Source organism: Rhinolophus hipposideros, assembly GCF_964194185.1.
Source record: "Rhinolophus hipposideros genome assembly, chromosome: 11".
NCBI lineage: Eukaryota > Metazoa > Chordata > Mammalia > Chiroptera > Rhinolophidae > Rhinolophus > Rhinolophus hipposideros.
Genome location: NC_138057.1, coordinates 80,220,037 through 80,334,791, shown reverse-complemented (window position 1 = coordinate 80,334,791; position 114,755 = coordinate 80,220,037). Strand labels below are relative to the sequence as shown.

Sequence of the window (114,755 nt, the reverse complement as noted above, 5' to 3'; positions counted from 1 at the left end):
ACAGGGAAGAGGGCATCTGCCCTGAAAGTCCCCTGACCACGCGTGCCTGCCCAGTAAGTGTCCTCGGGCCCCAGGAGGAGTCCCAGTCACAGACCAGGCGGCAAACGGCCCATGATGGCAGAGTACCCAGCATGTACTCTGGCCGCCTGCATCCAGGGCCCCCCAACCAGAGGAGACCGTGAATCAGGAAGGGGGCCAGCGGCCTGGCAAGAGGTCACCTCTCTTACGTCCCCCGCCTCCTCTGCTTGTCACTTCAGATACCAGGAACGTGGCCTCACTTAACTGGAAGTCTCAGTGAAACACCATTCGGATGTGAATCCTTAGCCAAAGACATCATAACGCATTGTTTAACATATTAATGCTGACCTTGTGGACCACGGACTGCGGGGCTGCCCACAGCATCTTCTCCTCTTCCCCCACCTGCCACCTTGCCCGAGAGCAGTCGTGTCCGCTCTGCAGCCTCCGTGAGGCAGGTGGTCCCCAACAAGGGCCTGGGCTGTGGAACCGAGCAGCCCAGGTCCCCATGCTGCTGTGTGACCTTGGGCAAGTTACTTAACCTCTCGGGATCCTTGTGAAATGAGAACAAAATAGCCTCCTAGTCATTGCCTCCTAGACTAAGCAAGTACCATGGGATGAAATGAGTTACCACATAGAAAGGCTGAAATAGGGCACACAGTGTACGCTCGGGGACCGATGTCACGTCATTCCCACACCTCCCTGCCAGGTCCCGTTTTTAATCCCTAAATAAGGAAAGTGGGGCTCAGTGTTGAATAACTTACCCAAAGCTGCAAGTGGTAAGCGGGGATGGGGGGCTCACGGAAGAGGATCAGCTCTGTCAGCCTAAGGTGTCACTGTCCTGTCCCTCCACGTCCACTCCTGGGTGCTGTGGGCTCTGCAGGCCCAGAGGCGCTAATAGCCCCCGACCCTGAAGGTGGGCCTTCTAAGGGGTGCTAACAAGTCTTAACGGCTGAGTGTGTCTAGAACTGTCCTGTCCAACACAGCAGAGGGGTCAGGACCCAAATCTGCTGGACCCAGAACTCCGCGTGGTGGCCCAGAAGGCACCCTCTTTCCCCACTGTCACTGTCGGGGTTGCGGAGGGCACTCGGCTTGCGGCTGGCGGGGCCCCTGCCTCCCGGGCAGCCCTGCCAGGGCAGAGTCTCGGCGCTGCAGGGACTCGGGGACAGCCGGGCTTCACTGGGATGCGCGGGCGGCGGCCCGGGCGCCCCGCCGGGGTTGGTCCCGCAGGCTCCTGCCGTGTAGAGGACGCGACGCGAGCAAAAGGCGGTCGTCTGCTCCCCGAGCCCGGCCGCCCGGCGGGGGCCGCGGGACCACGAGGCTTTTCTAATTGGAGCCCTGGCTCCGACTCGGGCCCCAGCGCGGCGGCCTGGAGGCCACCAGCCCCCAGACCAAAGGCCGCGCGGAGGTCGCGCCCCACGGTTTCCGGCTCAGCGCCTGTGCGGGGCGTTCACGGAGGTCTCATTAACCTGCCAGGGAACACATCGTCCACGGTGTTGTGATTAGAGCAGCATCTTGATCCATTTGCAGCCTCTTTTATCCTAAGTTGTCACCACCAGCTCCCCCTGCCCAGGCGCCAGCGAGTGGTCACCCTGGGGTGTATCTGCGCCTGTACCACGCCCGCCCGTGTCCATTCCCCTGGCAGTGAGAGCCCAGATGGTGCAGAGGCCCCTTTGGGGTGTCTCCCCCACGCCCTCCCCCCACCGCAAGCCTCCACGGGTGTTTCTCCTGCAGGACCCTGCCCCGTGGCTGCCGCTGATGAGACCAGGGTTACGCCTGATGGTGGCTCCGAGCTGACCCAACCAGCTTCTCTCTCCCAGGAACTTGGAAAGCCAACTGGGGGCACCTTCTGGTGGCTTGCAGGAGGGAGAGGGCATTGGGGGTCTGTCTGGCCCGTGCACAGCTCAGAAGTTAACCTGGAGAGAACAGAACTGGAGGCAGGGATGTGCTCACCTCATTCACTCAACAAGTATTTATGGGGTGCCTACTACGTGCCTGGCATTGGGGACAGTAGAGGAAAACAGGGCAAAATTGCTGCCCAAATGAGGCCCACATTTTACCAAGAGGACAGAAATGACAGAGAAAATGAGAGACCGTCTGATTTCCGATGGTTCCTGAGACCCATTTCTGCCCTTGGGTCCCATAAAACATCCCTATGCTTTCCCAGCTTGCTCCACCCTTTGGCCTCGGGCAGCAGACAAGGTTCGTGGGCACAGTGGTGTGGCTAGGACTAGTCTAGAGGTGTGCCCAGGGAGGGGCCGTAGGAGTGGGGGTGTGGGGGCTTAAATGAGGCCAGGCTCCTGGGCAACCCACTAGCGGAGGTGAAGGTGACTTGGGAACTGAGTCTTGAGGTACATTAGAGGTTTCAGAGACATTACAATGAAAGTGTCCTGTCAGCTGATCACAGAGCATGTTTCCATTAAAAAAACAGAAATACAATTGTATTATAAATATTTTTATTATTAAAATACATGTTGTCGCAGATGGCAAGAAACTATTCCCTTCCATGGCCGAGCAATATTCCATTGTATGTGTGTACCCCCTCTTTATCCATTCATCCACTGATGGACACCCAGGCTGCCTCCACATTTTGGCCATTGTAAACAATGCTGCAATGAACATATGGAAGCACAGGTCCCCTCCAAGCAGTGTTTAGGGTTTCTTCAGACAAATACCCAGAAGTGGGATTACTGGGTCCTTCACTGTCTCTTCTTATAGCCTTTGTTTAAAAATCTATTTTGTGTGGTATAAGTATTGCTACCCCAGATTTTTTTGTTTTATTTCCATTTTCATGAAATATCTTTTTCCATCCCTTTTCTTTGTGTCTTTCAATCTGCAGTGAGTCTCTTGTAGGCACTATTGTAAGCGTTGTGTTGTATTGTAGGCACTCTTGTAAGCGTTGTGTTTTCTTATCCAGTCAGCCACCCTCTCTTTTTTGATTGGAACATTTAATTCATTTACATTGAAATGAATTATTGGTAGATATGTAGCTATTGCCATTTTATTATAATTTTGATTTTTTTTTTTCCTGTCTTAAGTCCCTCTAACATTTCTTGTAATACTGGTTTGGTGGTGATGAATTCCTTTAGCTTTTTCTTGTCTGGGAAGCTCTTTATCTGTCCTTCAATTTTAAATGATAGCCTTGCTGGGTAGAATAATCTTGGTTGTAGGTCCTTGCTTTTCATCACGTTGAATATTTTGTGCCAATCCTTTCTGGCCTGCAAAGTTTTTGTTGAGCAATCAGCTGACAATCTTATGGGAGCTCCTTTATAAATTGGTAGTTGCCTTTCTCTTGCTGCTTTTAGGATTCTCTGTTTGTCTTTCACCTTTGCCGTTTTAATTACAATGTGTCTTGGTGTGGGCCGCTTTGGGTTCATCTTGTTTAGGACACACTGTGCTTCCTGGGCTTGTATGTGTATTTCCTTTGCTAGGAAAGTTTTATTTCTTCAAATAAGTTCTCAATTCCGTGCTTTCTCTCTTCTCTTTCTGGTACACCTCTGATGAGAATGTTGTTATGCTTGATGTTGTCCCAGAGGTCTCTTAAACTATCCTCACTTTTAAAATTGTTTTTGCTGCTCCAATTGGGTGTTTTTGCTACCCTGTCTTCCAAATCGCTGATTCGATCCTCTGGTCCATCTAGTCTGCTGGTGATTCCTTCTAGTGCATACTTCATTTCAGTTATTGTATTATTCACTTCTGATTGGTTCTTTTTTATGGTTTCTGTCCTTTTTTATGCTTCCTACCTCTTTGTGGAAGTTCTCACTGAGTTCCCTGAGCAGCCTTATACGCATGGTTTTGACCTCTGTGTCTGGTAGGCTGCTTGCTCCATTTCATTTAGTTCTTTTTCTGGATTTCTCTCCTGTTCTTTCATTTGAGACGCATTTCTTTGTTTCCTCATTCTGGCTGCCTCTCTGTGTTTGTTTCTATATGTTAGGTAGATCTGCTATGTCTCCCAGTCTTAGCCGGGCGGCCTTATATAATAGGTGTTCTGTGGGGCCCAGTGGCACAGTCTCCCCGGTCACCTGAGCCAGGTGTTCCAGGAGAGTCCCTTGTGTGGGTTTGTGTGTACCTTCCTGTTGTAGTTGAGCCTTGATTGCTATTGGCATGTCAGTGGGTGGGATTGACCTTCAGGCTGACTGGCTGACTGTCCACAGCTTATGGACTGCTGTGGGGGGGGCTTACCACATGGAGTGGGATTTCCCCCCAGAAGGTCTGTTGAGACTGCTCTTTGTGTGTGTGCCACCTGTGGGGCTAACTGGGTGATGCTCTGCTGCGATCTGAAGCCATCCTCCAAGTATGTTGGTTCTGGGGCCTCTTGGGAGGGGCTCTGGTGCAGGCCCAGGTCACCCACTGCCTGTGACTGGCCAACGCTACCTGGTAGGAGCTACTAAGTGATCTGCTGTTGTTTACGCTAACCCTAGAAACTCGTAGGAAAGGCCATGCTGCAAACCAAGGATGGCTGCCACCAGTACCAGGCCTGGGGTAACTCCACAAAAAGCCAGGACACCCAGAGGCCTGCTGCCACCTGCCGGCTCCCTTAAGGTTCAGCCCCTGATAAAGCCTCCTACAGTAAGCGAGTTGGTGAGGCAGGGTCTCAAGGAGTCACTAGAGGGGGAACAGTTGTGGTCACCAGGTTAATGTAGACTCTGGTTTGGCCCCAGTGCTGAGCCTGGAGCTACTCAGCAAAAGTCTCAGAGCACACCGAGGCCAGTCACTGCCGCCCTGGGACCCATGGACTCTGGTAGTTTTCCAAGAAAGAGTGCAGTGTGGAAGGGACTGGCTGCTCGAGGAGAAAGTGCCTCCAGCTGTGCGCAAGTTGGGTGTGGCGGGGTCCCAGCTGAGTCAGCAGAGCAGAGCTGTGGAGCTCCCCCGGCCAATCAGATTCAGATTTGGTCGTAAGCGTAAGCGTAGGGGGCGGGCTCAACACAGGAAAGATGGCGCCCGCCTGCTGGCTGCTCGGGAGGAGGACCCCTCACAGGGAAAATGCTGACTGTCCTCCAGTCCTTCCCTTGTATCCACAGACCTCCATCTGCCCCCGTATGCCTCTGAAGCCCCCCAAGTCACTGTCCTTGTGCTGGAGCTCAAGGTGAGTGCTTGCGAGCGAGAGAGTCTATGAGCTGGCCGCTTAAGAGGACGCCTGGGTTTCTCGCCGCTTTCCATCCCTCCCGGATGGTTGGAATCCCCACTGTTTTTCACAGCCAGATGTTGCAGGGGCTCATTTTCCCAGCACCAGTTCTCTGGGATAGGAGCCTGGGGTGGGGGGTGGGGTTCCTTGCTCCTCTGGGGGGAACCTCTGTGGCCAAGGTGTCCCTCCTGGTTTGTCAATCGCCCCAGGGAGGTTTGGGGCCCATTCCACGTCTTCACCCTTCCTACCAGTCTCAACGTGGCTTCTTCTTTATATTTTTGGTTATAAAGCTTCTGTTCAGCCAGATTTCAGATGGTTCTCCAGGTTGATTTTTCCATAATTTAGTTCTAATTTTAATGTGTTCATGGAAGGACGCAGGCACAGTGTTTATTCCGCCATCTTGGATCTCTCCACAATCATGGTACTATTTATTTCCCTCCTGGCAACACACATGCTCCACATTCAAGCAGTTGTCATCTCCAGCTTAACATATTCACCAGGATGTTGTCATGTGTATAACAGACTGGCATGTTTGTGGAATGACAAGCCCAAGGTCTGCACCACAATAGTCACGGGGATATAAAGTACAGCAGGGGAACATAGTTGATAATATTGTGAGAGCATAGTATGGTGTCAGATGGTTGCTGGACTTACAGTGGTCACTTCTTGTGGTATTTAATACTTGTGTTAGCTATATTTTAGTAAAAATCTTTTAAAATGCATTGTACAGCACAGTGATTATAATTAATAATACTATGTTATATACTTCAAAGTTGTTAAAGTCGATCTTAAATGTTCATCACAAAAAAGAAAGGGTGATTTTGTGACGTGACGCAGGTGTTGGCTAACAATGGTGGCAATCATTCTACCACATGTAACTGCATCAAATCAATACATAGTACACATTAAACTTACATGATGTGGCATACGCATATCCATTATATCTCAACAGAGCTGAAAAAAATCTAAAAAGAATAAGTATTTGACCTTGAGCCAGTTAAATAAAAAAGAAAAAAGAAAATCAAGCATTTGCCTCATCAATACACCACCAATTTCCAGAAGCTGTCCGTTTCTTCTAGCAGACATTCCATCTGACACCAAACTGCAATTGAGCTATGACTTAATTACATTTAGAGTAGCCCACTGCCCTCTGGGGTGACCACCTGGCTTTGCCGGGCCAGCCTGGTGCTCTAGACAGAGACGTGATGGAAACTAGCACGGCCACAGTCTGTCTTTGAGCGCGACATTAATCTTTATAATTCCACCTGAGTTACAGCTGCTCCTGACTTACTACCGGGGCAGCCGTTTCAGGGGCTTCTGCTTGGCCCTTTCTTCACAGGTCAGAGAACCATCCCAAATATGAACTCGGACTGGGGAAATGCCTACAGAGTGGGTTCTCAAGGCCACTGGCCCCATTTTTTGGTTAAAATCCAACAGTACTCTCCTTGTCTACCCAGCTCTCCTCATAAGGACCCCTGGTCTATTAACCAGGGCCACAGAGCCCTGTAGGAGAACCCCCATGGCTACTCCCACTTGCCTGTGGTGTAGCTGTATTTCTGTAGCAGTTCACTGCCACCACTGGGTCTCTGCTATTCTGGAATCCTAGCATCATCGACACGTGCAAGTCCAATTCCTTGCTGTCAGTCCTGGCCTGGGGACAGCCACCACAGAGCTCTCACTGACTTAGGACCCACCCTTTGCTGTAGCCAAAGAGCGTCCTCACTAGAGGGTTAGCGCCCTTATAAGAGACCCCAGGGACCTTGCTCTCCCTACTCGTGAACCAAGAGGTCATGTGAGCACACAGATGGCGGCCACCTACAAACCAAGAGAAGAGGCCTCAGAACGAAACCCACCCTGCTGGTGCCACGATTCATCTTGGACTTCCCAACCCCCAGAACTGTGAGAAAAATTCCTGTTGTTTAAGCCCCCTGTGGTATTTTGTTATGGTCGCCTGAACTAAGACAAGTGACTGCTGAAAACAAAATAACTCTATATGTTGGGTTTATCATGTATATAAAAGGAAAATATAGAACACTGATATAGCATGAAGAAGGTTGGGGGACATAAATGGAGTGTCAACTACCCTTTGGTTAGTATGTCTTTCCATCCCCTTTTTAACTCTTTCTGCATCCTTCTATTTTCTATTTATCACTTATAAGCAAGGTGGGGTGTTGTTTTAAACTAGTCTGGCAATCTTTGCTTGAATTGAATCATTTGTTCATTTGCATTCAATGAAATAGTTATATTTAAGTGTAAAGCTATTGTGTTACTATTTGCTTTTCATTTTCCCATCTCCTTCTATGTTCCTCTTTTCTTCTCGTTTGGATTCTTTTCTAAATGTTCAGTTCCTACCCCTCTTAGCTTGTAGGCTCTTGCTATTCTTCAGGTGGTTACTCTAGAGAAAACTTGACTTATCTCTGTCTCCTTTGGAGTGGCAGTTTTATGTGTTCTAAACAAGCCGAGGATTTACAGAACTCCTGACTTGGAGTCAGGCTTTATCTCACAAAGTGTCCCTCCGAACACTGTTTCCGTGTCATAGCTTTTTCCACTGCTTTTGTCTTTGCAGTTCTCTTCACGAATTCTGCTGCCTTTCAACTTCCTTCCACCTGAGAACACCCTTCAGAATGTCAGTTAGTGCTGGGCTGTTGGTGACACCTTATTTTTCATTCTTATTGGTCTGGAAATGTCTCTCCTCTCATTCTGAAAAGCTATTTTTGCTGAGTTCAGAATTCTAGCTTGGTATTCTTGTCTTTCAGCACTTACTTTGAAGGTGCTGTCCATCGCCTTCTCACGTTCAGAGTTACCACCAAAAAGTCAGCTGAATATCTCTGTTGCTCCTTTGAAGCTAACTGGGTTTTTTTCTTTGCTCAAAACTTTTTCTGTCTTTGATATTCAGCAGTTTTATTATGGCATATTTAGGGGTGCTTTTCATTTTATTTATCCAGTTTGGTGTTTGTCGAGCTTTTTTGGTTGTTCTCAGCATTCTCAGCAGGAGTATTGGTCTGAATTACACGTGCATCGTTATGAAATTCCTACAATCAGTAGTTGGTTTAAGTACTCACCAGGTATATTTAACCGATATATTCCCCTCACATTCCTCAAATGTTTTCTGGAATAAACAACCAAAGGCATACTGAATTGATTCCGAAGTAGCTGCTAATGGCATTTCTCACACACACAGCGCCTGCCGTCCCTGCTCATGCCGGGTCATTACTTACCGTCGCTGGTGCTGGTCAGGCCTAAAGAAGTTTCTAAGCTTTGCCACAGTCCATGTAGACCCGATAAAATATGCACACGATATACAAATAATTGTTATTTATTTATTTTGAATAAAAAAGTGGCCAAGATAACAATACTAGTGGCTCTGCATACAAAACACAAGATAGTCGAGGTTATTTCACATTTACAAAACTGCCATTATGTACAGCACTGGATATTCACAGCAACTTTGTTAAACTCTAAGGACTAGAATCATATGAGCAATTGAAGGGCATCCAAAATGGGAAAAAGCTAAAAACCAAAGTTCTTTCATTAACTGGATAGTTGGCCAACCAGCTAGCTGGTAAAGAAACAGAGGATCTGTTAACCTTCTTTTTACTAATAACTAAAATAAAATTGCCCCACAGGACTATACACTGACAAACACCCTCAAAATTTCCATTTCATGTTCTCTGTAATTTTCCCCACTTCAAACGTTCCCAGAAACCTCTGCCCTAATATTAGACAAAAGCTCAGGATACTGGTATGTTATCATCAGGAAAAGAAGGCTAGATAGTCTAAGGACATGGCATAGTCAGGTTCAACCCAAGATCAGTTCCAACTCAAGAAAGAAATCGACCCTCCCCTGGTCATTAGTTCTTAGCAGTTAGAACGCCATGGAAAAAGTGAACCATGCTTCATCTTCAAGGTGGCAGGAAGCTACTCATTCATTCCTACACGTTACGAGCACCTACTCTGTGCAAGGCACTTGACATTAGGTGCCATGGGAACTACCGAGAAGAAACACAGTCCCTGCCCTTGAGGAGCTTACAATCTAATACTGAACACTATGTACATATATACAGTGGAGAAAGGCAGCTGGCTTTTCTGAAGGGGATATTCCAAGCTAAATGTGTTATTATTCTTGGTTATTTCACTTAAACACTAAAAGTCTATAACACGCCACCTAAACCAATGGCAAAAATTTAAAAACCACCTCCTTTTTATAACCTTAAGTTTTTAGATGCCTGTTCTTTTCATTTCAAAAAAACGTCATATGTAAACATACATAAATTCAAAGCCAAGCACGAAGATTAGCACAGGCATTGGGTAAACAAAATATATATCACTATACACAACACAGACTTATTTTTCTATACAGTCCGATTTCTGTATAAACAAGTTTGATGTTCATTTTCCTTTCATACATTAAAGTACATATTGGAATCAAAGTCTCAAAAAAGACATAATTCATTTGTGCATTTAATTCTGCATTAGTACCAAAACAAAACAAAATACCCTACACCCTACCAGTCTGTTAGCCAAATGTAAAACTCATGAAGCATGAAATGCCTCAAAGCCATCACAGCTTCTTACATTGTCCAATATGACCACTTTATAGGATCTTTTTAAGAAAGTAACAAGATTTCATGATGGAGAGGTAGGCAAATTTTACCTTAGCAATCAACATAACATTTCGCGATCTGAAATGTAATTCTACCCGACCCATTTACAACATTGTCAGTCTGAGAGTTTCAGCCTTCCCTTTTTCAACTCCTCCCAAGCCTGCAATGAATGAAAACACCACATATAATATTGCTCTAAATAAACTCACTGACCAGGGCCTTGGTTCGTATACTAAGCCCCTAGAGTACAGTGATAACTCAAAGAAAAGGCAAGATAAGAAAAACCTAATTTGGTAAAGAGGTTGAAGGAGAAATATTCACATACCAAAAGGATTAACGTCTTTACAGGACGTCTTTATAAACAGTCGTTCCCTGTTAAATTTGTGGGTTCCCACACCAAGTTTTCAGATACGGCCCCGTCTTAAAACAAACTCCATCTATGCTCGCGAGAGGCTGCTGCCATCCTCCAGACTCCGCCCAGCTGGCCGGCCGGGGCCTGGTTTACCTCTGTGCCCTGGACACGAGTCACCGTCACCTCTGCGAAGCTGCCGTTTCCTCAGGACTGCAATGCAGTGACTTCAGGTCACTACAAGCAACTCTATATTCTGCCAGTTTGACTTGATTCCACTTGAGACAGTCAAATGTCACATGCTCTATCATCAGTCTGAGTAGCAGATACCGTGTTAGCAGACGTGAAGATCTTAACTCCAGAAGCCTCTTTCAGCTTCAAGAAAGAACAGTTCAAGTTTAACAGCTGGGACTTGAGACACAGTCTAAACTGCTTGAAGCTGCAGCTGCCACTCCCACCAGGAACTAAAGGGAAAGCAGTTCACGTCAGTTGGACCTGTCAGAGGCATGTTTCAGGTCTGACGACCTTGAGGGCAAAGGGTCGATTCCTGAGACACCGCAGGCTCCCTGCGGCTACACGCCACCAGCCCCTGAAGGGTGGTCGCAGAGCACAGAGATGTATTCTGAACGAATTACGAAGCCATGCAGCCTGCCAGCAGTCCCCAAGGGGCTAATAGGAAAGATGTTCATTTACGTGTCTCGCTGTTTGTGCTGCCCAATCTCTAGAAAGAAAAAAGGGTAGAATACACCTTTCCCTTCAAAATTTAGGTCTGCTGACTTTGAATATAACATAACCCATTCAGCATAGTCATGACCAGACTTTTTCCTTGTCAAGAATAATATCTATTGGGTGGGGGGTGGCAAGGAACTAAAATCTGGCATACTCTCGCCCAAAGTCCAGCCAAAAGTTACTGAACACTCTGACAGAGAAATTACAAAGAGCCGTGAAGGAAACAAGATACAGTTCACCAAGTCAACAAGGAACTATAAGAAAGAAAAACTACTTCTAGGAAGGGAGACCCAGTATGTGATTTAGCTTTTAGGAATTTTATCACTAATCAATTTTTCTTTCAGACATGAAACCTGTTAGTTCTGAATGTGTCCTAAAGATGGGAGAACTAAAGGACTGGAAATCAAGAGGACCTGTCTGGCAAGGAAAAGAGAGAGAGAGAGAGAGAGAGAAAGAGAGAGAGAGAGAGAGACAGAGACAGAGAGACAGGTAGAGGTAGGTAGGAAGGCACGGAGGGAGGGAGGGAGCAAACGGGAAGAAAGGACCTTGGGGAAATCAACCAGTGATGCGAATTCCTGGTTTCATTCCAAGAACTGCAGTAATTCACCAAACTCCACAGCAGGTGGACGGCTGCTGGGGGAGCAGGTACTCCATAAAACCAGTACCGATTCCTCTTAACAAGCCCCAATAAGCATCGATTTCTTCTGCACCTTATCTGCTACCATGATGATTACAACAAAATATATTTTAATATTTAATTATTTCCTTTAACATTCTTTTAACCTGTGAAACTCTAATACCGTGTTTCCCCGAAAATAAGACCTAGCCGGGTAATCAGCTCTAATGTGTTTTTTGGAGCAAAGAGTAATATAAGACCCGGTATTATTTTACTATAATATATGACCTGGTCTTATATAATATATGACCGGTTTTATACGGATTTTTGTTCCAAAAGACGCATTAGAATTGACTGTCCGGCTAGATCTTATTTTCGGGGAAACATGGTAGGTCTAACCTACACAGTAACATTCAACAGTAACATTCTCAAAAACTTCTTAGAGGGAGAAGCAGAATAATGTCACACTCAACTACGAGCTGTGCCAGTGGTTCTAATAACTTCTGACATTGAAAAATAATTGGTAGTTTTGACAGATATAATAGTAGGTAGAGATTGCTTGAAATCTGGGTGGTGGACACAGGAGGATTTCAGAATAAATATCAAGTATAATAAGCTATCAATTTCTGATCTAGAATAATAGGAACAAATTAACCCCAGGCAGAGAAAATGTGACACAGGTGTGGATATCAGACTCCCAAAATGCAACCGTGTTGTAGCTTAAAAGGTCTCATTGTATAGACTCTGCCCCTGGGCTTCAATGCAGTGCAGACACATCACTTCCATCGGCCCTTCCTGAAACAATTATTACAGTGACAGCTGAAATACACTTGAAATCCACTAGATCAGGCAAATGTCAGGAAGGCAGCGAGGATATCACGTTTAAACTCGGAGAGGCAATTAGTCTGAAGATGCCTGGTCTTACCCACTTTTGCAAGGTTTCACTGGTCACCACTGTCATCAGGAATGCTGAGCCCTAGTGAAAGCGTGCACTGCACTCACTGTCTGTGGTGCTGCCGTTAATACAGAACCTTCCATTCTCACGGGTCAGTGGGTGAACCTCCATGGGTGGGGACGGGGCAGAAAAAGGGGGAAGACCTCCCAAATGGGTGTGCAGGACTTTGGGCTGGTGGGCTTTCAGTCTTTAGAACGCCACCGGGGGCCAGCCCCCTGCAGAGAGAAGCCATGTTCTAGCAAAACAGTTGCCATGCTGGGGGGGCCGCTTAGCTCCGTCGGTGGGAGCGTGGTGCTGATGGCACTAAGGTTGAATGCACAACTGCTTTAAATAAAAACAGTGTAATTTTAAATGGCAGCAGCACAATATTCCCCAAAGAGAACAAATCAACTGTTGACTGCTGATTAGGAACAAAAAACTAAGCAAAACTAAGTTTTCCATGATTATTAAAACTGCAATAATTCCCTGACACGATCCCAAACTTACTGTCATATTTATTGTAAAGTGAAACAGTGACCAGCACAAACAACTGCAACTACACAACCTTCTGACTTGCATTATTCATGATTTCAGTGCCCACTGGTTCTCCTTCTTGAAAATCAATTTAACAGGCTGGATCCTAAAGTCTGGATGAACGCTACTGAAATTACCGCCAAAGTGAGAGAGAGAAGCGGAGGACTTCAGCAAACACGTAAAGATGAGAGACAAACAAAATTTTGAATAGGAAAAAAAGACATTTCAATGCGGACTGTTTGGAAGTGCCTGCTGGGGCTCTGTTCCCACTCACCACACAAACAGAAGAAAGGCAAACACAAGTGTGTGGTACTTTCTGTTAGTGTTCCCAAATAGCAAGTGTTTCCAAAGTGAGGGCAAAATGTCACTAAGGATACAAAATAAAAGCAGGAAACTGTGTTAGAATAAAGGCAAAATAGATAGCATGTAGCTGAGTTAGAATTTCACATTTTGTACTTCCCATCCAACTTCCTAGAAATACACACCATTTAAAATGTGTACATTGCAGCACCAATCCCTAGGGTACTTATTTAAAAATCCCCAAACACTGTAACTCCAGAATGTCTATTTTTCACTTTAGGGTTTAAGAGCAATGAACATCTAACATCTCCTGACAGCCCCCAGAAAATACCTGTATGATAAATATCAAGAACCTTTGCAGAGAGGAGTCCCAGGCTCTGCCCACTGAGCTGCACACACTTGGAGCACCAGAGCGCAAGTGTCTGCCCCTCTGAGTGGCCTTCTCTTTCTGGAAGCTTCTAGGTAGACTCTGCACTCCTATACCGGATATAAATGAAATGTCTGGAAATGTCAGCATTAAAAATACTGAAAGTTTAATACTAAAAGGAGAAAATATTCTTTTTCTTCTATGTACAATAACTCATCAAGGGTATCACAGTTAAATATGAAGCGGGGACGAGACACAGGCGACCAGAGTACTTGATATCCTTATAAATATTTAGGAGTTGGGGCAGGAAATCGGGTGACATGGGAAAGGATTAAAACTGTCACAATTATTAACTTACAATAGTCACCTGACCTTTTGACACATTAAAACCAGTTTTAGTCTTGGCTTTAACTTCTTAAAAGCAGTTTTAGGAAAATGTTTTCAATACGCAGGAGAAACAAGAATTGGGGGATATAAGATGTGCAGCTGCTTACTGAGACCAAAACAGCCCCACGCGTTCAGACACTTAATATCTGCTGCTGGTACGCTGACTGCATGCACCAGGTAACTTAAGCTCTTTGGAGCCAAAAGGCAATTCCAGACCAAGGTTAGGACTAAAGCCTAACGCAGCCCAGCAAGGCCCTTGTCTCAACTCTCTAGAAGAGGTCCTTCTGTTCCTAGAAACGACAGGGCTTCAGTGAAGACACTTGGAAAATGAGCATTCGTCATTGGGTGAGGAGTGGGCTACCATCCACCTCTAAACGACTTCAATCTCTGCATTCCGTCACTTAGTCCTGGAGACACAGTGCACTTCCGAAACGAGTTCCCAGGGCTCTGTTTACAATCGTGAAGAGGCTCTGCACGAGTGAGGGCCCTGCTTCCAGCACATCCCACCTCTTCGGACTGGAGCGGTTTTCTGCAGCGGAGCACACACCCTTTCACATCTTCCCAGCGCTGACGTTCAGAACACAGGAGAATCGCAGAAAGGGCAGGGGCTCTGCAGTAATCTCTTAATCCAGTCGGGATCTGCACAAGGAACACAAGTGTGTCAAGCGTTAGCTTCAGAAAAGGCAGCCGATGGGATGAGCTGAGGATGGACTGCAGTGGCAAGAGACAGGCACTGGGGTCCTGCGCAGCATCCTGGACAGAGCGCCTCACACGACGTTACAAGCGGCCGGACTAACTAAGCCTGGGGCTCCCAGAGCTCAGTGGGCCGTAGGGTCTCCATTCTTCAGTAACGAAACAGGAAGACAAGGGACTGAATGAGAAGTTCATAAAGCTCAATTTACTCAAATGAAAGGAGTTTTTCTGAGTGTAACCTTCATACATTATGAATGCTAAAATAGTCTCACAAAATCACAGTACTGGGGCTGGCCCGGTGGCTCAGGTGGTTGGAGCGCCATGCTCTTAACACCGAGGTCACTGGTTCCATTCCCACGTGGGCCAGTGAGCTGCACCCTCTACAGCTGATTATGAACAATGGCTCTCACTGGAGCTGGGCTGCCGTGAGCAGCCGGAGCTTGGCGTGAGCTGCCATGGGCTGCTGCATGTTGCCGTGGGCTACTGTGTGCTGCCATGCGCGGCAGGTGGCCAGCGTGAGTAGCCGGCAGCCAGTGAGAGCTGCCATGAGCTGCTGCTGTGAGCGGCCGACCGAGGACCGGCAACCGACTGCCTCAGCCGGGGGGAGCACAAGGCTCGTAATACCAGCCTGGGCCAGGGAACTGTGTCCTACACAACTAGACTGAGAGACAACGGCTTGAACCAGAGTGGGGGTCGAGGGCAGGAGGAAAAAGGGAAAAAAAAATCGAAGTACTAGTAATTTTTTAAAAATGTATTACACGGAGAAAGAAAAATGTGGCAACATTGGGGCAACACCTTCTCCCCCTTTAAAACCCTCCCTGTCTGTGAAATGCTCTTCTCACTACTCTCCAGACTCCACAGATTCTTATTCTTCCCAAGAGCTCTATGCGGCTCAACTCAAAGTCACCTGGCAGGTGTGTGCGTGCGTTTTTAATTTGTTTCATTCTTTTCCTCATTTTCTGCCTAAAAAGTATACTAATTTTCAGTTGCAGTGGCTGTTTATACATTCCCTCAAATTCGTTTCAAAGTAATCCTCTAAGAGTAGGGGCGTGGGTGGGTGACGAGGGATGAAACATAAAAGGCTGTGAGCTGGCAATGTTTGCAGTTGAATGATGGGTACCTAAGGGCTTGTTATACTCTTTTCTCTACTTTTGTTTATGATTGCATTTTCTGTAATAGAAAGTTAGGATGGAACACAAGCTGCCAACACACCAACTTCTTGGAATAAGAGGGCGTCAGCCAGTTAAGATGGAAAATCCTGAAGAAGGGTGTCGTTGTGTGTAGAACGGCTTTTCTGTTTTACTCCTTGAGACCAGAGTCCCCCAAACATGCATGTAATTGTACACGCTTGGTTCTAGGCAGCTCGTTTGGTCAGAGTGTGACGTTCACGACCACAGGCCCTAAATCTGACATTCATGTCTCTTCAAGTCACTAAAGCCCTTGCCCACATCTACGACCTGGTTTCCAACTAGTTCTCGCAGAAAATTGGGCTCTGTTCCCGGGGCATCAGAAAAGAATACAGACCAACCAGAAAAAATCCCCCATCATGGCTCCTGGAAGAATGCCTCCCATTACCGGCTTAGCACTGCCGTTTTTGTATACTTATAATTTGCCGCGTTTTCATTCAAATATAATCATACACGCCAAGTGCAGCAAGCGCTGCCATTTTTTTGAATGACTGATTTGTTTGCAGTGACAGAACAGCCAACGTACTCACACTAAAATGCAATATATACTGGAACATGACAGCTTCCAGTCACCGTTTTTAATTAGTGTGGCTTCGTGATGATGCGAAGAGCAGGACGGGCCTGCTCCGGAGGGCTGGCGGCCTGAGCCTGACGCAGTCACGTCTAGGGCGCTGGCCCAGGGCCGGCACACGCCATCTCTCCCGCCAAGCCGGGGGCAGCACTCACCTTCAGGGGCGGGGTGGCGGGCAATGCTGTCGTGCAGCAGACACCTCCTGTATATCAGACTCTGGCAGGACTGGTAGGTTAAGAAGCACCTGAAAGAAGCCAGATGGTACCATCAGCTCCACCCACACCTGGAAAGCAGCAGTGTGGATGGTATCTCACCACAGACGGTTATTCCCAAACCACACAGTGAGGAAGTAAAGGGCAAAAACTGTCCCCAAATTCATGGCAACAATGTATTCCTCTCTCAGCCAAGCTGCGCAGACTGGCACCACCCACAGAGTAAGGGAAGCCAAGAGACGTGGTTTCTAATCCAGTCGCTGCAGCGTCTTTGCTGCTGTTTGCTGCACTCGGAAAGCATCTAGTCTGTCCACACCTGACTGTACTTTGAATGTTTGGTATGTTAAAAAAAACTGACATACTCTAGTGAAAATGCCTCGTTAGTGATTTATAAGATCAGGTATAAGAACCTGACAGTACAGTGAGGAAAACCTGAAGATACTGATATAGAAGACACAATCAATGGTGCAAAAAAAGAAGGAACAACAACAAGCATCCACAGGTTCAATTCCATCCATGACCCTTCACTGAGCATCTGCCGGGCAAGTCAGGGACGGCGGAAATGCGATGAGACAGGAGAGGGCCCCTGGGCTCTGTGGGGAAGGTTGGCTCCAGACATAACAGCTGTAAGGTTGAGCACCCAAGGAGCAGAGAAACACAGGAGGAAGGGATATCGGAGGAAGAGATTCCAAGCAGGTTCGCTCTGAGTGAAGACTTGGGCATTCGGAAGGAAGATGACCCCCGAGGGAGAGCAAGCACCCCCTCTCACAGGGAACAGGATATGGGGTGTTCTGGCGCTAACTTCAATCAGTAAAACCAAAACTCATTTTGGTGAAAGAATCCATGTGAGACAATAATGCGTGGTGGTTACACATGTGAACTCTGGAGCCAGAATGCCAGGTCTGCCTCTGTCACCAGCCACCTGTGAACCTCCCCAGATGCCCGTTTCTACCTGTAAAAATGGAATAATCGCAGTGCCACCATCATGGCTGTGGTAAGGCTGCAGGAACTCGGGACCCGGCACCCTCAGAACAGAGCCTGCCCCACGGACGGCTCTCCACACACGCCGCCTGCTATTACTACTGCCAGCTCGTTTCCTACTCTTCCCTAAAAAAAGCCCGAACAGGCAAATTAGAAAAAGTACAGGAACACAGTAAAAAGTGGAACAAATCCAGATATCCATCCACAGGGGAGTATCATGGCACAGCCACACAGGGCACAAGTCCACAGCCGCTAAGGCGGGGATCTACGGACTGATGTGGACAAGTGTCCACAGTGTATTTCGGTAAGAGAAGCGGCCAGTTGTTCAGGGAGTATGTGCAGCACAGCCCTGTGTCTGTTAAAAATGAATTTTAAATATTAAGTGGGTGCCTATCCGTTCCATGCACTGCTTTAGAAACAGCTATGAACAAAACAACAAGACTCCCTGTGCCCATGGAGCTTTCTATTCCAGAGGAGAGAAGGGAAAAAAGTCAAAACTGTAACATGTTAAATGGTGTAAATTGCTAGGGAGGAAAAGAGCAGGGGAAAGGGATGCCGAACACTGGGAGAGGAGTGTCAGCAGGTAATGTGGCCACAAGGCCTGACGGACAAAGGGACACCTGAGCGAGCCCCGTGGCAACCTGCTGAAAGAGCATTCCCGGCAGAGAGAACGGCCCCTGCAGACGCCCCCAAGTGGCAGGGGCGCCTCTGTCCCTGAGCCCAATGGGACCAGTGCATCTGGGGAGACGTGAGAGGACAGAGAAACGCAGGAGCTGCGCACGGACAGAGACGGGAGGAGGGCCGGGCTGTGCATGTTCACCCCAGAAAGGACTTGAGCTTTTCCTCATCAGGAATGGGGAGCCATGGAAAGGGCTGAGCAGCGGGGGGACATGGCCTGACAAAGCCATACCCAGATCACAACCATGGCTGTACTGAGAGCAGACTGCAGGGAAGCAGGATGGAAGCAGGAAGCCCAGGTAACTCTAATAATCCGGGCAAGAGATGATGGTGTCTCGGACCCGCATGGGAGGGAGAAAGGCTAGATTCAAATCTGAAATGCCTACAAAACTTGCAAACAGATACGCTGAGCAGATGGTTAGATCTGTATTGTAAGTATGAATTGAGGGGAGAAATTCAGGCTAAAGCTGTATGTTTACGTCACCAGTGTACAGATCATACGTAACCGCTAAGGGAGTGCCGACAGAAGAAAAACAGGTCCAAAGATGGACGTCAAGGAGAAGCAGACAACGAAGAATGAGGCAGAAAGAAAAGCAGTAGGACTGTGCCCAGGAAGTCGGGGGGGATGGAAGTGTTTTGGGGAGGAGGGAGGAAGCTGAGGGGACGGGGGGGGAATGAGGGGAGAAGAGGGAAACTTATTATAAAGTTAAACAAAAAAAAGTACATAAGCACTTTTACATTTCACTAACTGTGACAGGTATTACTTTTGTAATAATTTTTAAAATTTAAGGCTACTTAAAGAAACTCCCATGTATCAAACAGTAAAAAACTGTCATTTAAAGGGCGTCTTGCTTTAGGCAGGCTGAGGAAAAAAGACCGCGCCGGGTTCAATAATGGCAGCTTTTGTCCGACCTAAGGGCACGGCCACGTCCATGTTGGATAAACACTTGATCTGTAGTGCTTGCTGTCAGACACAACTGAAAACTGAGCAAAAGCGGGTGGGACTTCCGGGGGCTTACCGGAGCCAAATGTGGCCATTGGAACACACCGCCTGTTTGCGATCCGTGAACGGCAAGATCTCTTTACACAAACTACAGTGCTCGGGGAAAGTCTGTTTGTTCATCTTCTTCGAGATGTGTCCGATGAGCACCTGGTAAGACAAAGCAGCGGCCATGTATGTTAGGGCAGCGTGAAGGGCTTCGTGCGGAAAAGCCTGCAGACTCAGAGGAGAAGGAAATGCCGCCACGCTGCACTTCCATCACACTGTCTGCCAAGTGACAAGGCCTTCGACGTGTGCCAGCTGTCTGAGTAAAACTCTCATTCAGGGACCCTGTGACAGAGGGTGACCTATAACCACTAAAGGCAAAACCGCTCTGAAAACCAAGATCTTGTTACTTGCCTTGTTTTAGTTGCTTCTGAAACAAGGACTTCAGAGTTCTGCTAGAAGACAAAGCATTTAGCTATTACTTACAATGTTTTGACTTTAGGAAGGAAAAGCCTCATCTCTATGGGCAAAATATTACGTGAAATACTAACTTTGCAGAATTGTACAAAAGTCTATTCTTCAAGAAGGGCGTACAAAGGAAAAAGCTAATCAGGATTAAAAACTAGTAATCTTCCCTCTGATGGCCCAGAGACCCATGACCGGCCTCGTCTAGTGACCTGCGCCGGAGACCCACGGACCCAAGCAGAGGCTCGGCAGGCCCATGGGGGTGGGGAGCGGGTGGGAAGAGGTCCACAGGGCGGGCTTTCAGCTTCACTTTGTTCTGCTTCGTTTATTAGGATTACACGACTTTAAAAATAAAAGGCTAGAACACACTGATCGACTTCATTATTTTGCTGAAGAGCCTTCACTGGCTACATCCCTGGGATGGCGCATGGACCGCTTGCCTTACCAGCAGGTAATGGCCTCTGAAGCCATCCATCCATTTATACGACGGCTCCTGCGGAAACCCTCTAAGCCTGCCTCTCACTGAGATCACTACCCTGAAGTTCAGATGGCTGTCCTCACAGCCCACGAGGGTAGCCTACCTGTTCTGTATCCAACTACAGATTGAAAGCCCAGTACCTATTGGCATTAAGACCTCTATTTATGGTCCCGTACAGCAGGGTCGACCACCCTGCCTTTTCTAGACAGGCCGAGCACTCCGATGGCGAAAGACTCTGCTCAGAACACCCCCTGCCGTGGCGACGCACGCAGATGTCACACCTGAAGGACCGCTTCTCTTGCTCCCAGGAGCCTGGGGCATGCAAGCTGCATTACTTTAACTCATGCCTCCTCAACCGGGGTGACATTCCTTCCAAGGGGGCAAACAGTGGTTCTTGGGGGACAAAAAATGCTTATCCTTTTAATGTATAAAGCACAAATATACATATCATACATAAACAGATACACAATACATCTATGGGCAAGAAGAATCAGAAAAAATGTCTTAAAATGCTGTGTGGGCTGGGGAGAGATGGTGAGAACCGCCGGTCTGACTTTACGTACCAGCTCTCCAGGGTGCGAGTCTCAGGAAGAATTTGTAATTACTAGTAAACCAAGGCACTAGGTTCAAAGAGGTTCATTTTATGCAGAGTGGGATTATTAAGATAAAACAATGAAATGCATCATTTTCAATCAAAACTCAGTTGCTATAGATGGGCAGAGGTCCAAGCTTCTCTTGTTTAAAAGAACCACATAACTCGGTCCAGTGTAGCTCCACCTCATGCAGCATCCAGGCAATTACTCTAAATCATTACCAACCAAACTCCATTACATAGTTTCTAAAACGGTTGTTACATTTCGCTGGCTTATAACATCCCTGCTAGGTCCTATGAGACACTGATAACCAGAACACACCTCCACACAAGCAGACCACAATGAAACAATGTTTAAAGGTTGCCTTTCAAAAATGAAAAGTCAGTTTCATGAAGGGTACATCTCAACTAGTCTTGAGGTCACTGCTAACATCGCATGGGCAGTAATTTCCGGGGTCCACATACATTCTCTCTGTCAGTCTCTCCAACAAGAAAGTGCCCCAAGTGGCTATGAATGGTCTAAATGAGGGATAACAATATTTGAACTTCAATCAATATTTTAAGTAAGGCTTTGGGCAGTGGAAGGAGCATCGATCTTCGATCTTCGAGGTGTAAAGGAGCATAGGCTTTTGTGGTTTTGAATATTTTAGTATACAGCATGTTCCTTGTAACACAAGTTCCTCAAGCAACTGTTAGCTCAAAGACAGGCTCCCTGATTAATAAGTCTGGGTAACATGACCTCCCCCAAATTCAGAAGGATTCTCTTATGTAGGAGTTCTCAGAACCCTTAGAAGGATCATGTGCACGGGGAACCTTTAAGATGAGTGTGGAGTATGCAGTATTTCCCGGGGCTTGGAAGCCTAATGTTCTGTCAGGGAACTTGAATTCTGTGGCATGCATTTTAGATAACACAGTATAATATTTGTCTAATCCGGAAATATAGATCATACCCAATTTTTGCAAAAGCAACACGAGTAATTCCTGTTTACTTTATATGCCCTTCTTGACTAAATCAGAAGACCTTCTCAAGTCCTTCCAAATGGAAACCCCCTCCCCCAACCCACCCTCCCCCCGCCCCCAAAGAAAACCTTTTGCAAACAGCAAGGGACTGGAGTGCGGGGGCCACACGTCCACGCCTGTGACTGCCCAGTCACATCCTACGCTCCTCGAGGCAGCCTCTTGAGCTCGTCATCAGCCTGGAAATTTCATCTTACAAACCTTGCGTATCATTCACGGCCACAGTGAAAGGACGAACTGAAATATCTGGTGGGATAGGAACGTGTCCTCTGCACGGGCCCGTGTTTCCTATTTATTCTCCAGCACTTTGTGCCAACCAACTACCGAAACAAATGTCAAAGCAAAAGCCGAGCTTTAGAAATTCAGTTTAGGTCATTTCTTTCTCACCCCGAAAGCAGGCTTTCCGGTCTCAGTATTTTTGTGAACACCTACCCGTGCCGTTCGGTCATCGTACTCTTCATCGGACATTAGGAAGTTGCAGAGGCCCCTGGTGGGGATGCTCGTGTTTTCTGTGATCCAGGTGTGCAGGTACACTTCTCCTAAGACTCGCTTCATGTGCTCCCTGGTCAAGTGCATTTCCACAGCTTCGATTTTCCCTTGGATTTCAAGGAGCTTCTCTTCCATTGGCTCCCGGCCTCCAGCGTCTCCAGACTGGGTCAGGGTGTCATCTGTGGGGTCCTCTGGGTCCCCTTCTCTGCTCCTCTCCTGAAGGCCTGGCTTATTCACCTGTCTGGAGGATGTGCCTTCGTCTTGCTGTTCATCCTCGGCAATGCCCATCCCCGGTGAGTCACTGAGTGAAATTTTTGAGTCCTCATGGGTAGGTTTCCACAAGGCTTCTGAAGGGGTTTTCTGCATTGACTGATATAAAATCCTCAGGAGGAAAAGTTTGAAGCGCCAAAAATAGGTGGCCCCACTGCTTCCGATCTTTTTTTCCAAAGCTTCTTGTAAAAATTGAGGGATATGTTTATCTTTTAAAATCTTCCAGCGAACTAGGTCTATTAAATCTACCTGCTTAAAGAGATTTTGAACTGAAGATTCCAGGAGCTGAGCAGCTGCCTCCTCAAAGGTTTTGAGAGTGACAAACTGGACCTGGTAGTTCTTGTTAACGGGATGGAGGCCGTTGACCATGCCCTCAGTGGTGATGACAGCCAGGTACGCGCCGCAGGGGCTCACGGCGATCCCATGCGTCCTCACGGAGCCAAACACATCTGCAAGTTTAATCAGCTGGTGTTCAAACTTTAATGCGACATCTGTGAAAATGGGAATCAGCTGCCTCACCTTCCCATCGCTGGAGCACGTATACACGGTTCCATTCTGCTTGTCTGCGGTCATGGAGACAATCGGCAGCGAGTGCAGGCCCGTGACGTGGGAATTGTGCACGTTCAAACCCGCTTTGGAGATCAGAAGCAGACACCAGAATACATAGGGCCCTCTGGCAGCCACCACTAAACTGCAGCTGCATTTCTGGTACGGGTGGTAAAGCGGGACGCATTTGATGCTGTGCACGGGCAACTGGTCCATTTCTTTCCACAAGACCACAGGCTGCCTTAAAGTGAAATAGCCTTTCACTGCTTTGAGGTTGACAGGGAGAATTTTCACAGGTCCAAACGCACTCCCCACAATGAGGCCGCTCATTTTCCGATTATTGTGCTCATATTCCCACCAAAACAAAACACTGGGGGAGTTGATTCCTGACTCAATTGTGTTGCATGAGGAGATGGACTCCTTGCCGACAAAGGGCAGCTGAAACTGCCACACGGCAATGTCACCGTTTTCAAAGAGCACTGCCAGGAGCACGCTGCCCACGTCGTGGCACTCGTTGTTGTGCTTGACCTGCTGGGTGGTACAGATGCCCGACCACTCCATTCGGACTGCGGTCTGCATGCTGTGTCTCCTCTGGAACTCGGCAAAATCCCCCAGATCCTCCCCCGGGGCCTCGTTTTTAGAGAGCCTGTAACTGGTCTCATAAAGACGTTCTCCATAAATCTCAGTCAGGTCAACCAGCTGGACCCACTGCAGTCTGTTGAGGTTGGCCTGGATGGTCAGGCGATTGTCCATGGTGAGCGCGGCCAAGAGGCACCTGCCGTTGGCATCACAGCCCAGAGGGGACCAGCTAGTGTATTTGAATCCTCTCATTGGGGGCAAAGCCTTCCCCTCAGGGTTAAACACCCTATCCAACATGAAAGTCTGACTGATGGTGGGGTCTTTAGAGGTGGCAAATTTCTCCTTACACTCAGCGACTTCTGCTTTTGAGCCAACCTGGAAATAAGAGGTATAAAAACTATCAGACAAATATTTCTCTCTAGAAATAGATTTATATTACTTAGAGTATATTCACTGGTTCACATTTACATAAACAGTAATTTTGCATTGGTTCTGTTAATTTTGGTATGACATGCATTTAAAAGATGAAGTACATGTCCAAAACTAAATGAGCATTTACTCAGAAATGGCGATTTTTTTTCCAAAGGATCAGAATAAATGTTCTCATTATTCATAACCTGGTTCTCACCTTCTTCTTAGAATTGACATAAGCATAAGGACAATAGAGGTGTACTTAATTCTTAAGAGTCAACAGAGCATTTAGCCGAATTAGTCACAAAACAATCAAGGTGTTAAAATTCACAAAACTATACGTCTTTGATACAATTAGGTATTTGGACTTTTATAATATCTTTGCAATGTACATACAAACTTTAAGTTTTCGATCTGAAATTTCATTTACAAATTATGCTGAAAGCCAACTCCAACTGCTTTGCCCACTGTTTCTATATTGTTTCTATATTGTTTCAATATAGAAACAGTGGGCAAAGCAGTTGGAGTTGGCTTTCAGCATAATTGGCTTTCAGAGTATCTGCCATTCCCCGAACACTCCCGCCCCTGTCTTCCCTGTCTCTCTTGCCTAGAAAGCTCTTTCCTTCTATCCAGTCCCACCCATCTTCCCAGGCCTCCTGAGATCCATAAAGCTTTCATTCATCGCTCCCTCCTCCAAGTCTGTTACATACATCAGCAGTGCTATTTACTTAGTGCCTACCCATACGATGGCAAGCTCTTTAAAAAGATTTTAAAGGAACATTAAAGATGGAGGAAGAGCTAAATGAAAGTGGGCCAGAGCCATAAGAAAATAGCCAGGGAGCCCAAAGCTGAGAAAAAAACAGAGGTCAACTAAAATACGGTTTCTATCATGTCTGAAGCAAGAAGAAAGGACTTGACCCACTGTGGTAGAGAAATGGATACCAGAGAAAGAAAGCAGAAACTTTTCATTCCTTTTTAGCGTAAATCTCCTTTTAAATAGAAGCTGATCTTCAAACTGGGAAGGGTAGAAAAACATGATTAAAAAGGAATTCAAGCCTAAGACATATACAGATATAATAAAAGTCACTTTAAATGAGTTTGAGTCCCAAGCCCAGAGGAATTACACTCCGGGACACGGAAAGAACTTGGAGGAAGATGTTGAACTCAGAACCACTAACTACATTCCTTGGTAAAGCTTGGGCAACTGGGAATGGGTTAGAAAGCCAGAGTACAATAAACAGTTGGAAAAATATCCCCCAAATGCTGACTAGATTAACAAAACTACAGACCATTAAGCCTGATAGGAAATAAAATTCTTTAATGTATTAACCAATGAATGGTTTGTGTAGACAGCTGTGACCATCAGAAACTAGCATAGGACAACTTGAAAATTTTGAATTTATTCTTTTTTCTGAAACTGCGCAACAGCAGAGTAAATAAGCACATGGAACGAAAGGCAGACATACAGCTGTCCAACAGATGAATCAGACGACTAACTCTTCTTAAAGTGTGTTACCCAGAATGCTGTGCCACTGCATGGCCCCTGAACGAGAGTTCTGGGGCTGTACATCATTCCCCCGAGAGTCACAGGAGCTTATTAAATGCCTCCATCAGGGAGCCATTGTACAGTCGTACGAACCAGATTATCCATGCTTCAAAAAAAACAATACAACCTTTTTTGGGGGGTTGTCATCCAAAAGAATATTCTGGAAATGGTGTCTTAGGCCTATATCTCGATTTTGGAAAGGCATTTAAGGTAGTTTCTCGGATACACTTACGGACATGCTGGAGACACACAGACTGGAATTCTACTTACAGGTGTGGCTGGCTAGCCTGTTGATAAAATAATGCTAATCAAAGCCCAGAGCTTTCCATGGCTAGATATAATTAAAAATATGACATAATGAAGCCCAGCAAAACGACTGAAAAATCTGTGCTCTGAGGCCAGACTGTTTAGGTTCACACCCTGGTTCTATCACACACTAGCTCTGTGACCCTGAACAAAATCTCTGCCCCTAATTTTTTCACTTGCAAAGAAAAAAAAATAGTACGTGTGTCATAGAATCAGGAAGGTTATATAAGTCAATATATGTCAAGCATACATTAATAAGTGCTCAATAAATATTAGCTATGATGATTACTAATACTCTCTGAAGATTAAGTAAATGTTAATGAGACCTAATAAAAGTATATAAAATGCAAGGTAAATATAAAATTGTTCACCAAATCCTGTAATATTGTAAATTAGAATAGGCAAATTTACTACAAATAAAAACTACTATAGAATTAAAAGTAAACTTACAGAATTTGTAACCCAAAGCAGCAGCACAGGATGAAATAAATGTATCTCTAGCAATTCTTGGTCCCACTGATTGTAGGAAGAATTCCTGAGAGGATGAAAAGCAGCATGGATCTGGACCCGTAGGGAAATTCCTCATGGTTTTGGGCAGTAATTTGTAATATATTTAGTTTGAATGAGACTACTACACCACCCTCCAGTTCTCCGTATCACAAAACTAGTTAACAATTTAAAACAAGTACTCAGATGCCCAAAGAACAGACCACTTAAGAGCCCAGCTCCCAGAGGCCAGTCCCTAGCCAAACGTTTAATTATATACTATCCTGTTTCCAGTAGGCCACAATTACTACTAATTGCTACATCCTTTATAAGCACCTAACAAACAAAAACTCATTTGAAGCTATTAGACAGTAAGCTTCCTGAGGGCAGGAATATGATTCCAAAGACAGGTAATAGTTATTAACTCGATGTCATTGATGGCATTAATATTCATGTTCCTAACAATTGACACAATAAAAATAGTTATACATATATTATAATTTGGAACTGCATACAACCAGGTGATTCACAGTCCAATCAGCAGTCCAATGAGGAGAAAAATTGCAATTTATTCTTTTAATAATGGTTTTATTTTTCAACAGTTGAATTGATATACCATATTAGTTTCAGGTGTACAACATAGTGATTAGACATTTATATAATTTACGAGGTGATCACCATGATAAATCTAGTACCCATCTGACACCATACATAGCTTTTAAAATACTATTGACTATATTCCTTATGCTATAACTTTACATCCCCACGACTCTTTTATAATTACCAACATGTACTTCTTAACCCCTTCTCCTTTTAAACCTACCCCCCACCCCCTTCCTAGCTGGCAACCATCAAAATGTTCTCTGTATCTGAGTTTGTTTCTGCTTTGTTTACCTTGTTCTTTAGATTCCACATATAAGTGAAATCATATGGCATTTGTCTTTCTCTCTGACTTACTCCACTCAGCACAATACCTTCTAGGTCCATCCAGGTTGTTGCAGAGGGCAAGATATCTTTTTTTCATATGGCTGAGTAATACTCCACTGTTATGTATGTACCACTTCTTCTTTATCCATTTATCCAGTGATGGACCCCAGGTTGCCTCCACACCTTGGTTATTGTAAATAATGCTGCAGTGAACATACGGAGGCACATGTGCCTTCAAAGTAGTGTTTGGGTTTCTTCAGACAAATACCCTGAAGTGGGATCACTGCGTCTTTCACTGTCTCTTAATACAAAATAGTCTTTGTTTTAAAGTCTATTTTGTTTGGTATAAGTGTTGCTACTCCAGATTTTGTTTGTTTGTTTTCATTTTCATGAAATATCTTTTTCCATCCCTTTACTATCAGTCTGTGTGTCTTTCGATCTGAAGTGAGTCCTTTGTAGGCAGCATATGCAATGGTCTTGTATTCTTATCCAGTCCAGCCACCCTATCTTTTGAGTGGAGATTTAATCCATTTACATTTAAAGTAATGTTGACCTGTGTGGCCCAGGATGGAGTCTCTGGAATCTACTACACTCTGGGGCACCAGGGGGCACGGGGCTCCCACCATTGGCATATATACGAGGTCTGACAATTAAGTTCTCAAACTCATCTTAGAAAAAGTACTACATCCCTCATTGCTGAATATCACTATAGTCACCTTCGAAATACTCCCCTTGGGCAGCTATGCACCGATCCCAGTGCCTAGTCCACCCTTCAAAGCAATTTTGGAACTCTTTTGGAATGGCCATAAGAGCTGTCGTTGTATTACCCTTGATGTCCTGAATGTCATCAAAATGTCTTCCTTTCAATATTTCCTTTATCTTCATGTAAAGAAAGAAGTCACTGGGGCCAGATCAGGTGAATAGGGAGGGTGTTCCAATACAGGTATTTGTTTCCTGGCTAAAAACTCCCTCACAGACAGTGCCCTGTGAGCTGGTGCATTGTCGTCATGCAAGAGCTCCTTCAGAACCATTTTTGTACACACCTTTCTCATGCCAAGATTTTCAGTTAAGATTTTCCTAACTGTTTCTCTATTGATGTTTACTTAGTCTGTATGCTTCTCACAGTCAGCCGAAGATTTTGAGGAACAGTTCGATGAATTTTTGCAATGTTTTTGTCAGTCTGCTCGTTACTGGCCACCCTGACCTCTCTTCATCAGTGACGGGTTCTCTCCCCTCAGAAAAATGTTTAATCCATTTGTACACTGCCGTTTTCCTCATGGCATTATCCCCATAAACTTGGACTAACATGTCCCTGATTTTACTTCCACTCTTGCCAAGTTTAACAAGAAATTTAATGTTTGTTCGTTGCTCTAATTGAAGCCCAGACATTCTCACGACGGTAAACAAAACATGCAATAATGAATGCCACTCAGCAAGACACCGCCACACGTTGACACGAACACAGCTGAGACAGATATACCAAGGTTATGAAACCTTACCGAGCTGTTTGTACTGTGCTGCCAATGTAAGCACACGGTGGCAAGTCTGCAAACTTAACTGTCAGATCTCATGGTTATTGTATTTTATTATTCATATTTTTTCTTTCTTCTTTTTCTTGATGAAGTCCCTCTAACATTCCTTTTAATACTGGTTTGGTGTTGTTGAACTCCTTTCGCTTTTTCTTTTCTGGGAAGTTCTTTGTCCTTAGATTCCAAATGATAGTTTTGCTGGATAATCTTGGTTGTAGGTCTCTGTTTTTCCTCACTTTAAATATTTTGTGCTAATCTCTTCCGGCCTGCAAAGATTCTGTTGAGAAATCCGCTGATAGTCTTCTGGAAGCTTCCTTGTAGGTAACTAACCGCTTTTCTCTTGCTGCTTTTAAGATTTTCTGTCTTTAACCTTTGTCATTTTAACTTGATGTATCTTGGTGTGGGCGTCTTTGAATTCATCTTGTTTGGGACTCTGCATTTCCTGGGCCTGTATGTATGTCTATTTCCTTCACCAGGTTAGGGAAGTTTTCTGTTATTATTTCTTTAAATAGGTTTTCAGTTCCTTGCTGTCTCTATTCTCCTTTTGGTACCCTAACGATGCAAATGTTGGTACACTTGAAGGTGTCCCAGAAACCCATTAAACTCTCCTCAGTTTTTTGGATTCTTTTTTCTTTTCGCTGTTCTGATTGGGTGTTTTATGCTACCTTAACTTCTAAATCAATTCTCTGCTTCATCTAATCTACTGTTGATTCCCTCTAATGTATTCTTTATTTCAGTCATTGTCTTCTTCTTTTCTAACTGGCTCTTTTTCATTTTTTTTTAATCTCCATTTTTATGTTTCCTATCTTTTTGTTAAAGTTCTCACTGAGCTCAACTACTCTTCCCTAAGTTCACTGAGCAGCCTTATAACCAGTGTTAGGAACTCTGTATCTGGTAGCTTCCTTATCTCCATTTTGTTCAGTTCTTTTTCTGGAGCTTTGTTCTGTTCTTTCATTTGGGACATGCTTCTTTCTCTCTCCATTTTGACTGCTGCCCTGTGTTTGTTTCTATGTATTAGATAGGGCTGACATATCTCTCGGTCTTGGTAGAGTGGCCTTATATACTAGGTGTCCTGTGGGGCTCAATGGCACAGTCTCCCTGGTCACCTGAGCCAGGTGTCCCTTGTGTGGGTTGTATGGGCCCTTCCGTTGTAGTTGAGCTTTGGTTGCTGTTTGCACGTCAGTAAGAGGGACTGACCCTTGGGCTGACTGGTTGTTAGGACTGGCTGTGACTACAGTGGAGGAGCTGTTGTGCAGGGGCTGACCCTATGAAGCAGGATTCGCTTTAGCAGGGCTCTGGTGCCTGCCCAGTCTGTCCTTTGGGTGTGTTGCCTGAGGAGGCAGCTAGGTGATGCTCTAGTTTGGTCTGAAGCCAACCACCAGGCGTGCTGGTCTCAGGTCCTCCTGTGAGGGGCCCTGCCACAGGCCAAGTTCAGCTGCAGCCTGTGCCCTGCCTGGGGCCGCCTGGCATGAGCCACAAAACAATCTGCAGATGGCAGCCCCCCTTGCTGGGCTTGGAGGTGCCTGGAAGAGGCTAAGTTGTGAACCAAGGCCAGCGGCTGCTAGTGCTGCACTTGGGGCTGTTCAGCAAGAGGTCCGGGGCTTGCCGAGGCCAGATGCTGCTTGTTTGATTTTGTGAACCTTTGACAGATTTCAGGAAAGTCTGTGTAGCATGGGCCAAGATGGGCCATTTGCATGGAAAATCCACTGGAAGAGACTTGGGTGGGCCTGTAAGTTGGATGGGGTGGGGTCTCAGGGAATCAACAGGGCAGGGCGAAGTGTTAGCCAGGTCGATGGAGTCTCAGATATGGCGGAAGCCTGTGTCTGCAAGCTGGGAATAGGGAGAGCTCAACAAAGAAATAATGGATCCTGCCAGCACTTCTGTCTAGGAGAAAGCCGCCCCTCCAGCCCTCACCCTAAGGCCAGACAATTCAGTTCCTCCCCGTATGTCCCTAATGCCTTTCGAGCTGCTACCCCGGAGCTAGAGCTCAGAATGCGTGAGTCCGTTAGTGAGTAAGTCAGTGTGTAGGCCCTTTAAGAGGAGCACCTGGCACTGTAGCCGCCTTCCATCTCACTTAGCCATAATCTCTGCTGGTTTTCACAGCGAGAAGTTGTAAGGACTTCTCTTCCTGGCACTGGAACCCTGGGTTGGGGAGCCTGGTGTGGGGCTGGGATCCCTCACTCCTCCAGTTGCAGATATCTCTGCAACCAAGATATCTCTCCTGATTTTTAACCGCCCCATGCAGGTGTAGGACCAGCTCGTTCAACATCTCCGCCTCTCCGACCAGTCTCGAGGTGGCTTTTTCTGTATGTCTTAGTTGTAGGACTTCTGCTCAACTAGACTTCAGGGGATTCTGAATGATAGCTGTTTTGCAGTTTAGTTGTAATTCTGATGTGGCCATTGAAAGGAGGCAAGCACAGCATTTACCTACTCTGCCACCTTGACTGGAAATCCTCGCAACTTACTCTTCAATTACTATTTAATTGCTTTTCAGATTTATATCATTTATCTTTATATCACATAACTTCAGTGCCCAGGATAGCTACTTGAAAACAGTGGATATGTGAACTATTATATAACTGCATATTTTCCTGAAAGAAAACTCATAATCTAAATAACAGAGTCATAGAGCAAAAACTTCAAAGAGGTTTAGCAGCTAGATTTCTAGCAGTGTTACACACTAAAACTGTGGTCCAGGTTGCAGAAATGTCCATCCTTTTTGTTAAGAGCAAAGGCATGCTGGACAGCACTGAGTAGATTCCAATCTCCACGGACTGTCAATGGATAGAGTCATCAAAGTACCGATACACTTTTTTACATTCCTACCATTATCCTAGGGGTCTCTTTTAGAATTGCAGGGACAACTCAGCATTCATTCACCAGCAGTCCCAGTCTACTAAGACTGCTAATTGATAAGTTTGTATGATGCACATACCAAAGAACAGACTAGAAGGGGAAGATGTCATTATTTCAGGCAAACTATCTACTATTAGAGAGATAAAGATATCCTAATACTTCTTAGACAGTTGTAGAACCAATGATGGAGTCACATTTTTATCAGAATACTATGGATATCTTCATATTCATAGCCATAGCATTAATCCAGGCTCCTATTCCTTTATACTTATATGACTTTGTTTTTATCTTGAGCATTTACAGTGTTCCAGGAACTGTGCTAAGTAATTGATGTGTTTATGTGTGTACACATATAAATATCTACATACGTATTCAATCTTCCAGAAAGTCTAAACCAGGTAGGTTTTATTATCCCCTTTTATAGATAGGCCTATCTTACTATCTTGTGCTAAAGCCCAGTCTCCTAACCTCTATTTTATACTGACCCCAATAGTCATTTTCTTGCCCGTCGTCCAACCAGATTCATATTCCTGAACCATACCGGGTCAATCCATGCTTATGAAACTTTAACATCACCTCAGGACTTTCTAGATTGAAGCCAGCTTCCACAGACTGATCTTTAGTTTGACTTCACCTTCCTTTCTCTGACTTTAGAACAGCCACTCGATTCATCATTACTTTTACACCCAAAATAGTAAGTTATGTTCATGACTTAAATATGTATGTGCATGACATAGACACCTCATTCTTGCCACCTGGATGACACTTTCCTTCCTTCCTCTTATAACCCAACACGACCTGTTTCAGGACTGCTGCAGATTCGCCACCACATGAGCTTCCCTGATGAAGTGCCTCCCTCTCTAGCCCTTCCTTTCTTTCAATTCTCTCTGCAATAGTATTAAATCTCTACTGTCCTGAGACACATACTTAACATTTCTCTAATCCATGTACATATGACCATCCTTAGAAATAGTAAGTTCCTTTTCAGCAGAGGATGCATCTTTTAAAATCTCCTTCTTCTGCTTCCCTCCTTCAGTGTTTCTCAATTTCATAGCATCAACTGCATCTGTCCCGAGTTCATTTATATTTGAACCCATTTGTTCGCATCTTCTCCAAGATCTTAGAGGGCTTAGTCATACAAGTTTGCCAACGATCTAATTGAACACCAAGTTGTATGTTTAAAATTTGATTCACATTTAAGATAGCTGTGCAGAGTAATCGTTTTTGTTTTTGAAACTTCACTTTCATGTAAATATATTCTCTGAAAATAGGTATGTAATTTTATAGGGCTTGTCACTACCTGATATAACACTGTTATTTATTCAGGTAGCTAAAGAGAATGCAAGCTCCGTGAGGGCAGGGACTTTGTTTTGTGCGCTGCTAAGCACGACCCAAGTCAAAGCCTAGCTGAAACACAGTGGTGTTTAAATATTTACTGGGTGAGTGAATATGCACTTTGATAGATCATATACATGCAGAGAGACCTTTGAATGAAATACCGAAAGTTTTATATACTGTACTGCTAAACCACTAAAATAAACGTTATGGCTTACCACTTTTCTAAAATTCACTTTAAAATGATATTGAAACAGCAAAACTTTAGGGGCCCTGCATTTCTGAAGGCAAACTTAGTTTAGCTGAAGCTGGAAGCACTACATCTACACGGAGACCTTGGACTGGAAGTTGAACGACTGCGTTTATTTCCCGAAGCTTTACTTTTTCCTCTACATCCTGAAGGTTTTTAGCTATTACCCTGGAGTACAGACTGCAAGGCCCAGTACTTGCCCATCTAAGGTGAGAACCATCCGTAACCAAGTGGCGGGGACGGTACGGCACGGGCCGGCACCCAGCCTTCTTCTCCCGAGCGGAGCGGGCCGCGGGCAGGCGGCGCGGCGAACAAAGCCCGGGGCCTCGGGCGTCGGCCCCAGACAATAGGCGCCGCGGCGACGGCGGGGCTGGGGTCGGCTGCACAGCGGGCGGCGTCTCGGGGCCGCACAGCCGCCGGGCCGGCAGCGGGCCACGCGCGGGCGCCACGGCGGCCTGGCTCCCGGGGGACCGGCCGCAACGCGTGTGCCGGGCGGGGCGCGGGGCCCGGGGCGGTGGGCACAATGGCGGCAGGGTCTGCGTCGCGGCCGCCGAGCCCCTGAGTGCCGCGGGCGAAGAGGGGCCTCCCCGGACGGGCGCGGGCCGGGGCTGTGCAGGCCCCGCGTGGGGGGCGGGAGGGCCCGGCGGCCCGGGGCGGCTTACTTTGAGAAGGCAGCTGTGCAGAGGGGCGGGCACCGACGTGCGGTGGATGACGAGGTCCTGGCCCGGGTTGTGCACGTCGCAGATGAGCTCCAGCACCGCGATGCTGCGGGCCGTGGACACGGACACGCGGTGGTCTTCGGACCAGGCCAGGGGCTCCAGGCCGCTCACCGCGTACTGCAGCTTCACGGCCGGCTCCCGCCGAGTCACCAGCAGGCGGAACGCGGCGCTGGGCCCGGGGGTCGCGGCGGCCGCCGGCCCCTTCCCGCCCGCCTCGCCCTCCTCCTCCTCGGGCGGCGCAGGCCCGTCGGCCGCGGGCCCCACCCGGGCCTTGTCGGCCGCGTTCATCTCCAGGCAGACGCGGAGGCCGGACCCCAGGCGCGCCAATCCCGCGCCGCCGTCCCGTGACCGCCTCCCGCGCCGCCGCCCCCGGCCCCCGGCGCCCTCCGCGGCCGTTTTCTGCCCCGCAGGCCCGGAGCGCCGCGGAGCCTGGAAGGACCCCGCCGTTGCTAGGCGACCCGGCCTCCAGGTGGCCAAGGCGCTGCCTGTCTAGAAGGCGCGGCCCAGGGTGCTGGGGGCGCGGCGCCTCGAGGACGTCCGTCTCCGGGGGGACCAGCTCTCGGCCCCGTTAAGTGACGTCCCCGGGCCACCAAAGTGCTGAGGACACTAACCCGGCGGCAACTGAAGGAAACGTTGGTTAGGCGGCCGACGGCCTGTCGTTCCCCAGGGGAGTCCCGAGAACTTCACAAGCATCAACTCTGGGGTCGAGTGTCACTCGGCATCCCCTGCCACACGCCAAGCCACGAGGGACGCCAAGCGGGGCGGCCACCCCGGCCCGGCCGGCGGCCCTCCCCACCCTGTGGCCCCGGCGCGTCGGCTCCGCTCACCCGTGGGGCGGGCCCCGGAAAGGCGGCGGGCGCAGGACCCTGCCGGGCAGCTACGTGGGGTCCTCGCGCGCGTCCCACGTGGGCCCGGGCGGAGGCGCGGTGCCGGGTCGCCAGGTCCCGACGCGCCCGGCTCCCGCGTGTGGCAGCGCCTGCTCGCCGGCATGGCGGTGCCCGGTGGCGTGCTGCTGCGCCGTGCCTCCGGGACGGGCCCCGGGCCCCGCGGGGCTCCGGCCAGGCAGGTGAGTCGCGCCCCGGCCTCACGTCGTCTGCACGCGCGCCGCGCCTTTGCTCTGTGGGGTGTGGAGTTATTTACGGAGTTCCGGTGGGCGAGTCAGGCGTCAGGCAGCTGGCGGGGGCGCGCCGGGGTGCTCGTGGGGGGAGGGGGGCCCGCCGGGGTGCTCGTGGGGGGGACGCCGGGGTGCTCGTGGGGGGAGGGGAGCCCGCCGGGGTGCTCGTGGAGGGAGGGGGGCCCGCCGGGGTGCTCGTGGGGGGGACGCCGGGATGCTCGTGGAGGGAGGGCGGGGTGCTCGTGGAGGGAGGGGGGCGCCGGGATGCTCGTGGGGGGGGGCGGGGCGCTCGTGGGGGGAGGGGGGCCCGCCGGGGTGCTCGTGGAGGGGGGGCGGGGTGTTCGTGGAGGGGGGGGGCCCGCCGGGGTGTTCGTGGAGGGAGGGGGGCCGGGGTGCTCTGGGAGGGGGGCGCCGGGATGCTCGCGGAGGGGGGGGCCCGCCGGCATGCTCGTGGAGGGGGGGGGGCCGGGGTGCTCGTGGGGGGGAGGGGGGCGCCGGGGTGCTCGTGGGGGGGGCGCCGGGGTGCTCGTGGAGGGAGGGGGCCCCGCCGAGATACTCGCGGAGGGGGGCGCCGGGGTGCTCGTGGAGGGAGCGGGGCGCCGGGATGCTCGTGGAGGGGGGGCGGGGTGCTCGTGGAGGGAGGGGTCCGCCGGGATGCTCGTGGAGGGAGGGGGGCGCCGGGATGCTCGTGGGGGGGGGCGGGGTGCTCGTGGAGGGGGGCGCCGGGATGCTCGTGGAGGGGGGCGCCGGGATGCTCTGGGAAGGGCCCGCCGGGATACTCGCGGAGGGGGGCGCCGGGATGCTCGCGGAGGGAGCGGAGCGCCGCGTGGGGGGCGAGGGCCTGCGGGGCTGCTGGCCGCAGAACTCGGAAGGGAGGGCTGGGAGGCTGTGTCCCGTGCAAGTCGGAAGCGCCAGCCCTGTCATTTACCAGCCACATCTCTTCTTTCAGCCGCCGTACCCTTGACTGGAAGGGTCGCTTGTTTCAGGAATGAGGGCTAGAGACTAGAAATTCATTTTAAGAGCTTTCAAAAATGGCATAAATTTCATCCATGTGCTGTGGAGGGGGAAAAGAAAATACAGCTCATCAATGTGATTCCCTCTCTAGGGAGGGGAAAGACGCCTTAAACTTAACCCAAGCCAGAGCTGAACACTGGTTTCTAGGATGATTGACTTATCCTAGAAAAGAGGAGGGCTACAGGGCAGAAAATCTGTTGTAAAATCACGTTACCTAAAAGACCACAAAGGATGCAATTTCTTGGCAAGAAAGTTTTGTGTGTGTTTTCTTGAAAAGGCAACAGATAATTCCATTGAAAAGTTAACTGACAAAGTTCAGTTCAGCCAGTGTGTTGAAGCTGAAATTCCTTGAGTTCATATAAGCTAATACCCAGTGTCTGGATTCTCCTTGGTGATTTTTTTTTTTTTTTCCAGTGACAAGCTTTCGGATTTAGAGGAGGTTTTTAGCTAGCCAATGGTGGAGCCCCATCTCTGCGGGAGGGGGGAGGGGAAGTACAGAAGAGCCACTGGCTTTTGGAGTAGGACAGACCTGGGATTAGATGCCAGCCTTGCAACACACTATCTCTGTCACTTAGAGGAAGTTAGGTAGTTCACCTCTCTGATTCTCACTTTTCGTAGCCATGAAATAAAAATAATTCCGGCTTCGTGTAAGTCTATTATGAGGATTAAATGAGATAATATACATAAAGACTATAGAGGCATAGAGGCACTTAATAAATGCCAATGATAAAAAATAGATACATTTATATTGGCTCCATTTTGTGTAATAGAACTGCTCCATCGGGAGGTCAGTGGGGTGCTTGTGCCATGTACTTGCCTAGTAACTAACACATAGGAAGCACTTAGTAAAAATGTTGAGTTGGATGAATAAACATAGGGCATCTGGTGTTACGATTACTTGTACTACTGTGTCAAAGGGGTATTCATTAATGAGGTGATGACCAGTGCCTGCGGTGGCCTTGTCTGCTTTTACATTTTCATTTATGTCTTGAATGAGAATTGTGGATATGCTAATCAAATTTGCCGGTAGCCTGGACTTGGGATGAGTAGCTAATATATTGGATTTGAAAAGACTTTGATAGCTTAAATTATGCTGTTTCTAACACAGTGCAGAATATTTTCTTTACAAAAATGTTTTCTGATTATTAAATTAATACAAATTTATTGTAGGAAATTTGGGAAGTAGATTAAAAAAAAAAGCAACACCCATCACTCTGGTTAACATTTTGATGTATATCTTCCTAGGAAACAAAACAAAATAGGGATCAAACTATTCATGATGTTTTCTAACCAAAGAGGATACAATTAATAAATGGTATGATAACATTGTTGCCAGGATCAAGGGCTGTGGAACCAGCTGAGCAAAGCCCGGGTCCCTCAGTGATCCTGAGACAGATTACCTCACAGCTCTTAATATCAGAGACGTTAGGACTAGACACTTAGGGCTAGATGGGCCCCAAAGGTCATCTGTCATAATCCCCTCATTTTACAGGGGCAAGAGCAGAGACCCTGAGAGCAGTGACTTGCTTAATGTGCAGCTAATTTTGAGGGTTTCCAGATATGTCCTTGTTCCTTTCTGCTCAAATGCCACTCGTGAAGCCTTCCTGTCTCCCTGTCTTCCTTCCCCTTGCAGTGGGCCGTGGTCATATCTTATTATTTTGTGCTCTCATAACCCTTTGTCCATACCCCTTGTATAGTACGGAGAGAGGTTTGGGTTTGTGGTTTTACCCTTTTTTCCCTCGCGCTAGTCTGTGACTCCCTAAAGGGCTTGACTAGTCTTCTAGCTTTGTATCTTCAGGACCAAGCTACTTGACAGCTGCTAAGTGGTCAGCTTTTTCAATTAACGTGTTGTGGATGCTGGGATGGGGAGGGGTGGGGAGGCTAACAAGGAGAAGAACAGTGTCCAGATTGTGGCAAGGGATAATTCCATTGTGTGTCGTTTGTTCATCTTACTAGTGTTTATTGAGCACTTACGTTGTGCTAGACGTGAGCCGATGCAGGGGATGACAGGGTGGAGAGAGGAGGTCAGGAAAGGCTCTTCTGAGGACCCGGAGGCTTAGACCTGGAAGGTGAGTAGGAGTTTGCCAGCCAGAAGGAGAGTTGGAGACGTGGGTGTGGGAATAGCATGTGCAAAGGCCCTGAGGAGGGAAAGAGCATGGTACATTGTAGGAATTAAGGAAGACAGGATGGCTGAGGGTACAGCTGGATTGGTGAGATGGGCGGAGGCCAGATTGGAGAAGGCTCTGTAGATCCCGTTACAGGTTTTCGATAAGAGCAATGGAAATCCTGTCTGCTATTGTGCTTTACTCTGAATACTTGCTTTTAGAGAGAAGTTGACATGGAAGTGAAGGGTGACCAGGGTGGTAGGGGGGTCTAAAGTCGGTGTCCTATTTGGAGTATTTAGTCCAAAGAGGAAGGAAAAAAGGAGCCATAGGATGTGTGAAGGAAAGTTACGTGCCGAGGAAGTGAATTGGTCGTATGATGCTGCAGAAAGCAGCCCTCAGGCTCACAAGTAGATGCTCAAGGTGGCACATCTTGCCTGAATGTCAGAAACAGCTTCGGACTCCCTAGGATTTGGTCTGCCTTGAGGGACGGATAATGGTTAGCGGAGGTGTGCAGGCAGAAACGGCAAGGCCATCTGTCGGGCAGCCTGTGGTAGGAAGTCTGTGCATGGTGGGAGTGGCCTTTTGGCCTTTTTATGCTCCGAGAGTTGGAGTCTGTGAATCAGGTAAAATCTGCACATTTCGTTCTGCCTGGCAAATGATTCACCAGACCTGAAATTTGACTTCACCTCTTTCTTTAATCTGAAAGTTCATGAACTTGGGACTTTGTAAAATGAAATTTGTAAAGTGAAGCAAGTCAGTCCTTATTACTTATATTATTTGAAGTTGTATTTATTGAATTAATTAGCTATAGGAGTCCTGTGGTTGCCAGGAACAAAGATCTATTATTGTTAGGTTAGTCTGAAACTGACAATCAAGGCTAAAACAAGCTGATGTGTAAATGAAAGTCATCTTTTCAAGCTAAGAGGAAAATAACATATTCCCAAAGAATCCAAAACTCCAGAATAACAAGCACTGGCTTCTCAGAGCATGTTTGGATATTCATGTGTAAATTGGAAGAGAAGGCCAAAGAAAATAGAGGAATTGGATGTTTCTTCTCCTGGGGGGAGTTTGGACATCGTACACTTAACTACATTCATGTTATGGAAATAAGAAGCAACAGGCAAGGAAATATGTAGAGTTGTAGCCTGTAATCGGCGATCAGATGGGGAATTGAAAGGCGAGGAGAATTGGAAATAATTGTGATAGAAGTGATGGATGGAGCAGAATTCTCATTTGGAATGGAAACAGCGAGTAGGAATTGTCTCCAAGCCACCCGAATCTGGGGGAGCAGCTTGAGGGGAGAGAATGACAGCAATCCAAGCGCTCTAGGGTGGAACAGTAATGAAGGTTTCCGCTGCCTGGGCATGAGCTGGGACATGGCATCAATGTGTCGTCCGTCACCCACGGGCTTTGTTGGTAGAGAGAAATGATCCCCACCCCCCATTCTTCTGGTGTAAATGGATTCCTAGGGCTATGGACCGACTTAGCAGGCACACTTCACAAGGTGGGTTTTCTCTTCTCGCAAAACACTCCGTTGTTAAATGTAGCCCCCAAAATGTGTCTCCCTTCTTGGTCCTCATCCTTATCTTGGTTGAGTTGACAGTTAAGATGGATGGTGAGGTCTGGTAGATGAGAGAGCTGGAATTTTGTGGATTCTTTTTTTCCTTTTGGAGAAAAAAAGGCTGAGTCAAAGAATGTGATTGTAGACCCTAAACTGTTGCTTGACATATGGGGCATAATGATCTCTGCAGGGCGCGATGCAATTCTCTGGGCAGTCAGGCTTCACTCTAAGGTCTGTCTTCATGGACTAATGCATCTCTGCTTGCTCTTTCCTTTGGGGAACGACGCAGCAAGCACAGGCCACCAAAAGAAAATGCCAGGCGTCCAGTGAGGTTCCCCCAGCAAAACGGAGGAATAACACATCCTCTCTCCCAGCCAAGAAAACCGCTGCTAAAGAAATACAGAGGACGTTTAAGAGGAAGAAGGCGCAGAAGGTGTTTTCTCCGAAGAAGTCTTCGGTTAGCGCGACTGGTAGAAACCCAGAGCAGAAACCAAGCATTAAGACTTCATCGTTGTTTAAGAACAACCCTGAAATTCCCGAGCTCCACAGGTATGCCCAGGTGCAGGCGCCCCTCTGGAATAAAAGGAGCTAAGTGTACTCTGCCTTTTTCTTTGTTTATTGGAACTGATGCCTGGGTTTTGTTCATCATTTGCAGACCTGTAGTACAGCAGGTGCAAGAAAAAGTGTTTTCTTCAGATGCCTTTCAGGACCTGGACCTCCACCCACATTTAGTAAGTATGTCTCAGTGGTTTGTGCAGTCGATGTTGTTGATGTTTGTTCATTCAGCATGTCTGTGAAGTGAGAGTTCTAGGAGGGAAAACCAGAGAATGGGTATTTCTGCTCCAAGTTACCCGAGGGAGCTCAGGTTGCTAAGCTACTCCTCTAGGACAGTGCAGGTGAGCTTACATCATTGTTCACCGTGTCCTGACCCCCACAGCCACCCCCCTTTCTAAAAGAACTGCGGACTTCCCTCACCTGGTTCGGGTTGGGACTGGCATCCACTTTAATGGGGCTTGAAGACAACCTCCTCATTCCTGGAGGAGGTATGACATTGAGACTCTTCTGAGTGGCAGGTGTCTCAGCAACCAAAGGAGAGGGAGCTGAACTGGCACCACGCTGTGAAGGGCTGTCTGTAGTTACAAAGACTTCCAGGAAGAAGAGGCTATTTTCACATGGCATTTTCTACAAACAAATGAGCACTTTATTATTTGTTTATTTATTTATTTATTATTTATTTATTTATTTATTTTTAATCATGAGTGAGTTTTCCAGGCTTAGGTATGGGTAAGGAGAGAAAAATACATGCACCTTTAGGGAGCCTGGATTTCCTTTGCTCGAATGGTCGTGGCTTACCTCCTCCTTCAGGGTGGGTTACCTAAGCTTGTTTTCTCACCTACAGGTGCAGGCAGGGTTTCTCAGGCTTAGGATGGAAAACTGTGTGTTATGGGGGCCGTCCTCTGATTGTAGGGTGTTTAACAGCACCCTGCGCCCCTGCTCACCTGATGCCAGTAGCAACCCCTCCCACAGTTGTAACACTCAGAAATGTCTCCCGACATTGCCACGTGGCTGGTGGGGGCAGAACCACCCACAGCTGAGAACTATTGGGTTAGAGGAACTTACCGTGATCACGGTAATAATCAGTTTTATCCCAGTATTTTCTTCTTTTTTGCATGCTTGTTTGCATTAAATATATTTGTACCAAAAGTTGACAGTTAAAGAAAAATATTTATTTTGTCTTCTCTTTCAGATTTCCACAATAAATACAGTCTTAAACATGTCTAGTATGACCAGGTAAGAGTTCCAGGCCAGTCTTGATTTTCTTAGGACTTACCTGGGTATAATCATATAAAACCTGAATTGTCTGGGGAGGACAGAGCCAGTTTGTGTCTTGGTGTTAGAGAACAAGGCCAGGTTAGTGACGATCGAGGACTCGACATATCCCTCAGCCACCTGGTTTCCCCACCTGGTAATTTCGGGAAATTGGGTCCCCGTCCAGTTCTGCTCTCAGCTCTCAACTGTAAGAGATTGCTGGTCCTGAAGATGGTCTGTGTAAGCTCCCACTGTTCCGTGCTTCCCTGAAAATACTGTGTCCAAAATGTGAACTTGATCGTGTTGTTTATTAGTGGTAAGAATTAGAGTCAACCTAAAAGACAAAGGTAAATATTTGGTTGGATATAATGGGATACTGAAAAAAATTTAAATGTTTGTTGAGAATGATGATTCCTGGGAAGTAGACATAGAGTAGTAAAAGGTATGGAGCAGAGGTGGACTTCTTCTGTTTGAGTATGTCTGCTTCTGTGCATTTTAATAATCCCTTTTACTTATAAGTAAAATTAAGAATGTTGAAGAATGAAATAAGAAACCCCCCCACCATTTTTTTTTTTGCTCAGTTTTGTCAACCAAATTTAAATGATTTCTGTACCCATTTTGTCATTAGTTGTTACGTGCACATGTGCACATACATCTGAGTGTGTCCATAATCGTTCTCTCTTGCTTTTCGGGAGTGTGAACAGCAGCAGTTTCTTGCTATCTGGAGGGCTCCCAGCTTCTTTGTACTCGTCTGCATGGGAACCTTTCCATGATGTTTTACTACGTTTCATATTCCCTGGTACAGAAGGCGAGAGAGTGTGTGATGTACTTTCACGGTCGCTCCAGGCTGTCATCGTGCCTGTCCCATTTTTGGGTTTAATTAGTATGATAGAATGGCCAATCTCTGGCTTGCTTCAACATTTTCAGCTGCGTTCCAGAAATTTAACTGAGGTTTTATTCTTCTAATCATCAAGTTTCTCAGCACCTTCACTTGCATATTTGGGTGGCATCTAAGGTGGCAGCTGATAGACAAATCAAAGCCTGGGGCCATTGCATTTTGTATATCTTGCGCCTCTGCCTGTGAACACGAGTGGGTAATGTGTTATAGATAACCACATGTTCTTTCCGCCCAAGTGTTCAGAAGCAAAGCATTCCTGTGTTGCTAGAAGGCAGAGATGCTCTCGTGAGATCCCAGACAGGCTCAGGTCAGTCGTCATTTCATTTCTGCCCTTCTTCCTGTGGTATCCAGGCCATCGTCATGTCGTAGGTCACGTGTCTTTTTGTGGCAGTAGCTGCCTTGGGCGAGGGGAGGCCACTCGTGCTTTTGATCAGAGCCCTGAATTAGCTCACGCAGTGAAAGGAGGGGGTTGCCTGTCGGAGGCGTGATCAGGAATGATCAGGAAGCAGTCAAGTTCAGCTGTCATTCCTCAGAGCCTGCCTCATGGCTTTGCCCAGTCTCAGCCTCCATAGCCAGAGCCGCCTACCCTCACTCCAGTGGGGGGTGAAGACTTTCTTCTGGTGTTAAAACAGTTCTGACATGCGCACACACTGATTGGATGCCAGTCGTTAGCTCAGACATGGAACACTTCTTGTGTCCACATCAGCCTGGGTTTTCTCTGGTGACCCTCTTGTACCCTTCATGGCTGGTCAGCTGTTCTCCACTCCCCTTAGCTACCACTCAGGTGGGGGAAACCCCAAAGTCTTTGTCCTCTTTGTGACCCTCCTTGGTCTTTAGAGACTAGGACTGAGGCTCAGACAGACCCCTAATCACATCACCGCACAGGATATTTACTTGACCTCCGAGCTCGGTTCAGAGGTCAGGATGACTTCGGAGGAGGAGTTGTCACCTTCCGGAGACAGTCATCAGGTTGAGCTCTTATGTAATCTGAGAAATGTATCATGGTCTCCCTTGTTAAGTGGATAAAGGAGCTGAAGCTGCAGGGTTTTAAGAAGAAATAACTAAGTTTACAAAGCAAAACTAGGAGTGTGGCAGGCAGGTGACTTCCGTTCCCACCTCTCCTGATGTGTCACATGCACTTTTCCTTTCCCCAGATTTAGTACTGCCCCAAGGTAACAGAACTCGGGTCCTTTACTGTCATTGCTTTTCTCACATCGACAGGGTCTCTGACTTTAATTGCTTTTGTGTTTGTTTAAAAGGTAAAACTCTTGCCTATTGCATCCCTGTGGTCCAGTCCCTTCAAGCAATGAAAACAAAAATACAAGTGAGTGTAAAATATGTTTTTCTGTTATTGTTCATAGTGCATACGAAACCATCAATCTGAATGACAGCAGTAACACTGGGACCGAGAGACTCTGTTTTCACTTAGTGTTGTTTCCATATGTCTTTTTAATTCCTTTAAAAATGTTGCCTCTAAAGACTGCCCAGTACAGTAGAATAAATATAGTTCGCAGTCATCATCGTCAGCCTCATAGGGAACCTCATGTCTGATGTTGTGCCGAATGCTTGTCTGTGATCTTGAATCTTTAACTGCCTCGGCACCACCGAGCTGTAGGTATTACTGTTACTAAAATTCACACACACACACACACACACACACAAAAGGAGACTTGGGGACATTAAATAACTGACTAAGGCCATGTGGCGTGAACTTCCACCTCAGTTCTCTGTGGCTTCAGAGATCAAGCTCTTCTGACTAAGAAGGGTGAACATTATATTTAAAACAGTGGTTTGCGATGACTAGTAGATGTGAAAACAAGCACCCAAATAGTGAGTCTGCCCATTGGGCCTCCTTGTATTTAGCAGTTTTTAGAACTTATCTTTAGTTGTGAAACACATTCAGTTAGTGCTTGGGCCAGAGGGGCCACAGTTGGGTTTCTCGGGTTTCCTGGGAGGCCAGTTAACTGCTGCATTCCATAGGCGTCGGTGTCATCTCAAAACGCAGCCCAGAGTCCCACAGATACAGTCTCAGTTGAGAGGAAATGGCCAGATCAGAAATAGGAAGTGAGGTGGGTTCCTCGACTGGCGGATGAGCAGAGCTACCCCGTTTCCCCGAAAATAAGACCTAGCCGGACAATCAGCTCTAATGCGTCTTTGGGAGCAAAACTTAGTATAAGACCCAGTCTTTTATTTTATTTTATATATATAGAGAGAGATATCTATATATCTCTCTCTATATATATAGATAGATAGATATTTAAATTTATTGGGGTGACAATTTTATTTTATTATATTTTATTACATTATATAATACCCTGTCTTATAGTAAAATAAGACCCGGTCTTTTATTATACTATAAGATCCGGTCTTATTTTGCTATAATATTAATTTTTGCTCCAAAAGATGCATTAGAGCTGATTGTCTGGCTAGGTCTTATTTTCAGGGAAACATGATTAATTGGTTACTTTTTTTTCTCAGTTTGGACCTGCAGAATTAGACGTGTGTCTAATTGATATTTGAGTGACAAAGTAAATAATGATATTGGATCATTGCTCAAGTCAAAAACAAATATCCATGCGTCCAAACTAAAATTATTGAATAAATAAATAAGCGGGAGAAGGTAAAGCCCTTCCTTAGAGTAGAATTCCAAAGAATAAATGTAGGAGTGATGGAAATCGAACATCAACGTTTGGCAGAGGCCACAGTGTGATACCGTTTAAGGCAAGAAGCATCACAGATGCTCAAATGAGTGGATGAAAATGTGACGCAAACGAGAAATTTACACAGTCTCAAAGTCTCTCCCCACAAGATGCTTTTTAATCACAAAGGGGAAAACAGTAACTTGACGAAGGGGAAGGCTGGCTGTTTCCTCCTTGACCAGGGGATCAGAGCTGGGGTGCTGAGGTGTGGAAGCCTTAGGTGCCTCCTGTAAGTTTCACGGAGGAGGCAGCATCACTGCTGTGGTTTTCTTGCCCCAAATTCACAACCCTACTTTAATCATAAACAAACATCAGACTAACTCAAATGGAAGGTCATTCTGCAAAAGCAGCTGGCCAGTACTCCTCAAAAGTATTAAGATCACAAAAGACACCAAAGAACTATCCCAGGTTAAAAGTGACAAGGGAGAATGACAGCTAAGTGCAACATGTGGTCCTGAGCTGGGTCCTGATCTGGGAAAAGGATGTTAATAGGTCAATGAATGAAATTCGAATAAGGCCTGTGGCTTAATTAATAGTGTTGAATCAGTGCTAACTTCCTGTGATTTTGAGAACTCATAAGGAAGTGGGAGAAAGGTTTAAGGGAGTCCTTTGTACCATTTGTACAGTTTTTTTGAAAGTCTGAAATTCTTTCAAAATGAATGAGTTTAAATTTTATTTAACCTTTATTTAAATAATTTTAAATTGATAAAACAGAAATCCTGCACAATCATCTAAATGATAGAACCTGATAGAACCATTAACAGTGATATGTTTTTCAGTTATTATTTGTGAACTTAAGTGTTCTTGCTATGTTAATTGAGAAGAGGCATGTTACAAACCAGCACGTGTAATGTGACTCCAGTTTCATAAATGATAATAATCTGTGCGTATATCTATGCATAAAAAGATGAGACAGATACTTATCAACTTACTGATACTGGTTTTCTCTGACGTGGGTGAGAATTTTATTTGTAAAGATGACTGAGTTTTTTCCCCGTTGGGTCCTTTCCAGTGGGGGAGTTCATACAAAGGGCTTGCTTATCATTATACTTGGCAGGTACGGAAGAATGCAAATTACCGTGACAGTGTAGTGACGTCTCATCTTTTCTGTACTCCAGAAGAACTTCTTGCCAGGAGAGAGGTTTTTTATTTCGTGCAAAGTTGTAGAGTTTGAGAAGATGTGAGCTGCAGTGGGTCCACCAGTACGACCCCAGCTGTCTCATGTCAGAGATCCATGAGCTGGGGACAGGAGTGATTGGATTACATACCTAGGGGAGACGGTGTAGTGGGCAGCTCTGCTCCAATCCTGGGTCTGAGTGTGACGTTAGGCAATGCATTGCCCACCTCCGTGCCTCAGTGACTTCCCTGGCAGTGCCTGTCTCCTAGGGTGAGGATTAAGCGAGGGTGGTGCCTGTGGAAGGTTGAGAACTGGTTTCTAGCACCTGATAATAGAACCTGCTTATTGAGTGTTAGCTGCTATCCTCATCAACACGGTGGTGTAGCCAGTTTAAAGGGCAGTGATTTGATTTGCTTATGTTCAGAACCATTAACGAGCCGTATCGTTTCCTGATTGGCTCATATATTTTTTAATATCAGTAACAGCTCATTTTACTCAAGACTGAAATATTCTGTAGAAAGAGTTTTCCAAGCCCAAATTTAATCCACTTATCTCAAGTAATATTCAGTATAAAGCCTTGGAGTTCATTGTAAAATGATTTGACCTGTAAAAAACCTTATCTGGAGGGAGCAGCAGATTCGAGGCCCCCAGCAGAGTCTTAAATTACTTTGGTGATGAGATGAGCATGGGCTGCTTTTCCGTGTTTTCACTCTTTCAGTTATTTCGGCTCTGATTTTTCTAACATCACATCCATCCTCCTTCACTCGCTTCTGCCCTGTGAGGAATTGATTTTTCTTTCTTCTTCTTTGTGTAGTAACACCTTTTGAAATGTCAGAATCTCCTAGCGTCACACCGTGGCACGTTGATACCGTGTACTAACATGTTTACCGTTCCTTGCCTGGGCTTCAGCCGTCTCCCGAAGTTGGGGTTGAGCACAGATGACTCGAGTTTGAATTCCAAATCCTTTTCTCCTTGTGGGTAAATGTTTCCCATGCAAAACATGAAAGCTATGCTTGTGATGGAATTTGCTGCTAAATCTGCACTTAGTTTCTGTACCAGCCGTGTTCTCATTCATTCGTTGTCTGTGACCACTTTCGAGGTGCAAGACGCCATTGATTTGGGGGTCGGCAGCAGATTAGCAGATTACTTTTTCTTCTTCTATGTTCTTCTTATCATTATTACTACTCATACTGCTACTAGTACTACTATTATTTTTAGATATAATATACCTGCTTAAAAAAAGCTTAAAGAGTACCAAAAAATATATAGTGAAAAGCAAGTCCTTCTCCTCCCCCCTCTCCCCAGGGGTAGGGGTCTCCTGTCAGGTGCACTGGTCCTGTCACCAGTCTCGTGAGCCCTCCCAAGGACACGCTCAGCATACAAAGCAAATATGAATATGCATAGCTCCTCTTGCCTCTTTCATTGAAGTTTTTGTTTATTTGGTTCGATATACAAATGGTTGCTTGTCATGCGTGATGTTCCATGCCTTGCTTTTGTTCACTTCATATGTTTGAGGGAGAGTTTCTTATCAGTAAGTACCGTGTCTGTCTGCCTCGTTTTATAATGGCTGCCTAGTATTCCACTGTGTGTAGGAACCATAAATTATTGAATCGGTCTCCCATTGGTGGAATTTACATTTTGATCAGTATTTTGCTACAAGCAAGGCTATATAAATAGCCTACATTCCAGAAAACGCGGTACAACTTCTTTACGTACATGTGTGAACGCATCTTTTAGAGAAATTCCCGTAAGTGGAATTTTCATTTTTCTTTGATAGATACTGTCAAAGTTGACCTTTAAAAGAGTTTTATCATTTTGCACTCTCACTAACAGTGTATAAGAGTTTCTTTTGCCCTTGCCCTTGTCAGCACTATCAGCTATTTCATTTTGCTCAATTGACATGGGGAAAATACTATATTACAATTTCAATTTGAATTTTTTTTAGGGGTAAAGTCGAAAATCTTTTCATATGTGTAAAAGCCATATTTTGAATTTTTATTTACATAAATTAGCTGCTTATAGCCTCCATTTTTCTATTTGAGTTGTTGGTCTTTTATTTTATATTTAATTGAATTATAGACCTCCCCTGTAAGCTAGGGAAATTGGCCCTTTTTCTTTTTTTTCTTTTTTGGGCCCTTTTCCTTATTTGTGGAATATTCTTTTCCCATGTTGTCATTTGACTCTTGATTAAGTTACAAAATATAGGTATTGTTTTTTCATTCTGAAATTAAAAATTTTTATGTAATAAAATATATTGATGTTTTATACTTCTGAGTTTTATGTCATCTATAAAAAGGCCAACTTCATTCCAACTTCATTTTTCTAACAAGTTTTTCTAAAAGGACTTTTGAATAATACGTCTTTTCCCTACTGATACAAAATGCCCCTTATTTCCTAAATTTCTGTATATATTTGATTCTATTCTAGACTCTTATTTGCTATTGTAATCTCTCTGTGCCAGTATCAGTTTTTTAAAAACTACAGTAGATTTAAATTGTTTTAACACCGGATGTTTTTCAGAACTGTCTTGGTTGTCCTTGTATTTATTTTTCCATATCAACTTTGAAATCAGCTTGTCTGTTTGTAGTATATATTATTTCTTGATGCATATAAACATATATGCATTTTTGTGACATTTTTGTTAAAATTACATTACATTTATGGATTGATTTAGGGAGAATTAGCTTATATAATATTGAATCTTCTTATCCAAGAACAAGGCACATTTTTCCATTCACATGTTTTTTAAATTTTATTTTGTGCCGCCTCAGAGGTGTTTTAAAATTTTCATTATATAGATTTTGTACTTTTTAAAAGATTTTCTACATTTTTAAGCTTATTTTTTTTAGTTGCTATTATAAGTGTGATTTTCTTCCCCTTTGTATTTTCTTGCTTTCTATGTTGCGAGGCAATTTTTATATATTAATTTTGCATTCAGCTAGTTGACTGAATTATCTTTTTTGTAATAGATTTTCAAATGATTTTTTTTTTTTTTTTTTTTTTTTTTGGTTGTTGAGAGCCCACTGGCCCATGTGGGAATCGAACCGGCAGCCTTCGGAGTTAGGAGCATGGAGCTCTAACCGCCTGCGCCACCGGGCCGGCCCGAAATGATTTTTTAAATATTTTTTTTAGCATAAAATATCATCTTCTGTTACTGACTGTTTTACCTCCTCCTTTCCAGATTTGTACATATTTCTTTCTCTTGTCTGATTGCGTGGGCCAGAACCTCTAGAACAATGTTCCATAATAATGAGGGCAAGGGGCGCTCTTGTCCCTGATACTTTACAAGTGGCCACCCTTTAGTTCATCTGGACTCCTGTGACCTTTAAGCCTCATGGCATTTTTTTCCTTCTGTGTCCACAGCGTAGTGACGGCCCCTATGTTCTGGTACTAGTGCCGACGAGAGAGGTAAGCAGTTTCATGTTTGGAGTGAGTCTTGAGCAAGTATTTTCAGGGATAGCCTGTTGAGTTTGTAAGTGGGTTGACCATTTTTCTTTCTATTGCACAAACCACTGTACCCTTTGTTTTGCCCGGGAACCATTCTTCTGGTTTCTGACAAGAAAAATTCAAGTGCTCTTTGAAAATCGTAAGTATGGAAAAACATTTCCCTGTTATCCAAAGATAATAACACTATACATTTCTGTCCTCTGAAAAGAAATTTAGTCACATTCTTATACTTTTTTCCCCCAACTGAATTCAAAAACAAAATCAATCGGCCCTAAAAATGAATTTGTTTTTTTTAAAAGAAGCTACTGAGCCAAACATTTTACTTGTTCCTGAAAGTTAAGCTTCTTGGTATTTTTATTCTTTCTTGGTGGAAACCTCTTATCTGATCTATTTTATTTGTCTACAGAGGCAATTTCAGATTTAGGTACCTGTTTGCTGTATCAAAATCACTTCCTTATAGAGAATTGATCATAGAGATAGAGGGTTCAGCTCAGCTTTTTTTTTGTACAGCCTGCCGTGCCCTCTCTCAGCTCAATCCAATGAAGGAGTAGGCACAAAGCGATTGAAATCTTTATAGCAGCAAACGTGCTACTTCCCTAGGATGCTTTGTGAATACTAAACCTGTGGAAACTATGTATCTTTGGATAAAGGGATTACACAGGGCCTTTTGTTGGTTGTTAATGGTTATAACCTACATTAATTTTCATTTTCTCTGGTTTCCACTGGGCTTGTTGGTTTTTGTTTCCTTTAATAAACTTGGGGAATGGCCATCTCTCAGTCTTCAGCTACCGCTCTCCCCTGGCGTATTTGTCGGATACAGTCACATCACTTTTAAAGCTCCCAAAGGTTAGCCTGTTGCATCACTGTTCTCATTTACTGCTTCATACAGATGACGATCTTTCGCAAAAAAGCCGAATTCAGGGTGACTGTCTTTCATTTTCTTTCATCTTTGTGCATCATAGACTGGGACTGCTCCGTGTGGCACTCTGGGAATTTGAGCCAGCAGAGGGAGCACAAAACACTATTTTTGTACATGTCCAAGAAATAGATGTGATGTTTGTACCCATGTTCTGTAAACTGGCAGGTTTCAGAATCAGTCTAAGAACACGGTCGATTCTGTGATAGGATTTTTTTTCCTTAAATTTTAACTTGCGGTCTAAGGTGGGATCTTAATCACTTTACATTGTCTAAATTTAAAAAAAAGAGTGGATCTTGTTCATTATGTATAACTTTTTAATATTTACAGCTGGCTCTACAAAGCTTTGATATTGTCCAGAAACTACTAAAGGTAAGGCAAGTTTTTTATCTTTTCTCCTGACCTTTTGAGGAAGGAGAAATATACCACAGTCTTTTCCTTATTTTCAAAGAGCTAGGAATTATTCTAATTTCTCTCTTTTCCCTGGATGTCTTTGCTCTCCCCTGGTGCAGTCTTGATTTTTACTAATCTTAACCTTACTAACTGCCCAATTCCAACTTAAAGAGATTACTAGTGTTTCCTGGTGCTTACAGCTTTATAATCGATTCATTATAGTCACTGGCAAGCCCCAGACAGACAATGACAGGTACAGCAACCTGAAGGTGGCCAACTGGAAAGCAACTCAAAATGCTGCAAGTAGGGTTTGTTTAAGCAAGGAGAGAGAGAAGGCTTCAGAGCCAAAGCCGGCCAACTTCCCACATTAGGTGGAGAATTGATCTATCCTTTCTTTCATCAGGGGTGAGAGTGGGGAGGGTTGTGCTTGGGTTTTATTTTAACCAAAAAGAACAAAAGAAAGGCAGGAGACCTACTGAAATGTGTGTTTAATTGAGGCTCCAAAGAGAAAGGCAGAAAAGCTACCTGAATCGTTTACACAGCTCCCCTTGCTCTCTTACTGTGTTGGAAGCTCGTTATTTAGCTATAATTGAAGTTACTGCTGATAGTGTCCATGGGTGTGGCAACGCCTAGGAATCCTGTCTGCACAATAACACCTCACACCGGTAGGAGCCTGAGTCCTCCCTCCCGACTTAGAGTCAGTCTCTGTGTTTGCAGTATAAGGGACTTTGCATTGATTTTTGCTCTGATGTCTTCCTGTAGCCATTTACCTGGATTGTGCCTGGAGTGTTAATGGGAGGAGAGAAGAGAAAATCAGAAAAAGCCAGGTAGGGGGAGGTTTATTTGTGGTTAATTCCTTTTTGAATTGTCTCTCCAGTAGGACTCAGCCCTTCTAAACCTGGAGAGAGCCTGTCTCGGACAGATTGCGTCAGCGGGGAGCAGTCCCCTCTAGACATAGCTATTTTTAAAAATACTGATGAACCTCCAAGGGGTTGCTTTCTGATGTCATTACTTTCTGAACTCCATCACCCCAGTACCCACTGTCGCCCTGTTTAGTATCCATCCTCCTTGGTGGCTCCCTTTTGGGTACATTGGGGTTAGAGATTTTGTTGTTTTTTTATAAAAACAAGGTCATAAGCTAACATAATGCTTTGCATCTTGCTTTTTACACCAAAAAACATTGATTCCTCGTTCTATATTAGAACTGGTAATGGGTGTCAGTAGAAAATTGTGTGCAACAAGTAAATCCCAAATTGTCTGCATTCTTTTTAAACCATTTTTATGTTGTAGCTTAATGTGCAGTAGGAACATCCAACTGTGTGTGTAGTCTGTGATTAACAAGTAAATATTAAACTTGAACACTGAAAGTATCGGTTAGGATTAGCTGCAGCCATAAATAACAATGGCCGCAAACAGCAGGGGCTCAAACAATACGGAAGTTTCCTTTTTCTTTCACATTTAAGCAGCCTGACAGCCGCCCATCCAGGAAGGGCATCGTGCTCTCCTGTCAGGACCGGGCTCCTTCCGTTGTTTTGTGCCCCTCAATGAGGCTTCCATTTTCAGAGTTACCTCAGAGTGTTAGACAGTGGAGATCCAGCCATTGCATCTAGTTTTCTGCAGCAGGAACAGAAATAGTCGTACCTCCTCCCTCCAAAGGGACTTGTGGGATTTGCATATTCTCATTATCCTATCGCTACAACATAGGCCCATGATCATACTTAACTGCAGGGGAGGCTGGAAAATAGACTCAGCTGAAAACTGGAGGCTTTTATTACTTGGAGTAATGGGATAAAGGCTGTTTGGGGAGTCAGAAATTAGATTTATTCTACCTCGTCTAGGGGACAGAGCTAGGCCTGTTAGATGGCCTCAGTATCAGAAAAAAACATTCTGGGATAACTCATTCAGGTAAGAGGTTCCCTGGCATAGAAACCTTCAAGAACAGGATTGATGACCACATATCTAGAATGTTCTAGAAAGGATCTGTGGTCAGGTAAAAGGCATCATATTATAAAGATTCCTTTTAAAGTTAAGGTTTTATGATTTAAGTATGATTTCAGAGCTTAACAATTATATTCTATAGGAAAGGCAAACTTCTGAGAAAAATTAAAACTCAGATACATCTTTGTATCCACTCATCATTGTGTCATAATTTCAGGCTGTGGGATATTGGTGCTAGACGTAAATCTGTCTCCTTTGGCTTCTTCCTGTGTTTTCTATCAATACAGCCCCGTTTGATTTACTTTCTTTCATGGTATGTGATTTTAAACAGACTCCGCAAAGGAATAAATATCCTTATCTCAACTCCTGGACGTCTGGTGGATCATATAAAATCCACAAAGAACATTCGTTTTAGTCGGGTACAGTGGCTGATTTTGGATGAAGCTGACAGGTGAGCCTCTCCTAGAAGAAGAAAGGCGGAAGGAAGGGGCTGTTTCATGGCACCTCTGTAGCTTCTTAGTGTTACACTCATTCTTCGTGGAGATTAAAACTCCTTCTCTTGAAACCACAGAATCTTGGATTTGGGTTTTGAAAAAGATATCACAGTGATACTTAATGCGGTCAATGCTGAGTGCCAGAAACGACAGAACGTCTTGCTGTCGGCGACTCTCACAGAAGGTGAGTTGAAAAGGTACCCTTTGTACTGAATGAAGAGGGAGGACCCCGCTGTCACATGCCACGTGTGCCGGCAGCAGTTCTCAGCCTTGGCGATGGGGAGGAGGAAGGTGTCAGAGGACCGCTGTGGTCCCCAGGCCGTGGGAGAGGGCAGGTCCCAGAGCCACAGTTTCTGTAGGAGGGGCAGTGCTGCTGGTGATCAGTCAGGGCGGAGAGGAAGAGGCTCACAGTCCCCACCTCGTGGTTTTATGAGGCTCTTCACGGCCATGGGGACCCTGTGAGCAAGGCTCTTATCTGACAGTGAGGACCTCTTCCCCAAGTGCATTTCTTAGTGTAATCACCCTACCTTTCCCCTAAAGAGACAGTGAACCTAAGAAATACATATTCTGTAAGCTCATTTCTGTTTCCCATCTTCATGCCATGGAAATTCTTAGCTCTTCTTTCGTGGACGGGAATACCAGGGCTTGGAAAAGTTGTAGCCCTCTCCAGCAGAATCAGCCATACAGTGGGGTCATTGTCTGATCGACAGTACAGCTTTCGTGTTCTTACATCTGGCTTACTTGTTCTGCCAGTCACACGAGGTGTGCACATACCAGATGCCATTCATGTGGCTGATCGACAGCTCTGAGTGTATTCTAACTAATATTAATGTTAAGGGAAAGAGGGCTCCACGCTCAGTAAGTGTGGGGATGCCACACATGACTTCCTCTCGGAGAGTCAAGGTGCACCTTCACACAATAAAGGTCCTGAGAAGGCCTGTCAGACCCTATGAAAGAATCCCATGAAACCTCTTTATCCCGATTTTCCTAACTTACTTGACCACAGAGCTCTCTCTGGGATGCACAGACATCTGTTAATGTCCCTTTCAATGGCCTTCCACAGGCTCGAGTTTAGAAACGCTGGTGTGGGTGGGTTGGTGGGCTGTGCGGAGAAACTGGTGAGTCTGCGCCACCAGATTGACAGGCAGGCACATCAGTGCTCCTTGGTGGCACCCACTGGAGGCTTAAATACACCTGAATGTGTGGGGGGTGCGGGCGTGCACACGTGACCAGGTTAATGGTGTGTACGTGTCATGTGTTGCCTTTTTCACTTTCTATCCAAGGCGTAGCATGGCTCGCTGATATCAGTTTACACAACCCAGTCAGTATTTCTGTCGTGGATGAAAGCCATGGTCAGTCTAACCCAATGATCAAAGCGGTTCTTGAAGTCTCCGCTCCACAAGCTGGCGACAAGCTGGACAGCTTTGCAATCCCAGAGGGTCTCGACCAGCACGTGACACTGATTCCCAGCAAATTGCGGCTGGTCTCCCTGGCGGCCTTTATCCTGCAGAAGTGCAAGGTAGGAAGGATGGAGGAGACAAAGACCTGTTCTGTTTGTGGCAGGTGTTGGTAGCAGTGAGTTGAGGCATGCGCCCACACAAGTTTTCCAGCCTCACTGTTTGTAACTGCAGACCTTCATCGGGCAGCGCTATCTGTGGCGAGCCCTGAATGAATGAAAGAACACAGCTAATGTAGAGCTTCGCACTGAAGAGTGTTTTTCTCATGTGTGGAGAGCCCTTTCGAGAGGATAGCTCTGTCATTCTCCTTTCCTGCATTCTTTGTAGCATGGAGTATCGGTGTTTTATGTTTTTGTGGTGTTTTTTTTTTAATTCAGAGCTGTCTGTCCCTTGTGTTTCCAAACTGGGGCCAGCATAGCATGACTGTATTTTAGAGAAATACTTGTTTTAGTCTCACCTAATCTTAAAATCCTGTGGTTGTTTTCCCCCTTTGTATCGATGTAGTTTGAAACAGACCAGAAGATGATTGTCTTTTTCCCGACTTGTGAGCTGGTGGAGTTCCACTACAAGCTTTTCCTCCAGACCCTGCTGAGCAGCCCGGGGCCCCGGGCAGCAGGGCACTTACCATCTGGCTCCACACGATTAAAATTCCTACGGCTGCACGGTAACATGGAACAGGAGGTGAGCGCTGCCCGCTAGCAGGCCTGAGTCCCATTGAACTTGAACTCGTCCTCCAGGGTCACAGTGCGTCCCTCACAGACGCCACTGGGCTAAGGGAAGGGTGAGCCAGGAGCGGACGACCCACTGGAACTGGACACGGGTGACACCACCCGCCGTGCCTACATGGGCGGGGGAGCCTATTGTTCCCACCCGCGCCGTGCCCGCTCCCGGAGCTGGTCCCTTCCACCTGAGAGCGCACAGTCCGCTTGGCCTGCGTCTACCTCAGCCAGCTGTTAAGGCAACAGAGTACCACTAAGTAGCTGGCACCGGGGAAGGGTTTTGCCTTTTTAGTACCCAGTGTGTAATTAGGGCTTGATGTCTTCAAATTAAGAGCATTAATGGAGCTAAATTGTGGATCCCATATGGTACTGCTGAGCATGGCTGCTGTCATTGTCAACAAGATGCAGCGCTCCCTCTCCTGCACTTGGTTGCGAGAGGGCATTGCGGATCGGGGGCTCCGGGCTCTCTCCCGTCTCGGCTGAGGACTGCTTTTGTTCAGAAAGAAGAGTGAACCGTTTTCCTAATTTTAGGTGCTTAGCGCATCACTCTTATTCCACCTCCGGTCAGTAGAGCATCCATTTCGGGAGCCGGGGCGGAGTGGAGAGTGAGCTGAACTCACTGGAATTGTGAAGGAAGGACGAACAGGGCTTAGAGAGCGGAGCCATCTTGCCCTAGAAGAGCGGTTACCGGGCACCTTAGGAAATTAGGAAATGAAAGAAAGCTAGAAATCGGAGATTTGCCGAGAACCAGCTTAAAAAAATCGTAACATTTTTCAAGCTAAAAGGGGCATTAAAGGTCAAGTGCAGTCCCCCTTTTTGGTTTCGCTTTTCTGTTTTAATAATTCAGGAAATGGAGGCTCAGAAAAGGGAATATGCTGAAGGTCACTCAAGGACACAGCTTCTTATCTGCCACAAGGTTATATAGAATTTCCTGAATATTCCAGCTTTTGTGAATTTTATAAACACTTGGTTTTTACCGTATTTTGCTGTGTATAATGCGCACTTTTTTGCCCAAATGTGTGAGGGAAAAATAATGATGCACATTGTATATGGGCAGTACTAATTCCGTATCTACATAATTTTTAAAAATTCTTTTATTTCTGCTTGTGAGTTAAAAGTGTAACTCTAGAAATCAATGACGTTATCTGCATGCAAAATAATATTCTGGAATACGATAATTGGTTTTGTTGAACTTACCACAAACTTGCAACCACGAGGAGTTCTTGGCCTTGGTAAATATTGTAAATTTGTTACCGGTACATAAAATTTCTTGTACCTTGTATCTGTTCTTGTGTTTTGTAATGATTTGTTACATAAAATTTCTTGTACCATAATATGTTAAAAAATAAATGCTAAAATTCCTTTATGATACAAAAAGCAAGTACTAAATGTAAACAAATAAAAATTTGAATTAAAAAATTAAAACGAAAGATTTCTTCCCCCCCCTGAAACTTTGGGCCAAAGACGTGTGCGCATTATACACGGCAAAAATACGGTACCTTCCCACCCCCTGATTCAATCAAATTTGTTGATTTCATAATGTAATACCATTTTTGGGTTTGTTTGTTTGTTCTAACTTAGTTTACTAATTCTCTGGGTCTGTTTTCATCGGAGACATTCAGCAAGATAGGTCTCAGGGTGATGGAGGAGCTGGAGATGGACTCAGAAGGATCTGGGAATTCCAGTAGGTCATACAGAAGATTCTGTAGTTAAATTGTTTCAAACTCACCTTGTAATAGGGTGGTAGTCTAGCAGGGTGTTTATAGCTGGGGGCAGACTGTGTTTCTGTCCTGGCTCTGCCGTTTACTGGCTGTGTGACCTCAGGAAAGCTTTTTAACCTCTCTGTGCCTCAGTTTCCATGTCTCTAAAATGGAGCTCATAATGGTCCTTATTTCCTGGGTGGTTGTGACGATTCATTGAGTTGATGCAGATAAAGTGCTTAGCACAGGGCCTGGCACGCAGTAAGTGCTCAGTGAATGTTAGGTGCCACTATTATTGCTATTTCTCTTTTGGAAATAGTTCAGTTTTTTCAGTTTAATAACTGTTAATATTTTACTTCTGTTGTTTTGTTTATTAAATAGTCTTCATAATCTCCCCAAGAAATGGGTAGAAGATGGGAGGGAGTATGTCTGTTTCATTTTATAAATGCTGATGTTAAGTATCTTGTCCCAGACTAAGCTAAAACAGTCCCAACCACATATTCCTGGCTTCTTATGCTCGCCACTGTTCCACATAGCCTGTGGTCTCCCTACGTGATAGACATGACCCCAACCAAGTTCACGGGCATTAGAGAGAAGTTGCTGTTTGAAAAAGTTGCTGCATGATAGTTGTGATGAAAGCTCAAGACTTTGTTATTTTTTTTTCCTCACCCCAAATCCGAATACATCATGGCCAATCTTTAAGGTGTTTCACAGGCCTTCGTGAACTTTTCTGATTTTTGACTCTATAATGCAACCATTAAAAAAATGTCCCCGTAAGACCATACAGCAAACTGGACAGATGTAGGCAGGCATCCTTGTGAGGATTTCAGCACCGACTTTGGGTTCGGATAGCAGTCCCGCCCTTTCCTGTGTGTGCGTATCCTTTGGGCAAGTCACTCAATCTCTCTGTGCCTCAGTTTCTTCACCTGGAAAGGGGGGTGGTGATAGTACCCGCTCGTAGGGGATTACGAGGATTTGGTAAGTTCAGACATGTAAAGCGTTGGCCGGTGGCTGGTACATGGCAGCACTCCATACATGTTGGCTGTCACTGTCCACTGTACTAAGGGAGGTGTACCCTGTAACTGACATGGTGGCTGTGTCACAGTGGAAGGAGAGACTGTACTTTTTTCTTTCCCAATTTGTAGTAATTCAGTTACATTTCCTTTTTTGCTCTTGTTGCTGACAGATGGACAAGGCCAAGTCTCAACTGCTTGTGTGCCCTTCACAAGGTGATGCTGAAAGCCTTCGAAGTGGGCTGCCTTTTGGTCCAGCATGTCTGCCTTGAGGAATTTACCCCAAGGGAATAATTAGGCCTGTCCACCACGACTTACGTACAGAGGTGTTGGTCACTGCGTTGTCTGTAGTGGTGAACAGCTGAAGGCAGCCCCGGTTGCCAGTATGGGGCACTGGTCAGGAAATGGTAGCACTCCCATTCAGCTGAATACTGTGTAGTCGCGAGAGACAATGTGGTTTTTAGATACTTATCATCATGAAAGGATGTTCACGTTCTATTGATACATGATAAGCGCATGTTAATAGCACAAGTAGTATGGTGCCATTTGTAAAAAGCCCCATACGTAGTTATGTTTTGCACAGATAGGGGACCTGGGAGACATCCAGGGGTTACCAGTGGTGCTATTTTGCTTTGAGTGGTGGGATGATAGCATTTTTTTCCTTCGACTTAAATATAATTTTTTTACAGTTAAAATACATGCGCTTTGTCATTTTTAACCTTTTTAAAAATTAGTTTCCTGTGGGAAATGTCGGTAGTTCTTCATTCCTCTGGCCCACCTGTAGGAAGTGTGTTTAGAATACGTTCAGTCTCTTGGGGGTTTTGACCTCGCCTGCTCTTGGGGTTACCAGGTTCTAAGGTGTGCCCAGCCTGGCATTGTCTTAGTGACACGTGCTGCCGTCAGGCCCTGCTGCTTTGCCATAGTCTGAGAAGTCCAGGGTCTTTTAAATGTAAAGAGTCCACTTGTTCCTCTTGGCAAAGCCCATCTGTGCCTTCCCGGAGCCACAGCAGGAGGAAGCTGGGAAAGTTACGGGGAGCTGAGCTGCCCTCACGGGGACTGGTCTCAGAATTGTAAGGCTTCTTTCCTTTATTTTTGTAGGAAAGAACAGCAGTGTTTCAAGAATTCTCCCATTCCAAAACGGGTGTCCTTCTCTGCACGGTATGTATCATTCTGTATTCCGCGCGAAGCTCGAATATTTCTGTCGGTGGTGGTTGCAGTGTTTTGTCTCTTGATAGTTTGCCTTGTGGGCCAGCCCCACAGAGAGTGGGAATACCCGGGGCCTGTTGGTGTGGCTGGTCCCTTTGCTCTTCTGATTTGTCACCCAACTTTGTCACAGATAGCCGGCTGCCACCGGGCAGAAGACTTAGCGATTTGCTCACTAATAGTGACAGCTGTTGGTCTGAAAACGTGTGAATCTTGGTGATTTCTAGCCACCAAAAACTTGTAAATTACAGCTATCGGGAGTAATTAGAGCTGAGAAAGTCTTTCCACAGCAGAATCACTCTACTCGCCTCTGCTCACCTTTTCTTAAAGGAAAACAGGTGCGCTCGGGCAGATTTCATCTGCTATTGTCTAAAACCATCATTTGTCCTGCCGTTTTCAGGGCCAGCTCACTCAGGCTTGGTCTTTGCCATCTTGGAGGGCTGCCTTGGCCAGCACAGTGCTGACCTTTGACTGCACATGTCTTGTGCTCTTTCAAGATGGAAAACTCACACCTCCGATAGCCCCTTCTCTGGGGACTCACTTCACCATGGTTGTCGCCCACACCCAAGATTAAAATACCTTCCCTATTTGTGCCATCTTGGATGGCGTAACTTAATCTCCAACTGACGCTTTGCGAAATCCCTGTGTAGATAGTAATGGAATTGCTATTTATAAATTGGCCAGTCCAGCAAACGATTGCTGGGTGGAAACAGACGTTCAGCAAGTTGAATACCCAGGTAGGCTTCATTTATTGCAATTACTTTTTGAGGAACTCCTGCTCTACATTCAGGTTTAATGGTCCTAGAGATTGTTTTTTTCTTACCATTAGTGTATGGATGAGTGCTGCTGGGTTTCTAGTGTCTGGTCATATCCTAGACAGCCTGCCCTGTCTCCTGCTTGTCACCGTGTGCTGATTCTCACGTGTGTGGCAAACAGTGGCTCTGCCGACGCCGGTTGTTCAGAGCTGAGAACAGTTACACCAGGAGTGCTTGCCTCCTGAGGAGGTCTCGTCTGGCCAAGCAGCCCTTCCCTTTCTGAAGCCCATCCACAGGGCCCACGCTTGTGTTTGTTCTACATTTGATCTTAGCCAAAAGGCCCAGAAGCGATATTGTGTTTGCTCTAAAATCATCTTTAAATCCTGCTCTAAAGTGAAGACGAGCCAAATAATTGACTTGATCAAGAAATTTGTCAAGAATCCTTATGTCCAATCGTACTTTCTGGAACCTGACCCCTTCCTTTCTCCTCTGTCGGATTTGCCCCCTTACTCCTTACCCGTCAGCCAAGCGGTCCCCTCTTTCAGCTCCTTGAATGTGTCATTCTTGCTGTTTTGGGCCTGGAGGCCTTGGTACGTGCATTCCCTCTGCCTGGGACACCTCACTCTGACTGACTAAGCCCTACTTAGGTCTCAGCTTCAGGTTCATTTCTTCAGGAAATGGAATGCTGGAGCCCCAGCTCTTGCCCCTGGGGCACTCCCAGTTATGGCACTCATTCTTTATGGCACTCATCACACCAGGTCCAGGTGTCTTCCCAGCAGCTCACAGCTCATGAAGATAGGTCCTGGGCTTTATTTGCAGTTCTGTCCCAGGGTCCGGCCCAACAAGCTTGCAGAGGACACATTGTTTGTGGACGATGTGGATAGTCAGGGCCTGAGAAACTCAGTGGTGAGAACCACGAATGTAGGCCTTTTTCTAAAGACTGAGTGAGGCTGAGATGATCACACTCGCTCGTTGGAAATAAATGCACTTTGTCAGAGATACGGTGTTTCCTGTAGAGTGAATGTTAAAACAGAAAGCAGTAGGAACATATGTGTTGAAGTTTGGATTAGGATCAAAGCAACATGTTTTATCTTTGACCCTTCAGATGCTGGATTTGCCCCTGGTGGGAAATTGTCGAGTCCTTTAGTGTACAAATGCTACGGTATTTTACAGACACAGGTGAGCTCTAAGTGTCCAAGAAAACTCCGGGTACTTGAAGTTCAGTTTGTTTGGTTTGTTCTGGTTTAGTTTTTGGTGTTTTAGTTGTTCTTCCTGGAAGAAAAGATCATTCTTTCTGAAGCATAATTTTCAGTGGGGTCAGAACGTACGGTGACTTTCCTTGTTCTGTCTGGCCGACACCGGCAAGTGATGTCAGCTAGACAGAGAGCACCGTTGATGTGGCAAAGTACACCCCACCTTCCATGCCCTGCCAGTCCTGGGTGCCACCGGAAGGCAAACTCCCACTGGCCCACTGTCTGATTTGTCAGAAATCTCTTGTCACGTGTTCACTTGCTTGTTCGGGTCACTTTCAGTACCCTGGCCCTCCCCATATCATGTCCTTACTCTGAGGTGAAGGTTACTGGAGAAGAGCTGGGTGGGGCTCATTCCTCATTATTTCTAAGCCAGGACATGAGGCCAGGTTCCCCGGCGAGGAGAAGGTTTGCATTCTCTCTCTCTCTCTCTCTCTCTCTCTCTCTCTCTCTCTCTCTCTCTCTCTCGTTCTCGTTCTACTGCTGCCATATTTGTTTGCTTTAGCCTGACGCTCCTGGCATCTGAGGGCTGTGAGGCGCCCGAGACACGCTGCAATAGATTGTCCCTGGGTTGTGGGAGGTACTGTCACCCGGAGTTCTTTGAAGCAGCCTGTTGCTTGCCAGGTTCTGTGAACGCTCTCCAGGAGCCTCCGTAGTGTTAATGAGGAATGTGGGCTACGGCAGGACACGATGGTTGAGAGCTGGCTTCTTCTGAGAAGGAGGAATTGCATTGATGACTGTTGCGTGGGGATTGTTTCCCCTGTGTACCGTGCCTTTTGCCATTTTGATTTATCATCCCCATGTCCTTTCAACAAGGCCAGAAGACTGAATGTCTGTATGAACATTTGGGAGTGAGGGTGTAAGCACACGAAAGCTCACAGTTCACTGTTTCCTTTACTGCTAGAAAATCCCTCCCTGCACCCCATTTTCCTCCCTGCTAGCTCCTGTGTTACTGGAACAGTTAAGGGTGTGCATGAGTGTGTGTGTTTCTTCCAACTTAATTATAAACATGGAAAAGCAAGGGCCTTTTTAATTTCATGCACTGAAATCTTTCAGGACCCGATACCTGGCTCTGTGTACTGTGACTCTTCACAAATGTGACCTTGGTGAAATGGAGTCGAGGACAAGGGCAGGAGAGACCAGTTTGTGAAAGAGGAGTCGGCCCATTTGCAGCGCGATCCAGAAAATTAGCTCTCCGAAGAAGCCGAGCTAGGAAGGGAGTAGGGATTAGCAGGAAGGAGTCCTTTGAAAGTTCAAAGCCCACTTTCCCAAATGGAATTAAGAAATCAAAGGTGTCAGATACAAGAAACTGAATTAGCTACAAAATATTCCCCCCTGTTTACGATGAAGAACTCTCCCTAAGCCAGGGGATGGGCACATGGTTTTTAATACCATTGCTACGTCGATGAGTTGATAGAAATGCCCGAGTGACTGGAAATGATATTCTGCGTTAAGGTGACGTCTGGCGCCCGTTGGTGTGTGTGGTGCTCCCTGGTTGTCCCTGGCTAGCCAGAGCACCAGAACCTCTTCCCCAATAAGAGGACCCCTTGCAACTCCGCTGGGGTCTGCCGGCTGATTTTCCACTGGCATATATCGCGGCCGTCCAGCACATGCGTTCTTATTCAGAAGGCACCTGCATCAGCTCTGCTGCTTTCCTCCACCTTCTCAATTTTGTTTTTGCTTGAAGTACACTGTTATGTCTGTGCGGTTCTTAATTTCCTCTCCTCCTGGGGAATTTCCACCGTGCCAGGAGGTTAGGAGACAAAGGAGTGCAGCTGTAAGTGTCACAAGAGTGTCAGTTCACAACCCAAAATAAATGTAGACTCTCGTTTTTCTCTGGGGCATGTTTTTTAGGTAAAGTTTATCCTTTCCACTCTATTTCATCACGTTAATGGCAAGATCATTTGGAGATTGTAGGCTGTTTACTCAGTTATGCTAACTCATGTTGCCAGTTTTTTGGCGGCTCCAGCCAAGATCTCTCGCCTCTGACAGCTTCTGCACTCTCCCCTTCCTCCTCTGATTACGCAGCCCAATCTGTCACCCGGACAACAGGGGCCTGTACCCCGCTGATGGCTTTCCACACACGGCAATAATGACTTTTGGCAGGCCAGGAAGGCGGCAGAGGCGGATTTGCTGCGTCCCTTGCTCAGAGAGCCGGCAGGCCCCCTCTCTGTTAGTAAAAGCACTTTGTGAGGTGCTTGGGCAAATAAATGAGTCATTTTAATCCAACTGACAGGCTGGCACCTGAGCACGCTGCCTTCCATCTGTACTCCGTGGTCTCAGGGAGGCAGCCAATTGTCGAGCCCGGGGCTTCAAGGCCGCACCATTGAGCCTCTTTCAGAACTGACTTTAGCAATTCCTTTGCCCTAATTAGGTTAAAGGAATACGGTGGGGCTGGGGCTGAGTTCTAAGAGTGGGCAGAGAACCGAAGCCCTTGCTGAGTCTTCAGCAGGTCAGTTTCCTATGGATCCAGGAAGAGGGAGCAGCCTCCTGCCTCTCTGTGGTCCTCTGCCCCGTGGGTGAGTGGGGGTGAGTGGGGAAGAGAGGGAAGGGGCCTTTCACCACTGCCTGTCGCCTCCATGCCAATTCTTAACTTCAGCATGAAGTGAAATACTTAGATTTGTATTCTCCAAACACTGTTGACATGCGCTGTCTCGTTTGATCTTCACAATAAGCTCATGAGATGAATAGAGGAGATCTTACAGCCACCGTTTTACAGGTGCGTAAACTGAGGCTCAGAACTGAGTTCACTTGCCCAGGTCGTAGGGCTGCTACATTGATAACGAAGTCCAGTTCTCTCTGTGTCTACACCAGGAAGATTCTTTCTTTCTCCCATTCTGTGTGGTAGCCTAGACCCAGCAAGGGCTGGATTCAGCCTGAGCAGTGTTGGCTATCCCCCCAACACAAGAGGCAGTGGGAGAGGGAGAAGACGGTGTCGTAGCCGGCCGTCCTGAGCTAGGTCACCCAAGTGGGAAACGGAACCTTGAACAGTTGCGAGGAGAGCTGCTGGCATTCTTCCAACTCACTGTTTCAGCGTGTTTGCACTCAGTGCGTTTCATGAACATCATACGCTGTTGTTGAGTTTTATCTGTGTTTCTTGCTTGAATTTACTAAAGCAACGAGCATTAAATTTTTTACAAAGCCTGTCTGTAAAGCTCAGGCAGCCCCTTGTCTACAAGTATCTCCCACTGCAGAGCACTTAAATAAAATAAATCATCTCTTAACAAGAGCTTAGCAGATTTAAGAACCCCTCCGTTTTTCTGAAGACATCAGCTGTGGTTGGTGCAGAGAGCCGTTCCTGCCCCCTTTCGGTAGAGCCCGCTCTGGAACGGCAGCCTTCAGCTTTCAGGGCATGTGGGAGCTGTCTGCAAACACCTCGTGGGTGGTTGACACACGTTTAGTACATTAATCTTCTGCTTCACACTTAATAAATGCAGCCTAGCTACCATTCAGAGGGAAGCAGCCAGTCCCAGGTGTAATCAGAGTGAAGACTGACAGATGGCTGCTATGCCCTCGGTGGTCCTTCTGGGTGAGCGAGGTGTGGGTGGGGAGTGTCTTTCCTGGGTCCGCCTCTGACCCTGGGGAATACGGGGGGGGGGGGGGTGTTCAACGTGCTTCTTGCAGAAACTTTGCGTAGGATTATTTTCAAAAAAACCCAATGATACATAAAAACCCTCGGTGGTACTTAAAACTGAGGGGAGAGGGAGGAGGCCTGTTCTTTTTAGAAGAATGCCAGCTCACAGATGGAAGGAAGGAATGATAGACAGGAAGCCATCATTCTGCAGCCATCGAGGTCACTTGAGACAGACCAGCAGGCTCAACAGATGCCAAAACCATTGGGCAAGAGATTTTGGGAAACAGTCTCAAAGTTTCACTCCCGGTTACTTGTTCATTACAAAGGCACCTTCACAGTGGAGAGAGCTGGCGGCCACCCCTGACTCAGGTGGCTGGACGTGGCATCCCCTGTCCAGGGCAGACTGCTCTCGTGGGTCTCCCTGGGTCACGCACTGGGAAGTACACAGCACCCTGACACTGTCCTGCCGAAGTGCTTTCCCCGAATCTTACCACAAGGAAACAGACAAATCCAGATTCTGGAATTTTCCTCAAGACACCTGGAGTCTTCAAAATTGATAGTTATAAAAAGAAAACTAAGTAAGTGAGTAAAGGGCAGGGGTGCCATTCTAATTAAGGAAATCTAGAGGGATGTAATAATAATAGAATACATGATCTGAGATTCAGTCCTGGATTGGGAAAGGAAAACAGCTCTCAGAGCCATCTTGAGTACAACTGGAGAAATCTGAATGTGGACTGAATATCAGAAAGTAATGTTGGTCGGCATTACATTTCTTAGGTGTGATATGGTGTGGTTATGGAGAAGAATGCCCTCTTACTTAGGGGGCATTCTTACGTGCTAACATGTCATGCTATTTCCAGCGTACTTTCAGGTGGTTCAGAAACACAGATGCGTGTATGGAGAGCAAAAGAGAGGGCAGAAGTGCCAAAGCTTAGCAATTGATGAATCTAAATGAAGATACAGGTGCTCGTTGTATTATTCTTCCAACTTTTCTGGAGGTTTAAATTTTTCTAAATAAAAAATTGCGGGAAAATGCATATTCATTGTTAAAAAATTTTAAAAAGCAAGCAACACAGAAAAATGCAAAGAGAAACCTAAAACTCACCCCAGATCTCTCTGCCTGGAGATAACCACAGTTGACAGTTTTGGTGAACCTCCTTCCAGGCATTGGTTCTTAGTTTATCTATTGATTCATCTGTCCATTTGTCCATTGTTCAATGTGGTGTTTGTTTGTTTTGCTGTGGTTTTTTTGTCCTCTTTTTTACCCCCTTGTGTTTTTTGGTAGAAGAAGCCAGACCATTTGTCCGTTAGAACACCCCACATTCCAGCTTTGCCTAATTGTGTCCTCGTGGTGCTGTTTGACTTGTTCCTCTGTCTCCCGTATTTCCTCTGAACTAGTAGTTAGGTCCAGAGCCTTGATTAGATTTAGGTTCTAGGGTTTTCTTTTTGTTTGGGCAGGAATAGGTGGTGCTCTGTTCTTTCTGTTGCATGGTGGCTGCTGGTCTGACTTTTTAATTGTCAAAACACATGGTCTCACAGTCAAAATGATAAAGGTCCATTAAAGGAAGTCTAGCTCCCATTCTTTTCCCCTCCCCTCATGTTCTCTTCCTTCCTCTCTAGGTAACTATTTTTGTCAACTCTGGTGTGTGGGGGGGGGCGGTTCTCCATTATTTCTTTTTGAAATGTGAGCAAATATATTTTATTTAGCCCTTTTCTTACACAAAAGTGTAAGCTATACACACGGGAAATATATCCTAGAGCTTCTCCATATCAGTACATAGGAATCTTCCCTCCTTTTGTGGCTGTATGGTACTCTATTATATGAAGTGGGTATTGCCATATTCATCCTGCTAGACATTGGGGTTTTTTACTGAACCTACAGTTATAAATGGTGGTGAAATGAATACCCTGTACACATACCATTTTGTGTTTTTGCCGATGTATTTTTGGGATGGATTTCTAGAAGTGACATTGCTCTCGGTCAAAAGACAAGTGCATATGTAATTTTGCTGGATATTAATCAAATTCCCCACTAGAAGCGTTCATACTATTTTGCATTCCCAACACAGGGCAGGAAAGGTACAGCATCTTTTCTGATGTTGGAACAATATAATATGGCCTTGGAATAATAGTTGCTTTGAAGATCAGTCAAGATAATGCAGATCACACGCCCCAGACAGTGTCTGGTACATATAGGGAGTGCCCCTGAAATGTTGACTAGGGGTGGTGTTGTTATGACTGTTAGCTAGAAGAGGAATGCCGAGTGTACGTTTATTTTTAAAGACGGGAAGATTCCCACTTTCTAGCCTCTCCGCCAGAATGGCCAGAAACCAGAGAGTGGAGAGTCTTTGTTCTTCAGGTGACGACCAGCTAAAAAGTGAAATCTCCATCGCCTTTGTAGTTTTAGTCTGTCTGGTTACGTCTGTGGCCTGCATTCCTATCTGGCTGTCAGAAGAGGCAGGGCATTACCCGATCCTTCTGCTCTCTGGCGCTAATAAGCAAAGTCCTCAGTAAACACTCTGCACCTCACCGCCACAAGGGAATGCCTTGGCTTGATCGTGGGAAGCACGCCTCAGACGCGGGTTGTTGTTCGTGTAGCATTGCCAGTAGGGATGGGCTGGTGATCATAACCCATGAATGCATTCATCACAGAGTGGTTTCTCAGATAAAATGTGAAAGTCATAAAACATGCTAGAAGTTTTCAGAATTCCGACAAGGCACAACCGGCAATGACTTGTTCAAGTTCTGGGCTAACCTGCAGGTGGTGGTCTTTCAGTGAAGGCGTTGGGTCTGCCTCTCAGTGGGTTCCGTGGAACTTACCCCTCCATCGGAATTTTTAACCACAGGTGGCTTCTGAGGTTGTATGCAGATGTCTGTGTGGGGGTGGGAGTGAGCCGTCATGGTTTGCACTGGATTACCAACAGCTCTATGACCCCACGATGGTTCAGCAACTCAATCCTAAACCATATTCTTTTCTGTTTTGAAGGATGTTGCAGCTCGGGGCTTAGATCTCCCTCAAGTCACGTGGATTGTTCAGGTAATTTTTTTAGTTGTGAAGATGTGAGCTCGAGGCAGGAATATATGATCATGAGTAGATGCGTTAGCTTTAAGTTGAATGATTATTGTTACCCTCTTGGGTGTTGCCCTGGTAACCAGGCAGCAACCAGCCTTATCTGTACAATTCTCCCAACATCTTTCCTTAACCCAGCGCACCTAACTGCTGCGGCAGACAGCCAGACTGCAGTCACAGGAGGGTGGGGCGGGCTCCCGGCGCCCAGTCCAATGCCTGTCACACACACAGTACCAGCGGTCACGGGAATTGCCCAGGCCCCTGGGAGGCCCCGTTGTGTCCAGGAGGAAGTGGCTCAGCTGTCCTGAGAGCCGGGTCCTGTACATTGACCTGCAGGGGGCAATTAGGTCCCTGACAGCAGCTTAGACATACCTCTAGCCTTAGACGCTTTGCCAGAGGGTACAGGTGTTAGCCCAAGAGTCTAGTGGTTTCAGTTTTGTTTTTTCTTGTTGTAAGTCTACAGAGTGATATTTTTCAGCCCTTCTGTGTGGGGGCTGGGGACACGTGCCCTGTTGACGTGAGTCATGGTTTATTCACATTTTAATGGAATCGCATGCCTGTCAGTGGCTAGGAAATCTGCTCTGCTCACCACAGATCGCTTTGCCACAGGAGGTATTATTGCTTCTCTCCTGCTGGCCACACAGATAACTAAAGATAAAATGACAAGAATAATCTGAATGTGTGAAAGGCTAGGCACAGAAAATCGATCGTCTAGAGCCTTCTGATACTGTGACTATTGATTAGGTTAATGCGCCTGGCCTCCCATGTATTCATCTGGGCCCTCTGATCCTTGGTTCATATAGCAGCCGAGGGAAAAAAAAAGGAAGAATGAATATATGGTCAATTAGTTTCGATGATGACAGAGTTACTGCCATAGAGAACAGCAAATGCTGTGCATAATTCATTCTGCTGAGCTCTGGAGTCTGCGGTTTCCCCTGAGTTAGGAACGCTGTCCCTGGAGCAGAAGCACGTCCCTGTGAAGGAGACCGCCCTGTGACCGCCCTGGGACCAGTTCGCGGTGGCCTGGCGGCACAGCTGAACTCTGGTGGCCGCAGTAACAGCCCCTTCCTCCTTACCCTGTCCAGTGTCTTCGGTGGCCTCAGCCCACTGCTTTGTCTACCAAGGACGTAGGCCAAGGTCACGTGGTCATCTGCAGACGGTTACCCCCACCTGCCCACGTTTTCACCTTGCACAGTCACCTCGGTGAAAAGATGCAAATAGGAAAATGAAGAGACCTGTGGAGAAGTGAAATTAAAAAGGAGATACTAGAACGAGAAGACATCTCGTTTATCTGAAACTTGGCCACTGTTCACGTTTGCATGTCAGAGCCTTGTTATCTGCAGTGAAGCCAGGAATTTCAGGGTTGAGTGACTTCTCCTTGTGATTGTGTTAGGGTAACCATAGCACCAGGATTTAATTCTTGGGATACCTGGAGGCAGGTGAGGGGTATTGCACTTCCAATTAATGGCAGCCCCTTGATCTATGAACGCCTTTATTTCGTTACCCTTCTTAGTACAGCGCTCCGTCTTCACCGGCTGAATACATCCACCGGATTGGCAGAACCGCCCGCATTGGCTGCCGTGGGAGCAGTCTGCTCATTTTGGCTCCTTCGGAGGCAGAATATGTCAACTCGTTGGCTTCTCACAAAATCAAGTGAGTCAGAAACCTGAACGGGGCTTCGGCTGATCTCACCTAATTAACTTTCTGTCGCCTTTTATAGTGGATGGGCCTTGTAAGCTGACGAAGAGCTATTAACCCTTGTGATCCCTAAATGAGTCCCAGAATAGCCAGTGGCAAAAACTAAAACCCTTAGTACCATCAGCACATGACAATTTTCATTGGCGTTGCCAGCCTAAGTCATGGAATGATCTGTTGCACTTCGTTTTTCTTGTAGATAGAGGTCTGTGTTTCGTGTCTCTTTCCGTAAAATAAGTGTGCAGGACCCTCACAGCCAGCTCCTTGTAGTCACAATTTTTATTTCTCGCACTTAACACTTTATACCTTTAAATTTGATTTGTCTTTGAGAAAAATACTTCTTACTCATCACACAACTCCCCTTCCCACAGGAAAGTAAACCTCCGGGGGAATCGTTGTAAGGCCATTGAAAGGTGCCCCACACACTCACAGGTGGGGCGGGCTGGCCGCCATCTTGGACGTGCCCGCTGGGCACCCCATGTTCCCTTGTGGCTCCGGATCACGGGCTCAACAGCACAGAAGCCTCGTCGGGGGGCTTCCATCAAACCCTGACCTCCCTTAGAAAGAGAGAGAGCAACGCCTCGACCTGGCCGGGAGTGATTATAATGAGAACAGAAAGAAGTCACAGGGCCGCAGATGTGACTTTCTTTTGTCATGTCTTCCATAAAATCTCTGCCTCCTGAAGTAACAAGCTCTAATAAGTGGCTTCTAAAGGGAGGCCATTTTTCAAGAATTCTTTCAATAATTTCTTCTGCTTGGACATAGTACAGCGATGTGTACAGCGTTTTTGGAGGCACAGGAATTGCCGCGTGTCTGCCCAAGATGGAGGGACACAATGCACGCCGCGCACGGAAGCAGCAGTGGCTGCTCGAGTGCCACTGAGACTCGAGCCTGTGGGGCTGATGCCGAGCTCAGCTGCGTGGCCGAACGGGACGGGCTCGTTCCTTGGTGCTTCTCGTGGCCTATGCTTTTGTAAAGCATCCAGTGATACTACAAACCCTAAAGTACAGAGCTGGGAAAATGATTGCGTTCTGCATCTGCACCTGGTCTCGGGGACCATAGGACCACGTGTAGGGCGCCCCCTTGGAGAGATGTATGTGGCCGTCCCCACTGGGGACAGAGCTCTCCCTGCCACCTGCTCCACACTCTCTCAGGGTTGCTGGTGTGAACTTTCAGGGACTGGCGTATTCAGAAAGTGGGCCTGACCTCATCAGTGTCAGGGAGGCGGGGAGCCCCTCCTCATACATCCGGTAATAGTTCCAAGTGAGCTCAAATGGGGGTGGTTGTCACTTTCCTCTTAGTATAGCTCATCTTAACGCAGCTTTTCAGTTGGAAGAGTAGTTTTTATCTGTCTCAGGAAGATGTGCATATGTTATCTCACTTATGAGAGAAATGTCACGTGGATCAATCCATCGCTTTTCACCAAGAGCTTCATCTCCAGCTGGATGCGGTGCCCTGGGGCTGGAGGCCAGCTGGTCCTCATCTTTGCGACCCTGACAATGTTTAGGCTGCCACTCGGCACCCGACCGGGCAGTTCTTTAGAAATACCAGGGGGTTGAAACAAAAACCCATGGGCATAACCCATCCCCCTGTGTTCCCCACCCCATTCTCACAGGGTAGGGCCCCGTCACAACGCTGTAGCCCTTTTCCTCTGGCACAGGAATTTGTCCAGCTGTGGAAAGTGTTCAGAATTGTGTGTTCCCATTCTGCACAGACCATGCAGTCACTAGACCTTAGCAGCCTCTCGTGCAAGCACGGCCGCTTCTCCTTCCATTCTACACCTGCAGAGGCACATTCTCAGGATCCTTCCTAGCTGCAGCTCTCCGAATACTCTCCCATGCTCGTTCACGGTGACATGATCTCAGGAAAATGAGTGCTGACAGTGAAGACGTCGAATGAGAAGCATCCGGCACCGAGCCGTCGTGCCGCTGTCCCTCTCTGCCTCCTGTTTCTTAAACGCACGCACATTGATTGCTATGACAGGTTCAAATGTCACCACAATCGAAAAGGGAAAATAGTAATTAGCAACAACACGAATTATCATTGAGCCACGTGTGTTTTAAAGATGTGAAACATATGGTCTCATCTGGAAAAAGAATGTGCCAGCAGCCTTCGTGGAAAGTCCACCCTAGCGCACACATTCAGGAGATAACCGATGCCAGAGACTCGGACTTGGAGAGGAAGTTCAGAAGGATGAAGACGGATCCCGAGAGGGAAGGGGTGTGGCCTTTGGTGGAGAGCACGTCGCAGGCGGTATAAACGTGCACGGGGGACACAGTCCGTAGGAGTTGAGCCTCGCTGGTTTCTGCCCTGAAAATTCACCTATTGAAGTGCCTGTGCCTGAACCACACTGCTTTCTGGGCTGGGTGTAATCAGCCTAAATAAATCCAGATCTAAGTTACGGTATAGCCAGGCCATACTTCCTGCTTTCTGTGTGAGCACGGGCCGCATGTTGAATATCCACATATAAACTGTTCTTTGACTCAATACCAAATGAAGTGAAACCTCGTAAGAACTAATGGCAGAGCATTCTGTGGGAAGAAGCAGTTTTGGAATCTGAAAGGTACTAAGTATTTTTTTAAAAAAGAGGAAGAAATGTATGTTTTGTGCCTAAGAACCAGAGAGCCAGGCAGCGGGATGCTGGGATGGCTGATGAATTACGGAGAAGATTCAGGAAGGCAGGTTGGCACTCTCGGCAGGAAGGGCCGTTGCAACAGATTGCCACTTACCTTCACACTCTGCACTGTGGAACTCGCCCTGACAATTTAACTTAGCGGACAGGGCAAGAGGCAGGTGCCCTGGGCCTTGCGACCTCGTCCATCCGCCTAAACGCTCAGAACTTCATCCCTACTTCCTTTTGACAGCTTTGTGTTTGCTGACTTCTTAACTTTCCCCACGTCTCCTTTGAATGTATTTCCAATGAAAGTCATTATTGGTTTATTAAAATGTAAATGCTTCATCAAAACCTGTGTTTCTTAGATCAAGCATAAGACAGGTCCCTGGATTTCTTTCTTTATCTAGCTCTTTCCATAGTAAGGAGGGCTGATTCAGATCTGTTGATAGAACCATAAATAAGCAGAGTGGGTTTGCTTTGTTCCTCAGAAGCAATAGGAGGAAGGCCCTTTTAAACTGTAAATCACGCAGTTCCCCCTCAGCTCCCGTTCACTTAGGGTGAGTGGCCTCCCGGCACTGTCAAACGGACACACAGCGCACACCCCACCAGCAGGGCTCTGTCTGCACTGTCCACATGCCCACACGTTGGAGAAAACCTGCCTACCGGTGGCATACTTAGTTCTTTGTGTCTTTGACGGGGAATGGCATCATTCCTTTTCCTTTCTCCCTGCTTCAAGATTTGACCCCAAGTTCTTACGTTTCTTTGACTTTTGTATTGCTCCTTTATTTTTCTCAGGAAAATAAGTGATGAACAGTGGCAAGTCAGATAGACAAAGAAAAAGCTAGGCTTGAGCTGTGTTTTCACCTTCCCTCAGATATCCAGGCATAAATAAGAGGCAAATTCAATAGCCATAACATTTCTCTCTCAGTGAAAAATAGATTTGCCATGAAATATGATCATTATCCCCCAACTCCCACCCTCTCGGTACATACTCTTCCTTCCCTGCTTGACTCTTCCTGCTGTAAAAAGATTTCATGCATCCGTAGGGCTGCAAGCTGCAGCAGAGGAAAAATGTTGAGGGGTGGGGGCTGGGGGTGTTGAGGGAAGCAGTGACACATTTCAGGTAAATAGCTGTCAGAGACATGACATTTTCATTCACAGCTTTGTCAGAGTAACCTTTAGGGGAAAGGGGGAGAATCGTCTTCTCCCACAGAAGAGGTTGCCATTCATGTTTTAATTTGCTGTTACATTTTGAAAGAAACAACAACATACAGGGAAATCATTTATCTTTTGATGATCTGTTTTTCTCCCCCCAGAACTCCTCCTTCCCTTTTCCTTTCTCCCTGGAAGTATGTTTTCCGCCACCCCTGTTTCCTTGGTCTCTGACGCATGGTTCTGCATGCACTGCCCGCCTTCTAATGCGGTGGCCTCAGAACAGTGGTGAAGTGTACGCTTCGCAGACTCCACTGCTAGGCAGTTTGGGCGGTTCTGTTCTGGCCCCAATGGCTCCTGGTCATGACAGAAGCCTGAATTCTACGTTAAGCCATTTGCACGTAGCTCCAGACTCATCAGAGAGCATTTGGTCCTCACCCCTTAATAATTAATAGACAAGAGTTATGAAGGTCCATCAGGGTAGGTTGGAGGAGAGTTTTGGTGCTGTAGTCAGCCCGTGTTGGTCACGTGTTCACCATACAGTTCCTTAACTGTTTACCCCAGCAGTTAAGGATCTTTAGCCCCCTTTCTATTTTTAGTATGAAATGAAAGGGACTATCTGAAATGGTTTTTATTTCATCATCATCTGCTCTGGTCAAGGTACTGTACCAGTAAGCAGGCCTACTTACTTAGTATTCAAGATTTATTAAGACAAAATGACATGATCCCTCTAAAGGAAATTCCAAATGGAGCCCATTTAAAATGCATCAGGGAGGAAGGAAAATGTTGGGAATATTACTCCATCTGTCCCTGTAATACTACAGAGGTCCCCTTCCTTCCAAATTCCTAGCGGTTTAGGAAAACATTCTCTTTCCTATGTAAGTGTAGCTTCTACTTTATATCTAGTTTGAGAATAGGCCAGTTTTATGCTTCAAGAGTCTGGATGTTTTTGGAAGAATGAAAAGTTTACTTTGCTCTGCCCTTCCTTTTACAGCGTTTCTGAGATTAAGATGGAAGATATTCTGTCTGTTCTGACAAAGGATGATTGTTTTAAAGGGAGACGATGGGGACACCAGGTGAGTTTTAATACTTATCGTACTTGCTGCTAGCAGACGAGGCTTCCTGCTTGATTTGGGGTCGTGGAGATTTTGTTAGGATAGTTACTACCTCCGTCAGGTTAAACGTGTCGGAGGACCACGAGCATGGGATGACGCCAAATCAGACTATGTGTTTTCTCGCCTCTGCTTGTGTGTGTTTGCTGGTCTCGTCCACTAGGCTGCGGCCCACCCTGGACGTCGGCCAGGCAGTGGCAGGCTTCCCAAAGTGGAGGGCTGACTCACCTAGGCCAGAGTGCGTCGGAGGTCGTGTCCTGGGCTCCCCCCTGGTCGTCCCTCTCCACATTGTCACCAAGAACAACTGACTAGTCCGGCCACCCAAGGCAGCATGGGAAAAAGCAGTGTCTCTGCATCCCTCTTCAGGCACCCTCAATCCATCCATTTGTGAACGTGTACATAGAGGGAGGGGAAAGCTGAGGTCATTAAGAAGAAGAATTTTCATGACCCGTGCGGTTCGCCATGGAAAGCCCAAGCAGACAGCACTGAGCGCCCTTTGCTGCTGCTTTTCTGGGCCATTCTTCCTGCTAGGCAGTCGTCTCCTCACCCCACTCGAACACACTGCTCAGTGTGTCACAAGCACGTGTGTGCGAGATGTGGCTGTCTGTAATTTTGTCTATGAAATATTAATTATTTGAATATTTTACATTTGTTTTGTCTGCCTGAGGATAGACTGGAAAATCAGAGCCAAATAGATGAAGCTGAAGAGGTTCTTTTACCCGTTAGGATGTGTCTTTATTTGGATCGATATTCTCCCCGAGGCAGGGATTCAGTTTGGCTGACCCTAACTTAGGTTCTCTTGTTCCAGAGAGCACGTAAGGAAGTTGATCTAAGAAAAGGCGAGGAAAATAAAACAATCACGGCATTTATCGCTTCTGTGTGTGTTCCGGCCCCGGGACTGTGCTGAACTCTTCACGCGCTCGGTCCTGTGGGATCCTTTCAGCCACCCCATAGGCTACACATTATAGTCCCACTTTATAGGTGAGGCCACTTAGGCTGCAGAGCTGCAGGAACCTGCACCGGGCCCACCAGTAATTGGCACTCCTCCTGGGACGTGAACGCAGGCCGTCTACCTGCAGACACGCATGCGTCACTGTGTGCCCACATTCCTCCGTTAGTGGTACCTAAGCCAAGAAAACAACGAACTTGCTTTTTACATTGGGTAACATTAGCCCTTTTCATAGCGGAGAAGGTTGGTCAATAAGGGGTACCACACAAAGTTCCCCGTGAGTAAGAGTGATTGAAGACTCAATTGATCAACAAATTATTTGAAGCCATGTTTCATATAACACAGCCCAGCCGCATTAGGCTTTGGGCCCTCCCCTGTTAACAGTTTGTGGTCAAGGGAACTGGCCTATAGCCAAGCAGACACTTGCTGGGCCTGGCCCACCTCTGTTCTTCTGAAATCATTGCAAATTCTAGTGAGACTTGTTTTTCTAATGTTCCCACAGATACTTCATTATGGCCCCAGGAGAGCTGTGTGGCGTAAGCAGAGGCACCTGGGGACCTGTCTGAGGGGCCTGTGGAACAGGAGGGTTATGAGCGTGGCCTCAGAGTCAGACTCCTGCCCTCACTTCCTAGCTGTGTGGCCTTGGGCCAGTCCTAGACCTTCCTAAGCCTCAGTTTCTTCATGTGTAAAATTGAGATACTAATCGTATTCTCCTAAGGACACTGGAAGAGTGAGTAAGAAATAACCTGAAAGCCCCAACACGGGTCCCACGAGGCATGTTACTGCTATTATTATTAATCATTATTGTTATCACATCAGTGAATAGCAGGTGTGGAATGAAAGGCCAGACTCAGTGACACGTAGCCCAGTGCCTCTTGCTGTGTCACCGTGAGTGGAACGTTAGCGTCTGCCTGCTCTCCAGAAATAAGAACAAGCGGTAAAATTGCAACATGAGACAGAAAAGGTTTGATCAAATCTAGTCTTTACTTACACTGCTTCTGGGACCAGCTTAGGCGCTGGTGTTTATCCCATGAGCCCAAATCAGTCTGTCCTGGGAGCGGGGCTTCGTGGGCATCTGCACATCTCTGGGGAAGAGGGGGCTAGGCCTGGATGCCCTCGTGAGGGACAGGCTCCAGAGAAGGAGCAGAGCTGCCACAGTTCCCTCTGCTCCTTCGGAAGCAAGCCACAGCTGTTCTGTAACAGCCCCCCGCTGTGGTCTTGCAGTGCCTGTCCTTAAGCCTTCACCTGGGCTCAAGGCCAGCCCAGAAGTCTTGCTGAGCCGAGGAGCCAGGCCCTGGGTCAGTCAGACGTGGGTGGGAGTCCTTGCTTCACAGCCAGTAGTTCTGCACTGGGGACAGGTTATCTCCTCCCGGCGGTCACAGCTTTCCCACCTGTGAAACGTGGAGAGCAAGAGTCTCCCATCTTGTAGGGTGACCGTGGGGTTTAAGTAAAACGAGGCAGAACGCACTCTGCACGCTTCTGGGCCCCGTAAGTTCCCCTCAGCCCCTCAGCCCCTCAGCCCGGAGCTCCCGCCTGGATGGGGAGGAATGAATGGAATGTTTTGATATTCCTAAGGTGTGATTATCTTTGTTTTTAAAAAGAAGAAATGCTAAGCCAGGATGGGCATTCACTGACACCAAAGCATCTGGTTAACTTAGAAAACCATTCATCATACTAGCTTCTAGATGTCATGTTGATGAAAACCTGACTTGTTTTGACCAAATTGAACTTGAATGCAAAGGACACAGAGCAACTAAACGAAATTGAGAACATGACTAACAATCACAGACAGAATCAGCCCGAGAGTATTTTGTGTGTGGTGCATGTGAATGCTGGAAGGAATAAGTGGGTGCTGGGTGCAGCTTTTGGTTTCGTTTCCCCTCAGAAGTGCAGTGTGTCTTATTTGCTGCTCCCAGCTCGGGCAGCTGTCCAGTGCAGGCGGATAAGTGGGGGGCTCAGAAGCTGGGGCTCCTACACTTGAGAGGCTCCTTATAATGCCCCTCCTCACCCAGCTGGCCTGAATCCATTGTAAATGTCTCTTTGGCTCAGACACTTTGGGGCTTCTGTGAACAGAAAGCAAGCTAGTGAAGCATCTGTAAAATGTATATTTCATATTTAGGTATATAAAATATATATAGCTACGCCTGGGTGTGTGAGTGTTCACCCACCTACAAAGAGAATACATTTGATCTTTCAACTTTACTGGAAAGCACTCAGAAGGTTGTAGGTACTGTGGGGGGAAGACTCAGCAAGAAAGTGATTAAAACAAAATCCTCCCATTTAGTCTTAAAATACGTTAAAAGACACGTTTCCCCCCTAAAAAAAGCCACTCTCCCACCACTGCTACCACTTAAAACTTTTTACAACAAAAACAATCCGTGGTAGTTATCTTAAACTCATCTGTTGCTTCTTGATAGGTGTGAAATTTTTATCTTCAGAGTACACACACATCCAAATGTGTTTTTCCTGTAAGTTCTTTTGTCCTATAAAGTGTATCTGTAGAGGTATCCTAACAAAAAGCCATCACGGGCTTTGTGAACTGTTCACATTAAAATAGGACCACTGGCCCCTTGCTTAGTTCTTTCTGATCGTCTGTTCACTCCAAGATCAGGAGGGTCTCATGGACAAAGGGTCTCGAGTGCGTACAGACCATTGGAAATGTATTTTCCTCAACTACCCGTGGTCCACTAGTTGCGAGTTGGCTTCATTAACCAGTCCTGGATCTGTGTGTCTTGGAGGGTGGGAGAGCCAGTCCTGTGGGGGCTCACATGCCCTCCGGGGCCTGACCCGCGCTCATTATGGGAGCAGATCACCTGTCTGGGGCTGAGCTGGTGCTGCCTCCCTCTGCCCCCTCTGTCTTCAGTTTAAATTTAGACTGTCCTCCCTAGAAGACAACTGAAAAAGACCTCATTCGTTCTCCAGAGGGGCAATTTTAAAATAAAGTATTTCTGGAAACAGGGATGGGGGGAATCAGGCATGCTTTTTCCTAAGTATATTATGTTTTCTGCCATTAACTTTTCCCCATAGTTTACTAAAACAGACCTCATCATTTGAAACGTGTGGACTTAGTTTTAACGCCTTTTCCTACATATTTCACTTGCATACACACTCACATTTTATATATGTGTATGTGTGTATATGTAATTTTTTTTTTTTTGGTGGGGAAGAAAAGATGCCTCATTTTGAAACCTAAAGGGGGGAATAAGAAAAGCCCTTTGTAATATATTGCCATATTATCACTAAATCCCCTGACAGTTGTGACACAGAAGCAAGTCACCTGTCACTTAAGCTTGAGGTCTCTTTAATTTTCTCCTGGAATTCGCACCAGGCTGTCTTTAATTTGAGGCCTTTATTGGAATTCTGAAACCTCTCTGCCTCCCTGGCTCTCAGATCTATTCTGAGAGCTGTTACAGAATGTATACAATAACCAACAGAGGGATTCGAGAGGGCTGGAGCGCTGTTTATTTAACACTCTAGAGGGATTTTTGTGCTTATTCGGTCCTGGCTGCCCGGCTTTCAATATCGCTTTGACAACCATTCTGCCCTTCTCATTAATTTTAAACAGTTAAAACACAGGAAAAAGAGGAAAAAGTTTTCATTATTAAAGTGCTTTACTTTTTAATAACAGAGGATTCTGTCCGCCAGGGGAAAGGGCATTCTCGCTAATTTCACATTCATATTAAAAAAAAAAAAAACCCGCAAGGAAGGTGACAGTTGCGCTGCTGAGGTGGCTTAACGAAAGGAGGGCAGCAAAAAAAAGTTTGCATTTCACATCAGTTAAGAGGGTAAAAAAAAAAAATCCTTGTTAATGACAATAGCAAATGTCCACTTTCGTAACACAGCTCCTGAGTGACGTTTCTCTTGACATTTGAGTGGATAAAACCCTTAGGGGAACCATGTACTGTGAAATCAGCTAGGCTGTCGTCAGCCAAACAGGTAGCAGGAATGATTTGACTAAACTCAAAACATTTCCAGGTTGTTAAGTCTCTGTTAATATAGAGATGAATGTCGATCTGAAGATTGAAGCTTTTTCTTCTCTCCCCTTTGTTCTTCCTCTGGCAGCTTTAAAAGTGAAAGAGACCGTCTAGGTCAGCTACAGCCAGCCACACGGGGTGTGCACCCCATTCTCTGCAGGGGTTAAAAGAAGCATGAACTGGGCCCCACTGGTGTTTTTCCTGGTGACTTACATTGGGGGTGGGGGACCAGAGGCTTAATAGCACCATTCAAAGAGTCACCATATTAGCCAAATTGGGTTGGAGAATCTGTGTTCTTTTGCATCTAAGGTTCACATTCAATAGAAAGCATTCATGTTTATTTTAAGATACAGGAAACAAAAACCACTCGTTTTTAGGGGGATATAAAGAAAGAAGTCTTTCCTCTGAGATTGTTCAAGGATGAAAAGAAAATAATTTTTCCTTCTATTAGCATTTCCCATCTGTAGGGTCTTTCAGTGCGTACGGATGTTACCTCTTAGGGGCGGTTTGGCGCACAGACCCAGGCAGTCGTCTTTGAATGTGGTTTGCGGGAACAGCCAACTTCTCAATAGGTTCCTGGGAGCTCAGCACAGTGGTTCTGGGCCAAAAGAAGGAACCTGAAACACTTAAAAGTCTGAACCTCCCTAGGAATCAGGAAGCATGCTCTGAAATTCAAGGGTAGGCTGGATTTTCGGCAGGTCACTGTGGGAGGCTCTTAAAGCGAACTGCCAGCCTTCCATTGACGAGTGTAAGGGAAGGGAGAAGATTTAAGGCCTAAGTGGAGATACAAGTCATTTGAAAACAGCTTAGGTTCAGTGATGTTTTAAATGCCTGAATTGGACTTAGAAAATTCCAAAGTGTCTCCAGTGAACTTTCATTTTGAACGTGAGTGGTAAGAGGCAAAGAAGAAAAGTAAGTAAATAAGTAAATAAATAAACAGACCTGGTCGGCTCCCTCACAAAGCCATCCTCATCTTTGCTTGACTTCCATATCTTTACAGCTCCCTTTTTTTCCCCGAGTAATATTGAGAGGATTACCCTGTTGGCCCCTAGGTGGTTACTGTGTGATTTTACTGTTATTAAATCTATTATAAACTGCTTCATTATTCCTGACTCTGACTCTGTCTGTCCTTTAATCCTTCCATCACCCTCCCAGAAATCCCGTACCGTTGGCCCCCAGGAAATCCGAGAGCGAGCCACGGTCTTGCAGACGATATTTGAAGATTCCGTGCACTCCAGTGAGAGGAGGGTCTCCTGGGCAAAGAAAGGTCGGTCAATTTCTTAGATGATTGTGGATGGATAGCCCAGCACAGAGCGTCACTCTCACCTCCACCAACACCCCCTCATGGGTTGAGAGGCCAACCAGGGGTCTCTGCTCACCAGCAGAAGCCTTCAAGCTCACTAATTCTGCGGGGTTTGGAAGCAGGCACAGGAGGCTGTCAAGTGATATTAAATGTTAATTTCATTCTTCTGCGTGTTTTGCACAAATGAGGCTTTATCTTGGCTTATGTCAGACTAGAGCTTTGACCCAGCAGCTCGGATCTTGGGGATCTGCTCTCCTCTTTCTTTGAACACTGGATAGAAGAGATATGGCGTGTCAGGAGAAATAGTTGTAGAGATGAAGATTAGAGATGAGGGTAAGGGCTGGCAATATTAGACCTCAGCAGTTGGAAATTACAAAGGAAAAGGAGAACAGTGCTGAGGAAGGGCCACAGGCCAAGAACCCAATTCCTAGGGCGTTTACAAAAGAGTTAGGTTCTCGTTTAATATTCAGACCCTTTATAAGATAAATTGTCTCCTGGGATCAGCAAGCATTAGCTGTGGACTCAGCCGTTTACTGCAAGCACGGAGCAGAGCGTGGAGGGCAGGGCTTCGGGCAGCTGGATGGCTTTTATCGTGGACCGTGTTGTGTGCTGGCTAGTGACTGTCTCGTGCGTGCTAACGAGGCTTCCTCCACGTGGGGACAGCCGCCATTCTTATTGATCGGTACCTGCCATTTTGAGAAGAATGCTTGGCTGGGTTACCAATGCACCCGGTCCTCAAAGAACATCATTTTGTTCAACATCATTTCATTATAACATCATTTCATTTCATGAATGAGATGCCGCAGGAACTTCACTCTTGTTGCCATCAGTGAGCCTGTGGTAAAACTGTTTCTGTTACATGTTTCGCTTAAAGTCACAGAACCTTTCCATGACATTAAATGAGGGCTTACTGTGTCTGAACACTGTAACATCCTTTTTTTCTTTTTATGAATCAAATTTTTTTAAAAAAATTATTTAACAAATGTGTGTTGAGTTGGGCACTGTCCTAGGTGATGGGATACATCAAAACAGCTAAAAATCCTCACCTTCCTAACATTCTAGTCGCAGGGCAGACCATGAGCATAATAAGCATAATAAATAAATTATACATAAACTGACCTGTTAAAAGGTGATCAGAACTGTGAAAAAATAGAGCAGCATCAGGGAGATGAAGTGGGTGACGGGCAGAGTGCATTTGAAAGATGGGGTCAGAGTGAGCCCTGTTGTGGAGGTGACACCTGAGGAAGAACCCAAAGAGGGATCAGGCACTTGCCTCTGCCAGAGGGCATTCCAGGTGAGGGAACAGAGAGGTGCAGAGGAGCTCGGAAGGCAACATGGTCGGAAGGGGGTGGTCGGCAGAGACAGATCACATCAGGTCACGTTGGGTTTGGAGGCGGTTGCGATGCCTTGGGGTAACCCTGAGTGAAATGGGGGCTGTTGGAGGGCTTGGAGCAAGATGTATGTGGTCTGACGGAGGCTTGAAGAGATCTCCTGGCTGCTGTGTGAGAACAGACTCGGGGGCAGGGTGAAAGCTGGGGGGCTGGTTATGGGGCAGTCGTGGTCATCAGAATATAGATGATAAACACAGGTCAGTGAGCCAGTACTTCTGAGTGCCTGTTGTCTACTTTAGCACTCGACAAAAGCAGTCCTTGTTTGTTGCCGTAACCCCGGAACATGTCAGAACTGCACAGGTGAAAGATAAAGTCCCAGTATTTGCCCATGACCGATAATACATAATGCGTGTGGGTCCTTCTAGACTGGGATCTGATAATAGTCTAAATAATATCCTAGCATCTCCCTAAAGTGAATTCAGCGGTTCTTAAGGGTTTCCCTAAGGCCCTGTCTTTAGAGAAGTGCTGGAACATGTCTCAATAGCAATAGAATATTTGTCACAGTGTCACTTTTCAGAGTCTGGTCATTTACTGAAAGTTGGGCAGACTCAGCTTGCAGTGGATACATAACTAGGTGTTGTGTTGCAGATTTCAGGATAATAACAAAGTTGCGATGGAAGCAAATAAACTCCCACCACCCTCTTTTGGTGCCAGAGGTATTTTCCATGTTGTAATTACTACTAAGTTACAGTAACTAATCCTTAGAGAATGTGGTTTTTTGTTTTCTTTGATCATTACCATTGAACTTGTTAATACCAATGAAGGAGCAGAGGTACTTGTCTTCTTGTTAAAGGATATTGGAGTGGTGCCACTCCCCTACAATTTCACACCAAGAAGGAAATAAATGTATCATTGTTCTTGTCTGCTAATTGATTTCCACACCAGAGTGGTGATGGCCTGGGACAAACTGTCTGCAGTAGGTCTCGGTCACCAGCTTCAGACATAAAAGCCCTTTGCTATTCATTTCTTTCCTATGACTTAGGATTATGGGTTCCGGGGGTTTGTGGGGAGTATACACATAATCGCCACTGTAAATGTGTTGGATTTACAACTTGGGGACACCTAGCACACTCCATAAGTTGATAGTATCTTTTGCATTTCAGTCTTTTGCATATGCAAATTTCCCACTACTGACTTGCCTCCTTTTTATGCCAGTTCAGAACTCACCTCATGAATAATTAACAAAGCAGCTGGGTTTTGCCTTCATGGCAGAAAACTGGTTGGAAACTGGGCCAAGTATACCTTTGTTTTCCTTTTGCATTTTCTGATCCAGTCGTTGTTAATAACCAGCACTTAATTGTTGTCAGTTTCCAGAAGCAGCTATCCCCCCTTTTCTCTCATTTCTCGCATCTGTTTAGTGAGATATTTAAGTGGTAAAAATTGTGGTAGCATAAGTTTGAACTCCAAACTCCTGAACAGAGATTTCAGAAGGTAGACTCCTTTACCTGCAAATTACCTCTTCTCTTGTGGTTTGCGCCTGTCTATCGGCAGGCCTTCCCGAAGAGCAGGGGCTACACGTGTAGAAGTTATGCCTGGTTTGGAAGGGATGCTTCTCAGAGTCAAGAAAACCCCAACCACCCGGGACAAGTTCGCCCTCTCCCCTCTGTGTGATCAGAGGCAGCTGGGTCCTGGGCCCAATACTTTGTCTCCAAGAGAATGCTAACGAGCCACCTCCTCTCCCGCTTCCTTTGGGTAGTTGTCACTGTTGCTGTGTCAGGTCGGAAGATGCATCTGTCTTTACTGTGGACAGATGTGTGTTCTCTGGGGTGGGCGGGGCCGGGAGGAGCGAGGGTGCCCACCCCTTCCAGGCTGGAGCGCTGCTCTTTCCCGCCTCCTCGATCCTAAGCACCGTCCATGAGATACCGCTCGTCCTGATCAGATGCCCAAGAATAAATTCGATTTTAATTTTAAACCTAATTAAAAATAGATTTCCCTTAATTCATCTGCCTTCTGGCTCTGAAATAGGAATCAGAACTGTGGAGTGCTGCCTCTGACTGGCTGCGGCTTCGTCCGTCATCCCGAATAAGTGTCTGCTTTCATTACTTCTCTACTTTCCGCTTGTCTTGGCCCCACAGCCCCTATTCCTTCTACACACTCTTGATGCTGCCAACACGAGCCACTTCCTGCCCCTTGGAAGGGCCTACAAACAGCTGTTGCCGCCTCTGAAATTCCTGCTTCTCTGAATTATCCAAACATGGGAGTCCAGGCGAGGATATGAAGATGACCAACTGTCGCTGTCCCCAATGAGACAGGAGCCTTGAGGACAGGGAGGTTTAGTAAAAATATGAAGTGCGAAGTGCCGCCTGACCAGTTGTCAAGGGAGAAAACACTTCTGCCATTTCTTGGCAAACTCATTATCCCTGTAAAGCTGTGAGTTGGGCACATACGTCTCCTGGGACAGAGGCTCTCCAGCCGCGCCTCTCAGGGTTGGTGTGGAACTGGGAGGGAGGCGCACACCAGGCAGAAGGCAGGGGCCGAGCGTTTCAGAGGACGGGGGACGGGAGGCCTGGCCGGCACTCGGTAACACGTTTTCAAAGCTCAGATTCCTTAGTTTGGTTGGCGTGGCTTGGCATGGTTTCTTAGATGAGTAAATGTTGGGGGCTGGGGAAGTAAAAGTGGGGAGAGGGGAAGAGGCCTGGGTCTCCCGGGCCACGGTGGTTGTGTAGCTTTCCTCTCTGAGCACTTGGATGAGTAGTTCTCCATCTAGAAGCCTAGTGTCAGAACCCTCCAAACAGCACAGACCATTTGAAGCGTTAAAGATACTCCATGCAAACGCAGCCAGTCCCCAGTTATGAAAAAGGGGAGTAAGCACAGACTTAAGAGGGGTGCCGAGGAGTTGCCTGGGTTATTAATTCTCATCGATTGGGAAAAGGAGTTCACTTTGCTCAGTAAATAGAGCTTTGATGGATTCCCACGACCCTTCCAGGAGCTGATCTGCTAAAATGACACTTTTTATTACTGTTCATAAACGCCAATCTCCAGGTGCTGCTGAGTATTACCTTTAAGCTGTGGGCAAACTTGGCAGTCCAGTGGCTCAACAGGCGAGGGTAAGAGGCTGGTACTCAGCGCCCGCTCCCATCAGACGCTGCTGCGCTGGGCTCCAGGCTGCCAGCTAGAAGAGCCGGCCGGGCGTGGCTGTAGAGTAAGCAGTGGTGGGGATGGGGGGCGCCTTGCAGAGCAACCCCCCCGCCCCCGCCCGCCCGCCCTGTCGGGTGGGAACAGGGCAGACACTTGATTTTCATTGTTACTGCAAGATATTCAAGGGCAACCAGCTGTAGGAAAATCTTTCCTCAAAGGAGCACCCAGTGAAGGTGTGCCAGAGGGCCACCCTTCTGGGAACCGAGTCTGCTTCTCTCTGGCCAGCACCCTGGTCTAGAACAGGGACCTTTTTCTTAACTTTAAAATAGGACTGAAACTCATGACAGAATGTCTGACGAACATCTCTAAACTGTTAGCTGTCCTCGGGATGAACTGTGTTGTAAACTACTTTAGACATTTAATCATTTTCTTTTGGCTTTTAAAATTCTGTTTCATTCCGTCTTTTCTGCATTCTTTGAAAGGGTCAGAAGCACTGTATCAGTCAGTTCCGCATCCTGTGCGATGAATTTGGGTTTAAACTCGCACGAGGACAGGAAGAACTGGCCTCAGGGATCTGCTGGATCCGGGAGCTAGAGGTGGGGCTTGCGGTGGACACAACATTGATAAAACGTCACTCATTCATAATGAACGTAAGGCCAACCACAGCCTTCGGAACTGGGTGACATTTGCATGTATTAACTATTCATAAGTAAACAAACTTCAGGAAAATTTTTTCCTAATAGAAAGGAAAAATAAATTTTTCCTAACGATTTCATTTTTCATAAGAAAATGATAGCCTACATCGATCACGTCTTTGTTTCTTCTCTCATTCTCTCTTTCATTCAGTTACACAACGAGCGTTTATCAAATGTCTGCCCTATGCCAGGTACTGCGCTCATCCCCGAGACTAATGAAAAAATCAGAGCCCCTGCCCCTAGGATTATTACAAGCTACCCATAAAGTCTGAAATTATAGCGGGTTTAGTCAGGTGACAGTTGGGGCCTATAGGGGTATTTTTGAGGAATAGGAAAAAACACCAGGAATAGATGTAGGTCGTTGCTGTGTGTTGTAGTGTCCTGGGTGTGTGCCATCGTTGCCTGCAAGGTGGCCCATGCAGAACAGCCATTAGGCCGGGCGCGTTGGCACTCCGGGAGCCCACCCTGACAGCTCCCTCCCCTCCTTTCTCTCCCAGCCCTGCAGTCCTTCCTCCGCGCCTACGCCACCTACCCTCGGGAGCTGAAGCACATCTTCCACATCCGATCGCTCCACCTTGGCCATGTGGCCAAGAGCTTCGGGCTAAGAGATGCCCCCAAAAACCTTAGTGGCTCGGCTGTGAAAAAGAGGAAAACAAACCTGCAAAGGTAAGGTGGGCTGAATTTGTCCTGTGACAAATGGCTGAAGTCAGATGGGTGTGGTGCGCTCAGCTCAGGTTAGCGGCAGGGAGAAGGTAACGCCCATCTGCTGTGTGCTCAGTGTAAACTCCTCCATCCTTGATTTCCGTCGTAAGTGATCACAGTGTCTGTCCTTCTCCCCATGTCCTACGTGCTTGGAACAGGAGGAAAAAGACACCTCATCGCGATGTGTCTGAGGGGACCAGCAGAAATTCGGTGGTGTCGCTTATCGGGTCCAGATGCGTTAGGGATTATTGGAGCAGCAGGACCAGGACCAGTGTGTTGGGCTGTCATCACGGCCTACCATAGCGTAACTCGGGACTTGCCACAGTACGAGCTTCACCCTGGAAAGCCTGTGGGCCTTGTACACACGCCCTCCTTCCCGTGAGATGGGAGGGGCGGCCTGCAGAAGCCGCTGTCCTTGGTGCTGACGAGCTCAGTAGGCTCTTCCCCTCCCTCTAAAAGCATGTTCAGAACCATCCTGAGGGCCTCGTGAGAGGAGAGTCAGAGTGAGGAGGGTGGCGCCGTGGGTTGTATGCTGGGCTCTGCATCCATCTTAACCATTTCAGAAGGTCCCTCGTTTACGTTTGTGAAAGATTTCTTTCTCTCCTCAAAGACAGTGTTCTTTCAGTACTAGGCCCAGCCCCTCGCAGGAACTGGAGTATTTTAGATTCCCAGAGGGGCTTGTATAGGGAGTTTTGGGGTGGATGCCATTATTGCTTTTGCAACTTGTGTATAAGAAGGATGCATTGAACAAATGTTTGGGCACTAAGAACCCTGTGTGTCTACAGTCACTTGGCATCGTGTATCCTTTTTGCATATTAATTACAGATGCCAAAACGTGCGCATCCGTTACGGCTGTAGAGCAAGTCTGTAGGCAGGACACCCTTCTCATGTCTCACACGAGGGTCCCTGCTTGTTCTCAGGCCCCCACAGGTGTGGGTTGTATCATCAGCGTTGTCAGGGCGCAGGCCCCGGGCATGAAGTGCCCATGGCAGAAGGGCCGCCCAGCGTTGGGAAGTGATCGTAGGTCATGGACTCGTGGGACTTGGACTTCACTTCCAGCCCCAGTCTGGTGTGAGCCCGGGAGCTCTGGACCTCCTTTTGCTTAACATCTCAGATCCTCAGTTTCCTCAACTACAAAAGGAGAAGGAGATCCATGTTTTTAGCAATGTACAAGATGGTTTTGAGAATCAGAATTAGGTATGACATGTAAATACGCCTTTTGAACCCTAGACGGCCATACAAGTGAAGCACCTCAGAGCACAGAGCTAGAAACAGATGAGTTAAGATTCTAGAACGTCCAACCTGATCTATCCAGCGCCTTGACATCTACAAGGCCCTTTATCACGGGTAAAATTTTGCCTCATTCTAATTCCAGTATTGGAGTTTTTAGATGCTTGATTGTTTTCTCTTATCAGTAGCTCTCACAGAGGAGAGAGGACTCCAGTGCTTCTGTGAGGCAGGTGTCTCTCCACGTGCTGCTCTTCCGCAGCGTCCAGAAGAGGCGGTTTAGGGTGCTGAGCGCTGCCTGCTCCCATACCCCACCTGAAGGCACAGACTTCTCTGCCCACCCTCTGCTAGAGCCTCAGATCTGTGCCAGGCGAGACGGCTGTGCCGGGAGTGGGGCCTGCAGGGCAGCAGAGTTGGGGTCCTGTTCTCGCATTTGAGGTAGCTGACACTTGTGCATGTTAACGTGGATTCTGAGTGTGTGACAGCACCCCGAGGCTCGCAGGCATGTCTGAGAGTGATGTAGTAATCTGGAAGCCTGACCATCCTGCCGCCATCTCTTTGGTGACACCTTGGGAAGGTAGGAATATACCTGTCAGGTGATTACTGGCAAAGTAACACATTTTGTTTATCACTCTCCCCACAAATAAATACAATGCCAATATTGTATTGTTAGCAGACCATCTACCTTTTTATGACTGGGATTTTCATTAGCAAGCGTGCGTCCACATACCAGCCCTTCAGACTGGGATTTCCTCAACTCTTATCCAGATCCTGAAAAGCAGAGCGGGAGGCAGTTGGGAGGGGGACTCGGAGCCAGCATTGTCCTTACCTTGAGAAGCCGCTAGGGAGAGAGCGAGCCACCGCCTCCTGCTTCTGCAGCCCCTCCTAGCAGATGGGTACCAGGACGACCGTGCCCCTGTGAGCCGGGATTTAACAGGGCTTTATTTAGGGAAGAATGGGCTGATTAGCCGGGAAAGAGCATGTAAGATGGTATGGGGCAGCCTTTGATGTCTGGCTGGCACAGCAGGGAGCCGGCGGTGAGTGACAGCACTGTGTCACAGGATTACTCTGCCGTGACAATGCCGCTCTCTGTTCTTGCCATGTCACCACTCTGTTACAGCTACTTTTTCCGTTGTGATGCCCTTCTTTTGAAGGCATTTCTCCCCACACTCCTTACATCCTCCCACCCCACCCCTGCCTTGCTAGCGCAGACGGGCACTCAAGGATCCAGTAGGTACCTTCTTTCATTTGGGGAACTCTTGTCACTCCTGGAGGAAGAATGACTTTGCAGCTAATCTGCACGTGGACCGTATAATTGTGGTCAGGGGAAGCGGCAGAGAAAACGTGACAGATTTTCCGCACCTCAGTCAGGGCTCGAGCAAGTGCCAGTTGCTGCTTTTTGAGGCCTGGAAAGAAAAGTCCATTAAACCCCACAAAGTGCAGGGCTTGTGCTGTGGCCACAGTGACGGCTCTGAGCTGAGGCGTCTCCGCTGAAATCCATCTGCCAGAAAGAGCATGGGTTCCTTCTGTTTTGTCTGGGGGATAAAATAATAGTGCTGTGTTCTCTAAATTATTCCGCATTCCATTTTATGGTGTTTGCTGCCTAGAATAATTATGTGTTACTTGCAAACCTCTGATATATGCAAACCAAACCCATTGCCTGTTGCTTGAAGTCTTGCCTCACCTGTCCTACAGCAGACAGGGCGTGTAGCTGGGAGGTCAAGTGAAGAAAGAGTGGGTGAGGTGAGGGGACTCGCAGGCATTTCCATGCGATGACAAAGGGGATTTTTATCTCGTCTCTTTGCCTTTCCTTGACCACTTTTCAGAAAAAGAAAATAAAGTGTCCCCAAATGAGGTCTTACTCACTGTGCCCTCCCCCACTCCTCCGTTCAGAATGGGAACACTAAACGTCTTCCCCTGCTCACAGAAATACATTCATCATCACAGAAACTCGTCTGACACCTACACACACACCTGTCAGAACAGCCCCTCACCCCAAACACCTACACACACCCGTACACGGCGAGCTGGTGCTGTTGGTAAAATATTGAATGGCCCCTCAGCAGCATCCGTCACGCACGCTCGTTTCCCTCCCGTGAAATGAAGGTCTGGTTTTGAAGCTGTAGACGGAGCAGATCCTGAGAAGCAAAAGTAACATTCCTTCCAGAATGTCTGTCTGCCCTGGAGAAGCCGAGACACAGCACTGTCTGCCACGAGAGGACAGAGCTGTCTTGTTTGCCAGGGTGTGTCTGTCTGTCCCTCTGTCTGTCTCGGCCATCACACACGTGAGCAGAACGGCCTAGGGACAGCGAGCATGTGTCCCTCATGTGTCTGACCCCCTGGAGAATGGTTCAGGAACATAGAAAGAAATGAACGGGCCTTACGGTCTGGGTGTTACTGTGATAATATGCAAGAGTGAGTCTGCTGTTTGCCACCCTGTCTCCCATGAATTCCATGCTGTCATGAGAAAAAGCACCATTTTCCTCCAGGTGATTCAGCGTGTAGCTGCCTAAGACTGGTATGTCCCTGCTCCCACCGTAGGTCCTTCTGAGGGTCTTAGTATCAAGAAGCTTCTTGTTTGTCAGGAATTCAGTAATTCTGCTCTCCTGTTCTCAGAGCCCTCCTTTTAAAATTAGTAGAAGAACAAATATTGTAATTGTTGGCTATTCTTAAGTACAGTTTTATTTGTATAAATTTTCTCAAACCAGCCTAGCGAAAGTGCTTCCCTGGTAGTTCCTGATTTTGTCACCTAAAATGAGCGGTCTCTTATCCCTTAATACTTCCCAAGTCCTGGTGTGCTCGGTCAGCTCTCAGCCGGCTCTGGTGAGTAACGCAGGGCTGCGTGGGGCTGGCTCCCCGGAGCTCTGGCCGCGTCAGAACCACCACCCAGCCAACGCCACAGAGCGAGCATTTCCGGAGCCTCTGCTACATCCAAAGTTCTAGATACAGTGTGTTCTCTAAAGTAACCATCCTCCTGGGGGTCATACTCACCACACTTCTCCTCTGAATTATCACAAGCGCTTAATCGCTGAAGTTCAAATGTGAGATTTTGCAAATCTCCCTGTTGAGCCTTTGTCATCTCTGAAGGCCTTTGCCACGTGGGTGTAGGACGCTCACGCTCGCTTGTTGGAGAATTGTGAAATAACTAGTAAGTTACTATGTTGCGTACCATTCTAGTTGGAGAGGTTCCTCCCCGGGAGCCGGCTCCCTCGCCCCTCCGTTTGTTCCTAAATGCCGACTGTGGGAGTCTGGCTTTGGTTCACGCAGGAGTCGGTGTGAAGCGCTTACCACCTGTGTGTCCTTGCACCGGTGACTCCGCCTCGCTGTGCCTCCGTCCCCTCCCTCGCCGACGGGCACCCTGGGGCTGCACAGTGTTGTCGTGGGGCTCAGTCCAGAGCGTGAGTGTGAAGCATCAGTCAGTGTTGGGACCTGAGAATGACAACTGTGACAGTAATACTGGTTCTTTCCTCTGGCCTGCTCATACTCATAACTGTCCCTGGAATAGAAAAGGGAGTTAACTGTCCGTCTCTTCGCACCCGTGAACTTTTCTTACCAGGAAAACCTTGAAACACAGAACCATTCGCTCCAAGACCAGCACGCAGGAGCTGCAGCTGCACCTCCCCGTAAAGCGACATTCTCATCATTAGGAGCAGCTCGCCTGCCAATTTTTATGTGGCATTTACAACCTCCCTAATATCACTTAATTAGCTGAAGGCAAACTTGGAATCTTGCCCACTGTGAAAATTTTCTCGATTTCATTGAGCCAGTTATTGTTCTGTAAAAAGACAGATTGGCCGAACGTGAGATCAGAGGTGGACCAAGCCATATTGGGGAGCACGGGGTTCCTCCGTGAAGACCCCCTGCACGTGGGTCAGTTCTTTCCTCACCAGATCCTGGAGCGGCGCTCAGCACCGTGGAGCCCTCAGGCCTCTTTCAGTCTCTTTCCTTCGCGTCCCAAACCCTGCTGTTGTGAGTGGCAGCTTGCGGCCCCTCCGTGTCACTGGGCCTCCAGAATGGCCCGCCTCTGAGCCCCTGCGGCCGTCTGCGCACATGCAGTGGAGCCCCCCCACACGCACACCCGCTCTGCCCTTTCAGTGACGTCGTACTACGCTAGTGACCCACGGCCCCATGTGGCCGGGCCATGCTGACCTCATCCGTTCTCTCCTCAGGGCCTCCCTTCTCCCAAGCCGGCCGTGGGCCTGGGACCCCGTCCATCACTTCCGCGGGGACATCTGTGAGCAGGTGGCCGCCCCACGCCTCTCCCCCTGCATCTGGTGGTGAAGGCAGGGTCCTCTCGAGGGTAGCCCAGGGTGGGAACTCTGCCTGGTTTGGCTCAGCACATCCCCTGCCCTCCCATAGTACCCGGCACACGCGAGGTGCTCAGGAAGTGTTTCCGAATAGATGAACGGAAACTGAAAGCATTCTGAAATTCGGAGAGGAAGAGCACGAAGGGACAGAGAAAAGAAATGGTTCTGACACGAAAAGGAGGTAACTAACTGCCTGTGAATGGCTTGTGAACCCGGCAAACAACAGGTCCTGCCCTGAGAGAGCAAGCATGAGACCACCTTCCTCTTGTCATCAAAGCAGAGTCTCCCGGAGGGACTGGGCCTCTGTTGTGTCCCCTGACGTCACAGGAGGAGGAGGCCCGGGGATGAGAACGTGAAGACTGCCAGGCTCAGGTCGGGGTCCCCACCCTGCCTGGGCAGGACCAGAGCAAATGTCGGGAGCAGGGTTGGGTCACTCGGCCTCAGCCTGACGACCAGAGGGAAACAGCTGGGACCCCGCTGGTAGCTGTGAGGACAGCTGTGTGTGTCCTGTGAGCGGGGGAATAAAATCTCTCAGAGGCTACCGGGGGGCTCTATAAAATACACTTGCCCATGCCCCAAGCCAGGAGGCCTTGGTTTAGTAAAGTGAAATCATGAAGCGTGAGATGGACGTGATCGTGAACTTGACTACCAAATCTCAAAAGTCTAGACCCAGACTCAACCCCTGGGAACCTGAACGACTGTGGTCCTGAAAGAGTGGCCTCCTTGGCACAGGAGGCCAGTGAGGTGCTGGCTAAGTGTACCAAGCTCTCAGCGGGTTAGGATTAATAACGTGAACATGGAGCCGGGTGAGCTGCACAGGTTGTAGACAAGCAGATTCTCCTGGTCTCTGTCAGGGAGGACAAGTTGGGAGCCCAGGAGGTCACACTGGATTATTTCTGGGACATTTGTAGGGACAGGAAGGGTTCTCTGGAGGGTGGCTGGGTCTGTCTCCTTGGAGAGCACGCGGTACAGAGCAGTCGCTCGGGGACTTAGTTCCTCATTGATGACTGGTTTCACCCGTTGCATTGGGTTCCCTGGCAGCTCCACAGGGCGTGGCCTTGGGCACAGGCCGCGTGGCAGGCTCCCCTTCCCTCTCCACCCACCCCGTGCAGATCCAGCGTCGTTGCCCTACCTCCTCCCCACAGTCAGGTGCTGTGAGCCCTGCCTTCCAGAGCCCTGCTTCCATTACAGCTGCGCATGCAACTTTTTGCATTTGGCCTTTTCCTTCCTCCACTATTTTTTTCTCTCTGACACCATGCAATTAACCAGCTTTCTGCCTCCTTGTGGAACAAACATACCCGCGTCCCCGCCCGGCTAATGAGGCGATTAGAGGGGTCTCACAGTGACCTGCGTTTCCTCCACACCTGGGTCACCTGCAGACAGCGGGAACTGTGGGGTGCGCTTTCAGTCAAGCAGTCGGGGCCGACAACAAAGAACGGGAACCCAGCCAGCCTCCCGTGGGAGGGTGCTGGAGATGTCCACGCTCGCTGCTGGAGCCTTCGAGCACGGGAGTTGGAAGACAGGGCTGGCCTGGACCGCTGGCGGCACCAGATGAGGCTGTGCGACAGCAGCTGTCCCCGCGCGGGGCCCTTCCGGTCACCCCCGTGCTACACAGTGTAGCTTTAGTCATCTGAAACCCCCCATCTCAGCACGCTGCTCATTGTCCTCGAACGTCGTCAGTTCCTTGGGCTCCTTTCTGAGTAGGACGTCCCCAGCCCCTCCACACGACTTGAGTGATGCCAGAGCCTGTGCGTCTGGCCATGAACTGGACGAAATGGCTCCAGGTAGTCACGTGTCACCTTCATTCCGAGGCCCTGAGGTCTGAAACGTAATGTCTTAACTACTTCATAGTCCGGAAGGCTGCGTCCTGGAGTGATAGCATGTGGCTCTACGTGTTAGTGCTGGTGGGGGCAGCAGCGTCTCTCCTGGGGGCTTGTGTGAGCCGTCGGCTCATTGAGACCTCCTCAGGTCCCTGTGACCGAGGAGGGTCTGCAGTAACCAGTGAGGAAGTGGGCGTTGCCCGGTCATGTGGCCCTGAGTCTGAGAGACCCTGGCGCCCACTCTCCTAACGCTCGTCTGCCTCCTGGCATACCGCTTCTGGGAGCTTCCGGTTTCTCGAATCAGTATCAGCCAAAGCAACCATATATGAACCCTATTAGGATGTTTTTCTATGTGAAGAGAGAGTTCTTCGTAACTGAAAAAGTGGACTTAAAGCAGGAGGTAGCCTGGGTGGAAGAATTTGATTTGAAACCATCAGAGTAAGTTGTAGAACTTCATGTTCGTGGGGCACCATCTCGGAAGAGCTTCGAGAAGAGACGACTGCAGGCAAGATCTGGATGCGACTCCTCTCGTTTTCTGCCAAGTCTAGAGGTAGAGGGTGTGGTGGAGGAAGCATGGGCCTGGGCCTGGGCCTGGAGTAGGGCCTTCCCCAGCTCGATGCCAGCCCTGGCACCCAGCAGCAGCTCAGCTGTGCAGGCGGCTAGGGCAGGGTCGTGTCAGGAAAGACAGTGAACACGTAGCACTGGGCACGGTGGTCGTTAGAAATGCTGTTTCTTCCACCCGTCCTACTTCCTCTCCGAGTCTGTAGGTAACAAGTGAAGGCTTCGTACACTGTCCCCTGAATGCTCCTGCCCCCGCTGACTTCCGTGGGTCGTCTGTACGGTCTCTGCTTCAGTCCTCCGAGCAGTGGGGTTGGGGGGGCTCCCCGCTTCCAGAGCAGACCCCAACGGTTAGAGCTCCTGAAAATGAGCCCAGAGGGACTACTTTCATTTTTCACCCTTTGGTCATATTTCCACTGTTCGGTCTCTGTGAGCTTCAAATGCTGAATGTGCGTGGTTTGCGAACATAAACATACAGAGCGATGTTGTCATTGATCAGAGCAGGCCCTGGTCCACGTGACCACACGTCTGCTTCCTGGTGGTGCTGGCTGGTGGTGCGCCTCTCCCCTCCGCCTTTCCCCTCGTCGGTGCTCTTGATAAGAGTTAACATTTAATGAGTGCCTTCGCCACAGGCACTGTGATCAGCGCTCAGTAACTCATCTAATCCTTTAGTGCTGAGCCGGCTGGGACTGGGAGAAGCAGGTACCTTGGCCAAAATGGGAGAAGGAGTTGCAGGGCTTACACCGGACGGTGCCAGGCTCCTCCCCGCCCCCAGGGGCCAGCCTAGCCCAGGGTGCCTGTGCCTCCCAAGCTGTGCGCCCCAGCACCTCCTGCTGTGCCTGGGCACAGTCCACTGACTGGATGGCTCGTCTTAGCCCAGCTTCTCCTCAAAACCTGGTTCGTAAAACTAACCAGACTTACAGAAGGGACTGAGCAGCACAGAACGGGCGGTGAGCTCCGTTAGCACAGCTCATGGTGCTGGCAGGGCTCACGGCCGCCAGGCTCTCGGCTGCCCCACGCGTCACCTCCCCCGGTCGTCCCTGTCATCACTACGCCGTCCCTCCTCACCCAGGCCTCCCGGACCCACAGCAGCTTCTGGCGTGGTTGGCGTCGCGGTCTCCTGTGGCTCGGCTTGCCCTCATCCTCTCAGCCCCTGCCTGTTTGCCCCCTCCTTCCACCAGCCAGCATGACCTTGCAGGTGCCCCCGTGCACTTTCACCTTTCCGCTGAGGCCTGTCCTCTTGGCCTATTAGGGTGCTGTGGGGTTCTGTCACCCGGTGTGGCAGCTGTCCCGGCAGACTTCTTTCCTTCTGCAAGTGTGATAAATGTGCCTCATCAAATCGCCCTAGTCATCGATAATCACGTCAAACAGGGCAGGCCCCGGGGCTGAGCTCTGGGGTTTGGTGCTGGAATTCTGCCCTGAGCTTACCCATCTCAGTCAGGCTTCTGAGGACGTGATCAGACCACTTAGATACGCTTGTCTCCATGTCCACCTTGTGTCTGCCCAGCTTACCGGTGATTGCTGATATCTGCACAGAGCGTTAGAATTTATAAAGCTCTCCCACGCGCTCCAGGCACTTTACCCTCAAACTGGCCTAGTACCTGTGTGGAGGCCCTTTGACACGTGAGGAAACGAAGGTCATTGGGATTCCAGCCAGGCTCATCAGAATTCTGGCACCCCACCCCACCCAACACTGCCACCCTCCTGGGGACACCCAGGCCGAAGTCCCGACAGAACTGCCACCCAAGTTTCTGGCACTTGGGCTAAGGAATCTCAAAGTCCCCACCCGCGTCCGGGATTTAGCATCAGCTCTTCAGTTGCAGACTTCGGCCATCTCTAAACACTTTCTCTGTCCTCCCTGCCGTTGTGCGTGCCCTTCCAGGCAGCAAATCCTGGCGTCCATGTTGATCGCCTATGACCTGTGCGGCCTGGCGGCGTGCCCGCCTCGGGCCGAGGCTCAGAGCTCGTTTCTGCTCTTCCCTGGGTCTGGTTCTTGGGTGTGAGGCGGACCCCCATTTTGTATCAGTCTCTGCCCACACAGCCTCTCTCAGGAATCGTGCCTTAGCACCCACTGCCACAGCAGGGCTCACCAGGGATGGGGTGTGTCCTGGGGACGGGACTTTACAGAAGCTAGAGTTGGTTTGCTCCTCAGAACGCACGAGAAGGCAGCCCTGAAGCGGCCAGCCCGCCAGCTGCACATCTGTCCAAACAATGCAGAGGGTAAGAGTCTTGGAACAGTTGCTTTTCCTTCAGTGATCGGAAGAGGCTTGGTGGCCGTTCTCCTTCGGTAGCTAAATGACCGTCCCACGCCAGCTGACTCTTTACCTGAACTAGTTTGTGGTATCGGACAGACTGCATGTCAGAGTCTCCCTGAAGTTGTTTGTTACTCTTACTGTCACCTGAGAGCCACCAAAACCCCGCTCAGACATTGCTGCCTTTTCCTCTTCCATAGGAGCGCGAGGCAGCAGTGAGGCAGCCTCCAGCCATCCGCAGTCGGCATTGTCTCCTGCCTATCACTCAGAACCCAGGCTCTCCTTCTAGTCTGGGGGCTGCCTTTCCCTGCAGAGTCCTTCGGGGCCTCCCTGTGGCCCTGGGTCATTTGCTTACAAGCAGAATCTCTCAGACTAGAGAAGTAAATGCCCTTCATCAGTCCTCTGTCTGTCTTGTTTTAATGATACCACAAGAAAAAAAAATCCTTCACAAAATCAAACCAACTGAAAGCTAAAAGCAAGATGTGTTTGATAGGTAAAACGTAAAATATTAGAGCAAAATTCTACCTTTTAATTTTTTTCCTTAAAATGAATATACTGTTTCTGATTATAGAAATAATAGCATGTTCATTGTAAAAATTCAGGAAATAGACAAATGCTTAAAAATCATCCATAAGGGCACAACGCAAGTTAACCTTGATTCACATATTTTATATCCTTCAGTCTTTTCTGCATGTGTACATATATGGATTTTTTTGGTGTGTATAATGAGATTGAACAAATCATACAATTTAAACTGTTTTTTCACTTATCTACTATTACTTTTAAGATGTACTTTATCAGGGGTTCCAGAAGTCTTCAAAATTTGAGATAATGTGAACATTGTTCTTGTACTAAAAATATTTCATGCAAGGAACTTGCTCCTTGTTTGGGTAAAAACTGACAGCACAGTGGTTAAGCCAATTCCTGGGCTCACGTTCCAGCTCTTCCGTTATCAGTTTGTGACTTTGAACATGCCACCTAAGCTCTCTGTGCCTTAGTTTCTCTGTGCCCAGTAAAGTGGGGATACTGGTGGTACCTGTTTCCCAGAGTTGTTGGAGAAGTAAATGAGTTAGAAGTAAATCCGGTGCTGAAAACAGTACCCGACGTGCATTAAGTGATGTGTAAGTGTTAGTAATGTAATTATTAAAGTCGCATAGCCAGTTTGAATGGCTTTGATGTGACCTGTTTTATATCTGAATCCCTTATCAACCCACGTAATTAGTATTTGCTTAAATATTGTTTGAATACGTTATCCTGGTAGAACCCATTAATGTTTGGGGCCGGTATCATCCTCACCAACTCTTTAAACATAGCCTGCAGGAAGTGTTCTAAAAGTCTGCAGGAGTGCTCGGAGGTGCGTTTCAAGTCCTTGGGGAAAAGATTTATTGTTCACTGACTGTCTTGAATAAGTGGATAACTCTTAGGAAGAAATAATTAAATTCTCCGCATCCTGCCACAAACCAAAATAAAATCTAGGTGGAATTAAAGCCATAGCAGACCCAGAAAACATAGTTGGATATTTTTTAAATGGCTCGGATGCAGAAGGCTTTTCTAAGCATGACCCTAAAGCCATAAAACAAAATGTTGATAGACTAGACAATACAGAAATAAAATAAGACAAAATAAAATAATTCTGTGCTGAAAAAGAATGCCATTGACTCAGCCGGTGTTAGAATGGCGTATGCCTGGGACGCTCCTCTGTGAACTCATGGATGGAGGTGGGAGAAGGCCCTGAGGTGCTCTTCTCCAGTGGTCATCCCAGCAGGTATATTGATTTCCTAATTAGGCTGTGATTTCTCCTTATTGGCAGTGAAAGTGGCACCTGCCAGTCCTGCTGGGTAATCCAGCCTGGTAACTGAGGGGGATTACTCAGCCTTCACTACAAGGGAGTTCCCTGTGGTTAGATAAACTGATCTGTTGCCTGGTAACTCCGGCCTGGGTCTGGTGGATGCTCAGGAAGCCCATCCGAGAGGGGTTTGGGCATTTGGAGGGCAAGGAGGGTAAGGAAGTTGGCACGTTTCTAGGAGAACTGCAGCTTGGCAGGAGAAGGAATCGGGCCCACATGTGCCCATTGCGTGCTTGGGTTTAGAACGTTTCATCTTCCATCTGTACTTGGCCTTCCCAGCACTGGGCCTCAGAACAAAGGAAAACAGACAGTGAGCTGGCCAAGGGAAAGGTGGGTCCCACTGGGGTGGCTGCTGTGACAGCAGGGAAACCCCTGCAGGGTTCGCCCAAGGGTCCCTGGGAGGTAGTCTCTGGACCACCAAGAGCCTCGGAGTTTGGGTTTGGGTCCCACGTTGAAAGTACTGTTGACCCTGGGACAACTCAGGCTTGAACTCCGGGGGTCCACTGATAGGTGGTTCCTTGTATAAGGAGACCCTTGTAGTTCACACCCCTGGTGTTCGGGGCACAGCTGTGTTGTCATCCGTGGTTGGGACGCATATGCCGAGCGAGGGCTGAGTTCAACTGCTTGGCTGGTCGGCGCCCCTCACTGCCCGTTGTAGAATGGTCAACTGTAGGTTGACTAGACTAAAACAGGCGGGACATTTTGAGATCATAACCTCAGGGTAGGCTGGACCCTCTCCAAGACCTGCTTTCTGACACATCCGCTCCCCCAGGGTGACTTGAAGATCCTTAGGCCACATCCTGTGCAGGCGACACACCCACAAGTCACCTTCCCCACCCAGACCCAGCTGTGCTTGTCTGGGGAGGGACTGGTCCTGTGTTACTGGGAAGGGGACCACTCGGAAGGGGACCGAGTGGTGTGTGTGTGAGTACGTGCCTGCATGTCGCACACGTTGGTAGGATCTGTGGCACTGTCTCTTCCGCTGTGTCCTGTGGACCCAGTGTGCGGGCACTGGCACTCTGCCTGCCGGCACCTTCGGCCGGAAGTGCCACCGCACAGCCCGTGCTAACTCTGTCGGCCCTGAGTGTACTGATGACCCAAATAAGATTCTGGGTACTTATTTTGCTTTCGCTGTGACAGGAGCAATCATTGGAGCGGTGGAGCTTATGCTGGGGAGGCTATTATGACTGAGATTTTGCATATTTTGAAACTCTGGTTGTTGCATTTAAAATGATACACATTGTGAGTCCCTGGCTTCAAACAGGGGAAGGAAAAAGCATTGTTTCCTGTCAGAACCTTTCCACTCTGCCTGTCATGTCACCCAACTAAAAATAAACTGCAAGCACAGGACTGGCAGCCTTCCGCTTGGAGCAAGTTCAGTGCTCCCAGCTGCAGGCCTGTCTCCTGCCTCCTCACGCCACATCCCTGCCCCTCAAGGCGGGACCTCCACCAGGCACATGGTGCCCACGGTCTCCCAGGGGCAGGGCCTGGGGCCTTGGGATCACTGCCCCTGGGAAAGGGGGATGGATCAGTGGAGCCCTGGCCCACCTGTCAGGGGCCTCAGAGCCAGTGTCCTGGCTCCTGGGCGCCGTCTCTGGACCTCAGTTTCCTCAGTTTTAACCAGGATTGACTGCAGTCCACATGCCAGTCACCAGCTGACTTTTTGAATCCTTACACAACCCCGTGAGCTTTGTTGTGTCGTCCCCATCGTTCAGTGGGGACACTGCAAAGACTGAGGCACCCATTTTGTGTCATTCAGCTAATGAATGACAGAGCCACGTTCCCTGCCAGGCATTTCCTCCACCCTTCAGCTTTCCTCTCTCCCCCCTCGCTCCTTACTCCTCTGTCATCTGGCTTCTGCCCCCATTGTCCCACCGAAGCATTCCTATGAGACCACAAAAGATTCCTCCATATTAAATTGGATCGTTTGTCACCCTTGATCCTGCTGGGCCTTCCCGTCACGCCTGATTGTCCCATCCTGGTAGGAAGAGCATCAGCCCTGAGTCCATCTGACCTGTTTGCATCTTGCCTTCTGCGTGGTCTTGGACAAGTCACCTCCCCTCCGTTTCGTCTGTAAAATGAAGACAATCACCTTACCTGCCTCATCGAGCAGATTGTGAGAGATGGCATCGAACCCCCCAAAAGTGCTTCCCTGTGAATTTCTAATGTTCTCAGTCATTCGTGTCCCTGACACACAGACACCTCATTATAAACTCCTAGCCCTTCCATTTTAGGTCCTAATTATCCCCTTACCTCAAGTCTTCTGTTATCCCAGCAGAGGTTGACTTTGCGTTTGTCCCTGTGTCACAGGGGGGAACCACTGTCTGACTGTAACACAGGTTTAGCTGCACCATTGCTCAAACCCGGCTCTCTGGAGTGTGATCGTAAGTAGGTGTGGTTGCACTGCTTCCAGCGGATTCTACAACCGCAGCTTAATTCTGTTTTTAATTTGGGGTTTTAAAGGAGTTCTGTGATATTTACTTTGACCACAAGTTTAGTCCCATTTTCCTCTGAGTGGTACAGCAGAGAATGTCGTCGGTGCAAGCAGCCAAGGGCAGTATCTGCCTTTTGTAAGAAGCCGGAGAACTGTTACTGGACACACCGCCCTTCGGTGTTGAGGAATTGCCAGCACAGCAGTATGGTTTAGTGTTAAAGGCGCTCTTGTTGTTTTGGTTAAAGTCCGGTCTATGCAACATTATTTTAGTCTTCAATTTCGTAATCATTTCTCCTGTGTATGGTGAACTTCTGCACATCTCCCCCCACTGATCTTCTGATGAAATGGTAAGGTCTTTCGAGATCAGGTGTACCTCGTTTCATTGGGCCTCGCTTTAGAGCGCTTTACTGGCGTGTGTTTTGCACACTGAAGGCAAGCCCCTCCACCAGCAAAAAGGTCACGACCCACTTCATCACGGTGGCCTGGAACCCAACCTGTAGTGTCTCTGGGGTCTGCCGCCCTAGGACTCAACACCTGAAATTGCTCCTCAGCCTTTGGCGTTTTCCATGGGATCGGGTGGGGCGCGCCCTCTGAGGGCCCAGAGAGCTGCAGTCTGGCCCCGGCTGTCTGCACACCCCACGGACTTGGCGTCTCGTGGGGTCAGGAATATTTACCAGTCTCTTCAGTCAGTGAAGGGGTATCTGTGACCGACACCCCGGCCCTCTGAGTGTGGCCCCTGGCAGCCAGGCACTGCCCCGTCCCCAGGAGGTGGCCCAGGCTTGGAACTGCGCGGGCTACAAACTGCTAACGGCTTTGGCTCTGAGTGCGCTTGAGTCCCAAGGCGGGTGTTTCCCCATCCTTCGGCAAATGGCTGCATCATACACCTCATTTGCCGTCAGAGTGTGTGTGTGTGTGTGTGTCGTTCTTTCTTTTCCATGAAAACAACACAGAACAAAGCCTCACTTTTAAAAATGCCGTGATATTTTGTCACCATTATGAAAATCTGTCAGTGCCCTACCTAATCTTCTGGTGCATAGAATATCAAAACAAGCACTATTGAACGGGTTGTACTTCTGTTAATACAAAAATGTCAGTTCCACAGGCTCGGAACCAGCTGCTCTCAGCCTCTTTCCAAGTGGAGAGAAAAAAATAATAAAGTTTCTTTTCCCCTTCTGCTGTTACTGTTCTTCAGGCCTGACCTTCATAAGAAGACCCAGAGTAAACATCGCCTTGCTGAAATCTTGCGTTCGGAATACTCAAGTGGGATGGAGGCCAGCGTCGCCAAGGTCAAAAAGCAAAACAAACATGCCGAGCTTGGAGCCGGGCAGCCAGCCGCGCGCCCAGCCTGGGCCGTGGGAAAAAAATGAATAACGCTCTCCGTGAAACAGAAAAACCCAGAAAGGCTTCCCGAAGGACAAGCCTTCCCAGAAAGTTTCTTTTTAACTCTGCCTCCGCAGTCCTGGACCTCAAACTGGGCCTGGAGGCCCTGGTGGCACTGGGCTGGTGTCCTGTACTTGTCAGAGGAGCTGTGTAAGACATACCCGTGCCATCTTTGCCTGAAGACTGTCCCCGAGACCAAGCAGCCACAGCCCTTCTCTCTTGTGGGGAGGGACCGGGGTTGGGGGATAGCGAGTATCGATTAGCCAGTTACCCTGCCTCTTAACACAAGATACCGGATGTCTTATGTTTATTCCATCAGTGCCCACACTTACCTTCACCCCTAGATCAGATGGGGCCCCACGACTTCACGTGGAAGCCTTGTCCTGGCGTCAGCCGGGAAGGTTTGGAGCCTGCCTCAGAACACTGGCCTGAAGAGGTGCCACACTTCTACTTCTGCCTGCCCCATCAGCACCTGTGTTGTTGGCATGAATTTTGTAAAATGAGATGTTAAAATCTGGATCTGAATTGGTAAAAGAAGATAAAAAAGAATTTCTCAGCTCACTTTCTCGATGTCTAGAAGCTTTGTGAGAGGGCCCAGAGGAGGGGGTCAGGGCAAGCCCAGGGTCAGCCCTTTCTGGTTTGTCCCAGGCTCCCTGACTTCTGTCACATTCACATGCGTTGCTCACTCCCTCCTGTCCATGGAAAACTTACTCTCTCAGGGCTAATTGATTTATTGTTGCCTCTTTATTATTTGCTTTTGAAGTCAAAAGGCACCAGTGTCCCGAGCTTTTCCTCCCATCGAATCCCATCTTGTCTCCAAGAAAGGTCTGGGGTCTTTGTACTGTGGCCCAGGCTACAGCTGCCCCTCCCCCATTGTGTTTTCTGGGAGGTTTGAAAGAGGACCCCCAGGGTGTATTGATTTCCCAATAAATGTAAGATTTGGACACGGGTAACAGCAGAGGGGTCCGGAGGGGAGAGGGGGAGAGCTGCAGTACCTCTGTTCTCCCCTCTTTCTCTCCCACTCTCAGTTTCCCCCCTCCTTCTAATTCTTGGAATGTGTGTGGAGAGGATCCGGAGAGCTGCACGGTGGGCCATTCTGTGGGGACCGTGGAGGGTCAGCATTCTTGCCTCTGTACCTCTCTGTAGTGCTGTTGGGCTTCAGGCAAGCGTCCATGGGACGCCTGCACCAGGAGGGGAGGGCCGGGCCCCTGTGTGGGGACCTGTGTGAGTCTGGTAGGCATGAGCCTCCGCAGGAGGGAAACTGTGACCTTCCCCAGCTGGCTGTCACACATACGAATTAATAGGGATGGTTGGTGAAATTTGTAATAATAATAAAATCCGCAGCACATGTCATACTGACTTGGGGCAAATCTGCCACCTTTCTTCTGTTTTGATGTGTGATGGTTCACATGATTTGGATGAGAAAAGGAGGGATCAAACTGTATAGACAAAACCCAGCTGTGTGAGAAACAGGATTAATGCCAGTGGCTGGGGATGATCAAAGAGAAACCTGACTTTTTTTTCATTAAAGGGTGAGTCTGAAGAGTTGTGCATTCCTGGGGGAAGAAGTGCTAGAACCGTGCAAAGTGTGTAAGTGACTCCAATTCCGAGATCAAAACTTACACTTAATTTGCCAGCACTTACGTGAGGGTTTCTTGTCATAGTAAAACCAATATATTACCCCCAGTTAATAAAGAAACACGGATTTAGCAGATTTAGGGTTAATATTATCTAAATTTAAATAACCTTAAAATAAATCTCTTCCTCTCTTATTATGGCTCTTGACAGATTATACATTTCAGGCATCAATTAGGCAAAGATTTAGCCTAATTCCACTGTACATATTCTAATTTGGTGTGTATTTTCAATCGTGCCTTTTTTTTTCTAATTTCCCAAACTTACCTCTTTTCTGTGTCATAAACCTGATGTCCACATTTAAAGTCACAGAGAATTTGGACATCTCATGGACTCTTGCAGCCTACAGCTATTTTCGCTGGTGGGCCTATAGAATGCCTTTTTTGAACGCCAGCCGTCTTCATGTCTGTAACCCTTAGTGGTCGCACATCTTCACAGGGGCCCCCATTCTCACGCACCGAAGGGCAAAGAGCCCTGGGCAACTGATTAAGTCAGTGCTGACGCAATGCGACCGGCATCTTCCACTCAGCGGCCAAGAGCCAAGCAAATCTCAGCGAAGGGCGTTTCGACAAAGCCCACTCCATTTCTTTGATTTTTTTCCCCCTGTAGTGAAGGGAGGAGAAATTTGGGGGTAAACGAAGACCCCTTAAGGCAGGTATATTCCAAACTGCTAGTGGCCTTGCTATTAGCACTTCAGCCCCTCAACATAACATAGTGGAAGCCATTAAAATCCAGCTGCCGCTTCCAGGAGACAGAAATTTAAGGCTTTTTCCATAGAAGTTACCTGGCTTGAAAAAGGGTGCTTAACGGGTCTTGTTCAGTTGTCTGCCTGACCATTACACCCACCTTATTTCTTAATCTCCTCCACTGTCGGAGGAATTCAGAGCAAAGCCTGTCGATGTGGGGGCGGTGGGGCGCCCTTAAAATCAGCTGGGCTTCTCAGAAATGTCCAGCAGCTTTGCAACAAGGCTCCAAGGGGAGTCTAAACTTTTCAACTTGGTTGTCCCTAGTCTGTTGAGTCCGAGTTTGGGGCGGGGGAGGAGCTGTAGGACGCCCTCTCTGCGCCTCTCCTATTGTTCTGCCCGCTGGGGTCTCGCATTCTTTTTCCCTATTTTAAATGAGAGTTCGCCCAGCCCCAGGGTTGGGAACAGGGAAACGAGTTTAGCCTTCTAAATAGATGAAAGCAGAAGCCCACCTTCCTGCAAAGGTTGTCAAGTTATTGCAGATGGGAGGTGCAGGACAGTTTAAAATACTGTCATTAGAAACTTGTCGGGACGCCTTGTTCTTCATTAACGTACGATATGAAATCGCCTCTGCGGTACAAGCACAATTAGAGTCGAGAAGGCGTCTGACTCACGCTGCCGCTGTGTAAATGTGAGGGTGCTTGCTGCAGTCTGCCTCCCTCACGCTCACAAAATGAAAAGCACACCAGTGCAAGTTGTCCTTTGATAGATTTTTAATATGATTTTAAAGACTTTTGTTTGGCCTCATTCTTATTCAATGAGATTAATTTAAAGCACTTATCCCCTGGGTTTAAATCAATCCATGTAGGATTTGGGCAGGGTTTGTTGCATGGGGGTTTTGTTTGCAGGAGGCTCTGAGAGACTCCTTTCCCACTTCATTAACCCTGAGTTGGGGACAGTCCCCCCCTCACCCCCACCACAGCCAGACCTGGGGATTTACCAACCCCCATTCACATGCAAAGAGAACTGGAAAGCCGAGGGGCTTCTTGACTTAATTAGCTGCTGTGCGTTTTGCAAAGTTAGAATAATACCCTCAGCATCCCAGGAAAGAAAAGGTGTGGTATGAGGGTGTTGGGGGTGGGGGTGTTTGTTGTTTAAACGTGGCCCCCACCTTTCCTCCACCAGAGCAATCCTGCCACAAAGCGAGGGGCCTCGGCTTGTTGAGCTCCCCAAATTTGCCAGCTCTGGGAGTGTCTTCTGTCCTGGGAATCTGAGCTGCAGGTGGTGTATGGGAGGGGAGCACCTGCGCCACCTCCCCGAAGGGCCTTCGGCCTCAGGAGGTGACCTTGGCACTTTGAACGTGAACTGGAGGCCTCCGGTCTAGCTCCAGAGTTAAACGCCTCCCCTGAGATCCTGGCGCCACAGGCTGGGTCTGAGGCAGACGCTGGGCTTTGGCTCCTGCGTCTCACTCCAACGTGCTCCCGGGGTGAAGGGGAAGGGAGAAATTGCGGGAGTGCTACCCGCTGTGGCGTCAGGTTCCCAGCGAAGGCTCCTCGGGTCCTACCTGGCGCGGGGCGGGGAGCCGCTTCGGCGCCCGCGAGCGTCCGGAGCCGAGCGCGGCCGGGGCGCAGGGCGGAGGGCCGACGGGCTGACGGGGGGAGCCGCCTCGGAGCCCATCTGTCGGCCCGCGCCCGACGGGCCGGTCACCAGCTGCCGGCGCCCTTGTTGCGGCCAGATGAGCCGGCTCAGCGAGGGCACCGCAGCCGGCCCGCAGCCGAGCGTCCAGGCGCTGACCCCCACCCCGGCCCCCGGGACCGGCTGGGAGTAGCGAGGAACCAGATGGAGAGGCGGGGGGAGGCGGGGAGCGCGGGCCCGCCTCACTGTAGAGACGGGAAGACTGAGGCCGGGGACGGGCGACCCCTGCCAGCGCCCCGGGAGGGAGTCCAGTCGGGGCCCCGCCCGCGACCAGAGCCCCAAGAAAGGGGGGGGGGGAGACACAAATATTTCCTTGACGATGGAAAGAAACCAAGTCCCAGGAGGGGAAAATGGATCTTGAGGAAGGGTAGGAAAGAAGGTCTGAGCGCGGACAGGCGCCTGGTCATTTGTAAGAAGTTTATTTCAACATTTAAAAAAGAGAGAGAACCCGAAGAGCCTGGCTGCCCCGACGGAGGCTGAAGGTGGGGGCTGGAGGGTCGGGGTGGGTGGGCAAGCCCCCTGGGCCCCTTCCTGCCCCGCCCGAGAGGGGGAAGGGCGCAGGCCACAGACTCACTGATTCACGGACACGGTCACGGGCTCATAGGTCACGAATAAATAACTTCATATACACTTTGCACACCGTATGTACAGCTCAGCGCCGACCCGGCGCTCGGAGTGGGGGGCTCCACACCCCTCCGCCGGCCAGGGGTGCGGGAGGGGGTTTGATGGACAGCTGGAGCATGGAGGGGGTGCGGGAGCGAGTGCAGCCTGGGGGTCGCCCCCGCCTGCTCCCGGCAGGAGCCCGGAGGCGCCTAGGGAAGCCGGCGGGGGGGAGAGGGTGTAACGTATGTACATCCGCGGGTGGAAGTGGGCCCCGCATGGAGCGGCCGGGGAGAGGTCCGGGCCTCAGTAGACTTGGCATTTGGCCCTTGGGGGACACTGGCTGAGGCGCCCGCGAGAGCCGGACCGGGGCCCCGGGGAAGAGGTGTTGAAACCCCGCGCCCTCCGAGAGGCAGGCGGAAGGCGCAGGCGCGGAGCCCCGGGAGCAGCGGCCGCTTCACCGGGGCTGCGCCGCGCGCGGGAGGACGCCCGCCAGTGGGGGCAGCGGCGGGGGCGGCTCGCTGGCGCCCTGGAGTCCGTGGATGAGGATGCGGGGCACCAGAGGTCTCTGCAGGGCGGGCGGCGGCGCGCTGGGCCCGCGGTACAGATACAGCGCGGCGCCGGGGTCCAGGTTGGAAACGAGACTCTGCGGGTAGAAATAAGGCGACGGGAACATCCGCTGGAGCGCCGAGTAATTGCCTGCCTCCGCCAGCAGCTCCAGCCCGACAGCCGTCTGTCGCTTCCATTTAGTCCTAGGGACCGAAATCAATGCGTAAGGCGGGGTCGGGGCTGTTGCGCCCCGAGATCCCTGCCCCTCAGGATGCCCGGTCCACAGCGCCTGCCAGGGGCCGAGAGGGGTCACACTAATTTGTTAATGCCGTTGTCACGTGTTATACACTTTGGCTCCCATTCACCGGCCTTCCATGGCCATTTATCCCCAATTGACAGATAAGAAAACTGAGGCGTGGGCATTTTCCCAGATGGTCTCGAAAGTGGTAGAGCCCAAGTTCTAAGCCAGGCTGTCTGACCCCAAAGCCCGGGCTCTAACCTTGCACACTCTGCTCAGGGGACCCTTAGAGCTGGAGTTGGAGCTCCCCTTTTGGATCCGCCCCCTGGGGAGGCCTGAGGAAGGCGAGATCCCCCGGGAGAGGACATTGGCGCCCGGAGGTCCGCTGCCAACCTCGGCCGTACTGGCCCCCTGTCCGCTAGATAGCGGCGGACAGGGGAGCGGATGTCTCTCCCAGCGGCTCCCCCCGCGGGGCGGAGGCCAGTACGGCCGAGGTTGGCTGCGTGTCCGCGGAAACACGTGGGCCAGAGCCGGCAAACGGAGAAGACACGCGCCGGGCGCACACACTCGCTGCAGAAGCAGGTCCGCGGCCTGGGGCGAGCCCTGCAGCCCGCCTCGCCCAGAAATCAGGAAGCCACGGGCGGAGTGTCGGCCGGGCTGGGGGACGCAAGGGTCGTTTCCAGAGCTGCAGCCCCGACCCCACGGTGCGCTGGCCGGGAAGGCTGGGCCAGTCCACCAGGTCCCACCGAGGCCAGCTCAGCCGCACCGAGCCCGTTTCCCTCCCTGAATTATGCATCAGCATCATAATTGTGTAATTACCGTAACTGGCCTTAATTATGGATGCCGGGAGCAGTAATCGGTATTTATTATTGATGGGGCGATGTGTTCTGAGGCTTGTTTATGGAAAGCACCATTCTGGCCTCTGCTAAAAGTGTGGGAGTGACTGTAGGTATGAGTGTTTTCGTGTGGCTGTGAATTGTGCTGCTGTGTGTCAGTGTCTGACGACGGGTCGCATGTGCGTGTGTGGGGGTGGGGGTGGGTGTGTGCATCTTCATCCTGCGGATATGTTAGGGAGGAAGCTCAAAGCGCATCACGTTGACGGCCAGCGCCCCAAATCAATTTCCCCCAGTCCCCAGGGAGCGGGGGCTGGGCCCTTCTCCTGGGTGTGGGTGCTAGAAAGGCTGAGGAGGCCAGAGGGGTTGGGGACAGCTCTGAGCCCCCCACGCGCCGCACCCCGCTCCCCCGCAGCTGGGCTACGTCAGCCCCGGGCTGCCCACTAGTCCTCCCAAGAAAGACGTTCTGGGCACAGGCCCCCACCCGTCCCCTGGCCCGGGCTTCCCCTGGGAGAACTCAGAGGCCTCAAGAATGGGGCTAGAGCTGCTGGGGTGGGGATGGCAGGACCCGGCTAGGGTGCCCATGTGTCTGTCTGTCCACTTGTCCTGCAGGGCCTGACTGGGCGCTGGAGGCCAGTCTCGTCCTGTCTCCCTCACTGCGCCCCTTGGGAAAGGGCTTCTCTCCTCAGGCCTCAGTTTCCCCACTTTTACAGAATAAGGAAAGTTCAGGGGCCCTGAGCGTCAGGCCGCGTACTTGGCCCATGGAGGGGCGCCTAGGAAAGGAGACGGGCCCCTTCCGCGCTCCACCCCGCAGCCCGGCCTCACCTGCGGTTCTGGTACCAGGTCTTGACCTGCGTGTCGGTGAGGTTGAGCGAGGCGGCGAGCTCCATGCGGTCCTGCACGCTCAGGTACTTCTGCCGCTCGAAGCTGCGCTCCAGCTGCGCCAGCTGATGGTCGGTGAAGGCGGTGCGTGCCTTCCGCGGCTTCTTCAGGCGCACCGGGGGACTGTCCCGCGAGCTGGAGATCTCGCGGTCCCCCTCCTCCTTCACTGCGGAGACACAGCGGCGCGTCAAGGCCAGGCCTGGCGCCCCTCCCGCCCCGGCGGCCGCTGCTCGGTCGCGGCCGTGTAAACGCGGCTCCCGCAGGCTGTGGCCCCGCAGCGCCCCAGCGCGGCACAGCCCCCCCTCCCGCCCCCAGAACGAGGACTGACGCCCCAGGAGAAAGAGCCCAAAGCGCGAGAGCTCAAGCCGTTTTCCGCGGAGGAATAAACGGAGCAACCGGGTGAATCGCCGGGGAGGGGACCCAGGGACCTCCGCGGGTGGGCTGCGCGGGAGCGAGCTCGGGGGTGCGGGCCTGTGCTCCGCGTCTGCCCGGATCCTCTGGCCACGTCCGGGCCGGGAAGGGAGGAGGCCGCGGGCTGGAGTCTGGGGACAAACACCCGCGTGGGGACAAACACCCGCGTGGAGGGACAAAAAGCTGTTCGCCCCCGAACGAATCATTGTCCTGAAGAACAAATCACTGTACCCACATATCGCCTGGCCACTATATGGATGCGAATCTATACTGATGGTTCCCCCGATTTTTAAGCCACAACAAAAGTGCGCAGCGCAGAAGGCCGCGCGCGAGGGATGTGGGGGGGCAAAGCCCGTGGAAACATAAGCCCCGCGTTTGTCTCCGATGCGTTCATCGCCGAGCCCTGTTTCCTTGTCCGGACGGGGCCCCCTGTGGTTCCCACGATCTCCGCGTGGTGGTCGGGACACCCCAGCAGGGCCCCCACTCCGGAGGCCCGAAGATGGGACCCGACAGGGCGGTTTCTTTTTCCCAAACGCTTTCGATCGGGGTAGACGGCGCCGCGGCGCACTTGATGGGACAAGCTCAGCGATCGCCCTCCTTCTGCTCCTAAAGCGGCCACATAACCAGAGGCCACTGCCCCCAAATTGGCGGCTGGGGCGGGGGCTTCCCTACGCTTAATCTCCCTTTATTTTCCTTTATGGTGAGTTTCATTGTGCGTGGCGTTTGCAGTGAGAGGGTTCAGCTGAATGCGAGGTGATTTCTCTCTGTAGGAAACAATAATCCGGTTAATTGAACCACTAGGGAGTGACACTTTTCAAGCGGAAAGACAGCGGCTTGCGGCCCCGGCGGACTCGCCGGGAGAGGCTCCTGGGGACCAGCCTGCGCTCCCGGGCTGGGCGCGGCCCCGGGGAGACGAGTGCTGTCTACGCGGGCAGGTAAAGTTCTATCAAGTGCAAGGAAACAATGATCCGAACCTCAACCGTGATATTGTGGAAACCTTACAGATGTGGCCTAATTGCGGGGACCGACTCTTTGTGAAGATCCCCACTTCCCGGGGCTGAGGGCTGAGGTGGGGCGGGACGGGGGTGGGCGCGCGGTGCGGTGCGGTGTCAGGAGCAGCGGGGTTTCTCTCATCCCTCTCCGGCGCGGTCTGGAGCCTGCAGGTGCGCGGTCGGTGCCGCCCAGCCTGCGCCTCCAGAACACGCTGACCCGGTCGGGCCGCGGCGCCTAGTCTGGAGGCCGCGGCGCGACGCCCCGAGTTCCGCCCCAGGCCCGCTGGGCGCCTGCTTGGAGCAAAGAGCCGCTTGGGGTCCTGCGCAGACGTCGTCGGCTGCAGCAGCTGCAGTTGCCGCAGACGCCCTACTTCAAAGGCTTTGGCTCCTCTTGAGGAGCTTTGGCACCAGAAACTTGGGATGAACTGGCCGTCCCTCCATGCCCTCCTTGGAGAAAATGACCCTTAGCTTGGAAGGTGGATGGAAAAGTGCCCACCAGGCTGGCTCCGAGTGTCTGACTCTTGGCCAGGCTTCTTAACTCAGCCCTGAAAAAGTCGCCTCCACGTTTAAGAAACCTCCAGACATTGACTCGGCGGTGGATATCCCCACACCCTTTCTCAGCCCGGGCTTTGGAGGTGCAGAGGCGGCAGTGTCCAGGGGTGCGGGTGCCCGAGGCCTTCCACCTCCCTCGGCTCTTAAACCTATTTAAGCGACATGTGAGGACAGCAGGCCCTCTTCACCTCCTTGATCAGATATCATCAGGGACAGGAGAAGGAAATTGATATTCCAATTATCTTAAATGAAACCTCTCCTCAAAATCCCACCTACGGGCACAGAAATAAAAGGAGATGAGCCAAACTCTCTCACCGCCAGCAGCAGCAGCCATTAGCGTCCGGGGGCCGGGATTCTTGCCCCTCACTGTAACCACAAAGCTGGGGTGTGTTGTTGAGAATTACAGATAATAAAACAGCGTTATCAATATATATTTATGTTGCTTTCCTCGCTCTTCTATGTCTGTCTTTCTCCAGGGCAAGTGTCCTTTGCCTCCTTACACAGCCCCCAGGGGGAGAAGCAGGGGTCGCTGGGCCACATGCCTGTGGCCCTCCTTCCTGGGTGCAGGAGCTCCTCCCGCCCGTTTTTCGGCCCAGCAAGGCCGAAGGTGGCGTGGCGCCGGCTGCTTGCGGGGAAGCAGGCGGCAGTGAGATGCAGAGTTTCAGTTTGAGGGCAGGGATGTACATGAACGAATTCTTGGTCAGAAGGAGTGTGTTAAGTGAGCCTGCCGCCTAAATTTCTGTGAAGACTTAGTGCAAATAGGGGCCAGGAGGCGCAGGGCCCCAAGGCAATCCAGCAGTTACCTTTATAGGGAAGTTTTGTCTTGTGAAAAGGGATCCGTGAATTAATTATCAGGCTGAAAGAGCTCTGAACAGCCACTGCCAGCCCCTCGTTCTCTGCAGGATGGGACACTGGGCTCTCTCCCTGCGACAGCCCTGAAGGCTCCTGAAGGAGCTCTGACACTCCTTCCCCTGCCACGTCCTGCCTGTGCGCCTCTGGCCTCCACCAGGAACTAAAGTCATGGCAGTGGGGTGGGGGGAAGGCAAGAAATAAAATTAGAGAATGCCTTTTTTCCTTCTTCCTGTCCTTCTTTCCTTCCTTCCTTCTTTCTTTCTTCCCTTTCCCCTTCCCTCTTAATCTCCATCTCAGCTCCTGGTTAAGACGGGATGAAAAGGGAACAACAACGAAAAGGTTCACAGAGGTGAAAAGGCAAGTGAGGGGGCAAAGATCCCGATACAGGGGAACGGGGCTGGTTACTCGGGAACCTCGGGGTCCCACACAACGTGAAATTGATTGCTCAATGCAGTTAAAAATCAAATTCGGTGAGAACGGTGGGTGTGGGTGCAGGGTCCCTCTCGACCAGGCCTGTGAACCTGCCTCCAGCCAGACACCTGCCGCCTGTTTCTACTTTGAATCCAAGCATTTCTTTTGTATGACTCCCACGGCCCAGATCCCACTGGGCCCAATGGGAGAAAAGTCCAGTTTCTCCTCCACACTGAAAATTCGGATTAAAGGATGGAAAATTCTGACGGTTCTCAGAGCTCCAGCTGAAATTTCCTGCTAGGTTTTCACTCTTACAAAAGGGCATTCAAACAGAACCCTTTGGGTCTCCCGTTATTTCCGCAAGGTCTTTTCTCAGTTAGCCACCGGCCAGATAGGAGCCTGCTCCTGCTCACCAGTACCCCTGGAAGGGTGGACCCAGCTGAAGTTTAGAAAGTTTCCTTTGTGCATTTCGGGGGAAGTATCTCCTGGGGCAAACAGTATTCCCCTCCACACCCTCTCCATTGGACTTTTTGTTGCTCAAAGGCATGAGCCATGGGAATGGCTGAAAGGTTCAGATAAGACCGACTGCTCAGCCTGAGCCTTGGGGGAGCTCTGAGCGAGCATGTGCATAGCCCCCGCGTGTGTGCACTCAAGTTTTAACGCCAGTGTTTAGAAATACAGACGCCCCCCAAGTTTTCACCTCTCGCTTTCTTACCTTTATACTCGGAGTCTGACGAGGCGTTGCTGCCACTTTTGTCCAGCTTGTCTCTAAAGTCCTCCCGGGCCTTGGCTGCAAGACGGCCCCCCGGCTCGGGGGCGGCAGGCTGCCCGCTGCTAGAATAGGGTGCACAGGCCGCGAGTGGTTTGCAGTCGGCAAGGATGTCCCTGATCAGAAAGGAGGAGGTCACCGTGCGTGACTGGGCTGGGGCCGAGAGCTGCCCAGGCTGCAGGTGGGAGTCCAAACCTGCGCCCGATGCCCCTCCAGGCCGAGGGGCACCCGTCTCCAGACAGTCCCTTCCTGGTGAAGCTGGTGAAGAGCAGTCGCTGCTGCTCTCGGAGCGCGGACTCAGCTCCAGGGGTGATCGGCAGTCCCCAAGCAAGGGGTCCCCCTTGGGAAGGGCGGGGCTGCCCGCACGGTGGGAAAGAATGGAGTCGATCCCAAAGCCATTGGAGCCTTCCATAGCCAAGCTGCGACCTGTCCTCCCCAAAAGCTCCCCACCCACCCCCAACCCCAGCCGCCGCTGCCCCTGCCCCTAGCTGCGGGCTGGCATGGGGAAGGCGGGCAGGGAGCCTACGGGCACCTTGGACGAAGTTCAGCCTTGGGGGAGCCCAGGAGCACTGGGCCAACCTCCTCTGCGCATTAGATCCAAAAGGGCTCAGCGCGTCTTCTGCAGCAATCGCGCCGAGCAGTCGAGCCGAGGGGGGGTGGTGGGAGTGTCAGGGAGGAATGGGAGGGAGGGTGCGCCGAGTTGGGGAGAGCAAAGGGGGAGACGGACGGCCTGAGCGCTCCTTTGGCACAGAAGAGATGCGAGGATGTTGGGATCTAAATAAAGAACGGCTTTTGAAAAATCCAAACCGCACGCGTCCTCCAGGCGAGCGGTGGCCGAAGGCAGCCGGGT

The 114,755-nt window shown here is 48.4% G+C and overlaps 3 protein-coding genes across 8 annotated transcripts; 1 reads left to right on the top strand and 2 right to left on the bottom strand.

Annotated features, from left to right (window-relative positions):
• Nucleotides 1-12,862: 12,862 nt before the first annotated feature.
• GTF3C4 (general transcription factor IIIC subunit 4) lies at nt 12,863-34,713 on the bottom strand. Of its 3 annotated transcripts, XM_081065933.1 has the most exons (6): nt 34,012-34,056; nt 26,417-26,501; nt 22,252-24,078; nt 19,302-19,432; nt 16,567-16,655; nt 12,863-14,599 (listed from the first exon to the last, which is right to left on the bottom strand). In XM_081065933.1, exons 3-6 carry the CDS (start codon nt 23,998-24,000, stop codon nt 14,535-14,537), a joined length of 2,034 nt encoding a protein of 677 aa, XP_080922059.1. In that variant the 5' UTR covers nt 24,001-24,078; nt 26,417-26,501; nt 34,012-34,056; the 3' UTR covers nt 12,863-14,534. The 3 variants fall into 3 exon arrangements, with proteins under 3 accessions (XP_080922059.1, XP_080922060.1, XP_080922058.1); XM_081065934.1 differs by lacking the exons at nt 26,417-26,501; nt 34,012-34,056 and adding an exon at nt 34,680-34,713; XM_081065932.1 differs by lacking the exon at nt 26,417-26,501 and having other exon boundaries at nt 34,012-34,425.
• Nucleotides 34,703-104,163, top strand: DDX31 (DEAD-box helicase 31). 4 transcript variants are annotated; one of them, XM_081065937.1, is made up of 20 exons: nt 34,703-35,134; nt 40,152-40,411; nt 40,518-40,593; nt 41,610-41,653; nt 42,806-42,876; nt 43,829-43,893; nt 49,749-49,793; nt 51,079-51,120; nt 51,904-51,968; nt 53,411-53,530; nt 53,651-53,757; nt 54,857-55,092; nt 55,535-55,711; nt 59,561-59,620; nt 68,231-68,281; nt 69,828-69,967; nt 74,770-74,851; nt 80,966-81,077; nt 86,775-86,943; nt 102,616-104,163. In XM_081065937.1, the coding sequence occupies exons 1-20, from the start codon at nt 35,057-35,059 to the stop codon at nt 102,788-102,790; spliced, it is 2,175 nt and encodes a 724-aa protein (XP_080922063.1). In that variant the 5' UTR covers nt 34,703-35,056; the 3' UTR covers nt 102,791-104,163. The 4 variants fall into 4 exon arrangements, 3 of the variants coding, with proteins under 3 accessions (XP_080922063.1, XP_080922062.1, XP_080922061.1); XM_081065935.1 differs by lacking the exon at nt 34,703-35,134 and adding an exon at nt 39,657-39,805; XM_081065936.1 differs by lacking the exon at nt 86,775-86,943 and having other exon boundaries at nt 34,919-35,134; nt 102,616-104,160.
• Nucleotides 104,164-107,214: 3,051 nt separating this feature from the next.
• On the bottom strand, nt 107,215-114,519 carry BARHL1 (BarH like homeobox 1). The gene is made up of 3 exons (XM_081065965.1): nt 113,852-114,519; nt 109,862-110,084; nt 107,215-108,168 (listed from the first exon to the last, which is right to left on the bottom strand). Exons 1-3 carry the CDS (start codon nt 114,315-114,317, stop codon nt 107,874-107,876), a joined length of 984 nt encoding a protein of 327 aa, XP_080922091.1. The 5' UTR covers nt 114,318-114,519; the 3' UTR covers nt 107,215-107,873.
• Between the last annotated feature and the right edge of the window lie 236 nt (nt 114,520-114,755).

What these genes read in the sequence shown, in the direction of transcription:
- GTF3C4 (XM_081065932.1), bottom strand. Translation starts at nt 34,356, where the DNA reads ATGAACGCGGCCGACAAGGCCCGGGTGGGGCCCGCGGCCGACGGGCCT. An exon ending in TGCACAGCTGCCTTCTCAAA is followed by an intron (nt 24,079 to 34,011) that starts GTAAGCCGCCCC and finishes TCTTATTTCCAG; the next exon opens with GTTGGCTCAAAAGCAGAAGT. An exon ending in AATGGCCACATTTGGCTCCG is followed by an intron (nt 16,656 to 19,301) that starts GTAAGCCCCCGG and finishes GGCTTCTTTCAG; the next exon opens with GTGCTTCTTAACCTACCAGT.
- DDX31 (XM_081065937.1), top strand. Translation starts at nt 35,057, where the DNA reads ATGGCGGTGCCCGGTGGCGTGCTGCTGCGCCGTGCCTCCGGGACGGGC. An exon ending in ACGGTAACATGGAACAGGAG is followed by an intron (nt 55,712 to 59,560) that starts GTGAGCGCTGCC and finishes TTATTTTTGTAG; the next exon opens with GAAAGAACAGCAGTGTTTCA. An exon ending in AGGAAAACAAACCTGCAAAG is followed by an intron (nt 86,944 to 102,615) that starts GTAAGGTGGGCT and finishes ACTGTTCTTCAG; the next exon opens with GCCTGACCTTCATAAGAAGA.
- BARHL1 (XM_081065965.1), bottom strand. Translation starts at nt 114,317, where the DNA reads ATGGAAGGCTCCAATGGCTTTGGGATCGACTCCATTCTTTCCCACCGT. An exon ending in GTCAGACTCCGAGTATAAAG is followed by an intron (nt 110,085 to 113,851) that starts GTAAGAAAGCGA and finishes GTGTCTCCGCAG; the next exon opens with TGAAGGAGGAGGGGGACCGC. An exon ending in ACCTGGTACCAGAACCGCAG is followed by an intron (nt 108,169 to 109,861) that starts GTGAGGCCGGGC and finishes TTCGGTCCCTAG; the next exon opens with GACTAAATGGAAGCGACAGA.